The 143,627-nt window shown below is 35.9% G+C and overlaps 2 protein-coding genes and 2 long non-coding RNA genes across 13 annotated transcripts in view; 2 read left to right on the plus strand and 2 right to left on the minus strand.

Annotated features, from left to right (window-relative positions):
- Positions 1–14,944: 14,944 nt before the first annotated feature.
- On the minus strand, positions 14,945–96,350 carry RTKN2 (rhotekin 2). Of its 8 annotated transcripts, none has more exons than XM_082717838.1 (14): positions 96,228–96,321; positions 89,624–89,820; positions 77,424–77,482; positions 72,118–72,171; positions 70,671–70,788; positions 68,080–68,274; positions 55,622–55,716; positions 44,052–44,158; positions 42,992–43,123; positions 31,119–31,284; positions 27,047–27,154; positions 25,640–25,800; positions 16,034–16,866; positions 14,945–15,334 (listed from the first exon to the last, which is right to left on the minus strand). In XM_082717838.1, the coding sequence occupies exons 1-13, from the start codon at positions 96,285–96,287 to the stop codon at positions 16,837–16,839; spliced, it is 1,482 nt and encodes a 493-aa protein (XP_082573964.1). In that variant the 5' UTR covers positions 96,288–96,321; the 3' UTR covers positions 14,945–15,334; positions 16,034–16,836. The 8 variants fall into 8 exon arrangements, with proteins under 8 accessions (XP_082573964.1, XP_082573963.1, XP_082573966.1 ...); XM_082717837.1 differs by having other exon boundaries at positions 15,994–16,866; XM_082717840.1 differs by lacking the exon at positions 14,945–15,334 and having other exon boundaries at positions 15,665–16,344; positions 16,786–16,866.
- On the plus strand, positions 96,196–108,758 carry LOC309856552. Its single transcript, XR_014307268.1, has 2 exons — positions 96,196–96,327; positions 108,064–108,758. It is a non-coding gene; the product is annotated as an uncharacterized lncRNA (long non-coding RNA).
- A 2,723-nt stretch (positions 108,759–111,481) lies between these two features.
- LOC309856566 lies at positions 111,482–121,527 on the minus strand. Its single transcript, XR_014307285.1, has 3 exons — positions 121,364–121,527; positions 120,323–120,394; positions 111,482–111,823 (listed from the first exon to the last, which is right to left on the minus strand). It is a non-coding gene; the product is annotated as an uncharacterized lncRNA (long non-coding RNA).
- A 12,773-nt stretch (positions 121,528–134,300) lies between these two features.
- The window catches only part of ZNF365 (zinc finger protein 365), a 54,265-nt gene continuing 44,938 nt past the window's right edge, over positions 134,301–143,627 (plus strand). The window contains exon 1 of one of the 3 annotated variants that reach the window (XM_082721232.1): positions 134,301–134,595. In XM_082721232.1, the coding sequence (XP_082577358.1) occupies positions 134,570–134,595 (26 nt within the window). In that variant the 5' untranslated portion in view covers positions 134,301–134,569. The remainder of the gene's footprint in view (positions 134,596–143,627) is intronic. The other 2 variants (XR_014309046.1, XM_082721230.1) reach the window with 2 other exon arrangements.

Consider the following 143,627-nt stretch of genomic DNA (forward strand, 5'->3'; position numbering starts at 1 on the left):
CTCTGACATCGGCTCTTCTATAGAACCCATGCCTGTGCTCAGGCACAAATGAACCAAGGGCAGGAGGTTTGTGGGAAAACCCTGGGAATGTATATTTTCTCTCTTCCTCCCATCTCTATTCTCTTTATCTGTTTCATTCTCTTCTTGGTCTGCAAACCAGTACCTCCCTCCACTAGATGGAAAGTTGGGCCCAATATGGTAACAGACATGTATTACAGGATCAGGCGTTAGAAAGACAGCAGCACTTTTTAGGCCCCACTTGAACATAAGAGAATAAGATGGGTATCTACTCAGTACTCCACTTCCCAACCTTTCTCTCCCCCAGTACACTGATGGGGAGCAGGGGAGGGATCACAACCTTGGTAAATGATCAAATCCCATGGACAGAGGAAAGGGCAGTCATCAGAGAGGCAGGCTCAATGTGAGCTGGGAGATATCACTAACAATCTCATCTGAAGAATTTTAAGTATCGAGAAACTGTCACATTCATGGTGACAGATACAAGTTTTCTAAAATTCTAATTTTCCCTTGAAAGCTTAAATTTTAGCATTGGCAAAAGGTACTGTCAATTGCATGACTGTGGTGACAAGCTGACTTCATTCATTTTTGAGAAAATGTCTGCCAAATAACCAAGTCTAAATAACCATAATTTGTCTGTCAGTTATTCTTTTAAGTAAAAATGTTCCATTAAAAAAAGAGAGAGAGGCTAGTTGGGCTCACAACTCAAGCAACTACACTCCTGAAGACAACCATCATACTTTGATATACAGTGCTCTATACATACTTCTTATTTCGTCAGACAGAATATTTAAAAATACATGTAATCAAGGGCCAATATTTTTTTTTATAAAGATTTTGTTTACTTATTTGACAGACAGAGATCACAAGTAGGCAGAGGCAGGCAGAGAGAGAGGAGGAAGCAGGTTCCCTGCTGAGCAGAGAGCCCGATGCGGGGCTCGATCCCAGGACCCTGAGACCATGACCTGAGCGGAAGGCAGAGGCTTTAACCCACTGAGCCACCCAGGTGCCCCGAGGGCCAATATTTAATGCAAGGAATGATTTTTAACTGATCCATCAAGGGCATTACACAAAATTGTCTTCTTTTTCCCTCCATATGGCAGTTAAAATTCTAATGACTTCTAGCTGGTGTTCCTGCTAAGATGCCAGTTTTATCCATTATTTATTTATTTATTTTTTACCATCAATGTAAATGTCAATATAGTGAAGAAGGCAAATTATCTTTTTAGTGTTATTGTAAAAATCATTTCGCTTTCTCATCTTACTGAAAGGATCTCAGTGATACCCCCATTACCTCCATAGCCAGGGATCTGAGGATTACACTGAGATAATCAGTGCTATACACCAACCTGCTAAACATACTTTCATATCAGCTGAAATCATTGAGCAAGAGAAACTTAGTCTTCTGGTATAGTATTTTCCCGGCAATAAGAAAATGTACATTCATATTACATGGGACAACACCACATTTAAAAATAATAAATTATAACATTTTAGTAATCAATTTTGGGGAGAATTTGACTGATAAAACTGGTTGATCAAAACCACAGAAATGATGTGGGTTCAACATAACATCCAGAATAATATTTAAAACAATACATACCATGATTTCGGTTTGATGGATTACTTTCCAGGAACTGAGAAGTTCATGCATGGAGACATGTGATATGACAATTTCTCAAATCAAATAAAATTAAAACTTCAAAGACGTGTTGGAAGTCCTAGCCACAACAATCAGACAGGAAAAAGGAATAAAAGGCACCCAGATTGGTAAGGAAGAAGTCAAACTTTTGCTATTTGCAGATGACATGATACTATCTATATATACAAAACCCTAAAGATTTCATCAAAAAACTACTAGAACTGATAAATGAATTCAGTAAGGTCACATGGTACAAAATCAATATACAGAAATCCATTACATTTCCATACACTAATAATGAAGCAGCAGAAAGAGAAATTCAAAAACCTTCCCATTTATAATTGCACCCAAAACAATAAAATGCCTAGAAATGAATTTAATCAAGGAAATGAAATAGCTGTACTTTGAAAACTATAAAACATTGATGAAAGAAATTGAAGACGACACAAAGGGAAAAATATTCTACACTTATGGATTGGAAGAAAAAAAATATTGTTAAAATGTCCACACCACCCAAAACATTCTAAAGATTTTTTTAAAAGATTGTTATTTATTTATTTTAGAAAGAGAATACATGTGCACAAGTTGGTGGAGGGGCGAGCAGAGAGACAGAAAGAGGCAGAGAATCTAGCAGACTCCATGTGCACATGAAGTCTGATGCAGGCCTTGATCCCATGACCCTGATATTATGACATGAGCCAAAACCAAAAGTCAGACACTTAACTGACTCAGCTACCCAGGTGCCTTGTAATCTGTAGATTTAATGCAATCTCTATCACAATCCCAACAACATTTTCACAGAACTAGAATAATACTAAAATTTGTGTAGAATCACAGAAGACCCCACACAGCTAAAGAAAATTGAAATAGAAAAACAAAGCTAAAGGTATCACAATTCCTGATTTCAAGTTATACTACAAAGCTGTAGTAACCATAACAGTATGGTACTGGCACAAAAATAGATACATAGGTCAAATGACCAGAATAAAAAGCACAGAAATAAACCCCAGATTATATGGTCATTTGATCTTTGACAAAGCAGGAAAAAATACCCAATGGGAAAAAGTCTCTTCAACAAATGGTGTTGGGAAAACTGGACAGCTGCATGCAAAGAACCACTTTCTTACACCATATACAAAAATAAACTCAAAATGGATTAAGGATCTAAATGTAACACCTAAACAGAGCACATCAATAATTTCTCTAATGTCAGCCAGACATACATTTTTCTAGATCTGTTTCCTGAGGTAAGGGAAACAAAAGCAAAAATAAACTATTAGGATTTTATCAAAATAAAAAGCTTCTGCACAGAGAAGGAAAAAATCAGCAAAATGGAGAAGATATTTGCAAATGACATATCAGATAAAGGTTAGTACCCAAGATATATAAAGAACTTCTGTAACTCACTACCCAAAAAACAAACAAAACAAAACAAAACAAAATAATTCAGTTTAAAAATAGCCAGAAGACATGAACAGCTATTTATTCAAAGTAGACATCCAGATGGCCAACAGGCATAGGAAAAGATGCTCAACCTCACTCATCAGCAGGGAAATGCAAATCAAAACCACAATGAGCTATAACCTCACACCTGTCAGAATGGCTAAAATAAAAAAACACAAGAAACAAGTGTTGATGACGATATAGAGAAAATGAAACCTTATGTGCTGTTTGAAGGAGTGCAGAGTATGGAGTTTCCTCAAAAAATTAAAAATAAGACTACTGAACGGCCCAGCAATTACACTACTGCATATTTACCCAAAGAATACAAAAACACTAATTCAAAAGGATTTTATTGCAGCATTATTTCCAATAGCTAAATTATGGAAGCAGCCCAAGTGTCCACTGATAGATGAATGGATAAAGAAGATGTGGCATATATAAAATGGAATATTACTCAGCCATCAAAAAGAATGAACTCTTGCCATTTGCAACCACATGGATAGATCTAGACGGTATAATGCTAAGCAAAATAAGTTAGAGAAAGACAAATATATGATATGATTTCCCTCATATGTGGAATTTAAGAAACAAAAGGAATGAAAAAGGGGGAAAAAAGAGACAAACAGACTTTTAACTATAGAGAACAAACAGATAGTTACCAAAGGGAAGCTGGGGGGGATGATTACATAGGTAAAGGGGATTAAGGGTACACTTATCTTGATGAGCATTGAATAATATACAGAACTGTTGAATCAATATATTATATATCTGAAACAAATAAAACACTGTACATTAACTATACTGGAATTAAAATAAAATTAAAATAGAAATAAAAACAACTGTAGAAGTAATAAAAACACATTATAAAAATATAATTATAACAAACATTAAAAAAAATTCAAGGAACTCTTTGATGCTAAAGCAACCAAGAACAGGTTTGTGAGTTGAAATAATAACAATAAAAATGAAACAAATTAAATTTTCAAATGAAGCATTTACCATATATAGTACTGAATGAGATCACTAATTTGAATCACTAAGATTCAGAGATCCAGGACTAAGGAGAGTGGTTTAGTTTACTAGCTGTGTAACTGTAAGCAAATGTCTGTGAAATTCTTTGGACTGTTTTCAGTTTTGTTGTATTATATGAATAAATGTATTTAAAGTGTTGGACACTATGTAGCACATAGGAGATATCCAAAAATGTTATTTCTGTGAAAGTTTCAAGAGATAGGCATTATAGGGGCACCTGTGTGGCTCAGTCAGTTAAGTGTCTGGCTTCAGCTCAGGTCATGATCCCAGGATCCTGGGATTGAGCCCCTTGTCAGGTTCCCTACTTGGCAGGGTGCCTGCTTCTCCCTCTCCTCCCAGTTTCTGCTCTCTCATTATCTCTCTTTCTCTCTCAAATAAGTAAATTAAAAAAAAAAATTTTTTTAATGTTAAGCATTATATAGCAGAGAAATCCTATTGCTTACCTAAAAGGATGGTCTTTACTATTCATTCTAAAAAAAATCACTAAAACAAGAATTACAAAAGTAACGAGAGTTACAGCTCATAAATCAAAAAGCATAATAAAATGTAATAATAATTGTTATTATAATACTCAACTAATCTAAAATAGGACAAAAAAGAAGGAAGAGTGGAACAATGAACTGATAGAACAAATAGAAAACAAATAGCAAGATGACAGACTTAAACTTTATCATATGGGTGTAACCACATTAAACATAAATTACCTATAACAACCCAATTAAAAAGCAGAGATTGGAGCACCTGGGTGGTTCAGTGTGTTAAGCCTCTGCTTTCAGCTCAGGTCATGATCTCAGGGTCCTGGGATCGAGCCCCACATCGGGCTCTCTGCTCAGCAGGGAGCCTGCTTCCCTCTCTCTCTCTGCCTGCCTCTCTGCTTACTTGTGATCTCTGTCTGTCAAATAAATAAAATCTTAAAAAAAAAAAAAAAAGCAGAGATTGTCAGACTGGATTAAAAAGTAAGACCTTAACTATATAATGTCTACAAAAAGCACATTTTAAGTATAAAGAACAAATGGTGTTAAATGTACAAGAATGTAAAAGACTAAAAAGAGATGTGTTATGCTAACATTAATTACAAAAAAAGTCAGAGTGGCTATGTTAATATCAAATGAAGTACATTTCAGAACAAAAATAGTGACAGGGAGAAAGAAGTTCATTTCACAAAGCTAAAGGAATCAGTTGATCAGAAGGATATGAAAATACTAAACTTTTATGAATCTATTAACAGAATTTCAAAATATATGAGCAAAATGGACAAAACTATGAAGAGGAATAAATAAATCCACAACTACAGTTAGGGATTTCAAGATCTATCTCTCCCTAATTGACTAAAAAGGTAAATAAAAGGTAGAAGACTGGTATATAAAACACTTGAACAACACAATCAACCACTGGATTTAACTGACATGTATAGAACATTCCATTCAATGACAGAAGAATAGATGTTCTTTTCAAATGTACACATGTGAAACACTATTCAAGAACTACAACATTCTGGGCCACAAAGCAAATCTCAATACATTTAAAAGTATTCAAATTACACAATGTATGTTTCTTGACACAGTGTTATTAATTAGAAACGAATTCCAAAAGGTTATAGAAAATCTCCAAATGTTTAGGAAACTAAATCACACTTTTCTAAATCACTTATGATCAATCAAGACATAAAATAGGAGATTTAAAAGTATTTTGAACTGAATGAAATGAAAATGCATGTCAAAATTTGTAAGATGCTGCTAAAGCTAGGTCTGGAGGGAAATTCATGCAGTAACTGCCTATAAAGAAAATAAAGCAGTCTCAAATTAGTGAACTCAGTTCCCACCCTAAGAAACCAGAAAATCAAGGGCAAATGAAACTCTAAGTAAGCAGCAGGGAAATAATAGAGAATTAAGTGGAAATCAATTGTCTTAAAAATAAAAATCAATAAGGAAAATCAATAAGATAAAAGTTGGTTTTTCATGATCAATAAAATTAACAAAGCTCTGGCAAGGCTGATCAGGAAAAAATAAGATAAGAAAGCAATAATCAATATCAGAAATGAGAGAAGTGACATCAATAGAGTCTGCAGTTGTAAAAAGGTAATTAAAGAATATTACAAACAAAATTATGTTAATAAATTATAACAACATAGATTGCATGTATTAAATTTTTAGATGCTTTCTCAAGAAGAAATAGATAACCTGAGTAGCCTTGAATCTATTAAAAGAATTAAATTTTTCAAAGAAACTTTCAAAGGAAAGAAATCCAGGCCCAAATGGTTTTATTAGTGAATTTTATAAAACATGTAAGGAAGAAATAATGCAATTTCCTCCAGAAAGAGAAGACAATGTAATACTTCCTAACTCATTGTTTGAGGTCTCAAATTAATCTATAGATTAAATAGAATCTCAATCAAAATGCCGACAGGGATTTTGCAGAAACTAGCAAGCTGATTCTAAAATTCATTTGGAACTGCAAAGGATCTCAAAAGGTCAAAACAACTTGGAAAAAGAATAAAGCTGTAGGACTAACAATGATTTCAAGACTTATTACAAAGCTAGAGTGTGGCATCAGTGTAAAGACTGAATAGATCAATGGAACAAAATAGCATCCAAATCAAAATGAATTACAAATGCATGGGCTGATTCTCTACAAATGTGCAAAGGCAATTCAGTGGAGAGTTTCAATAAATGGTGCTTGAAAAACAGGATATGCATATAGAAATAATGAACTTTGACTGATATGTCACACCATATACAAAACAAACTATAATGGATCAGAGACCAAATGTGAAACCTAAAAACTATTAAGCGTTTAGAAGAAAATGTAGGAGAAAACCTCAATGTTCTTGGGTTAGGCAGACTTTGTACATATGACACCAAAAATCTGGTTCATAAAATTTTTTAGAAACCTGATAAATCAACAGCATCAACATTAAAATCACTGTTCAGAGAATGAAGAAACAAAACACAGTCTGGGAGATGACACTTGCCAACCAAAAAGGTGGGAAAGGGCTGTATCCAGAGTATATGAAGAACTTTCAAAACCTAATAAGAAGAAAACAAACAATTCAGTTTTTTAAAGGAGCAAAACACTTGAACAGATACATCAACAAAGAAGAAACATTGATGGTAAATGAACACATGAAAAGATACTCAACATATTTAACATTAGGAAGATGGAAATTGAAACCTCAGTAAGATACTACTACTTACTCATTGCAACGATTAAAATTGAAAAGATCAGCTGCTACGATATGCATACACTGGAATTGAACAATTAGGTAAATCGATGTGGAGGTGGGAACCAGGTTTCTCCCTATTTGAGTGGGAGGTTACAAATAATCAAGGGGAAGTGACTAGACTGATCTCTGAGGTAATTGTTCTGAGCTCGATATGCAAGTTTAAACTCCTGTTGAGCTTGCTATAAATATATGGTTACAGATAGAAATATCTATAGATATGGATACATTCATGTGTTCCCATTTCCTTGCCCTGTCAGCAGAGAGATCTAGAAGCAAGAATACTCAGTAACAATGAGTAAAAGAAACCCGAGTTCTTTGAAGAAACAGCTGATTCTAGGACTAGAGCAGGAAATACACAGATAGTCTGGAGAATTCTGTGGAACCAGAAAGTAAGAAAGCACTCATACAAAAACACAGTGGGGTATGTCATAGAAACACAGGGGCCAAGGAAAAGAACTCACATGGCTGAGGTAGAGTTTGTCAAGTCTTACCACTATGAAGTTACTCTCTCTCTTCCTCTCCATACTCTTCTCTCCAGAAGAAAGTCACTCTGTGTAGCCTCAACTTAAGGAGTGAAGGGTTATGCTCCATCTCCTGGAGAAGGGAGTATCTGCATAAATTGTGTGTGTGTGTGTGTGTGTGTGTACACATAAATGTATACATGTAAATATATTTTATATATAAATTGTATGTATACATATACATATATAAATATATATCTTTCTGTATAAATATATACACATATATATTATATCACATAAATGAAGATATATTGGAATTCTCTTGTTATTTATTCAATCATTTGTTCATAATGGTATAGATTCATGAATAGTTATTTTATACTTTGCATTATAATCTAATACTACTTGATTTTGTTGTTCATGTGGTCCAGCTTTGCTGTTGGGACACTTTTTCTGGTGCCACAAGGTGTTCCAGACTCATCTTGTGCTGTCCCTATCTAGCAATAGTGTTAGCCATTTCTACAAGGAACTTTGGTTTCTTTTAGTGTAAAGGGTATTTAGAACCAAGATCTGGGCACCAAGTATACTCACTGATACTGGTATGTTATGATATCCAGGCCTTCGCAGAGGATAGAACAATGATATAGATATACATTTGTAAGAAAAAGGGGTTAATCGTAATACTTCCAATTTCAATCCAGTGATGAAGGGTATATTCTACTCTTCCCCTTCTCACACTTGTAACCCAACAGTAGAAACCTGACTCCAATTATCCTCAGTATATGTATCATTTGCTCAAGCCTAGAATACATAGAAGATAGTTTCAAAATCGCTGGCCTGACACTGCAATGAAATACATGAATGTAGCTCTTAAAGATAATGAGTTTCCTGTGTGGAACAGAGGCAGTAGAGGGAGGGAGTTGAGTTCAAATTTATCATGTCCAAAATGCTGACTTTGGACCAGTCATGCCGCCTATTCAAGCCTCAATTTCCTCATGTATAAAATGGGAATAATGATGCTGCCTACCTCCCTGCATGGTTGTGAGGAGTAAATGGGCCGGAGCTATAACAATATTCAGTACATGGAAGCTAAATGTTTTAGACACATTCTGGGAACCCTCTTTAATATACTGTGTAGAGGGAAAGCAAGGAACAAAATAGGGGGAATCTTAAGGGCTTACTTGTGCCTACACATTATTTTCTAGACCAACTACCAAGGGAACTGTTAGCAGAGGGATAAAACTGAGACTTGCTACCTTCTTCCAGGCATTGTTGTAGGCAGTGGGGATACAGCGGTCAACAGAAACCAATAAAAATCCTTGTTGTCACAGAACTTAACATTCTAGTATGGAAATGCTTTGTGTATCTACTGCTGTTTAATAAATTGTCCCCAAACATGGTATCTTCAAATACAACTTTTTATTTCCTGAGTCAGGAATGCTGAGTGAGGAATTCAGGGCCCAGCCTGGCAGCTCTGTTTCATAAAGCCATGTTATTCACTTGACTCCATTCTTCTCATGGCTATGATAGGCCAGGAAGGTCGAAAAGACTTCATTTACATGTCTGGAGCCTTGACCTCACATCATTTGGCTAGCTTGCGCGTCCTTTGGGCTTGCTGGTCTGAGGGTAGTTGATCTTCTTACTTGTCCGTTGGCTTCCAAGAGGAAGCACTCCAGACATCAAAGGCAGAAGCACAGACCCGGGTGAGGGGAAGCAGACTCCATTTCTTGATGGGGGAGTGGCGATGTCACTTCAGAAAAGAGCATGTGGGATGGCAGCTAATGTTGTCATCTTTGGAAACAATCTACCTCTGAGAGCAATAACAAAGATCAATCAGCGAAAATGAATTGTAGAAGTGAACTAAAGCAGGGAAGGGCGTCGTAGGAGTTGCGATCAGAATTCATTGAGAAAGTTAGGCTTACATTAAGACTTGAAGGAAATAGAGAAAACTGGGGCAAGAACATTCCAGGCAGAGGAAACAAGAACAAAGGTCCGAGGAGGATATGCTTTGCATATTCAAGACAGCAAAAAAGCTGATTTGTCTGGAGCAGAAGGAGTGAGGGGTCCCAACAGTGGGAGGTGATAAAATCAGAGAGGAAAGATCATGTAGAGTCTTGTAGGTCATTGTAAGAAGTTTGGCTTTTACTCTGAATTAAATGGAGAGCCTTGGTGGTTTCTGAGTAGGGAAGAAATACACATTGTATGTGAAACTGTCTTTTCACGGGATCCCTCTGTCTACTGGACTGAGCACACCACAGCAAGCTAAAGAGAAGTAGGCAGACCAGTCAAAAGACGATTGTAATAATTCAGAAAAGAGATGATGGTGGCTTGAATGAGGATGGAAACAATGGAGAGGTGATAAGTGGTTGGATCCCTGGACGACAAGATTTACGGATGAATTGGACATAGAGTAGGGAGGAACCAGGGAAGTCAAGGATGATCTCAAGGTTCGTGACCCTTGCAGTTAGGGGCATGGAGTTGGTATTCTCCAGATGAACTGAGAAGATTGGGACCGGGAGAGAAGAGTAGAAGGTCATGTTAAATTTGGAATGATTATTGAACCTCCAAGTGTAGTTATTTAATAAGAAGTGGAAGATGTAATTGATACATGTGCACAGTTTTAGATACATAGGAAATTTTTGGAAACATACATTAAAAACAGTTAATAGCGGTTACTTCTGGGTAATGAGAATCTTCAAAAATGGCACTGGGATATAAAAGGACAGACTAATATATGTTTCTACTGTTTTTAAATTTAATACCCTTCTGTACCATGTATTACACAGATGTATGTAGGTGTTACTGTGTCCTGTATTACTCTGATAACTAGAAAATTACATATAATTTGTGTGGTTGGTAAAATGAATCAAGTCCTCACAAATAAATCTTTATCAGAAAAGCCCACATTGGGCCAGGGTCGTGACAATGTCCTTTCAAGCTCTGACACTGATTTTTATGACTGGGAATTAACTGTTAATTCTTACCTTCACTTCCTCCTCAGAGCTCTGTGAAATTTGGAGTGTGTAAACAGCCTCTCTCATTCACTTGCCTCATCTTGAAAACAGCACCAAGAGCTCTCAGCATTTACCTACCTCACAGGAAATTTGAGGTTGGATGAGATAAGGTGTTTAAATACTTTGAGTTACCACAAAGACAGGTGCTCGTGTAGGCAGGTTATCATGAGTCCTGGAATAGTAAGACATCATAAAAAGAAGCTGTTTCTGTCTTTTGATCACGCAGGCATTTTGATACTCTTGAACTATTACTCTTCATTTTGTCTGCCGTAGAATGAGTGTTTCTCCCCAAACAGTATTCATTTTAGCATTTTTGTTCATGCCTTCTGTCAAACAAGATTTCCACAGCCTTTGATTTTTATCAAGATTTACTTGACTTTATTCTTCAAAGCATTTAATTCAAAGTTCACTCTATCAGTGGGTGGATTAGTTGAGTAACTGAAACATCGGTGTTGAATGCCATAAGAGTTTGTTAAATTATTTCTCTTCACAGGAGATGTACTTACCAAAGTCATGTACTAATGAACAATGAAGTGATTGTCTAAATAGTAGACATCATTAGAAGAAGTTACTGGTACACGGTGAATGGAAAATAATAAACAGTGACAGCTCTGACAAATGTTCATTCAGTGCCTCTTAAGTATTCTTCTAAGGCCATTGTCATGTGTCAGGTACTGTATTAGGTGCTATGAATACAAGAAGAAAACACATGTCTTTTCCCTCATGAAGCTTATATTCTGTCAGAGAAATGCCACACTGTGTTTTAAGTTTGGTATCGCCGTTTTAATGAAGTATTTGAGATTTTAGGCAAAGAGGAATTCGGAGGGTGCCAGCTGTATCCGCTTCTGCAAATTATGTAGTTGATGACTATTATTTTGAAAAAAAGCACCCTTAGTCCCACAAAGGCAAGGAGAAACCCAGAAAATCACCACCAAGCAGAATCACAAAGTACCGTCAGTGGAAAAAGTTGCAAGTCTCAGGAAAGATGAGCTCTCTTTATATGAAAGACCTTTCTTAGAACTAGAAATTACAAGAAATCCAGGCTGAATGTTCTAAAAACAACGTAAGATTTTAAAAAACAAAAACAAAAACAAAAAAAAAACAAAACAAAATAAAAAAAAAAACAAAATAAAACCAAAAAAACACCCAAACAAAACTTATGTCAAACACAGGCCAGAGATTCACAGATATTATGGTCTCCTTGGACTGGCTCCTGCCTCTGGAAGGTGGTTGAAGTAGATTGCCTTTGAGATTCCTTCGCAGCCTGAAGGAACCTAAATAAGTACAATTGTGGAGTGATATTTTCTCTAGAGAAAGATTTCTCAACAACCAAATACACCCAAGATGCGAAGATTCTATTTATATTTTATAATTATTTAACAGTGATTTCAAACCAGAGATGGAGCTAGAGAAAACAGACGTTGCTAATTACTGAAGAGAGTTAAATAAAAGTGTAGATTTTACCAGATATTCTCTTGCCTTAAGTTCATTAGAAATCCGACTATTCGTGGGCCACATGTCTGTCAGATTTAATTGGTAAACCACTCACTGGCCAACGGTCAGTCCAGGGTCCCCCGCCACCACCAGCATCTTCAGTACTCCAGAAATCTTGCTAACATTGTTCCCCTTGCTTTTGCCAACCTGTTCTAATTAATTTTCCACCCACATTTCTGATTTCAGTGCCAACTTCAGATGACTCTTGCTTCATCTCATAATTGAGCTTGCCATTCCTCGCTTCTATAATTATTCTTAAAAAAGACCTCCATAGTAAAAATAAAAACTCACATTTTTGATTGGCAGCTTCTCCAAGTTGACTGGCACTTAGGTGCTCATCCGAAGCTAAGGAGCGTTTGATTGCAACAGTTCCTCTGGCTCTGATTCAAAAAGTGCTCCTGGCAAAGCCATTGTCTTGCTTTCAAATGGTGGTGGGACAGCAATGAGTGGGTCCGCCGGACATCAGAATTCACATTAACACTGTTGCGTATGACCGCTGGCTCCTCACCTTGCAGCCACTCCACGGTGGGTTGTCTCCCGTGCAGTGTATTAGCTGTTTCTTGTGCTTTGAACAACTTCGGACGTTGGGACGATAAGAATAGTCTTAGTAGCTAACATTTATCGGACACGGACTACTTCCCAGGAACTTTGCAGATAGCTTTATGTGTGGTTGCTCACTGATACCTTGCAAAGACCTGAAGAAGGTCCTGTCATTACCCTTTTACAGGGTAATGATAAGCCTGTGGCTTAGTGGACTTACGCTGACTGGCCCAAGGCTGGTGGGGGAAGGCGGCACCCTTCCCTCAGCCCTCCACTGGGTGCCTTCAGCACTGCGATGGCCTGGCTGGAGACTGTGTGGTGGAACTCCCTGCGGGAGGGAGGTGGGCCGTCACACCTTCCCTTGCTCTTTTCCGAGCCTGCCTCCCCTTCTAGGGTTGCTCATTCTTGCTTCTTCTTGACATGTACGTGTGTATCTTATCCTTGTTTTGTCTCACCTCAGGAAATCATCTATAATTCAGCTGAAGTTTCTACCTCATGCATATAGATATTGTGAAGTTCCAAAAATTGTTTTCCTCTCTGATTCTCAGTAAAGTTTTGCTTTAGAACAATGAGAATAATGAGGTAAGCGAGCGATTTACTAGAAACAGGATTGATGAACATTCTCTTGATCTGAGGGGGACAAACGTGGGGACTTTGTGGCCACAGAGGAACAGAGCAGTGATCCTGTTGGTATCCTTCTGTCTCTTTACTGGAATGCGAGTCGGCACAACAAGGAATGTGTCTATCAGCCCACGAGGAAAGGACATGTGTCGTTTATTTTTTAATTTTTAATTTTTTTAATTTTTTATTTTTTATAAACATATATTTTTATCCCCAGGGGTACAGGTCTGTGAATCACCAGGTTTACACACTTCACAGCACTCACCAAAGTACATACCCTCCCCAATGTCCATAATCCCACCCCCTTCTCCCAAACCCCCTCCCCCCAGCAACCCTCAGTTTGTTTTGTGAGATTAAGAATCACTTATGGTTTGTCTCCCTCCCAATCCCATCTTGTTTCATTTATTCTTCTCCTACCCACTTAAGCCCCCATGTATGTGTCGTTTAATGAGATATGTTCTCTCCTTAATTTCTGGTTCCAGGAATCCATTCAGGGCTTGTTTAAACCCTTGGGAGAACACGGAAGATTTGGGCGCCCCCTTCCCTCCACCTTATAGAATTAAAAAACAGGAGTACAATACAACCCATTAAGTTTAAATCTTCTGTGTCTGCTGGAATTAATACAGTTTCTTTTTTTCTTATTGAAGACTCTGGCCTAGCGTGCACTCGCATGCGTGTGTGTGTGTGTGTGTGCTGTTGGATTGAGATTGTTTTGTAAACTGAGTAATCCAGTACTGAGCATTCCAAATGTAAGTTTCCAGAAGGCCCCCACAAATTGCGGGAAAAGAGGAGTTAGGCTAAAGCTCATCGGTTTATAAATTGAATGTCTAGCAGCACCTCACTAAGACTCAGGGAATGCATTAGACTAATGGTTTCCAAATTGCTGTGGGAAACCCCAAGGTCCTAGGTAGGACCTAGGTAGGAAGCAGGGTGGGGAGGCAATGTGCTCCTACTCCCTTTCCACTCCACTGTAGTTGCACCGTGACCTCTTTTATTATTAAAAGGCCCACATAAGATTTTGCTTTGAAATGGGGTCCTGCTGCTGAAACAAAAGCAGAGTATTGTATACGTATTGTTTTAATGCTGGTTACTGATCAGAAAAGTACTTTTTTTTTTTTTTCCGGCACTGGAACTAAACCTCATGTATCAGTCCAACTAATCTATAATCCCCAAGAAACAGAGACTAGCCTTCATCTTCATCTTCCCCTGCCCAGCAGCTGGCAGAGCCCTACATATGATGGGGACTAGCAAAGTGTTGGCTGAAAGCATGTCGTGTTTTCCCAATTACATTAATAATACGAATTATCCACTACTTCTAATGAAGTTCACTGCAGAAAATAAAACAACAGTATTTTCGCTGGTGTTGATCAGGCTTGTGGTACATTTAGTCCAACACTTTCAGGGCTCTCCACTCTAAGCATTTTATTTTAGTAATTGATTTGGGTTGAGATCAATCTAAAATGGAATCATATCTCTGCATTTTTATTGAGTTTCATTTCTTGGGATGCTTTGCAGCACGAAATAGCAAAGGTGTGGAAGTATCCTGGGCACACTATTCTAATTTCCTGAAGAAACTTTGAATGACTCATTTGGGGATGATGTCAGTGTTGCTCTCAGAGATGACTATTTAAAATGCACTTTTGGTATCACAAATTATGAAGGGAAAAAAAAAAAAAAGTACAGCTGAATTTCCCACAGAGGAGAGCAGGAATCATGAACTCCATTCAAAGGGCTTGGTGTGGACGCATGACGTTTGCCCTGGGCCGGTGACTGTTTCCACCCTGCAATCTGTTCATGGCTCTGGGTCACTCTTCACAACCTTCAGGCTCCCCTTTCCTCTTGCCTACTGAAAAGAGAATTTGATAAACTCAGTCATGCTCAGATGTTGCAGGTGGAAGCAATTTAATGTGTCATCTTATCCTAGCAAAGAGTCTAGTAAGGTAAGAAAAATCTAGTCAATGTGGTCACATTAGTGGCCTGGATACATGGAGAAGTTATTTCTCTCCTTAATTTTTTTTTTTTTTTAAATCAAGCCAGGGGAGACTTGATCCCCCCAGCACTTTTGTATTGATAAAGCTTGACTCAAAACTAGCCCCTGCCATCCATGGACTTCCCAAGTAGTCGGTGACATATACAGGCTTTTGTTTTTCCTCTGCTAGAGACATGGCAAGCATGCTCCCCCAATACCAACCATCGCCACTCCGGCCCTCGCTGGTCTAACAGAGAGTGGGTCACAGGTGATCAGGATACGCTAGGCCCACACGGCAGAGTTCTTCAGAAACTAAATGGAAGGTAAACACTTCAGCCTGACCTTCAAGGCAGTTCATCTGTCTTCACTCTCTCATCCACTTTATTTCTCTAACCCCCAGCTATGTGCAATTACACCATTTTAGGCCCTCGGCATACCCTATATTTTCAAGTTTTTTAAGGCCACCTATTGCTTTGGAAACAAATACCCCTCCCCCCAAAGTTACTGGTTAAAGCAATAAGCATTTATTATCTTACTGTAAGTTTTTGTGGGTCAAGAATTTCGGAAGCACTTAACTGGATGGTTCTGGCTTGGAATTTCTCAGGCTGCTCATGCCTGGGATCTGCTCCCGAGGTGGCTCACTCAGAAGGTGGTGCTTGTTGCTGGGAAGAGGGTGCAGTTCGTCTTCAGTGGGGTTTCTTCTAGGACTGTTTTGAGGGTAGCTGCTGGCTTCCCTCAAAGTAAAAGATCTGAGAGAAAGCTTGGAGGTTAAGTGTCCTTCTAATGAGCGAACGACACGAGCTGCCGCACAGCATCTCCTCCACCAGGCTGTTAGCTAGGAGTGAATCACTAAGTCTGCATTCAAGGGGAGGGGAATGAGGTTCCACCTTTGAAGAGAAGTGTCAGAGAATTTGTAGATGTATTTTAAACCACCATAATGCTCCTGCCCTACCGTTTGCTCTGTTCTTTCTGCTCAGAATGCCCTTTCCTATATAGGCATGGCCCCAAACGACATGACTTCATAGTTAACAGCATCCCTGGTCTTTTCCCAACAGATCTGAGCAGCACGCTAAACCCCAAGGCATGGCGATCCAAATGGTCTCCAGATACTGCCAAATATTCCACAGTGAACACAAATCACCCCTGACTTAGAACCACAGTTCTAGATGTTAAAAGTTCTGTGAGAAGGGTTTGGAAGCTAGTCTGGCAAAACTTACACTTAATCTTTTTTTGCTATTTCACATTTATTAAAGTCTGGGAGTACATTGAGGAAGTTGAGCACCCACTTTGGATGATGAATGATGATGTTCAAATGGTGTCTCACTCACCATGAGACTTTAGGCAAGTTACTTAATTGTCCCGTGCCTTCAATCACTCATTCATAAAATGGTGATTGTTATGATACTACCCTGAGGGGATAAAACGAGAGAGATCAACTTGGAGTTACTCTAGCTGAATTAGGAGAGGGAGAACCAGAGGCTCACTCTCTTGGCATCACTCTCTCTGTTTGCTACCTCAAAAGCTATCAATTCAGGAGCCTAGGACTCTCTAGATTAGTTCGAGACAAATACCAACAGCCATTCCAGTGGTTTTACTAACAGGAATGTCGAACAGATGAGTAAATAGCTTGCCCAGGCAACATGGCTATTTAATGGTAAAACGACGACTAGAATCCAATTCCGCCAACTCTTAAACTGAATACTCTTTCTACGAACTCTGCCTACTGTATTGCTGACGTAGACAATTCCTACTTCAGTTTGCCTTATTTTCTTGAACTGGCATTCAAGGTCCTGCACGTGGTCCAATATAGCCTACCTTTCCCCTATTGTCAATTATACTTTAGCCAGGCCAATCTTCACCATGTTCTATGGGTTCCTACCCCCAAAATAGGCTCAATGCCTAACTTAATCCATTCTTTTCCACAACTGTCATGACCACATTCCCCCTTAAACTCCTCCAGGAACCTTCTGGATAAACTTGCTTCTATTTTATTTCTCCTTGATTTGAAAAATCTTCCTATTACAACTTGTTCTCACATTGTCCCAAGATACTCATAGTATATAATTTTGCGTTGCTTAACTCACTTGAGTAGTAAAAATATACAAGGCATTTTGTACTTGTTGAAAAATTGTTTTGCAAAAGTTCTCATACCTCTTAAAATTAGATATTTGTGATATACTGAATACTCTTTTATATCACCTCTTGTTTATGTATTATCTTTTCAATTAATTTCTCAGGTACACTGGTGGTAGATAGGGATTTCTTTAAATGTCTGTGTACAGATACATTACTTTAAGATATGCAGAATGCAAATTCAAGCAGTAATTCACCTTGCTATTCTCTAATATGGTTGATCCTACAAATACATGAACTTTTCAAGAATAAGTATTCTTTATAATTTTCCAAACTGCAATGGTGCCTAACATAGGATTCATACACAATAAGTATTTGGATACATTTTTAGATATTTCTTAAAGTCTGATATTTTCACATTAAGTAAAAAAAAAAAGGGGAGCTGGGTTAAATTTTTTTTTTAAATTTTATTTATTTGAGAGAGAGAGAGAGAGAGAGAGAGAGATCACAAGTAGGCAGAGAGGAAGGCAGAGAGAGAGGGGGAAGCAGGCTTCCTGTTGAGCAGAGAGCCCAATACGGGGCTTGATTCCAGGACCCTGAGACCATGATCTGAGCCGAAGGCAGAGACTTAACCCACTGAGCCATCCAGGCACCCCTAAAATTCTTTTAAGAATATATATATATATATATATATATATGCATGTGTGTATGTTAGCTAGATCTTCTCATGCCTTTCTTTATACATTTGTTACAATGTTATATATCACACTATAGAAATAAGGTAAAAATTTAAATACCAGGCCCTGGGCTTTATGTTTGTTTCCTGCTTTATCTTATTAAATAATCATGGCTATCCTATGAGGTAAATACTATTTTTACCTTAAAGATAGAAAAACCTTAAGACCCCAAACTTTAGATGTTAAAAAAAAAAAAAGTCCCAAATCACACAACCAGTCACACAGAGTTAGAAGTTAATCCAGGTCTAATTCCAGAATCCACAGTCCTAACTACCAATGCAATGTGACCCCAGGCAAGTCTTCTATGTTTACTTCGTGGGCTACTGAGTTAATTCATATGCTTAGCACAATGCCCTACACATACTTACCCAAGCCTCTTCCTCTACCAGCATTTCACTGTGACAGGATTGAAAAGCTAGTAAGACATGCTCCCAGTCCTGAAAAACCTAATTTGTGATAGGCAGAATTCTAAAATGGCACCCCAAGATGTCCTGCCCTTTGAATATATCATGCCCCTGATTACATTATATGCAAGAGATTTTTTTCCTGATGTAATTAAGGTTACTAATCAGTGGATCTTGAATTAACGATGGGCCATATCTACTCACATAACTCCTTAAAAAGTAGTTTTCCCCAGCTGGTGGTGGATGGAAAAGTCAGATAAATCTGTGAACTCCCCCATGAGGAGGATTTAATCCACCAGATTAATGAGTTGTTGCTATCTTTCAAGAGGAAGCCATGTGTAAAAACCAGAGTACGACCTGCAGCTGCTGAGAGTGATCCCTGGTCCATCTACAAGCACCAGGAACTGAATTCTGCCAACAATAGAATAACAGATAAGTCTAGAAGTGGATTTTCCCCAGAGGCTCCGGATTAGAGAGCCAAGGCTGGCAGACACCTTTATGTTGGTCTTGTGGGATCCAAAGCAGAGAACCCACTGGAATCCATGCAGAATGCCAATCGAAATTAATGTGAGATAATGAATGGACGTTGTTTAAATTTGGTAAGTTTATGGTAATATATTATGCAGGAGACAAATTCACAAAACTAATAGGTAAGGAAACACAAAACTGTGAACAAGGGCTTGGGCTATAGAGATATAAATAAAGTACAAAGAAAGGAGTGTAATTACCCTGGTGGAGAGGTTGAAGAGGGCATGAAATCTTGAGGAATTTAAAGGTGCTACCATTTTGAAGAATGAACAAAATTTGCTGGCTGTGGGCTGAGGGAGGCAGGGAAGAGAGGGAGGAGAGATATTCTAGACTAAAAGGATAGCATGAGAAAATAATGAGCAAGCAGAAACTTGTTGAGGCAAGGTCCAAACGCTGAGAATAGCAAGAGGAATGCGCCCAGCAGGGTGTGGCAGGTTGGAAGGGGGCTGTGATGCTTTCCCAGCTGTGGAGAGGTTTGGACTTCTGTTCTGCCAACATTGGCAGCACTTACTAGAGTCTTTTAAGATTAATTGAAAATCTGAAGACTTGATGGAGTATATGTTATATAATTTTATATTTTATGTATATTAACACGTTTTAATAGTTGAGGTAAGTGGATAGATAACTCTTCTTAACACGTTTTGTCCTCTTTAATATAAAATGAAAATTGCCACAACTAAAGATGTTTACTAAGATGGCTAAATTCAACAAAAATGTATCTACTCACAAAGACAGAAAGAAAATGTTTTTTTGAGTAGACAAACAAAAATATAGCACTCAGAAAAGTACCCACTGTCATCAAAACCATCTATTTAAAAAAACATTTTTCTGAGTATAGTTGACGCACAATGTTAATTAGTTTCAGGTGTACAGTGATTCGACACATCTCTAGGTTATGCTGTGCTCACCACAAGGGTAGCCACCATCTGTCCTCATACAACACCATGACAATACCATTGACTGTAATCCCTGTGCTGTGCCTTTTATTCCCGTGCCTTATTCATTCCATAACTGGAAGCCTGTATCTCCCACCCCTCTTCCCCCATTTTGTCCATCCCCTCCCCACTGGGAACCATCAGTTTGTCTTCTGTATTTATAGGTCTGATTCTGCTTGTGGTTTGAAACATTCTATTTCAATATCTTGGAACATGTTTATGACATGACATAATTATGTATACACAAGATCTTTTCAATCTCTTTCTCCTTCAGTAATAGATAAAGAGATTACCATATCTCTGAAAGCAAACTGCTGTGACATAAAACACAATTTTCAGTAAGATTTGGAATGATTTTGCGTGGTTTTCTAATTATCAAACATGTCAGGAATGGTATTTTTCCTATATTCAGATAAACAAAAATATTTATGTAATAAATCTCAGAGAAAGGAAAGCTTTTTTTAAAAAAAAAGTTAAATATTTCTGGTCATGTTTCAGATTCAGAAGTAAAACGTTAAAATAATATAATTGAGCCAGGATTGTTCATTTCTCTCCCCCTCCCCTGAAGAGCTCCATGGGAATAAATTAAGCACTGAGGGAGGTACATTAGAATAAGGAGTCTCCTTGTGACTAACAGCAACTGAGTATCCTAGGTTCCTAATTTATTATCAGAATGACTTAAGCTCTGAGCAAATTCTTCATCAATAACATAAGACTAACGTTATACAGTGAATTTTTAAAAGAGTATACTGTAAGAAAGATTATATGTAAACATTCTAATGATTATTATTTATAGCCAGGTTATCAAATATTAGTCTTATAATAACTAACACCAGCTTTGGGTATGTCTTTCTGATTGAGCTGATTTCACAGCAGTTTACGTCTATCAGTCTAGCACAGAAGGGGGTACCTAAAGAAAAAGGCAGCAAATGTCTTTATGAACCAATTCCTTTAATGTATAGAAATTTTAATCACATGACATTGGCTTCCTTACAAATCTTTGGTACTTTAAAAAAAATACATACCCATAATAGGATATATATATATTTTTTTAGAGAGAGTTCCAGCAGAGTCAGGGGGAGGGGCAAAGGGAGAGGGAGAAACCCAAGCAGACACCCTGCCCAGCATGGATCCTGACACAGGGCTCTACCTCAGGACCTTTGCAATCATGACCTGAGCCAAAATCAGCAGTTGTATACTTAACCACCTGAGCCACCCAAGCGTCCCATGAATATGTTTTAATCTAGATGATGCTTGACCTACATTTAATTAAAAAATAAAAATCAGAGGGGCGCCTGGGTGGCTCAGTGGGTTAAGCCTCTGCCTTCGGCTCGGGTCATGATCTCAGGATCCTGGGATCAAGCCCCGCATCTCTGCTGAGCAGAGAGCCTGCTTCCTCCTCTCTCCTCCTGCTTCCTCCTCTCTCTCTGCTTGCCTCTCTGCCTACTTGTGATCTCTCTCTCTCTGTCAAATAAATAAAATATTAAAAAAAAGAGTAAGTAAACGTACTTTAAAAAAAAAAAGAAAAAAGAAAAATCAGAAACAATGTCAATCATACAAGCATGTTAAAAAAAATAACACCCCCTAGCATATCTTTAAATGAAGTCTTGTCTTTTAAAAATTCAAAGGTAATGACACCTTTTTAGTGCTAACTAAAAATACACATGATCCAAAATAAACCATTTTTTCATAGAACTGTTATTAGTGAAGCAGTTCCATTACACATGTAAACATTTGAAAATAGTGATGCCTTTGAAATGTAAGGGCACTTAAAGTCAACTCTGTCTGCTTTGTAGTTTAAGACTAACAGAACACTGTATAAATGGTCATCAGTTAAAGTTTAATTACTATTCAATAATTCACTCTTTAAGAAGACAAGGACTTTGATAAATTCTGACCACAGGGAGAGAGATTTCCCTGCCAAAGCACTGCTCTTTCTGTTCCTGGTACAGCGTTCTGACTCAGTTGTTCCTCATTCATGGTAACACAGGTGATTACATTCAAATGGCATTTAACATAAATTGCGCCAAACTGCCCTATAATTTCATTTTGGACTGAATTAATTAACTTCTCAGTAGGTGACTAAGGTGCTGAACACAAGCCTAAAGAAATACTTGACTGCTTAACCTACCTTATATGAATCCTCTCTAATGCAAGGCAGCTTCCATTTTCAATAAACAGGACCAGAAAAATTTACTTAGTAAGATCTTAAAGGGTAAAGATAAGGCACTTAGAATAAATGAAATCAGTTTTCCAAATACATGCACATCCATTTAAAGAAGTCAGGGGGCACTGCAGACAGTTAAAGGAGGATTTAACCAAACTCACCAACCAGAGTTGGCACGCCTGATATTCTGAAAGACTCTACCTTAGGAGGTGTGTGTTTATAATAACAAAATGCCTTCTTTGTCCTTGGCAAGATGTTTAAATAAAAAGCTCACCACTTTGTAGCAAGTAAAAATACTATCTTAATGCTGTTGTAAGTAATTTATGTCCCAGATCTTGAAATGTAAATATAATTTTCTAAGACATTATCTTCAGATCATCAGAATTATCATAATATCATAAAATAACTATTCTTTCTGTTTCTCTAATTATAATATTCTTATCAAGCTCTGACAGCTAACTCTTTGTTTTCAAGTTTATAGTCTTCATATCAGGAAACAAATTAAAAGGACAAACAGGAATGTGAGAAGGCAGCTCATAAAAAGCTGAAATGTCTTTTATTACATGACATATTTTTATCTGTCATAAACTTCCGGTTTAGGAAATGAGAAAACAAATACTTCTTTGACGAACTCCTTGAAAAAGTGTTTAAGTAAGTATTTTTAGATTTTTTTTAACTGTGGAAGGAAGGAAGGAAGGAAGGAAGGGAGTAAGAAGGAAAAAAGGAAGGGAGGGAGCCCCGACTTTGTATTAAACCTTTCGGGGGAAGTGAACTAACATTTAATGAACAGCACGTTAAAGGAAGTGAAGCTGAAGCCTTCAGCCTGCTCCCAAAGGCTCTGTAGCATGCAGGGAGGTGGGCCCCCAGAAATAGCCTGAATAACCGTGGTCCTTGGTCAGGCTTCACATAAATATTTCTAGGAGGAAGGGCCTCAGCTTTGTTCCAGTGTCCCACTGAGGGCACAACTGCTAGGTAGTTTCTCTATGAATAAATTCTATTTCCAGTACACCTTAAATCCTTCTTGATATAATATGCATGAGGAAATGACAAGAATATAATTTGGAAGTTTTAACACTGGTTGTTATAAGGAAGGCTTCGACTAAAAAAAAAATGCTTAGATGCCAGTTTCAGAAACAATTTTGCCTGCAGCATCTTCTAGCTCAATAATTTAGTGGCAATGACAGTCACAAATGCTGTCAAAAACAGCAGTTGAGGTTTAAAAAATAAACAAAAATTCAAACAATAATAGCCTGTAGATTTTAATATTGTCATTTACTGAACTGGCAACCACAACAGAATTTATGAGAGTCTTCTTGTTAGAAAAAAACAAATTAATCGTACCTTTGCAGGTTTTCATGCATGTGATTGTCTCTACAGTCCTCTAAAGGCAGGCACGTGGGGCTTCCTTCTCATCAAATACTATGTCTATCATGGTGTCGACGGTCACAAGAGACCTTTTGTATCATTACTCCCCCGAGTTGCAATTCTTACGAGGAGTCCCCGGCAAACACAAAAGTAACCTGGCAGTTACATCATTCTATATAAATGAAGAAAGACTGCTATCTAAAAATAATGAAAGGCTCCATTTAAATTAATGTTACTTTTTTGTCAAGTGATCATTTTACTTTGTAATAATGTAGTTCTGATCCAAATAGAGTTCTCATGAGCTTTAAAAAGATCTCTAGAGATTATACACAGGGCAGTAATTTAATTCTTATATTTTTATTTCTTGCAATGACATTTAGGGTTCAGTGTGATTTCAGATTTTTTGAGCCGTTGCTGACACCTTATGGAAACTGTTTTATTTGGAAATTCTGATTTGATTTTTAAAACTGTTCAGCTCTTGTTTACAAGAAGCATTATTATTTTTAAAAAGGATTTTTTTGTTCCTTTAAGGTATTCATCCTCTCGCTATTTTATAATCCTGTTTGGGTCACAATGATTAGTTGCTATGGAAATTACCTCCTATGGAAATGATTCCGATGTCATTGTTGTAAGAATATGACTTTTAATGAATAATATCAATAGCAGACATCAACCCTTACTAGAAAAAGGAAATTTAATTAAAATGTTTTAAAAGGATTAATTCTGAAAATTATTTTCATGGCCAACTTTTCTGATATTTTTGAATCAGCCATCTGCTTTTTAAATAAGTATTAAATGAATTTTAAGGTGTTAATCAGCTACTCACTTCCCCAAATTCCAATGTCATAATGGAAATTAGCACCATGCACAGAAAAGTGGAAATAGAGAACATTTCATTTACCTTTTCTCTAAACTAATAAATGTTATGCTTCACTTATGAGAGTTAATGTCAACAGGATTTCAGGGCTCATCAAGGAAACAACTTTGAATAACACATTATGAATTCCCTTTAAAGCGAAGAATTTAATATTCCAAAATTTATCCCAGGAATTTGAAAGGTCAGTGAGTTAACTAGTGAGTTAAACAATAGATGAGAGTCAGTGAACCATTAGATGAGAATTCCAGAATGCTAAGAAGAAATTTTCTTGGGTAGATTCTATAATTTGTGGTTTGAATAAAACTTTTTGAAACATTCCATTAGTATTAAAACTCTCACAATGAGAATATGGCTCATATTTAACACATTTTAAATTACTAGACAGTCTCTCCCCAAAGAAATTTTAATGCCTTCTTCTGCCTAGTGCTTGCTCACTGCTGGCACTAATTTAGGAATAAATTAACCCTTCAAACAATTAGGATATTGTCTGAAACTGCCTCTTGCACTCTACCAGGGAAATCACTTATATTCCAAAGATCAGAAATAAAAGAAAAATCCAATTCTTCATTATAAAGCATTTTTCAGACCCCATAGCTTATTAATTATTGATGTAAGTCACTATCATATTTACCAACATAATTACATATTACTATATCTCTAGTGCTTCTGAATCAAGTCTAACAGTATAGATTTTGTTAAATGCTTTATACATAGTTTTCTATACTTGTGCCTGCAACCATGATCTAGGGTCCAAAATGTCTTTGATAGATTTCTGCCTTGGAGCTGGCACTGGCTTGGCTTCAAAATTGGTTTTAGTGTCTATGTGTTCACTATCATCATTTACATTATTTTTCCTGGCAGGAAGGAGTTTTCGAGGAGCAGCCATCGGTTTCTGTAAGTGATGCATTAGGGTTGATAATTTGGTATCCAAAGGCGAGGTCCAAGATACACTTGTTTTTTCCCAGTTGTCCTTATCCAATTGATCTGGGTTACTCTGTGTTTTTAAGCTGAATGGAGCTTTATCAGAAGGAGGAAGGGGAGCACGTCTTTTTTTCCCTTTCCCATCATGTAGCTGGTTACTTGCAGGAGATAATACCTTTTTCTGGATAACCACTTGATGATTACCATCAAAGAGGCTGGCCCAAAGAGGTGGTGAGGAGTCTTCATGCTGACCAATAAGAAACTGTCCATTTGTCTCTTCAAGTTTTTTTTGTATTGTATCAGTTAAACTTTCAAGTTTTACAGGTGAATCAATGCCTGTAATAATTTTGAGAAAAAGTACATGGGGGAAAAATTCAAAAGCTGTGTACACTTTGAGTTATTGTTTTCTAAATCAGTATCTATAATAATCATCAAAAACACAATGGATCAGCAACTGGTTTAAGTTTAAAAATAACCCTACCAACAGAACCAAAAAAAAAGATCATTCACCATGCACTGCATATGCACACACAAGAGCGCGCGCGCGCGCACACACATACACATAAATACATTCCTAAATAAATGAGTATAAACCAGTTTTCAAAGGAGTGTAGACACATCATAACTTTTTCAATTCTATAGGTTAAATATTTATTAAATAACTTTTCTTAGATTTAAAATTTATTCTGACTTCTAGGTAAGAGGAGATCCCCTTTTTATAAAAGCCTGATATGTAAACCAGGACAAGTGTAACTGGATTAACATCCTTTCCTTTAGACTAGCAAAGTCTCTGTTAATAGGGAAAAATTCCAAAAACAGAAACCCAAGGAAACAGAGTGAAACCCTGATACCCGTTTGGTGATAAGGATGCTGGATGAATTTTTCCTTGGGAAAAAATAAGAGAACAGAGGTAAACATCTGTTAAATGAATCACTGGTTGTATCATTTTTAATCTAACATTTTAAAGTGTATGTAAAGTATATATTGGTCGCAAAAATAGAGTAGAATTTACTGTTGACCTGTGTGTGTTCACAGCACTGTTCGTTCAGGCAGTCCCACAGAGAAATAAATACCCTTCGAAGTGTGGGAAAATGGAATATTAATTAATGAGTCTATAAAGTTAAAATTTTCCAAAGTATTAAACTTAACCAATTTTTTGACCTGAGATGAAAGCTTCCATTTATTAATATTCATTTATCAACATTACTTTAAAACAAATTTAATAAAACATAGAAAAAATTATAGAACATGATTATATTTTAGAATCTCCAAGTTTACATTTTCAGAATTTTCATCAACTACTCAGCTAATATTTATTTTCAGTGCAGCCTTATTCATTTTGAAGCTTTAACATTTTTGTTTGATCTTAAGCATTCAAACTATGAAAAATGTGTATTCATTAATTTTGTATTAATTCATCTATTAAACATGAGTTCCTTAGTCTATAATCATAGTCTTTTTTCATTCATTTTGACTGTGCCTTGAAAATTTTAGCATTTTAATGTCAATAGAATAAGCTGCTTGAGTATGGACAATGTTGTTTTTGTTACCCTGCAGCTTAGAAAAGAAAAACCCCACTTACTCATATCGTGGTAGACTGAGGTCGCCTCTTTTGTCAAGAACAAAGGTGGTTTCCGTGGTGACATAATCTCAATTTTCATAAGTTCTTCACAACAATGCTTCCATTGGCCTAAGAAAGACAGAAAAAGGCAGGCTAGTTTAAAACATAAATGTGAAGACATATACTTCATTTTCAGTAGATATCAACATATTTTTTGCTGTGAAAAATAAGAGGGAATCTATAAAGCATTGCCTTAAGGAAACCACAAAAACCTAGTACTACCCGTAATTCTGAAGTCCCAAGTCTAAGCACTAGAGTAATCTATTTGAAAAATAAAGTTCTGTGCACAGATATAAAAAGCTAAGATCTCTAGGTTATTAAATACTACACTATTTCACTAAATGGTCTAGGAACTAAAATTTCTATTCATGGCAAAAATTTGTACAAGTTCTCTTCTTTTAAATATTAAATAAAAATACCCAGTTCATAAGACAGTTGAAAGGTAAAAATCAACTGAAATAGTTATCTAGAAGGATACAGTGCTTCTCAAAAATGGTGTTAACTTTGAAAATTCTAATTAAGATACAAGAATTGTTTATTTAACAATTATTTCTTCTAATGATTATGCCTTTCGAAATTCATGTAACTAGAAAAATGCTGCATCTTCATTCAAGTAAAAGGTATGTAAGAGCCTATTATAATAAAGACACATCAGTCAAAATTCTAACTGGATCTAATTTATTTTAGGAAGGACACTTTAAATAAAGCCATTAGTCATTTCAAATAAAAAATACTCTTTACGCTGTTTCAATTTTTAAGTTAAAATTTAAGAGTATGAACAATATTAATTTTTCTTTTAGTTATATTTTACTATTTTCATCTTAAAACACTCAGGCTTATTTCTTCTGAGTGGATATAAACTTCAACCATTCCATGTTTATTGCGTGCCTGCATGCTGGATAACAACTGTGCCAGAGACTATGTGTCTCTATATTCATGTTATAAAAGTAGGTTATTGAGCTTCACTGTTCTTATACTCTGTCTTACATCTGTAGAAAAATAAATATAATACACATGTGCCTTTTGGGAATGATTTATGATGTATATTTTTCTTCCTTTTATTATATTCTCAGTCTCCATACTCAATATCCAATTTGGTTATTTTCCATAGTTTAAATAAAAGATATTTCTTGTTTGGTCAAATTATCAATTCATTTTTGTTGTTTTAAATCTAATATATAGCCATGGTTATATGGTAATATGCATAAATTTTAAATCCATCACCTTAAATAGCTAAGAAACATAAAAAACCTTTTAGTATGTTTTATTACAATGCTAAGTATAGAACATGGTAAAAATTTCAAAATAGCCCACATAGCATCTCATAAAGGGAATGAAATCTTGATTTTGAGGCTTCAAAGGTTGCTCTGCAGAATTTAAATCTAGTAGGATCTGAGATCTGATAACTTATTCCTCCCCTCCACTTCCTTTTTTAGATAAATATATAAAAGCCAGCTTTTCCTTCTTGGGGGCAGAAAAAAATAAGGTCTTACTTAATAGAAAAATAATGAAATACTTTGAACTAGAAAACATTTCTCCATCAAATCTTAGGCAAATTACAAAGTATAGCATTTTCTCTTTATTGATAGATGAAAGCTTTTCATTGTTAAACTGGTAGCAGAATACTAATCATGCTGAAGACTGGAATATAAAGCCAAACTATCCCATGCGTTACTGAAGTCAGAGGTACAAGTGTGTTATGTTCACTGGTGAATTTTACAATGGGAACATTTGTTTTATCAGTGACTAAATTAGTATGCACAGTTATACCTGATTCAACATGCTAACCAATATGAAATATTAAACAGCTATGTTGTATTCACATAAAATCTGTATCCTAAAGATGTTTACCACAATAATATTTGCTATAACGTTCCTAGTCAAAATGATCTGTTATCCTAAGCTGCTCAATAACTCAATATTTATATTATTAAATATTTGAAAAAATTTATCTTTGACCCACCATTCTAGCTCTACCTTTCTGATCATCCAAAACAAGTGTCATTACTCTTTTACATGTTTGTTAGCTCTCAAATATTAAAAATTAGCTATGACATCCCCCTTGCCTCCAGCCTCCACTCTTCAGGCTGTCCTTCGGAAGGCCGAACAGACCTAGTGCCATTAATGTTTTCTCATGGTTTTTAATTTTCTCATTCTCCTGATTTCTACTCTTAATCAGAGTTAAGTAATTGAAATTAACTCTAAATATTAAATTGCTCTTAGTTTATTCTGCTCTAAATATCTATGCTCTACTTTGTTCTACACGTCAGATTTCATCTAAGATTACAAGAGGCTACACTTACCACTTACCACTTATAAGTCAGTCTTTAGAATATAAACATTTCCGTCTTTGCTTCATATCATCATATGCAATGAATTCTAAAGTGTAAGTCTAATAGAATTTATACTTTAAAGACCACATAGATTGGCAGATTTTATCCACAAATCACTAAATACTGAAGAAGTAGCCAGATGTAAGAACCTAGTTGTCATCACGTTCTTATTTTGACAGTAATATCACAAGATTTGTATCCCTCCAAATCCCGTATTTTAGCACGATGAATTATTTTACCTAATCTGGCAAATTAAATCACGAGACCATTTAGGAATTGATATCCAGACCATAATAGTCTGCATTTTTACCTCCTTTCACCCCTCATTCCTGTTTTTATACACATAAAAAGTGTAAAATAGCAGAATCACTCCTAAAAATAATATAGTCTTTGTAAGACTCTCTAGAGCAGATCATTTGAGAAAGCAGTTAAAATTTCAGATGTGATCAGCAAAGGAAAGGAAGTTTTTGTCTTTTAAGTTACATGTCTAAGATCAGCTGAAATTAAAAAAAAAAAAAATGTACTGCATGCTGATAAGCATGGAACAAATATTTAAACATTTATTCAGTGCCTAGGGATAGTACTTAAGGAAAACAAGTCCTAAAGAATTCCAGAAGGCTATAGAGGGAGTCCTCTGGATTCCTGCAGTAAACCAGCAATCTCTTCAGGCCTCAATTTTCTCAACTTTAGAGGAGAAGGAAATCATTTCTGCCTTGCTGGGCTGTTGTGAGAAATAAAGGAAGCCATATGGTATGTGGAAGGTAATCAATACATTTAGTTCCCTTCTTTGTCCCCACCCCAACCATCACTATAATAACTTAACCAGGCCACAGACCACAGTAGGCTTATAAAAATTAATCTGAGGACAGCAGGTATTAACTCTTTTATAAAGTTCCCAAAACAGATCTTAAGAAGTCCTAAAATTTCTTCTAGGAGTTGCAGAAACAACTTTCTATCATTAGAAAATGCCTATCTTTCGTAATTCTTTATAAAAAAGCATTCTGAAGACATAAAATACTGGTTGAATCTAACAGTAGGCTTAGTTTGACTAGAAATAGCTGTTATCAATAATCTACATTTTCAATATATGACTTCATTATTTTCTTGTTGATAAAATTCCTCCTTAAATTGAGAATATTAGAACCTCACATATTTTACATAGTAGAACTCTATTATATTACTATCACATTGTTTTTATAATCATGGGCTGTATTACTGAAACTGAAAAACCATATGTATGGTTTTAAAATAAATCTTTGGATGATGTCCAAGATGATATAATGAATCTGGAGTTAACAGAAGGTTACATGAGTCTCCTGTACATTTCAAATTTTAGGATCATCACTAACCTACAGAAGTTTTTTACTACTCAAAAAGTCATATCCCTTTGATCAAACACACTGCCTTAACCAGTTAAAATCCAGTATTTTGAAAAAAATGTGGCCTAATTGTTTTAGGGACAGAGAAATTTAAAAATAACAGGTATTCAAAGGTATAATAAACTACAGTAAGTCAGCCCTGGGAAAAGGTCGAGAGAAAAAGGCATCAATGCACTGATGATATACTGTCATTTTATTCAAGAGCACTAAAAAAATAATCTTGATCCAAACCAAAGGATTATAATTTTAATATTTAGATTGCTTTGTGCATCCTTTCACGCTTCATGAATATATTACTAGTAAATCCAAACACTAACTTACTAAGATCAAAGAAATGTTGCCAGAAGGCTTCCATCCATTTCTGAAGATCTTCTCTATTGTCTGCTACAAAGATATGAGTTACAGCCTGTCCAGCAACAGGGTTGATGACAGAGAAATTATGAATTTTTTTCTTGGTATCCTTATCCATTGCCCGAATTCTGGTTTCCTAAAAATTAGGACAAAATTGGTATTTTACAAGAGAATATTTTTGTAATATTCAAATAAATGTTTTAGTGCTTTGCTACTATACTTACAACAGATGCAATTATAAATCTTGTTGCTGATCACTTAAAATATGTAATTTTGAGAATTTTCAATATTCAGACTCAAACCTATAAAAAATTGCTTTTTATGAAAAATACTGAGTAACATTTCAAAGTATGCTACATAGAGAACTTAAATTACATGAGATTAAAACGTAACCTGTTTTGATCTGTTTAAGTAGGAGTTTGCTGTCTTTTATATACATCTTAAAATTTGCAATAAAACAAGTACAGCATGTCATAACTGTAATGTGAATTATGTTAACTACATTTTCAACAGTAATAAAATAAAAGAATCAGTAAAGTATGTTTGTTATTCTAATATTCAGGCATTATACACAGTGTTATCACTTAAAGCAGTAAAACCATAACTTAGTGTTTACTGCAGCAAAGCAGTTAGGTTTTCGCCATTAACATTTATTTCATATGTAACATTCATTTACAAAGCTCATAGCTAAAGATCCATGAAGTACTATAACCTTCCTGATGGTACCAATTATTTTTTTAAATGCCGAATGCAACCATCAGCAACAAAGGCAATGGTTTCCTTCATGTTGGTAGTTTAAACTTTTTCTGTGTGGTACTAGGTATGACGTTGTGGTGCTTCTCCTGTCTATACGTAGAAAAAGTCTTGTTCCCAAGTCATTCAAGCACTACCACGCCACATGACAACTAGCATCTACATGCAGTCTCCAAGTTTTGGGGAAAGAAGTCTGAAATACAACTATCTATTTATGCAACAGTAAGGATTTGGCTGCTTGGATAATGACGGATAATGTTCTAGAGCAGTGCTGTCTATTAGAAATATGTGAACCACATAGGTAATTTTAAGAGTTTCTAGTAACTATGTTAAGAAGGTAAAATGAAACTGGTGAAAATCATTTTGTATTTATTAATTACATTATTTTAAAATTGTGTTTTTATGTAACCCAACACATCCAAAATATTATTCTAACATGTGAGCAAAAAACATTTTTGAGATATTTTACATTCTTTTTTGTACTAAGTCTCCAAAATCTAGTCTGTCTCTGATACAGCACATCACATTTGGACCAGGCACATTTTAGGTGGTTAACAGCCACTGGTGGCTAATGGCTCCTGTACCAGGTAGAACAGTTCTAGACTCATATGTTTAAACCTACAGTAATGTGTGTAGAAGAATATTTAGCCGGCAGCTTCAAAAGCTGTTTAGGAGTGAGAAGAAATTCCTCACTTCTTGCAGTCTTGAATGAAGAGAGATTCTATGTATAGTCACATCCCAAAACCAACCTACACATACAATGATGTCTATGTGGACATTACAGGAATAGCAAAGAGTTAACCAAGAAACACTGTACATTCCCTGAAGAATGGGTAAATAGGCGGAGGTGAACCCCTGATACACCAGCTCCCCCATCCTCAGTTTGCTGCTTTCTGCAGTTTCAGTTGTCCCCAGTCAACTGCAGTCGAGAAGCAGATGATCTTCCTCCTGACATATGGTCCGAAGGTCAGTAGTAGCCTAACTCCACATCACAGTGCCTGCGCCAATCCCCTCACTTCATCTCAGCACATAGGCATTTTATCATCTCATATTATCACAAGAAGGGTGAGCACAGTACAAGGTACTCTGAGAGACTGAAAGGCTACATTCACATAACCTTTATTATGCATATTGTTAGCATTATTCTATTCGACTCTTAGTTACTGATGTTAATCTCTTACTGTGCCTAATGGGTAAGTTAAACTTTATCAGAGCTCTGTATATATAGGAAAAAACAGTAGAGACAGGGTTCAGTTCTATCCACAGTATCAAGCATCCACTGGGGTCTTGGAACATATTCCCTGAAGATAGGAAGGGGCTACTGTGTACTACAGAAGTTTTTCCTGAAGGAAGGAATTCTTATTCAAGAATCACAAGAGAAAAAAAGTGTATGCTGCATGAAGTGGTAACATAACTTTGAAAGTCTGGAGTATCACAAAAGGTGAGGATTTAGTAACCATCTTAGAGACAGCCTGCCCTGTCAATTTTAAAATGTGGGAATGTGAGTGTCTTCAGAGGGTTATAATGGACTTACGGTCAACACTGTAATTTGAAAGAACAGGGTCTTTTTACAATCCTGTGCCATGGTAATAAACATTGTGAATGAACTCTTTTAAGTAATTATTTATATAATATAAAAACAAACTGGTGTCCTAAATGGCATGAAAATGCATATAATCCATCTCTTTAAATAGAAAGCTTATTACACCAGCAGAGAATGACTTAAGCTCTAGGAAGAATCTTTAATATGCTCTCAATAAGATTTATTGAAGGTTGACTCAGTGGGGGAGGAGGGCAAGAGAACACTCTATTGGTATTAGTATTTTAAAAAAACTGAAATATGAAGTATTCTTGTTGTTGAAATCTTCCTTCTATCCTAGTCTATCTTAATACAAATTTCTGACTACCTTTTGTATACAGGATTAAAATGAATTTAACTTTTAAATAAGGAAAGTGATTTTTATAGATGAATGTGTATATTTTTAATAACACCAAGATATCATTTCAAATGAAAATAGCTATGTAGAAAATATGATGAACTGGATCATTTATATCCTTCTAAGAGAATATAATGCAATAATATAAAAATAGTATACATTATACACTCCATTAGCTCTGAGAACCATAAATACCACTAAATTTTTAAAACATGAGAAGCTTTTAAAAGGTGCAAATGAAACATAAAATAGATCATTTGAATTAACTAACTATATTTTATCACCCTAAATAATTTAACTAATGGGAACTTTTTCAACCAAAAAACTGCATGTCAAAGAAAAAGTCATTAAACAAATAAAGTTTCTGATAATGTCAGAAAGTCTATGCAAGTTGTTTTTCGTTGTGGACAAAGTACCAATAAGAGTGCTTAAAACTGCACTTCTCAAAATAGGAATGGATTAGAAAACACAAGGTGCCTTTTAGGGTATGAAAGCAAGCAGCTTAGGTATTTTTGCTCCCACTCTTTCTACCGCCTAAAATATTGTCTGTCACTCACTGTATTTGAAATATATTTGGAGAATAAATGAATGAGATAGGAGAAAAACAACTCAGATAATGACAATTTCAGGTTGACAGAGTCAGATCCCACAGATGATCCTAATCCTACTCTTTATAGATAAGGACACTGATTTTCTGAAATCAGTTTTCTCTCCAAAGACAGAGTTTTCTGCCCAAACCATTTAGTTTATTTGGAAGGTTTTACAGTCAACTTTTATTGTTTTGTGGATAGATTTGAGACTATTTACTGTGAAATTTTAATCCTTGGCTGGATCTCTTTTTTCAGTCACCATATACGAAACTGCAGCCTTCCTCTGCATGAGATGGTGGGTACTCAGAGAAGGCCAAGTGAAGTCAATAAACCTAAGAAGTCAATTTTATGACAAAATACAGCTAACTCGGAAATCAAAGGAAAGTTTCTTTTAGGTTGGTTGTTAATTATTTTTAATTAAAACTGTACTTCAACCTGTCGATTTCTGTGATACTGGGAAATTACTAAGTCAGAACTAGATTTATAAACCATTTCTTACCTTACCTTTTGACTATATGATCTTTAAAGTCTACTATTACCCAGATTACGGTTTCTAAATACTCTTTACTGCTAAAAGGAATCAGAGATCTTTACAGAGATGGCTGATTTCAGCCTGGCCAAGGAAATGTACGAGATAATCCCAGAACATATTCTCCCAACAGAAATCAAAGATTACTAGGGTTGTATCAAAAGGTCTCAAGAGTCAAACTGAAGAGGCTTTCAGTAGCCAAAGATGGGACCATCTGAACATCAATAACAATGATAATGGATTGATGCATGAAGTCTACATGAATTTGAAGACTATGAAGTCTTTAAATCTATTACTTCAGAATAATATTTAAAATGAACTCACTTGTCACTTTTGAAGGATGCTAAGGGAACCACCTCACTATTTTGGTAACTATTTAAAGTCTTTATTCTGTGTTTCCTATAAGAATTGTACCTCAACCCAATAGGTGACACAGTTGAAATTTCCCAGCTAATAAATGAAGAATATTAAAATATCACCAGTTTGCAATCCCTAATGAAATAAAGGATCTAAACAATGCTCATCTGTGGATGTTAATATGACTAGAAGACTCAGACATATTAAATGTTTCCCAATATGGGGTGTCTGGCTGGTTCTGCTGGTTAAGCATCAAACTCTTGGTATGGGCTCAGGTTATGATCTTGTGGTTGTGAGATCAGCCCCATGTCAGGCTCCACACTCAGTGCAGAGTCTGCTTCAGACTCTCTCTCCCTCTCTCAAAAAAAAAAAAAAATCTTTAAATGCCTCCCAACAAAGTACACAATATTTCCTAAGACATATTGTTACTAACCAACCAACCAACAACCAACCACCCAAAAACAGAAAGGAAAAAGGAAAAAGACAACTCAAAGATGCAGATAACAAAATCCAGACTATGGAAAACTCTGTAGGATAAATGACCCAATTTCTTCAACAAATTGTGTGTGAAAAAGAGAGAGAGAGAGAGAGTGTGTGTGTATGTGTGTGTGTATGACAGACAGAGAGAGAGCGCGAGAGAGAACATGAGGATGCTAGAGCACTCCAACAGATTTAGAGATTTAAGAGACCAAATCAATTAACTGCAATATAAACCCTTATTTCAAAATCCTGATTCAAAAACTAATCTAAAAATTACAAGACTGGGAAATCTGAATACTGAATTCTTGATGATATATTGAAAAACTATATATATGACTATATATTTTTCTAAAGTATAATTGTTAAATTTACAAGTAAAATCATATAGTCTCCAGGATTTGCTTCAAAATAATTCTATGGTGGGGGCAATGTGTGAGGGCAGAAAGAGGTTTATTTCTACCCTTCTCTATATAGATTATCTTTGAATTTTTCCCCTCAAAAATTGAAAATAAAATACAAGTACAAAAAACTAAGCACCTGCTTTCCTACCTATAAGGCAGAGATAGCACTATTTAACTCACAGTTTCCTCATAAACATGTTGTAAGAATAAATGTGTTATTTGAAAGGTGGTTGGTCTAAAGTTTTGTTAATCAGGCATGAAAACAAAATTTTGCTGGCCAAAAACTAGCTTTATACCTTATATATACTCTAATGACAAAGAAAGTATACCTTCACAATATATGGCAAGAAATGTTTGAAATACATAAACCATAACCATAAATTAAACCAAGCTTTAGGAAGGATTAGTATTAGTGCGACATAATTCTTTTCAATTTATGTCTATTAAATCAGATGTAAACTCCTAAAGGAAAAGACTTGTTTAAATAATTATTTTTGCTGTATTTAATGAAGGACAATCTAAATCATTGGTAGGACTGGGACATTAAAGGACTAACATAATCAGAAAAAAAATCCCCTGTGCTTCATAATAATCTTGCTTGCTAGGGTCCATGACAAACATAATGGCTAAAAGCAGTTTCAAGACAATTTAACAAAAGTTTACAACACCAAGTAGTGATACGGATTTGTTTAGCATAACTTTTACTAGTTATTAAAGTGATATATAGTATTTAAAGCAAGAAAAGACTTTTGATCGCAAAAACCCACACTACTTTTCCATCCCACTCCCCACCCCACTGGCAATGGATAAAACTTTAGCTAATAAAATGTTTTCTGCAATGTATAGAGGATTCTATAGTGGCTCTGTTAAATACTCCTGATTGGGAATGTTTTGCTCAAGAACATTAATAGGGAAGTTTTTTTGAAGTTGAAGCAATCACTTTGAAGTAAACCATCCTTTCAAATTTGGATTGAAAAGAGGAGGGGAATAGCTTAGGCTTTTCTTTCCTTAATGTGACTCTTTCCACAGATGGCTCCCTATGAAAATTAATAAACTGACTTAGCTTTATAGGAAATGCTATTTAGAAGAATAAAAATTATAGTTAGAAAACAGATCCTGTGATCAAAATAAGAAACTATTATTTATATACCTTAGCAACTGCAAAATTTATATTTTTACATAATTTTTAAAGTGGCATTAAACAAAATTATTATTTTCTAAATCATGAGAGAAGACAACCAAAAGAAAAAAAATTCTGATTTGTTCTTTAATATTTAACATTATTAAGCATAAAAAGATCTTAGAGACCCAAGATCGAAAATATACTAAAAACTGAAACAAAACCACTATTCTTTAAGTTTTATTTGGTGCTTACCAGCTCTACAGATCAGAAAATACCAAGTTGGCATTTATCAAAGATCTTGTTTATTTGAGAATATACTAATACATGTATCCTTAGAAATTTCCAAAGTAAGCCAAAAAATGAAAACATCTACCTTATATTTAAAAACCAAGTAGTTTAAAACATTGAATAAATGAAAATCTATGAGTTTATCATTAATACGGGAAGAACATAACAGACACAACACTCATTTGCTTCTTCTGGAGGGAGTAATACTGCTCCAATACCTACTGCCAATATCAGTATAAGACCAGTATGTAATACCAACTCCTTACTCTGAAAATTGGTAATTAAAAGTAAGCTTTCATCCTGCCTTTTCAGGAGGGACCGGGATTCATTCCTACTTGATGAAAAAAAGTCCTTCTTTACAAAAGAATGCCAGCTAACACGTGTAGAATGAGGGATATTATGAAAATAACATATGCAATCTCCAGTGTAATAAGCAATTCAGACAAGGGCAATCAGGTCACTAAAACCATTATGTGAAAGACTATTGGACAACAAAGATATTCACACAGTGCCAAACTATCACCTCACTGACTACCTGCTAATAGTAAAGAGGAAAACTTACCTTTATGCTGGAGAGAGTTGGGGGCACCACCTTAACCAAGTCATTAAATGTGACACTGGCAATAATGAGACAACCTGACATCATGTGCCTCTGAACAGAATGCCCTATAAAGTATTTGTCATCACGCATGAAACATGCTTGTAAATTGTGTTTAGAGTGAATCTAATCAAGCCTCTAGACCTAATTTACAGTTTAAGAATGCATAATCCTTGAACATTCCTAGATTGAAAGCAAAAGCTTTTAAAAGGACATCTTAGGGAAAATGGAGAAATGTGAATATGGGCTGGGTTATTAGATGATGTAAGATAATTACTGTTCATTTGGTTAGCTGTGATAATGGTACTGTAATTTCATTTATACACACAAACACACTCACACACTTTCATTTTAGAGTTTCCTATTTTTTATAGTTGCATATTGAAAAATTCAGGGATGAAGTGTCAATGTTGGAGACATATTCAAATGGGTCAGCAAAAAATGTAGGTAAGAGGCTTTATAGGCTGACAGCTATAAGACAAATAAGGTCTGAAAGTGACTATTGTTGATGACTACTGTATAAGTGAAATTTGTGAAGAGAATAGAACTTAAATGTTCTCACAGAAATGATTAAAAAACCTATAATTCAAAGCGTGTAGTAATGATTACACAACCATATATTATTTGTCGAAGTTACCAAATTGTACACTTACAACTGGTAAATTTTATTTTATGTAAGCTATATCATCATAAAACAAATTAAAAACAAAATACAAAGAGCTTCAATTCCCCCCAAGAAGAACACCTAGAGATAAAGCAAACTGGACAGCAAGAGAAACTGCTGAATCCAGGTGGCATGAGTGTCCCTCTAGTATTGTTTCAACTTCTCCATAAATCTGAATCATTGGCTAACTTGAGAAAAAATAATAAGTAAAAAATAATAAGTAAAAAAAAAAAAAAGTAAAAATGACTTTAATAGAAGATATAACTACACAGCATCCAGGCTTACAGAAGAAACAAATAGAATTCTTGATAGAAATAGTCATATTTAAATAAGGAAACCAGGGTGTTTGCTGCTAAAGAACAGTTTTCAAGGTAAATACCCAGTAAATACCCATTTTGAACACAAACGTAGTGATCCGAAGGGGCACATGCACCTGAATGTTTATAGCAGCAATGTCTATAATAGCCAAACTATGGAAAGAACCTAGATGTCCAAACAGATGAATGGATAAAGAAGATGTGGTATATATACAAAGTGGAATACTATGCAGCCATCAAAAGAAATGAAATCTTGCCATTTGCGACGACATGGATGGAACTAGAGGGTATCATGCTTAGCGAAGTAAGTCAATCAGAGAAAGACAACTATCATATGATCTCCCTGATATGAGGAAGTGGAGATGCAACATGGGGGGTTAAGGGGGTAGGAGAAGAATAAATGAAACAAGATGGGATTGGGAGGGAGACAAACCATAAGTGACTCTTAATATCACAAAACAAACGGAGGGTTGCTGGGGGGATGAGGGGTTGGGAGAAGGGGGGTGGGATTATGGACATTGGGGAGGGTATGTGCTATGGTGAGTGCTGTGACGTGTGTAAACCTGGCGATTCACAGACCTGTACCCCTGGGGATAAAAATATATTATATGTTTATAAAAAATTAAAAAAAAACACAGTTTTCAGGTGAATGGAAGGGTTCAAGGGAAACCCGAAGTGGGGGTAGGAACTGCCAACAGGAGTGCTGCTACAGAGAGAGAGCAGGAATCAGCCCCAGAGAAAAATGAAGATAGCAACATCACAACACTAGAGAATGGAACACCTTGGTATCAGTTCAGTCTTTGAGATCAGCGACTAAATTCTATTAACCTTCTCAACCTAACCCTTATTTCATGGTGTAATCTTAAAATCCTCTTTTGTACTTGAGACAAAAGTCATGCACAATGACAATTTATGTCATCAGTCCTCAGGGTCAAATACAGCCCATGTTGTCCCCAAGTCGAAGGTCAAGTCTATACAAATTACTAGATTAATCATTTTCCTGTGAAATTGTAATGGTCAATTGTGAAACCACCACTGGGATTTCTAAATATGGTGATTTCAGTCATTTTAATAATGGAGCTGATTGACTACCAAATCGTATCAGTCACCAGGCCATCAGCTTTTATTACCACAAGGAAAAATGAGTCAACTGAAAAAAGGTCAATTCAGCTGGGCCATGTAAACACTGTTAACTGCTTTTCTGGAATTACACCCTTGTCATCAGACAAGAAAATACAGATACCCTGGCTACAGTAACAGTGGGGTTCCACTATAACTTCCCTCTTACATTTAAATGCTAAAGATTCAACACATATCTATACCATTGCCTAGAGGTAGAAACTGTGGCTTCAGGCTCACAACCTCATTTCAGAGATACTTCTTACTTTCAAAACTTATTCAGAGTGGGTAAGGAGATAGAAAAAAGTCTAATTTTGTCTTCCAGATCTAGTCTAGCAGTATGTCTGTGAGGAAATAGAAAAACAGTGAGCCATATAATTTTACTTACTAGCTAGACAAGTTCTATCTGATCTGTGAGTCTGTTTTTTCACTTATAAAACAGAAATAACATACCTATAAAACAGAGCTGACTTACTGGCTCTGTCTGCCATAAAGGACTGATATGGTAAAATGAATACCTTGAAAAGAGTTTTCAAATAAAATAAATGAATTTTAAAATATCCTTTTTAGATTACATTTTAATTATTTTCAGGATGATTTTTATTCTATTGGGCAACATGTAAGCAAATTCCATTTTTACTACCTAGGTACCTAGTGAAAAACAGTTTAGACAGAATCATCTATGCAGAATTCTTGTCAAAAACATCTACCTGAATCTTATGAAACAATTAGTCAAAAACAGATGTGGGGACTGGCATGGACTTTTCCAAAATGTCAATATAATAAAAGACAAAAAAAGAAAAAGAGGCAGTGAGTGATGGGTCCAATTTAGATAAAAAGGAAACAATCAAAATACATGGTGACCAGCTGCCAATTTGTGGTCCCTGATGGGAGTCTGGGATCAAACAATAAACAAACATTAGAAAGAACACTATAGGGACAATTAGGATAATTTGTTGTTTATATTAGATATTATTTTATCGGCAGTAGATTTTTTGAGTGTGGTAATAATATTATGGTTATAAAAGAAATGTCCTTGTTTTTAGGAGAAATGCTGTGGAAATATTTTAGGGAAGAAACGTTATGCTGTTTGCTACTTACTTTCAAATGGTTCTGAAAAAAAATCTCAAACTACTTAAAGAGAAAGCAAATATGGGAAAATATTAACAACAGCTGAAAAATCCAGGTGAGAAGTATACTGCTGATCATTATTCTATTCTTTCAACTTTTCTGCACATCTGAAATTTTCAAAAGGTAGGGAAAAGTGGATACTGTATAAACAAAACAAAACATTGGCAAGTAATGAAAAAATTATATCCTTTTTCAATAATAAAAATATACTTTCATAAACCTAATTATCTAACCCTAAATAAATTCATCATGTTATAACTTTGATGTTTATTATTTAAGAGTAACAGTAATCTTCCTAATATACAGAACAGATAAATTAAGTTGACTTAATTTAAAGGTCTCACTAAAGAATTTCCGGTAAGAAAAATCAGTATCATTTCTAAAAGCAGGATGGAAACAGACCAAATGTTATTACTGGAAAAGATCAGAGAAATTAACTCAAATCCTTATAGATTAGCAAACTAGTATACATATGTTTCTCAGGACATACAACTTTATGTTTTTTTCAAAAGATAATTTAAAGTCAAGTAGAACATGTACAGTTACAAAAAGAAAAGAACATGTAGTTAACAGATGTGACGACTCATACTTTACCATAGCCTTCAATTCAACCACTCCAAAAGCAAGCAAAGAAAAAGAACTAGAAACAATTAAGTACAAGCTATGGATAGAAAACATGATATTCTGCTCTAGAAATGCCATTAAAGTACTCCAGAGTAGGAATGCCAAAAAGGGTGGGCGGGGGAGGGAGAACAAGGCTTGGATAACAGATGAAGATAAATTTAAGATGATGGGGTAAATGTGTGTGTGTGTGTGTGTGTGTGTGTGTGTTTGCTTTTGTGCATATGTGTGTGGCAGAGGGGGAGGGGTCAGGCTTTCCTGTTTTGACACAAGGATAGACAACTGCCCATCAATCCCATAAGAAAGCAGGAAGTATTCTCAGGAATGTCTTTTCATGGGATCATTTGAATATTAACTACAAAACGTATCGTTGTAACATGAGCTAACAATTTACGTTTATAATCTCTTAAATAAATTCATGAAAAATTTAAATATTAATGTGAAGTTGCATTCTCTGTTTTAAAACGTATTCACTGGTATAGATTTCCAATTACTTTGTTTTCTTAGGAAATATACAGTACTTCCTTTACCAGATAAGCTCTGAAATGGAAGAAAAACAATAAGATTAATTTATCTTTATGAACTGACCTATTTTTTTAACTTTTTATTTTTATTTTTTTAAAGATTTTACTTATTTATTTGGAAGAGTGAGACAGAGATAGCAAGAGAGAGAGAGCACAAGCAGGAAGGAGAGAGAGAAGCAGGATCGCCGCTAAGCAGGGAGCCCTACTCAGTGCTCAATTCCAGGATCCTGGGATCATGACCTGAGATGAAAGTAGATGCTTAACCAACTGAACCACCCATGTACTCCTGAACTAATCTATTTTAGCAGCCCTTCTCTTTTATCCATAAAATGGTAACAATGTGAATTGTATAGAAAAGAACAAACTTTACAAAATGTTGTATCTTTATTTTTAAAATAACATTTTATTTACCTTGTTAATGGACACTACCAAAGCTGGTTCCACTTTAGCTTCAATTTCTTCGGGAGAATAAAAGCAATAGAGTTTACCCCCTCTTAAAACACAATACAACCTTCTCCAACTAATTAGGTTTTCTTCCATTTGCTGAAAAAAATTCAAGAAGCCATTAACCTGAATCATTATTTATCATCATTAAATTCAACAAAATACTTCAATTATTAAAGTTATTAATTAAAAAAAATTTAGATGTGATAGAGTTACCCATTAATTTAGTGTACAGTAAGTCAACAGTTCAAAATCAGAGGAAGTTAATATCACAGAAAGGTTTGAAATTCTCAAAAACATTAAGCAAAATGGAGGCAATGATTACCACATAAATTTTACACACATAAAATCATAAATCAATGCAGTTTTAGAAAAGCTAGTCTATTCAAAATTAGTGCTTAAAATTCCACAGCAATCCATCTAATGATGCAAAAATATATAAAAATAACTCAATATTCAAAATATAATTTTCCCTTACTATTCTCAGAACACTAGAAAATGTTGACTACCCTTTAAGAATGCAAATTTTCTTTCCACTTAATGGAATCTTTAAAAAAAAAGTTATTGATTCATTGAAGCCCATAATTAATTATTTACTGACTATAAATAAGTCTGGTTATAAATAAATCAGGAGTAGGTGGCACAGAGGCAGCTTTGGAAGTCTAGAGACCTAAAACTGTGCCAAAAGCTGTTTGCCAGAAAGGCCTTTCTGTGAAAGGTGTGGAACAGTCCTCATCTGCTTCCACAAGGAGTCCTCTGCAGCTGATTATCCTGTTCCTGCTGTTATGAAGCCGAGGAACCTGGAGAGGTAGCTCCTTAGCCATCAAAACTGCACTGGACCCCTCCCCTTCCCACCTTCTCACCCTCAGCCCCTTCACCCCCCACCCCCATTCTATGTCGAACATGGAGAAAAATACCATTTAAAAGAAGACTTTAAAAAATACTTATTATCGGAAGGCAAAACAATTGCTAGTATATTAAAATCTAGATTGCAGTTATAATTGTACAATATGTAAAGTCCTCCAACCTGCTGATTAAGAAATCCTGCAAATGCATCCTCAGCCATACAAGCTGGCTGCGCGACTAGGCGGCAGCACATGTTGCCATATAAGGGAAGCCAAAATGAAGACTCCTCTATTTAAACAAGATAGAAAATAAAATCCAGTTATAAACATGTTTATTTAAGGTCATTATACATTTTTTTTTCTTTTTGCAATTTTTTTTTTTTTTTTGCTTTACGTAAGAACATATGTAAAGGTTCATCCTACTCAAATACCAGTGCCATAGTTAATGACAAAATCAAATATGAGAAAGTAGACAGGATAATATTAAACTGACAGTTTATAAATGCTTTCACCTAGAATAGACATAGAACTTTTAGTTTCTTGATCTCTCATTTGATCTTAAAGTATTTAATCGATGGAGATAGTTCAGGGCATATAAGTAAACTTACCTTATACAAAAAAAATCTAATAAAATGATTTTTGTACATCAAATTCTACTTTTTGCTCTGATTTTCATTATATTAGCTAGCAAAGTGATCCTCTAAATAAAACATTTCAGAACACAATTTCATGATAATACTTAATAAGCCTTTTGGCTCTTCTTCCCCTTCCCTTACTGAACATTAGGTGGAGCCCACAAAGATGGGCATCTGTGCCTGGGGCTGTGGGAGGAGCTGCAGTGTGCCAGAGGAAGGGGACAGCCAGGCAGGATGAGGGCGAGTAGGAGAGCTGCCAGGCACGAGGTGTCAGAGCCCGAATGGGCTGAGGAAGGTAGATGACCTGGGAAATCTCTCCTCAGGTGTTGCCTGGGGTGGGGGGGTCAAGGCCCAAGCAGAATGAGGAGCATCTACATGGTGTGGCTGCCCAGTGTGAGGTATCAGAGTCCAAAGGATAAGGAGAGTGTACACATTTGGCAGGTGACTCAGCCATGGGAGTCAGAGTTTGAGAGCAGTGAGGACATAATCTATAATTCAGTGACCCAGAACAGTGTGGCAGAGCGCAGTGAGAAGGACATCTGAGAAGAGGCACAGGGCATGGGGTGTCAGAGCACAGGCAGGCTGAGGGGGGGTGTCCACATGGGGCTTAGGAAAGGACAGCCAGGCATGGGAACTTAAATCTTGAGGAAGAACAGGCCTATGTAGGCTGTATAAGCCTCAGCAAGGTAAGGAATGTCCACATGGGGCAAGGGACAACCTAGAATGAAGAGTCAGAGCTCAAGCAAGGAGAAGAGAGCATCCATACAGAGGAGATAGAATGGTTGCTTTCAGGAAGACTGATCAAGGAAAATGCATTAAAGGTAATAGAACACCATTTTCTCTCTGTCAGAAAGAGGAGTTTAAAAATGTGTAGAATGAACTCTGCACTTTGGGGATTAGAACTGGAGGCACTGGTGTGGACTCATGGTTTCCAACATACAGATTAAAAAATATAAGACACCATATGCACATAAGAGTAGCTATGTCCACTGAGAGGGCCTAGGGAAAGCAACAGTAGTGCTCTAATACCAATGAGTGGACCTAGAGCACAGACTATGTCTTCTAAATATTATTTCCTTTACAAAAGAACCGGCATTCCTTGGAGAAATAAGTGGTTCCAAGGTTGGGGCTCAGAAAGTACCTGACAAGCCTGAAATATCTTGTTACACCATAAAGCAAGAACTACTCAATGAATGATGAGAATACTATCAAAAAAACATCAGAACCCATCTTGAATGTGCTCCCATTGGCCAAACTGGAGACAATCTGAACCTTATAATAAACAATATCAACAGAATAAAATAGGAAAACATGAGTCCATACTGATATAAATAAATAAATGAGTAAATAAATCAATGAGTAAACTGAAAGGCCAATAAAAAATACACTTACAGAGTTTCAAGACACTCCCCTCTTCCTCACAAAATAGGTATTAATTGCAAATTTTTACAGTAGAGATGGTGGGTAGACACCACACTAATCAAATGCTCAAAGTGAAAATCATAATCAAATTATATGCCATTTGACAGAATGCAATGAGAACTTAGCATCAATTTCTGCCAAAGATGTATATCCTAAATCTCATCTCAAGAAAACATCAGACAAACCCAAATTTAAGGACTTTCTACAAAATAACTGACCATGATGTTTAAAAATGTCAAGGTTATAAAAGAAAAAAAAAAAAAAAAGACAGAAAAACTGGTCCAGTTTAAAAGAAACTGAAAGAAGCATGATAATTAAATGTAATGTATGATTTGGATGGTTCTGCACTGGATCCTTTTGTCATGAAAGACATTATTGGGACAATAAGCAACATTTTAATAGGGTCTCAGGATTAAATGGTTGTAATGTAGTAATATTCATTTCCTGACTTGGTAAGTGGTAGTGATGTAGTCGATGTCCTGTTAGTAGGAAATACATATTAATATATTTAGGGTAATGGAGAACCATGTAAACAACTTGCTTTCATGTATTTTGAGGGGGAAGATCTTGACATTTGACTTGTAACTTTCAGTAAGTTTACAATTGTTTAAAAAACTTCAAAGAACATTAAGATATTCCTTTCAATGTAGTGTGAGGTAGGCATTGAGCCTTCACATTTACATAAGTCTGTGTGTTAGGGCATAAATAAAAACTCAATATATGACCCTTTGCCCACCCTCAACCACACAAAAATGATTTTCAAAGTTTTTACTGCATCCCTGTTGGTAATGACTATAAAATGGTTAGCCAATGGCTCTCACTATTACTGACCCAAAAGTCTTAACTCTGGGAAATAAAACTTTTTAGGTAAAAATACTATTATATAATATATAGATGCCATGCCAAGGTTTGGCACATCAGTTACATGAAAAAGACCAGCCTAAATGAAGTATACAAAGTAAAACAAAAAAGTTTTTAACAACCTGCTTGTTCATAATTCTACTATAGAATAGAGCACAACAAATTACCTGGCACTATTAAAATCTTTTTTTATTAATATCTTGGTAAAGCTGCTATCATTCAGAAATAAAGGGTTTGACCTGGGAGAAATAAATGCATAAATACAACAAAGACAATGATTCCAAAACACAGGCATAAATAAATAAATATGTGAGCATCTCCCTTCTTAAAATAGGCAGGAAATGAAATAAAAATTGTATATAAGCAGGCATCTGAGTAATACATCTGAAATCAACTTTGTGATTTGTGAATTTAAAGTTTGAAAGTAAATTTCTTTATATAGCAATCCCAGATTTATGAATGCCTTATGTTCCAAATATCGGTAAGCTTGTTGTATTTAAGTTAGGATGTACTTTCCAAAAAAATAGAATCGTAAATGATGATTAGTTTTTCAGATGAGTTCTTAGAATTTATCCAATCAATAATGTGTCTGGAACCTAAATACCACATGTAACAATGGGCTTCTCTGGTAAAATAAGGTTAGGTTTCATAGCATGCAGAGAAAAATAGTTTCTTCCTGAATGCAGTCCTTAAAAAGGGATATTGGGTGTAAAATTCCTTTTTCTACAGACCTCTTACCACATCGCAATCACCTGTCCCTTCTAACCTAGGTTTCTTTACAGTTCAGGACCCCTGTGGAATGAAGCAGAGTCACAGCTGCTTCTCCTGACTTCTGAAAAGAAATATGGCATCTAGGCTAGTCACTTCACTTAGCTGAGTATCAAGTCTTCATTTTTAAAAATACTACCTTCTTAGGTAGGAGGGTTATTGTGAAAACCAAGTTAGATAAAGTGTAAATGGCATCTATCATTATGTCTGTCACACAGTAGCTGCTTCTCGTAATTTCAAATCCAGGGCAGTCTCACTCTCAAAACCACACCCTTTCCATTTTCAGAGCTGCTCCATCCTTGTGCAACATATCTAATCAAATTACTTAATTCTTCTTTTCTAACCAAGGCGGCATTAGAACAAGATGAAACAGGAAGTGAAAAAGCAATTTGACTTTTCACTATTTAAAGATTTTATCTAATTCATTTGTAGTTTCAAATGGGGAACAAAATGGTGTTTAAAAATGACAGCAACAACAAAAACAAAACACAGGCAAGGGAAAGAATCCAGATAACATCTCAGTTCCGTGTGAGTCAATCTTCACAATGTGGTTTCATTGTTTTATAAAAAGCATAAAAATTTCTTGATGATAAAGATATCATTTTAGCTTTTCCTTTCAATGATCAAGAATAATAAAACTGAGTTATAAATTTTTAAAAATCTCGTATTTCCACTTGATTTTATAGACACTGACATAACCTTATTTAGGAAAACCCATTGTATTAACATAGATTTAAAGTAATGAATAAATTTGAGGATGGCTTTTTTCTGAATAAAATTGTTTCCTTTAAGTTACAATATTTCTTCTTTTTCAAATAATGACTGATTTCCAAAATTTTAATTTACACACACTCCTAAGAATATACATATATATTACATAAAGAGGCATAGAGGTTACTATTTCTTAAAATTTTTTTCTGTGGAGCCTCCAAGTTTCAAAGTCAACAGTTTTTGGGTGTTGTTATTTTAAGCATAAGTCTTCTCACAGTCTTTAATGTGTTGGTCTGGATTGTGTTTCTCTAAAACAGAGCCATGCTGCACAGTTCCCATGCTGATCTGCCTTATGAGCATTTTATTAAATAAGAATCTAGTAATATCTTACAGAACACTGAAGGCAACTGAGGAATCACTGCTAAATTAATGCTTCCTTTATGAATTGTATTCCTTTCCACAACTTTTCAGATGATTTGGTTGAAAGAATGGAGCTTTTCATATCAATTCTATTATTCACACATCACAGTGTTTTGAGTCTGTAGGTGCTTTAGCAGTCATCATCCCTGACCAGAAAGCAGAACAAGAAGAGCACAGCCTGTCCTGGATTATTTAAACTCTGGCTCATTCACTTGCTAGCTATATGATATAGCATGTTATGTTCTCTATGCTGCAAGTCACCCATCTATAAAATGTAAATGACAGTAAAATGAGGAACTTGTGAAGGTCACAGAGCTAGCCAGTGGTAGGACTAGAATAAGAGTCCAAGGCTGATGGCTCCACAGTCCAGACTATAAATCATTTCATTGTAATGTTTTTTGACAGATACATCTCACAGATAGTAGGAATGAAAACTGATGTGAAGTGTTTATTTATTTACATTTTGTTGTGATAAGAACACCTAACAGGAGATCTATCCTCTAACCAGATTTCTAGTGCACAATACAGTACTTTTAACAATAGGCAGTAGTACATTGTACAGCAGATCTCTAGGGCTTATCCATCTTGCATACCTGAAATTTTATACCCATTAATTAGCAACTCCTTCTTGCCCCTGGTAGCTACCATTCTACTCCTGCTTCTTTGACTCTATTTTAGCTACCACATCTAAGTGGAATCAGGCAGTATCTGTCCTTCTGTGACTATTTCAGTTAGCATGATGTCCTCAAGGTGCATTCATGTTGCCACATACTGCAGAATTTTATTCCTTTTTAAGGCTGAATAATATTTCACAGAACAGTGTCTGCTGCATAATAGACCCTCATCATATGATGGCAATATTGATAATTCTAGAGAACTGACACAAATGAAATGATAAACTCCATCTGCCAGATTTTCTGATAAAATTGATAATGCTTATACTATTACAGACTTCAAGGTTTGGGTGATGAGAGGCTAGATTGTTCAGATCAATCTTCCCACTAAAAAGTACTGAAAATGCTGAATCAAATATCTCAAAAAATTTTCCAGAGCAACAAAGAGGTAACAAGACCATAAGAAGTTACCAGTACAAATATGATAAATGAGAACGAGTGAGTTAAGTGAGCACAGAAGCTGTGTTTGTCTTGAGAGCATTTGCCAATCCCAGCAAATCTGAATTTATGATTTAACGATCCTGCAAGATAAGGAAGCAGAACAGAAATCAAATTCTAGGGACTGAACAATGTAAGTAGTTAATGGGAGATCCTCCCCATGCTAGGCTCATATTCTGAAGGAATCACCAATGGTAGTGGTGAACAAGAAATAATCCAAGCCCAGGAACCTCAATGCCTAGAAGTGGGGGATAGGACGGGTTCAGAGAAACTCAGACATGATCTTTGGATAAAGCGGGCCTAGACTAATAGTTCCCCCAGGTGCCTGCCAGAAGCAAACAGAAACATTAAGCATCAATTTATTCCTGTATGTAAACTTTAGATTATAATGACAAGTGCATGAAGACATTCAAGGAATTGAGACATCATGAGAACCAGTAGAAAAAGACAACAGAAATAGACCCAGAAAAACATTATATGTCTGAATTATTAGTCATAGACTATAAAACAGGCTTTTCACTAAAAACCTAAACAATAATACTGACAATGCATGCAAGAAATACAAAGTTCCCAAGCAAACCTGAAAAAGTCAAAAAGAAACTTCTAGAGCTGGGAAATATAAGAACAGAAATGAAGAACTCTTGGTATATAGGTTTAACTGCAGATCAGACAGAGCTGCAGAGAGAATAAGGGAAATAGAAGATAGTTCATAAAACAACCCAGAAAAGCATTAAAGACAGACTAAAAGACCAAAAATACATCACAAAGAGTAAGAAACATAGATGATAAAGCCAGAAAGATGGACAGGTTTAACAGGAATGCTAGGAGAAAAGCAAGAGAATGGAACAGAGGCTCTCTGAATAGAAAAGTGAGATTTTTGTCCAGAACTAATGAAGACACCAATCAGTAATTTTAAGAAGTTAAAGGAGTTGCCTCTTTATTTTGTTGACTGTTTCCTTTGCTGTGCAGAAGCTTTTGATCTTGATGAAGTCCCAAAAGTTCATTTTTGTTTTTGTTTCCTTTGCCTTTGGAGACATATCTTGAAAGAAGTTGCTGTGGCTGATATCGAAGAGTTTACTGCCTATGCTCTCCTCTAGGATTCTGATAGATTCCTGTTTCGTGTTGAGGTCTTTTATCCATTTCAAGTTTATCTTTGTGTACAGTGTAAGAGAATGGTCGAGTTTCATTCTTCTACATATAGCTGTCCAGTTTTCCCAGCACCATTTATTGAAAAGACTGTCTTTTTTTCCACTGTATATTTTTTCCTGTTTTGTCGAAGATTATTTGACCATAGAGTTGAGGGTCCATATCTGGGCTCTCTACTCTGTTCCACTGGTCTATGGGTCTGTTTTTATGCCAGTACCATGCTGTCTTGGTGATCACAGCTTTGTAGTAAAGCTTGAAATCAGGTAACGTTGTTTTTGTTTTTCAACATTTCCTTAGTGATCGGGGTCTCTTCTGATTCCACACAAATTTTAGGATTATTTGCTCTAGCTCTTTGAAAAATACCGGTGGAATTTTGGTCAGAATGGCATTAAAAGTATAGATTGCTCTAGACAGTATAGACATTTTAACAATGTTTATTCTTCCGATCCAAGATCATGGAATGGTCTTCCACCTTTTTTGTGTCTTCTTCAATTTCTTTCATGAGTGTTCTGTAGTTCCTTGAGTACAGATCCTTTGCCTCTTTGGTTAGGTTTATTCCCAGGTATCTTATGGTTCTTGGTGCTATAGTAAATGGAATCGATTCTTTAATTTCCCTTTCTGTATTTTGGGAGAAGATATTTGCAGATGACAGTACAGACAAAGGTTGATATCCAGGATCTATAAAGAACTCCTCAAACTAAACACACACAAAACAGACAATCTCATCAAAAAATGGGCAGAAGATATGAACAGACACTTCTCCAATGAAGACATACAAATGGCTATCACACACATGAAAAAATGTTCAACATCACTAGCCATCAGGGAGATTCAAATTAAAACCACATTGAGATACTACCTTACACCAGTTAGAATGGCCAAAATTAGCAAGACAGGAAACAACATGTATTGGAGAGGATGTGGAGAAAGGGGAACCCTATTACACTGTTGGTGGGAATGCAAGATGGTGCAGCCACTTTGGAGTGGAAATTCCTCAAGAAATTAAAAATAGAGCTTCCCTATGATCCTGCAATTGCACTACTGGGTATTTACCCAAAGATACAGATGTAGTGAAAAGAAGGGCCATCTGTACCCCCAGTGTTTATAGCAGCAATGGCCACGGTCACCAAACTATGGAAAGAACCAAGATGCCCTTCAACAGATGAATGGATAAGGAAGATGTGATCCATATACACTATGGAGTATTATGCTTCCATCAGAAAGGATGAATACCCAACTTTTGTAGCACCATGGATGGGACTGGAAGAGATTATGCTGAGTGAAATAAGTCAAGCAGAGACAGTCAATTATCATATGGTTTCACTTATTTGGGGAGCATAACAAATAACATGGAGGACAAGGGGAGAAGGAGAGAAGAAGGAAGTTGAGGGAAATTGAAAGGGGAGGTGAACCATGAGAGACTATGGAATCTGAAAAACAATCTGAGGGTTTTGAAGGGGTGAGGGATGGGAGGTTGGGGGAAGCAGGTGGTGGGTATTGATTGGAGAGGGCACGGATTGCATGGACCACTGGGTGTGGTGCAAAAACAAGGAATACTGTTACGCTGATAAGAAATAAAAATTAAAAAATAAATTAAAAAAAAAAGAAGTTAAAGGAGTTCCGAAAGCAGCATAAATGAAATTAAATTCCATACCTACATCATAATGAAACTTCAGAAAATCAACGACAAAGAGAAAATAAAGTGCCTTCCCAGAAGGAACACACTGACAAATGATCTTCAACAGCTAGTAAAAGAAGCCAGAAGACAGTACAATTATATCTTTAATATTCAAAAAGAAAAAAAATTGAAACTGCCAAAATCCTATATCTTGTAAAAGATGCCTTTCAAGAATGAAGCAAAATAGAGTCATCTTCAGACAAACACAAGAACAAAAAAGTATGATACCAGTGGAACACACTAAAAGAAATTTTAAGGCTTATACTTTGAACATAAGGAAAGTGATTATCACATGTGAGATATAAGGTACAAATGATACGCAGAAATTTATGGATAAATCTAAATAAATGTAAAATGTATAAGACATTTTGTGAAATTTAAAAATTAAATAGAATTATATAACAATAGTACACAGGTCAGAGAAATGGAGTTTAACTGTTTGAAAGTCCCTGCATTGTCTAAGAAAAGAGTAAAACTATCTTTTAATTTCAGGCTTTAATAGGTATGATTAATGACATTTCTAGCAGTAATTTCTTAAAGATGAGAAAAAGAATTATAACTTTACTTTGAACAAGGAAAAGGTGAAAATGATAAAATTATCAATCCTTGAAAAGGCAACAAAGAACAGAAAAACACATGCAAGATCAATAGCAAACACAGGATATGATGGTAGATTTAAGCCCAAATATTTAATATCATATAATATAGCTTATGAACATTTTGATATCAAATGTAAAATGACTAAATGTTCCATTAAAAACACAAATATTGTCAAACTGGATAAAAACTAAAATCCAACATTGGGGAGGGTATGTGCTTTGGTGAGTGCTGATTCACAGACCTGTACACCTGGGGATAAAAATACATGTATATAAAAAATTAAAAATGAAAAAAAAAAAACTCAAAAAACCCCCCACTAAAATCCAGTATATAATCCTCTTTGACGAGGCATGTCTACAATATAAAAATAAGTACAGTTTAAGGTAAAATGGAGGTAAAAGAGTGGAAGAAAATTGTGTATCAGCAGCTCGTGGGTGGCTCAGTTGGTTAAGTGTCCAATTCTTGATTTCAGCTCAGGTCTTGACCTCAGAGTTGTGAGTTCAAGCCTGATGTTGGGCTCCAGTGTGGCACCCTCTTAAAAAAACATTGTGTGTATCAAATAGCAAAGGCTCAAATAATAAAAAATAGCTGTAACTGTGAGAACTAGAAAACTCTACAATCACAGCAGATTTTATCACATCTCTCATAGTAACATATAGAGTATATAGACTATAATAATTATTTCCAACAAATAATTGGAATATATAGAACAGATCACTGAATAAAAACACTAACAAAACTACTGCAAGAATGATAATAAAAAGACAAGAGAATGTACAAAAAGCTATTCTTTCAAATAGAAAGAAGGGACATCACTATAGATGCTGAGGAAATTCAATAAAGCTATCATTAAGAAGTTAATACTTATGAAACTCAAATTTTTATTTTATGTTTTATTTTATTTATTTATTTTTTTTGAGAGAGAGAGAGACAGAACATGCACATGAGAGAGAGAGCATGCACATGTCCAAGTGTTTGGGGAAAGGGAGAGAGAGAGACTTTTAAGTAGACTCCATGCTCAGCAAGGAGGCCAACACAGGGCTCCATCTCACAACGCTGAGATCATGACCTGAGCCAAAATCAAGAGTTGAATGCTTAACTGACTCAGACACCCATGTTCCCTAATGAATCTCAAATTTTACCCAAAGAACCTTATAACTATTAAAAATAATTGAATAAAAGATAAATAATAGCGATACAACCATACAATGAAATACTATAAGCAGTATAGTATATATATAGTATATACTGCATATACGGGATGAACAAAAACCAAGTTGCTAAGGAGACATAATGTGATTTTATCCATATAAAGTTCAAACCAGAAAAAATTATTTAGAGAAGCACACATAGGTGGTAAAACCAAAAATAAACGCATGAAAGTGAATACCATAAAAACTGGGACCCATTTATACCTAGAATAATTGAGAAGTAATATTGACAATGTTCTTTCTTGACATGAAGGTAGTTATGCATATATTCATCTCAAAATTATTTGTTACATTGTACATTCATATTTTAAGAACTTTTCTGTTCTTTTAATGTAATTTTTAGAGCAAAACTTTAAAAATATTTTTGTAAAATCATCTATTTCATCAGTGTGGAGCCACCCATCTTTATAACCATAAGTATAAAGTAAGGTTATACAAAATTTTATGTATTCTGCTTCAGAAAATGGACAAGAATAAATGACCCAAATTATATTTCTAAACTACTCTGCTATCACCACTCTGCATTTTTTCTCATAAGTAACATAATCTGGGAAAATGGAGAATGCTCATGTTAAATTTTACAAACCTTTCTAATTACTTAGCTCCCTTTTTCAACTTGTTATATTATTTTTTTGGATAAACTACAACTACCAGTATCATCCAGAAAGAAAAGGGTTCAGATTAAAAATAACTGAATAAAAGATAAATAATAGCGATATAACAATACAATGAAATACTATAAGCAATATAGTGTGTGTATATATATATATATATATATATATATATATATATATATATATATATACATACACACACATACTCTTACATCCTCTGTTTCTACCAACAGGAGGTTTGGCTTCCTCAATTTCAACTTTAAAAATAAAACAGATCTTTGCCAACCAGAGGGGTGGTAAAGTAATCAATTTCAAGTCAAAGACAAAAATTCAGAATACAGAAAACCTTTCTGTCCTCACTAAGTTAGCCTCACAAACAAATCTCTGGAAAATGGCATGGAAAAAGAAAAATTTTTTTTTCTCATTTTGGGGAACAGGATAGAAAGAACGCATGCTTATATTATTTAAGCCAACATCCGCTTCAGAGGAGCATATTTAAATTAGAAATTATTACTTTCTTCACATTACCTATTAACATAACATATGTAATAAGTAAAATATAGACTGTACTCACCATTTCCATTAATAGACAGATTATGGGTCTTGAAGCTATCCTCAGCACTTTCCAAGGTCAAAGTAGTATGAGCTAGCAAATTATACTTTGCAGCACTAGTAATAGGGAGAAATAAGACATACTTTGAGTATTTTCGTATATTTCCTACCACATAAAACATTTAGATATTCAATAACAGAAAATAAACAACCTGATTAAAAAACAGGCTAAGGTCTTGAATAGACATTTCTCCAAAGAAGATACAAAGATGGCCAATAAAAACATGAAAAATGCTCAAGATCATGAATCATTAGGAAAATGCAAATCAAAACCACGAATGGGGCTCCTGGGTGGCTCAGTCAGTTGAACGTGTGACTCCCAGCCTCAGCTCAGGTCATTATCAGGATTGTTAGATTGCGCCCCACATCCAGCTCTGTGTTCAGCATAAAGTCTGCCTGAGATTCTCTCTGGCTCTCCCTCTCCTCTCCCCACTTCATGTGCGCACATGTGCTCTTTCTCTCTCTCTCAAATAAATAAATATTTTAACATTAAAATAAAAAATACAATTACACCACTTCACATCCATTAGGATGGCTTTTATTAATTAAAGAAAAAAACAACAGAAAATAAGTGTTGGCTAGACTGGGGACAAATTTGTAACATTGTGCATTGCTAATGAGAAAGTAAAATGTTGCAGTCACTATGGAAAATGTACAGTGGTTCCTCAAAAAATTAGAAATAAGGGTGCCTGGGTGGCTCAGTGGGTTAAAGCCTCTGCCTTTGGCTCAGGTCATGATCCCAGAGTCTTGGGATCGAACCCCCGCATCGGGCTCTCTGCTCAGCAGGGAGCCTGCTTCCTCCTCTTTCTCTGTCTGCCTCTCTGTCTACTTGTGATCTCTGTCTGTCAAATAAATAAATAAATAAAATCTTAAAAAAAATAAATAAAAATAAACAAATAAATAAAAATAAAAAATTAGAAATAGAATTACCATATGATTCAGCAATTCCACTTCTGGATATATACCCAAAAGAATTTAAAGTAGTGACTCAAAGGGATATGTGTACACCTGTATAAATAGCAGCATTACTCACAACGCACAAGAGCCAAACAGCAGAAGAAGGTCAACTGTCCATTCAAAGGATGAAAGGATAAATAAAATGTGGTATATATATACAATAGAGTATTCTTCAGCCTTAAAAGGGAAGGAAATTCTGACACAGACTACAATACAAATTAACCTTCAAGACCTTACACTAAGTGAAATAAACCAATGATGAAAGCACAAATACTGCTTGATTCCATGTGTAAAGTCCGTGGAGTAGTCTAATTCGTAGAAACAAAAAGTCGAGTTGAAGGTTGCCAATGGTTGCGTGGCAGGGGAGCAGGATGTTATTTTTTATTGGGCATAGAATTTCAGTTTGTAAAGATAAAAACATTCTGGGGATGGGTGATGGAAGATAGTTGCACAATACTGTGAATGTATTAAATGGCACTGAACTATACACTTAAAAATGGTTACAATCATAAATTTTATATATTTAACCATAATGTAAAAATGAAGAAAAACCACATTTAGATGTTGTAGATGACAGATTATAAATATAAATGAATTATCAACCTAGTATGTTTATCTCTTTATGCTATTTTATCTTAAGAAAATCTGCAAGTTATTTGCCTTAACTCATAGATGTTTCTCTGAATGGTCTCCATTCATTCAAAAATATTAACAGAACACCTAACATATGCCAAGTTCTATGCAAGGTGATGGGCACTTTGGTAAACAAGACTCAGTATTATATTCTGATGTAAGGGGGAGAGAGAAAAGGTAAGCAGAGGGATAAATTAAATAGTGGTATTTGTAAGTTATAATGCAACCTTTTCTATGAAGCAAAGGGGATAAGAAAACTGAGGACCTGTTAAGCAGGAGAAACAAGGACTATCTAAGGGGTAATGGTGACGCTCTCATAAGAAGATGAAATCAAGCAAAGAATGTGGGAAGACATTCCAAGCAGAGAAGGCTGAAAGTAGAGCAGTGTGGCTGGAGTATAGGGAGCAAGTGGGAACCACCACCTTAGGACACAAGGTCAGAGATAAAGACAGGAATTAGGTCCTCGAACTTTGCTGGAAACCTTGGAGAAAGAGTGGATTTGATTCCAAGCATAATGAAGTCATTGGAGAAAGTTAATAAGAAGATAGTGATGGGATCTGATTCATAATTACTTCCTGGGAGTAAGAATGAATTTTCTTCTGGTTTACCAACTTCAAAGATTTGGAGTTTTCACATTCATCATATGGAAAAATGGAGGACTTCATTACTAATTCCATTTTTTTCATGACAATCCCCTTTATGCTACTTGTGTTAAAATAGCACTCTTGCCAAAGTATCTAAAAATTCTGAGGTTAAATTTCATATCCTGGTACTCTGTGGTGATTAAAAAGTGAATTTTCATTCAATAGTAATTCTATTTTCTGGGGCGCCTGGTTGGCTCAGTGGGTTAAAGCCTCTGCCTTCAGCTCAGGTTTTGACCCCAGTGTCCTGGGATCAAGCCCTGCATTGGGCTCTCTGCTCAGCGGGGAGCCTTGCTTCCTCCTCTGGCTCTGCCTGTGTCTCTGCCTACTTGTGATCTGTCTGTCAAATAAATAAATAAATAAAATCTTTAAAAATAATAATAGTAATAATAATTCTATTTTCTGAGCTAGTAATCTTGATTTCAAGAATTTTTCTTGGTTTTATTTATTTTCCAAATTAGTAAAACCTCAACATTCAAAACATCAGATGTTTGAACATTGTTTTAAGCATGTTAAAATGTGACAGGAATATAGACAGAGAAGACAGACAAGGAAAAGTTTGATGGGAATTTTTATTAATTGTGCCAAGTGATATGTTTCATAAACCTCCTTTGTCTCATACTAAATCTTTACTAGAATCTCTACTACAAAGAAAAGTATGTATACATATAGTAACTGTGCAATGCATACTCCACAGAATGTTACTCCCTTGGAGAACACCTGTTCTCCAAGGGAGTATTGAGAAATAATGGAAATACTTTACTGTATAAGTACAGCATATGCTCTGATTTATCTTGCCTTTTAATATATAACTACCATAGACTAGAGATATCTCTCAATACCCAGTGACTTTTATCAATGTTTATGTAGGGAAATTTATGTTTCTGTCTCTAAAACTCAACAAAATATTTTTTTTTAAAGATTTATTTATTTGACAGAGAGAAATCACAAGTAGACAGAGAGGCAGCCAGAGAGAGAGAGAGAGAGGGAAGCAAGCTCCCTGCTGAGCAGAGAGCTCGATGCGGGACCCGATCCCAGGACCCTGAGATTATGACCTGAGCCGAAGGCAGCGGCTTAATCCACTGAGCCACCCAGGCGCCCCTCAACAAAATATTTTTAACAAAGTGATGTATGACTAAATTTCAAGGTACACCCTGAATACAACTGGTATACTATCAGATTTCTATGCAGACTTCTGGAAAGTTTACTAAGCACCAGAAAATCTCCACTGTTGCAAGAGCTAATAGGCACCAGCCTCATACTCAATGTGGGCCAGTCTCTGCTATTACTCACTTAGCCTGGGTTTCTATAATTAGCTCTTACTTTTCCCTAGTGTCATACAATGAGTCCCCCCCACCCCGCAAAAAAGTTGAGAAAGTATTAATGAAAATTGTGGAGAAAAAATTCAAAGCAACTGAGCATAGCAATTACAATGGAAGACCAAATACGATTACATACAAAGGGCCTACTAATAACCACGGTCTGGTGATGAGGGCCTAATACGTTAAGTATTATCTCAACACGATAATTTGTCCCTGATATATAAGTTTTACAGAACTACATTGTAACTTTTCGCACTTAAAATAAAGAAGATTAGGCTCCCTAATCTTCTGCATTTCAGGGCAGTGTATTATCTTCAGGAACAGGTGATTGTCAACAAGCAGGGAATTGATGCGAGAGAGAGATGCTAGGTGTGTGTGACAAACCACAAGCCCGATGTGGCTAGAGTATGATGTAGGAGATGGAGAGATGTCCCAAATGTAAGTAAGAGGCAGACCCTGCACATGGCAGTTCTTTGTGAGGCATACTAAGGACAACGGATTTTCTTGTGAGTGAGATGGGAACAAATGGTAGGTTGAAGCAAAGGCATGCGCTATGATGTAACTTGTATTTTTAAACAATCCCTCTGGCTGCCATGTGCAGAACAGACCACCGGGGGTAAGAGTGAAAATGGACATCGACTAGAAAGTTTCTAGTTGATGACTAGATGACTAGATGACTGCAGGTCAAAGAGCTGATGCAGACCTGGAATAGGGTGGTAGCTTTACGGTAAGCTAGGGAGAAGAAACAAGATTCTTGATATATTCTTGAAGTTGACCCAATGTGGACATGGGAGGTGGGGAAAAAAAAAAAAAAAGGCCTGAAAACAACTCCAAGGCTTTTGGCCTAAGCAACCAGAAAAATGGAATACTTATTACACTGCAGTGAGGCTGACAGAAGAATAGATATGGGAAATTGGGAAATATGAATTTAGTTGTAGACAAGTCAAGTTTAAAATTGTTCTAGATATCTAGATAGGTTGTAAGGTAGGCAGCTGGACAATATCTGGAGTTAAGAGAAGAAAAAGTATAGAAGAATTAAATTTGGGAGTTACCAGTGTATAAATGAAATTTAATTAAAGTTAGAAAGTTAAGTGAAGTCCAAGGACTGAAAAATGAGACACACTTCATCATTAGAGATCAAGTTGAAGAGCAATGAACAAAGGAGGCAGGTGAGAAATAGTCAGAGGTAGCGGGAAAACCAGGGAGGTGGATCCTAGAAGGGAAGTTAACAGAAATGGTCCAAGGAGAGAGTAAGAGGAGAGGAAGTGGAGGTAAGGAATACAGAAAACTTTTCTATAAAGGGTAGCTCTCAAATGGGGCAGTACGGATGGGAGTTATTTCAGCATGCTTTGTGTTGGTAGCAATGATGCAGTTAAAAAACGACAATAAAAAAAAAAATGATGATGGGGAGCAGGGGATATGCATAGGAGCTTGCTTCTAAGTCATGCAGATGGGATCCAGTGCACAAGACGGTGGCGTTAGATGGGACAGAGTTCCCAAGAAAAGAAAGCAGCAAATAAACATACAGATGTGGACAGGCTTATAGATTTGGCTGATGAAGAAATGTAAGTTCTCCCCTGATTGCTTTAGTAGGATCAGTGATAGGTGAAACAAAGTCATCAGCTTTGAATAAAGAGTAGAAAGGAGGGGGAAATCGGAGTTTTCAGAAGAGACAGTAATATGATGTGAAATACCTTCCCTGAAGAGAGGCAAATTGGAAGGCTATGGAAACTCAGTGGGATTGCTGTCATACTGAGAACTCACTTAAGGTTAGTGATCATGTGTCTAAAGGGAGACCAGTAACTGTGACTCTTTATCTCCAGCTTCCTCATCTATTTCTCATGAGTGCAGATGCGGAGGAGCACAAAGGAGGATTTAACCAAGGCTGGAGTTTTTCCAAGGTAAGTATGACAACAAGAAAAAGGCTAGGAAAGAATAAAGTGGTTAATCATGGAGTCAAATCTAAATTCGAGTCAGACTGCTAAAGGGAGCAAGCTGGAAATGTGTGAGGCGGTGGATAGAGTGGGATACCAGCTAACAAGATGGTAGAGGGTGTGCAATTATTTGTCACAAGGTCTAGGGCACAACTATAGAGTGGAGGACTGGAATAGGCAGAAGGACAAGATCACTGGAGATGGGGGGTCATGAAACTGAGAGGTCAAAGTATTAGATGAATAGACTACATGTCTTTTTAAGTCCATCAAGAAAAATACCTGAAATAGTGGGAGGCCGGAAAAGGGAGAGAAAGAGAATAAAGATACTTTTTATTTTTCGGAATGACACGGTAATTTATTCTTACTAACTACTAAAAACATTTGCGTATTCTTCACTTCAGGAATAGCATCAATTCAATACATAGTATAATATAAAATAGTGCCATTAGTGTGCACAGAAAGCAGCTGGTTATAAGCTGTGCCTTTACGCCAAGCGCACTGGGGAGGTGGCATGTTCAGAAAGCAACTCCCGTATAACGGAACAGGCTAAAATCATGTGATGAATGAGGTGTATGTTCGAATTTTTTCTCAGGCCTTAAGAAACAATTGTGACTAAGGCATCTCTTCCTCAGCTACTTTTAGGTAAACACGGAGCATATTTGCCTTTATTTTCAATAAGTGATGCATCTGATAATAACAAGCTGAAGAAAGTTATTGATAACTTCTAAGGATGTTAAATAAGCTATGATTAACAAAAAAGTAAGTAAATAAACTATGATAGAGCCGAATGATAATGTGGTCATTAACATAATTATGTGAAGACTCTATAATAATTGTAGAAAAAAAGCTGAATGTGTAGATAATTATTTATACCTATCTCCCAAAGCTAGATATTTAAAAACCTGAAAAAATATTGGTCAATATATAAAAAAAATTTGACTTAGAATGAAGTAGGAATAACTCTTTTTCTCTTCTAGATTCTATTTGATTATTTTTGTAATCAAATAAAAAGTGTGGTGAAGCAGTATGATGGAAATCTCCCATAAAAATCAGAGAAAGGCAAAGCATTATTATACCACATATGTACAGTTTAAGGCATTTGACAAGCAATATCTTTTTAAAGATTCACAATGACTACTTAAAGTAAGCAGAGCAGATAGTTTCATCCATGTTTTCAGAAGAAGAAACTGAAGTTCAGAGAATATAATTGACTTGCCTCTGCTAGGCAAGTTCTATACTGGAAAGAGGGCCCCGCTATACTTACTACCTTTATACTTCATTAAGAAATAGTTTAAAATTATGATACCATTTCTGTTAAAACAGATATAAGGGACCGTATTTTACCACTGCAACAATTTTGAGTTCAGGGTGGGTGACTTATGAACTTTGGAATCTAATGTGCCATATGATATAACTGCTGAATAATCCTTTCTAAGATGATTAAATGAATGGATAATGGAATTGTACCCAAAGGCTGAGGAGCTCCTTAGTTACATTTGAACTCTGCATCATCTTTCACACAACCAAAACAGTAACTTCATTGTTCCTCAAATCATAAATAATCCATTTATTCTAGACAAGTATTAAGATACTTGTCTTATAACTTCAATCTAATTTAAAATGCAGTATAGTGGCTTATTTTTAAAAAAATTAATATACATTTTGTCAAATAATCATTCTCAATTTTACCAGTTTTCTTGAAATGATTGTTTAAAATGATGTATATTTACATAGTGATGAATAATGTACTAAATAAATAGTTCTCAATGACCATAAAATAGTGAACTCAGCTATTAGAAACACTGGGAAAATCTGGACAAAGGAATTTCAGTAAGTGAAATTCCACAAATAAAAATGAATAAATGAATCACATCAGGGAACATGCTAAAAATTACCAAAAATGTTCACTGTCTTCTTTTGGATCAAACAATACTTTATGATGATATTTCAAGTTACTTCATTTTTAAACCATGACTAATTACAATGCCAATGTTTCCAAAACTAACAATGATCTCACTTTTAAAACATTCTTGTCAGGATAACATTTTCTTACTAAAACATTACACTCATTCCTTTTAGCCAACCCTAATATTGAGTTCCCAAAAGTTTAATCAGCTACATTTTTTAATCAAATAAGCCAATTGTTATAACACTGGGGGGAGAAGTTGGTCCAAAATGTTATGGAAAAAAAAAATGACTACTTTAAATGGTAGTCTAAAAAAAACACTCTTTTGTCAGAAAGAAGAGCTATATTTGATCACATGCCATGTTACTAGAGAAGATATATATAGCCCAAATCTGATCTTTTATGTGCATTTTGGTTAAAAATTAAAAGCTGTATTGGGAATCTTCTCATTGAACTAGATCACTATTAAAGAAACAAAACTGATCCCCTTATGCATTCTGATCACTAGTACTTTTCTCAAACTCCTATCAAGGTGCTGAAGCAGTCAGTTAAGGAATTGCTAGTTAAGAGTCATCCCAGTCTATGAATTTAACCTAGTGTATGCCGGATTCACACCTGAAGCTCAGCAGAATACAGGTACTGGCAGAACATGATTCAGTGAAATGTAAAAGATTTTACTTTTCCTTTGACCAAATTTAATTGGTATAAATAAGCAAATGCCATAAAAGTTGCATGGGGAACGTTCATAAAGAAAATTCGTGTTTGGATTCAGGTATAAACCAAGTAGAATAACAAATCTAAATAGAATGAACACTTCAAGACAAATATGTCAGTTGTTATTTAAAAGAATTAATACTGGGGTGCGTGGGTGGCTCAGTTGGTTAAGCAACTGACTTTGGCTCAAGTCAAGATGCCAGGGCCCTAGGATGGAGCCCCACATCAGGCTCCCTGCTCAGTGGGGACTGCTTCTCCCTTTGGCCCTCTCCCCAAACCCCACTAATGTTCTCTTTCTCTCCCTCAAATAAATAAGTAAAATCTAAAAAAATCTTTAAAAAAAAAAAAGGAACTTAATACCAACAATATTATGCTCAAAAATTCCTCCAGGCTTCAAAGAGGAATACAGGTTAAATGCAAGTTCTAACATCATTTAGATTATCTTCTATGAAATTAGAAATAATGGCTTTAAATTTTAAAATATGTCTATATTTTATAATCCTACATTCTTTTTAAATTGTAATGCTTCAGCATGGGTTTGAAAAAGTTAAGGAAAACCTAGTCTCAGAACAGTAAAAGTAGCAACAATGGGACGAACTACAATTATTAAATTTCCACTGTATTTTTATTTTTTTCATTTAATTTCGAGGAAACTCCATACTGTTTTCCATAGTGGTTGCACCAATTTACATTCCCAGCAACAGTGCACAAGGGTTTCCCCTTTCTCTACATGTTCAGCATTTCTTAATTCTTTTGATAACAATCATTGTAAAAGGTATGAGGTAATATCTTACTGTGATTTGATTTACATTTTCCTGATGATTTTTGATGTTGACCATCTTTTCATGTTTCTGTTGGCCATCTGTTTTTTTTTTTTTTTTTGAATAATGTCTATTCAGATCCTCTGCCTATATTCTAATTAGATTTTTTTTTTCTGCTATTAAGTTCTAAGAGTTCTTTATATCTATGGATATTAACCCCTTAACAGATATATGATTTGAAAATATCTCATCTCATTCACTAGGCTGCCTGTTCATTTTGTTGATGGTTTCCTTCACTGTGCAAAAGCTTTTTAGTTTATTTATCCAAAGAAAATGAAAACACTAATTCAAAAAGATGTATGCATCTCTATGTTTACTATAGCATTATTTATAATAACAAAGATATGGAAACAACCTAAGTACCCACCAATGGATGAATTAGATAAAGATGTATTATATTTTTATACTCAGCCATAAAAAAGAATGAAGTCTTGCTTTTTGCATCACCATGAATGGACCTTGAGGATATTACGCTAAGTGAAATAAGTCAGACAGAAAAAGACAAATACCATATGATTTTACTCATATGTGGAATTAAAAAACAAAAAACCAAATAAAACAAAACTAATAAGTATAGAGAACAGACTGGTGCCTTGCAGAGGAGAGGTGTGTTGGGAGCTTGGCAAAATAGGTGAACAGAGTCCAGAGGTACAAACTTATAGTTATAAAATAAGTAAGTCATGAGGATGTAATTTATAGCATGATGATTACAGTCAATCACATTGTATTAAATATTTGAAAGCTACTAAGAGTGTAAATCTTAAAAGTTCCCATCACAAGAAAACAAATCTTTAATTTGGAATGGTGAGCCAGTTTCTAGGCAGTAACTAGACTTACTGAACTGATCATTTCTCAGTGTATACAAAATTGAATCACTATGTTGTACTCTCGAAGCTAATATGTTATATGTAAATTAATCTGCCCTGGGTCACAAAAATAATATAAGACAGGATAAAACATTAAGTATTCACTGCCAAACATCGAGGTTTTATAATGAGGCTTGAGTCCCACTCCCCACCCCCACCATTTTTTTTTTCCTTAAACAAGCTTTAAGGTGTATGAAACCTTAGAAATGTCTCTAAGGAGGCTCCTAATAAATGATTGTGTCTAAGAATCCTTACCTTTCATATGAGAAAACTGAGATCCAAGGAATAATGTAACTTCTCCAGGATATCAGGGGTCCTAGCATTGTTTTGAATAAAGCAAAATAAATTTTGCTGTCTAAAAAATTTTTAAAAACTACTGAACTCAATAGAAAATTCTTGATATATCTTAATCAAGAAAAGCTTTAAGAAGATAAAGGAAAAAAATTAAAGGGTTCCTTACTCACTTTTCAATGAGATTTATATGAGGAAAGACTTAACATTTTCTATGACTTATTTTTCAGAGGAAAATGGGGGAAGAAAAACCCTATTTGGATCCAACAGAACCAACAGATTGTGACATCAACTTATAACTCATGAACTGTAATTTTAAAAACTAAAAATAGAATTAAAAATCTGATGACTGTATTATAAATAGATAGGGCTAAGGAATGCTTCATGAAATTCATCTGCTTATGCTACTGTACACTCAGTCATGATGCTAATTTCTTAGCATAGGCCTCGATTGAAAGAGACTGAAAGCTACAATACTAGAATCCCAAGACATTATCCATATGTAAGTATCTGACATGAAAAGAGTTATGTAACTATGTTGTGATGATTAACATTTCCAGGGTCTATAGACCTGAGCTATTTTGCTTTTTGTAATCATAGTGAAGTTATTGACATGTTGAAGAGCCAACTCTACCAGAACATGCAAAGAAATTCTAAGAATGTAGACTAATCGACAGTTTTCCCAAGACACATAAACAAAACTATTTATGCAGTAACAAATGCAATGTATAAAAAAAGTATCTGAGAGAAACCAGGGCTCCTTGAAGAAATGGTGACTCCAAGTTTGGGCAGAAAAATTCAAGATGAATGTGGAACATCTTGTGTCAGAAAGCAAAGAAGCTATCAGAGATTAGGTTATGTCAAAAGCTGCAGGAGTCAGCTGAAAAGTTTCCCCCTGATCAAAGTTAGGACAACTTGGCTTCAAAGAGAATAATAACTGTAACAGATTGAAACACAAACATATACAAAAATTCAAGACTTCAAATAAAAGAGAACATTGATTACCTCCATGGTTGATAGAATAACAACTCATAATTCTAAAATTGGGTAAATAAAAGAATCTAGCATTTTTTTCCTCTCTTTCCTCCATCAATTTTTTCCATTTATAACCACAGTTCATGAAGGAAACGTCTTTTTTAAGAAAATTCAGAGTTTTTTAAAAAGTGCATGACCAATTTAGAAAGTCACCAAATTATAATCTCTAATGAAATAATTATCAGTAATAGCTGCTAAAACCATTAGATAAAACATGACAGGGAACTTCATAATGGATGAATTGGGCTGGCAACACCTGAACCCACTGATCAATTTTAATATAACTATAAGTGGAAAAAGGCCTCCCAATGGGAGACAGTATGAAGTACCTATAGTCAATGTGAAGTATTACTGCCTAAAAAAGAACCTGAGTCAAATCAGTCTTCTAGATCTACCAATCAATTGTAAGGAAGCACAGAGGATAGAAAAAGATGTTTAAAAAGATGCAATTAGCTAAATTCAAAATATGGGAAATTCTACAAGATCTGATTTCTTCAATAAACAATGGCAAGAAAAAAGTAGGCAGGAAATCATTAAAGATTAAAAGAAACTTAAAAGACTCACTTAAATGCAACATTGTAGACCTTATTGGATCCTAATTTGCACAAACAAATTACAAGAGGACATTTTTATAATTGGGGCACTTCGAATACAGACTGGATATCAGCTGATATATTTTTTTTAAGATTATTTATTTATTTATGTATTTGCCAGAGAGAGAGAGAGAGAGAGAGCAGAGGCAGGCTGAGTGGCAGCAGAGGCAGAGGGAGAAGCAGGCTCCCTGCTGAGCAAGGAGCCCGATGTGGGACTCGATCCCAGGACGCTGGGATCATGACCTGAGCAAAAGGCAGACACTTAACCAACTGAGCCACCCAGGCGTCCCGGTATCAGCTGATATTAAGGGCTTATTTTTTTGTACATGACAATGGTAGTGAAGCTTTGTTATACAGAAATAAAATATTTTTAAAAATCTGTAAGAATAACGTATGACAAATACAGAGAACCAGTTGGTAGATTGACAGGCAGCAAACACTTTGACAAACAGTCCCTTTTAAAGAAAAACATTTCAGCTTTGTGGTAGGAATTGGAATTCCAAATCCCTAAAACGTGCTGTCCCCCAACTTCTACTTTCAAAGTAAAGATATTAAGGATACCTCAACTGGGTAAATTTCAGTTTTATTTCTGCTTCAGGATGTTTTTTCAACTTAAAATGAAACTTACACTCCACATACAATACTTTAAAATGTCACAAATACATAGTAATACTCTGTCACTATAAATGCTGTAGTAAAAAACTTACAAAATAGGAGAACTATAAGATGAGCATGTTTCATGATCTTCTTGAAGCACCAAATTTATTTTCTTCCCTGTAGCTTTACTTATAGATGTCTTCAGTTTCTTAGCTAGTTTTTTTGGTGTGTTGGTTATAGAAGATTCTTCTGTACAGCAGCTGTAAACCTCCACTTTTATCTGAAAGTCTGGCCCTGCTTTATTACTAAAATCAAAAGCATTCATAACATTAGAAACTTAACTCACTAGAAAATAAAATTGAAACATCCTTTAGTGTTTTCATAACATTTAAAAAATCACAATTTGAAACACAATTTATGTTAAAATGTTAATGAGACAGAACCCCCCTGTATTTATTTAGTATCTAAATGACCTGAGAGAGTGGCTGCAACTTCCAGAGCTAACCAGCTTCTAAGTAGGGCCAAGTTAACACAATGCGATCCAAATATACAGGCACAGTCCTAAAGAAAAACAATAATATGCCCTGGTCTTCTTGTAGCCAGAGCTATTTTCCTGATGTGACGTCTTCAGTTATACCTTCTTGGAAGGTATTTGTATAATATGTGTGATTTCCTAAAATAACTATTCCTCCAAAAGGAAAAGACTTAAAAACTGAAGAAGGAAAGAGAACAGAAAAGGTTTTCTCTGTTGAAACCTTTAGTGTTCATTTTTTCATAAAGAGCCACTGTCTGATCACCAACCGCCATGTCTTCTCCACCCCATCTTGTACCCAATAACTTTAAAATAACGCTGCACTGTTTGGTTATCTAGAGGAAAAAAACACACAAGCAAGAAATAATACAAAGATCTATATACTGTAAGTCAAGAACTCCTTGAGGGAGAGTGAGACCTTGGTAATATTCTTAACCTTGCATAAAAGATACTAAATACACTATTACACCCATAAGCAAAAACTCTGCCCTTTTAGCAAATGCTAAGCTTGCTTTGCCCTTTTTCAGACACAATGAACTACCTTTACTATAAAAGCTTGTGGTGGTGTTACTAATAATAAAATTTACTTAAAACCACAAGAAAGTTCCACCAGCAGATGTTGCCTTAGATGGAAGATCCATCAGTCTCAGAGATTTTAAATGGCCAATCTATACTTTGGATACATCCAAGAAATACCTCCCAGATATTTTTATAGTTTACTTGGCAACCTTTAAACATACAGGACTCCTAGTAATGACTAACAAATGTCAATATTTAGAGAAAAACCAGAGATTCATAAATATTGAATACTTATTAAAAACAATCTTAACAAAAGCACATTTTTAAAACAACATTTAGAACATTTGTCATCAGCTATTTTCGGAACTATTTAAAATATTTACAGAATTTTTTAAAAATTATAAATCATGTGGTGTCTTCCCAAGTAACTTGCATTGCTCTCTCAATGAAAAAAATTATGATTTTTGTCTTTGTGGTAAAAACAAACAATAGCAAAGTGATGTGAAGAAAAGAGCCCATTAACAGGACAGTTTTGGTAGAAAATAATGCACTAGGGAAAGTTGGTTATGGAGATAAAGGTAGTTAGATAAGCAAGGAAAATTACTCTTTTAGTTTCAATTATGTAAGTAAGCATTTGGTGATATTTTGAGGATCCTAAATAAATTCCTGTGGTTCAATAATTTGTAAGAATGCCTGAACAATGGCTAATAACTCAGAACAATGCATTTTATTTTTCTGTGCTACACAATTATTTATGGGATACTAGACAGAAGCCACAAAACATGGTCTGCAATAGTTTTTTCTAATGTTATGTGAGTGGCAAAACTACTCTCCAATCTCAACTGTTTAGCTCCACAGCTGAAAATGGCAAAAACCATGTATATTCAGTTTTATTTTAATAGTTAAGTAGCTATTAATATTTAGATACAAAGACAGTGTTTTTGAAACCCTCAAAGAAATACAAATCACACACTGATTTTGGCTAGTGGAAACTCCAGAAGAGGCCAGGAAAAACTTATGTTAGTTGAAAATGATTTCTATGGCTACCTGAGGAGTTCCTTCTGTATTATGACCACAACAAAATGAGCCTATAAAAGAGCAGGGGCAATAAAAACAGCCCTAAGGATCACCCCATATTTTACTGTTTGGGAGTACTTGAAAGAAGTACAATGTAAGAAAAAGAACGTGTCGAAATTTTACCAAAGTGTTTTCCCTATGGTACATATTTCAGGACTATCTTATAAATAAAGTTATAACTATTTTAGCATTTCTCTAACTAAATATCCTATATGAGATGTAAGAACTGTTTTATGCCCAAATTCACTCAATATAAAATAATGTTATGAGATTTCATTGTATTCATAGTTTGGTTAATAATGAAACTGTACATGTTCACAAAAATGAATAAAAATTTATCATATCCAATGAGTCAAATATTTACTACTAACATTATATGATTTCATTTTAATTTACATTGAAAAATTTCAAATGCTAAAATGGGCTGCTTCTGAATAAAGTAATTTTCAAAATCAATTTAAACATTTAAAGATCTTAATGCTTCAAAAATAATCTAAACACCTAATAATTTTGCATTCCTTTAAAGGTAGAATTTAAACTGTTCTTATTCTCTGGAGACTTAAACATACTTACAATATAGTTACATTTTCAAAACATAGATCTGTGATAGTTTTATCCACAATCACCATGTCAGTATCAAAAACTTCAGCTCCCATTTTGAACAAACAGAAAATGGCGTACTGCTGTGATCCTAGGGAAAAAAGAATGCTCCATGAGATGAATCATGCCTATACCATGTTAAAATCTACTTGGAAATGACAAGTTAGCACAAATATTTGTTAATTGAGTCTCATTTTCATGTATGTTACACTGTAATCGTTAACTTTTTATAAGGCCTGCTCTGGCAGTATATGTTAACACCTTTTCCAACCAGAACAAAGCAATTAAACTAAGGAGTATCGAAAAATAAAGCTGAAAATACAGACCTCTCAGCAGCTTACAGCAAGCACCATATTAATAAATTTTATTCCTAGAAACTCTTTAGGTTTTTATTAATTGCCAACTTATTATTATATATATACTATTACCTCTGCCATTCTGGTTTCCAAGTCTATTCAAGAAGTTTTCTATTATAAGACGTTAGGGGCAGGCATGCTAACAACAGCAAAACATTTCCCACCAAATTGACAGCAAGGGAGGAAACCACAAAAACAATAAAAAATAGACATGCAAACACAAAAAACATAGTTGATGAGCCTTTTAATTTGGTGACTTTTTAAAAAGCATTGGGTGATTAAAGGTCTAAAACCTCATTATTGAGAAAATGTAGCTTTTCAAAAAAACTTATTCTCTATAGTAATCAGAAAGATATGCTTAATCCCCACATGTACTCCTTTGTAAAGTAAATTATATTTCCTAATTGAATAACAAATATACTAACCTGATTTTGGATTCTTCATATAAAACTAATTATGCTCAATATGATTCAGTTTTTAAACTATGAGGAACAAAGCTATCACAATAGACAAGAAAGATAAAGGATTATCATATCTTTTCCGCTTTGCCTGTAACAGCTAGAAATCATTTGAGGTTAATTTCTATGACCTAAGCAATACATGGATTTGTGAAATCTATATAAAGCCATAAAATGCTGAAGGGGAAAAAAACCAGATCAAGCTAAAAACCCTTCACTCTGACACCCTGTAAAATAATCTGAAGTAACAAAACAAGGCAGAAAAGATCACCCAGATTCTGGTCAAAAAGAAATACTGCCTTTACCTTTACTCCTTGCACATTTTCTTTTGTTATACACTTCCCTTCCCCACAACCTGTTACAGTCCTTGCATAGGTTCCAGTCAACAACTAAAAGTACACTAGATAGGCATTATCTTAATTAGTATCAAGCAATTATAACATATTTGTACTAAAAATAGGAAAAAGCACGGTTCAGCAAGATATGGCTTATTCTGCCTAATGACATCAATTTATTTCAGTGTGGAAGCAGCTTTTTCTCCCAGTAATCACAAATTTACTACACCCTAAAGAAAATATTTCAAATATAAATTAAAATCATACATACGTTCCTTATTGCTGAAGTGATCAGAGTCTTTCCACATTAGTGGTATTCGAATATCTATGGAGGAGGAGAAAAAGAAATGACAAGTAATAATCTTGATAAATTTCATTTCTTAGAGTGAAATGAACTTCTGAATTCCATAATGGATTCCGACCATTAAAGTCAATATAAAATTTATTATTTAAATATTCTAACATGGGCAATATTTTCTCAAAAATAGCTTAGGCTAGGAATATAAAATATGTTACAGTTATTTAAATAATTTACTAAAAAACCCTGCCAACTATTACTCAAGAAATTATTAAGTAAGGTCTGTAATAAGCTTATGCCATAACATTTTCATTTTGTGATTTATGTTTCTGAAATAGATGAAATAGTTGAATTTCTATTTTAGATAACCAGTAGCAACAAATGTAGTTAAATACATTTTAAAATCATAAAATAGTAGGTAGAAATGATGTCAGTACTTCCATTACGCAAACTTTAAAGATGAAGAAAATTAAGTGATTTGTCTAAGATCATTGTTAGTGACAAACAGATCCAAATCTTTCCATTAAGAAGATTTAACTTGTCTACAAAAGAATTTGCAGATCTTTGTATATTCATGTTACCAACTACAGCATTTCCTTTAAGAAATAAAACTAAAAAGAATAATGCATTCCTTCTTCGAGACCAAGAAAAGGGCATATGTTCTAAAAGTGATGAAAATCTATCTTCTCTCATTCACACATTCTTCAAACCTTAAAGTAAATGTGTTAATGATCCTTATTCCAGATGTTAATCTAGACCTTTGGCATAGTCAAAATTTTTCTTTCCTAGTTTCCTCCATTCTTTCCTTTACTTTTAATACTAGTTTAACAATTTTCCTCTGACATTCTAGTGGTATCTATATATTTTCAGAGAATCAAAGTTCTACCAACTAGATTAAGATGTATGAATTAAAACATAGCACAGTAGAAAGCTCAATGATAAAGTGAAATTAGTTTCAATTACTCACAGTATAAATATCTCAAACCTTTGTGGAGAATTGCTCTGTTTAAGACACTTCCCTATTACACTTAGGATGTTGATATGTAGTATTTTCATACCTATTAATTATGCCACTTTCTAATAATTACAAATCTTTATGAACATAAGCTGCTTGGCTACATATATGTTTTGCTTCATTTTAGGTCCTATGATTCTTTGTCTACACTTTGATTAGTTTAGAATCCTTTTTAAGGTTCTTAACGCCTATTTCTAATTTCCTTTCTAGAAAAGCTTTATAATACTCTTTCATCCTTACCCATCCAACCAGATATGTATGTATGAGTGCCCTTGCCACTTCTGCCTTAGCAGTTTTGATTAAAAAATATTACTTATTGGGCTCTCTACATGTGCTCGGCTTAACACTTTATATATATCTCATCTAACCACAATTTTTTAAATATTTACTAATTTAATAGCCAATTGACAAGATTTGTTTAGATTTGTATTTTCTTCATTAACAAGAAAAATGTTAATACATATATCAATAGTTCAGTGAATGTTTGTACCCATGACCTAAAATAAAATATAAAGTATAAATAAAAATATATCATTATTTCATCTACGTGAGAGTTTTGGGGTATGTGAAATAAAAATATAAACATTCTTCTTATAAGAATAATTGTTCCAGCCCCTTTTGTGTATATAATAGGCCTTCCTTTCCTCATTCATTAAATGATTCAGTGGATATTTATCATATATGTCATCCTGAGTAAGTATCTGTCCTTTGGCTATATGCTTTACAGATCTAATTGAATCCACTTAACAGTTACTGTCTATCCTAATAGCAGTATCATACTATTATACTTAATCTTTATAGTATACTTTACCATTTGCTAGAAATATATCCTTCCAAAACATCTTATTCTCAGTTGCTAATTTCTTCATGTGAATTTTAGAAGTATGTTGTCCAAATTCCTCCAAAATGTTTTATTAGAATTCTATTATCCAAATTAATTTGAGAACTGGTAACTTTATAATATTCTGTCAATATATACAGTAGCACAACACAGTTACCCTTACATCTTTACTAAGGTTATTCTTGGCTATTTAATATTTTTGTTTTTTGTTGTTTTTCTTGTAAAAGAGATCTTTTTGCCATATTTTCTAACCAAATATTGTCGGCTTTGACAGCTTACCACTTTTTGTATATTTACCTTGAATCTAGCCATTTTTACTGAATTCTTTTTTTTTTTTTAAGATTTTATTTATTTGACAGGGAGAGATCACAAGTAGGCAGAGAGGCAGGCACAGAGAAAAGGGGAAGCAGTCTCCCTGCAGAGCAGAGAGCCAGATACAGGACTCAATCCCAGAACCCTGAGATCATGACCTGAGCCGAAGGCAGAGGCTTAACCCACTGAGCTACCCAGGCGCCCCTACTGAATTCTTCTTTAGTTCAAATAGTGTTTCAGTAAATTTCCTTAGATATTCTAGGTTTGCAATCTATTGTTTTAAAACAGTATTCAGTTCCTCTATTTCTATTTCAGCAGTTTCATCTTTCACTCTTGCTATTTTAGCTACAATTTCTTAAATTGTATCAAAATTACATTGATAACAATAGATATTTTTCCTATTGTCCTTTGCCCTTAATTTTAATGCGATTGCCTTTATTGTTTCATAATTATGACTTGGCTGATACCCTGTCAAAAAGCCTGCTTCTTGCTTGACCACAATTGCTGACTCATTTCATTTCACAACTGTTCTTGTTCACAGCTGTTCTTGTCCTATTAGGGTGGTACTGACTATTTACACTATCTTGGGAGGAACATGAACCATGACTTCCTCTGCTATATACCAATAGCCTATGGGAAAACCTTGCCTTTTCCCATGCGTACCTATATCAAATCCTCAAGAGAAGGCACACATTTCTTGTCTATTTCCCAGGTAGTCAGGTACTGTTCAGATGACAAAGGAAATGCTTCTTAGCAACTATGATTTTTAATTCACCTTCAGATAGTAGAAATTCCTTCCAGATTCTTACAAATGGTTGACTAGGTTTTAGCTGACAGTGCTCTTACCTTTGTCTCTTTTTATGTCTTCATTGACACTTTTATGATAAACTGAAAGAGACATACATAATACAATGGCTAACTTGAGGCTGTCAACTCCTAAAAAGTCTTTCCAGCATTTTCAAAAATAAAAACTGAGGCACATTATGAACTGATTTGGCTTTAGCTATTGAATTAGTAGTCAATGAATAAGCTGAGACAATTGCCACAATACAATTATTTGACATTTAGTAAGAATGATCAGGATATACCTGAATTATCTTTTTATTTTTATAAGGACCTGGCCATGAATGGTGAAGCTAGAAATGGTTCCAAACCCAGGTATCACCCAGTAATCAATGTAATCTCAGAACATTCGGAAACTTTGTTGCAAATACTCATTTTAACCAAAACAAAAGTCATCTCCCAATGTCAAAAGAAAATGGATTTATAAAGCTGAATTAGTTTTAATTTTGTTTTTATTTTTTACAAACACACAGATAAAATATAATTAAGCCAAAGTAAAGATGAAGAGAAATTACATATGTAGTCCATTTTCTGAGGCTTCCAGTTCCTTAATTTAAAATTATCTTTTGGAAAGAAGGAACACATGCAAAAATTTCTATACTTGAGTACTTGTGGTCAGGAAAATCACCTTTTTCTTTCACTTTAAATGCTTTTACTTAAGTACTCTTCTAAATGTGCAGTAAATGTTAATATGAATTGCTGTAGCGAATAAACTATTATGGCATTAGATGTTAACCCCATCATGTCATTTTAGTCTTCAACAGTAATTTAACATCTCACTTGTACTTAGTGACACTAAATCAGAAGATGAAATGGAGGATTATGTTTAAATATTTTTAGATAATCTCCCTTAAAGATCTCAAATATTTTATTTATTCACATTAAAATGTATTGAACATAGTGTACAACTGCTATGTAAAGGTGCTGTGTTTAGCATCAAAAGCATACAAGGAGGAATAAAACATGTTTTATTGCAGTCTTATAATTGGAAAGATGAAAACATGAATATAAATAACTATAAAACAAGCAACAGATTTTATATAGTTCAGTTACTTTACCGTAGAATTTTTTGCTGAGGGCAATTCCTACGACTTAGGACAATTACATCCTGTAAAATTCAGATCTATCTTGCCTGCATGAGAATTCTGTTTATCTGTAAAGACATTCCTAAAAACAGTTCCTTGGGCAAGAGAGCCTGAAATGTAGCAGCATGTACCCTGGAGCTAAGAGAACAAGGCTTTTGGCCATGAAACAAGTTAGTTATGACTTAAGGGCTTATGGAGGTCTGTTGTTCCCAAAATGTACTGATGAGATAATATTTGTAAAAGGTACATTATCTAACTAGTATACACGAGTCAGCCTGTGTTCACTTCAATCTGTGCTATCTCTAACCACTGTCTAGTTTCCTTAACACTTTGGAGAAACTGAGACAACACAGCATAAGTGCCATCTAGTGGTAAAGGGTCTCCTATCTGTGTTAGGAATTCAAAGAAAGAAAACATTTCCAGCTGGAATGATAACAGGGAAGGCTTTATAGATGAGCAAACAGATCCTGAAGATAATATAGTTATTTCAAGAGCTAATTGGGTGTCAGAAGCAGGCAATGTATTGACAGAACAGGGAGAGAAATGTCTGGCTAAGCAGACAGTTTATGTCAAGAGAGGTAGATATGGTTAGAAAAATAGTTGGGTCAGAATGGAAAACTTGTGGGGGAAAGTTTGGTTTTCACCCTATGAAAAACAAGAAGCAGTCATCCATCCAATCAATGTCCAATGAGTAATTACTATGTGTAAGCACTGCATTAGCTTCAGGGTATACAATAATGAACAAAAACAAACAAACAAACAAACAACAAACCAAGGTTCCAACCCTCAAGGAATTTCTAGCCTGGACAAACATTAGAAATGTTATTGAAACTTCTGACCAGAAAAGGAATGGAGAGTCAAAGATGTGAGGTTGTAGCTCAGCTCAACCACTTACAGGAAGTCGTTTAACCTCTGCGTCTAGAAAAGAGAACTATCCTACCTATTTCACAAAACTGCACTGAATATATAAAATACACATCAAAGAGCTTTCTCAAACTGTAAAATCTTACATAAATTTACATCATAATGATGAAAACAGTGTTTTAGAACAAATATAGATAGAAGTTATGCAAAATAAAATGAAGGAAAGAAATGGACTCAGGGCATCAAAACCCCACCAATGCTAAGAAGGTATGTAATAGAATTTATCCAGCAATGTAAAAACAATCCATCTACAGCATACCTGATATGGCAATCTTTCCTTTACAAGCGGTTCGTTCTTTACTTTCAAAATTCATATCACTGTCAAAAGAAAAAAACCTAATGAAACAAAGATCTTTTCTAGTAAGCAATGTCTTAACAATCTTTCACAAATTCTTAAATATTAAAAACACACACATATCCATGCACAATAATTTCCAGTTAATATAACTACTTCACTCAAATTTCACGATGTTTAGGCAACAACTAGCTGCCTTTAAGAGAAATATATAGAAGCACTCTCTTTCATTTTTCATATAATCTTTACATTCCATGATGATTATATATACTGGCTTACCCTACAATGAAAGCCTTCCGTGAACACTTAATTTATAAGTAAGATGTGCAGTATTTGTTCAGGTCCCAGGATGTATAATACCTAGGCTCACCATTTCATAAATCACATTTCTATCTTACCAGATTATAGTTGCCTGAAAAAGCTAGAGAGCTTCCCAACCATAAACTTGCTGCTCAGGAGTATTTTATCTTTATAAAAACCTAAATAAAAAACCTTTATAAAAACCAAAAAAATTATTCTGTGCTGTATATTTATATGCAGTAATATATATCATTCTTTGAAACTCAAAACAAATATTAAAACAATAAATTAACTCAGGAACTAAAGGATGGGAGTGGCTCACAGAAAGAAAAAAAATATGGAGTAAAACACTGTCATGACAATAGGAAAAAACTCTCAAGTAAAATTCTTGGTATATAAGAGATTCCAACAAGATCTGACTTTAGAATATACTATTACCATTTTAAAAAATTCAAAATACTTATCTCCTGGTAAATCAAATCACTCTGACCCTTGAATATTTTTCTAATACCTTATTTCCTAATATCCCGCATGTAGAAATTAGCATTACATTTCCGGAGCAATATTTCTCAGAGTATTCTGCTTTGCATTTTGGGGGGGGGGGGTCTCCACTTAATTTGGCTAGTTAATTAACTACTGGCCAATTTAATTAGGTACTTCAAATAATGTGCTAAGATAAAAACTTTTCATCTGAATACTATTTGATTCTAAGAGAGCTTTTGGAGAAAGGTTGGGTGGGATTCTGAAATGCAACTAATTTTCAGAAGAGTATGACACCATCTCATTGCGTTTCAGTAGGCAAGTTAAAAAGACTACACAGATATTCTTTTTTCTTACATCAAAACTTAAAGACAATATATCAGTCTACTTCTCTTACTCTCTTACTGGATTAGGCATGTAAGCATTTTAGGCGAAATATATTCCATATGAGCTAAAATAATATACTGATGTACTTAAGTTGATAAACTTACATAAGACATGTGTATAGTATTTATAGAACTACATATGAGGTATAACTAAAGTAATGTATTAGACTTAAAGCCATAAATTTCTCAGGATCCTATCTAATTGCTTTGTGGTCACATTAGTATTTAAGTTAATATAGGAAATTCACTAAGTGAAAAATAAAAGTATTCATTGATTAAAAATAATGTTTCATTGAATCATAAATTTTAAGAGCCTAGTTCAATATTTTATACTCCAGTTTAGTTTGTCAAGTTGGAGAACATTAGCTTGCTTATTAGTTAGTTGATCACAGAGGAAAAGTTCAGTTGAATAGCCTGCTATAAGGCACACTAGAAATCAAACACAAATCTCAATTTCCTCAAATTGGTATAAGAAATACAATATATATATACAGTTGGCTGGCATTTGTAAGTAATATTTCTAAAAACACTTCTATATGAGCAATGAATAATATAAATTCTTAAAATGCTTATTTCAGTGAAGAAATATAAGAAAGCTCTAATATGGTGAGTAACTTGAGTTTTATGGAAAAAGTGATAGATTATGCTAAAGTTGAGATCCATTAGATATTACTAAATTGGATTAACTGTGAGGCTTTGGCAGGTAAGTGAAATTCTGAAATATAAGAACCACCAAAGCACACTTGTTGAAAATTTACTAAAAAAAAAAAAAAAAATTCCCCCTTAAGGATTCAACCACATGGCAGAGTACAGCTTTCTTCCCTATAATTATAATTTACTTGCATAGGCATTTCCAGGGCCAGCCAACAAAGCTATTATAGATAAATATTATCAAACTATAATATAAACCCATTTTATCAAACTATAATATAAACCCATTTTATCATATAATCTTACAGAATAATTAAGTCTTTTTAAAAAAAATGAGAGACACATTGAACTAATTCAGCCTCATTTTGCTGAAGCCTGAATTATCTTCAATTCAAATAACTCTTCAAACTGTTATTTAGGGTACTAAAATGTGATGTTTTTCTAATTAATCCAAATTGACAATAAAATTGTTAAACATTCTCTGTTTAATAATGTGCTACTGTAGCTAATAGTTTGCTACAGTTAAATAAATACTTGTTTGAAAATCTGCAATGTTAATGCCAATTCTAAATGCTACAATTAGAGAGCCAGCCTGAGGAAAAAGCAAATAACCACAAAATTATCCAAACAGAGGCACAGCAAAATAGTAGTGTACCTTCTTCTTATAAATCCAGTTTAGAGCATTATTATGATGAGACTTGTAACTGCTAATTTAAGAGAAAGAGACAAAAATATTAAAGACTTTTAATTTTATCTTATTACTTAATTTCTGCCTGTAGGTAAACAAAATGACCAACAGAGGGTGCCAATCAACCATTTTGTTGCTCAAAAATCTGTATTTAAAATTGCTAAGTATAGATTATCCTATTTTATATTTTTCAATACCGGAATTTAAAATAGAATTTATTTGCCAAAATTAACAAGGTTTAATGAGAAATTGAACAATTATGAAAGTATTTTATATTTTCTTCATGAAGTATTAAGAGAATTCTAACTGGGATTCTATTATTTGGAAGCAGGTTATAAAATCCTTAAACTCATACAAATGGGTGAAAACTCAGACATTCAGAAGAGCTTAATGTGGAATTTTAAACATCTTAAGTTATGTAGTATAAAATTAATAACTTCATAAGTATCTTAAATTGGGAAGATGAGGTTTCTATTTTAAACTCTGACATAACAGACTCAACAGACATAAAATAATATAAAGTTTAAAAAATAAAATCAGCTCTGTCTTTGATATACCATGTTCTAATGCCAGGAGTACACAATTCTCATTTGCTATCTATACTTCCTCTTTTTTCAGTTTATTAGTATTTAAGCAATATATTAGGCAACTGGATTATAAGAAACTGTTTAGTGTGGCATTATTAAAAGCACAATTATGTTGAATGATATACATAATTAGGCGCTACAAATTACTTTGACTAATAGCATTTTTATAAAACCAAATAAAGTATTTCAGAAGTTAAGACAAGAAATACATTGGCAGGTTGGGAAAGGAGGGAATATTATTACTTGAATGTACACTCTATAAGCATAGGGATTTTTTCATCTATGTTGTTCACTGCTGAATCACTAGTACCTGGTATACAGCTCAGTATATTGTAAGATACTCAACAAAAATTTAGTGAATACTGAATGAAGTGAAATATATGTGGCCACTGAAAGAAGGAAGGAGTATTTAGTAGATTCAGTCTAAATCTTAGGTCTGATTCCTACCATCAAAAACTAGTTATGCTAAAGAGTTGCTGTTAATCTCTTAGCCTCAGCATCATCATATGTAAAATAGGAGAAATATCTACTTACCACATAGGTACTGAATGAAGTAATATTTTAAATATATTCTATGTCATTCTTAGAAATGTCACACAAACAAGGATTAGTTTGTATTTATTTTCTTGGTCTCAATATTTAACTTGAAGCTTAGGTGGAAGAGGCATTAAAACATTTGTTAAAGTAATCAGAGTATGACTTCCCAGCTCCTGTAAGATAATGGTGGCTAAATCTGAATTTCTTCAGGTATCTTACAAAAGCTTTTATATCAACAGGAAAGCAAATAAAATCACCTATAGCCCATACGTCACAGCATAACTAGAAAACAGAGACTACAACAATGTTCTATTTACATATAAGTGGAGAAATTGACAACTGAAACCATCAAAGTCAACTCCTGGAGTACCCACTGCAAAACACAAAACCAACTTGTGATCTCTCCTAGAAGAAAAGACAATGGATACAAGACCTGAATGATACCTTATCCCTGATTCCTATAGATAGTTGTAAGGGACTGCTAAAGAATTCTTGTTCAGAAGTTATTAGACTTATGGAAAGACAGACACACAATGAAAGAGGTATCCTTTCAAGGTATGCCCATGAAGAAAAAAGCAGCAGCAGCAGCAGTACCCTCAGAAGAAGAAGAAAGCAACTGAAGTTAAAAGCCTTAAAAAACAAAATAATATTTTTTAAAAAATCAGGAAACCAACTAACCAACATCTCAAAGGCATCATTTATTAAAGAAACTGCTCTTTGGAGTGCCAATAATTGAAAATACTGTTAGACAAACAAACAAACAAAAAATAAGTAAGCTCCTCTACCCACCCATTATCAGTTGGTCCGGGAAAACTCTATATCCTGCATACTTAACTAGGGATCAAAGAAAAAGGACCTAAACTTCCATAGAAAGCTACTATAAAACAAAAGTAGGAGGAGTCAAAATGCTACAGCTGATAAAAATATGCCTATCAACCACTCTCCAAAAAAATAAAGGAACAAAAACACAATATTCCAAAATGAATTAAGAGCAGTTAAATAAGCTATTACTAATAAGAAAGAAGTGAGGAATCTGAAATCTTTAGATCTCAGACTAGTAAGGGACAAACAATAGGTAAATATGAAAAAAAAAAAAAGAGAGAGAGAAAGAGGTAAGAAAAAAGAAACTGTAAAAAATAAAACAAAATCATTTCTGAAATGATGAGTAAAATACAAAGTGCCAAGGATGAAGACATAAAATTAAAAATATGTTAAGAGAAACAGTGGGTGAGAATGAAAGAGTCAAAAGACAAAAAAATGATATAAAAACTTTAAAAACATCAAAGAGAAAGTGATAGACATAGAAGACAGGCAAAGAAGAGCCAACTTATGTGTAATTGGCATCCTTAGATAATAAAAACAAAGTTAATGAGACACTTAATGCCTTATTCTAGAGGCTTTAACTCCAGGAAAACTGTCTTAAAATAAATGGACTGAATCTACATATTGAAAGAGTCCTAAGTGAGCCAAAATGCTCATCCTTTAAACCTACCCCAATAAAATTATCAGACTTTCTGCCTCTAGACAAAAAGGACTAAGTCATTTACAAGGGAAAGAAAATTAGACATTAGAATTTTTGATAAGACAACAGGGGAGTGAGGTTTTTAAGAAACTCCAGGGAAGAAAACATTGACCAAGGATTTTGCATACAGCCAACCTGTGCTTTTGAAGTTCAAACACTAAAGGAAAGCATTTTAAACATAAAAGAATGTGAAGAAAGCTATACTCACATTGAGAAATCTACTAGATGATTTTAGAAACTACAACAAAAGGAAAGTTAGTGAACATTATACATATTTAATAGTAGATCAAAGACTAAAACAAAGGTAAGACACAATTACAAGATTAGCATGTATATATTAACTACTCAACCAAAGACGAACAAAGCTTAGAAAATAATAGTAATACTAAACCAAAACAAAATAGAAAGATAGAGAAGGAAAAAATGGAAAAATAAGTTCACTGATCTCCCCACAGATGATAAATGAAAGGAAATGATTTCATTTAAAGTAGAAAAACAAAATAGTAAAAGCCTAAGTCAGGGGAAAAAAGAGCTAAAGTCATTATGAAGTTACCAGTACGTAGGCTTTGTTTTTTTTGTTTTTTTTTTTTTAAAGGTTTTATTTATTTATTTGCCAGAGAGAGAGAGAGCACAGGCAGGCAGAGTGGCAGCAGAGGCAGAGGGAGAAGCAGGCTCCCCACCGAGCAAGGAGCCCGATGTGGGACTCGATCCCAGGATGTTGGGATCATGACCTGAGCTGAAGGCAGCTGCTTAACCAACTGAGCCACCCAGGCATCCCAGGATTTTGTTTTGTTTTGTTTTGTTTTGTTTTAATATAAAGTTCCAATAACTACCATAACCAATAAAACTCATCTTAAATTAAAAAAAAAAAAATTAAAAAGAGCAGAGAAGATAGACCAAACACTAAAAGACAAAGCACAATTATAAATACATAAGTTAACATAACATAAAAGAATATGACAAAGCTAAAAATCAATTACATCAGTAATATAAATGGAAATAGGCTTAGCACCCCCCCCCCCACCAAAGGATTTTCAGATAAGCTCATAATGTAAAATCTGACTCTGGGCTGAACACAGGAAACACACCTCCTACAAAGTGATTCATAAAGGTTAAAATAAAAGAGATGCACAAAGATAAACAAAACAAATGCAAACACTAAGAATGCCTGGGGTTATGATCTTGTTAACAGGCAACTCCAGAATTCAAGTCTAAAAAAGCCACTATGAAACAACAGCAATAAAAGGACATTTATAATACTAAAGACCACAACTGACAACAAGTATGAAATTAAGTGCAAAGATATCAAATGTTTCATAAAACAGAAAGTATCAGATATACAAGCGGTAAGACAGAAAATCTTTTTTTTTCTTAAGATTTTTATTTATTTATTTGACAGACAGAGATCACAAGCAGGCAGACAGGCAGGCAGAGCAGAGAGCCCGATGCGGAGCTCCATCTCAGGACCCTGAGATCATGACCTGAGCCGAAGACAGAGGTTTTAACCCACTGAGCCACCCAGGTGTCCCAAGACAGAAAAATCTTAATAACAAATATCTCAACCTACAGTCCAAGACAGTTAAAGTGGTCTTCAATAAGCAAGGCCATAGAAGACTATGCTTTTTTAAGATCTTATTTATTTATTTGAAAGAGAGAGAGACTGAGGGATAGAGAGCGCACAGCTTGGGGAGAGGTAGAGGGAGAAAGAGAAGCGGACTTCCTGAGAGCAGGGAGCCCCATGTGCGGCTAGATCATCTCCCAGGACACTGAGATCATGACTTGAACCCAAGGCAGATGCTTAACCAACTGAGCCTCCCAGGAATCCCTATAGAATACTTTAAAAACAATTAATAACATAGATCTTTGAACACATGTATTAAATTTTGTATTATGGTAAAAAGAAATATAACTTTAAAAGCCCATGAAAGTTATGAAAATTGACTATATTAAGAGATTACAAAATATTCCTTAAAATATAAAAAATAAAAATCGGTTTGATCAAGATATAAAATGAATTCCTCTTTTGGTAACGTCCAAGTATCTCATATTAGAAAAACCCTACCTCTCCCTCTTCTGTTTCCCACAGAAAACAATATAAAATCTGGGAAAACTACTTAAAAAACAACTACCTAAAAAGACTAGCAGGCAACCAAAGGAGAAAAGAAATTAGAGAAAACTCAACACTACAAGGGAGTGGCACCATGATACATTCATACAGGGGAATACTACTGATCAATAAAAAGGAGCAAATCACTAGTCACATAATGAATCTTAAAAGTATTATGCTGAAGGAAGAAGCAGAGTACATACTAGCAAGTCCATTTATATTAAGTTCTAGAACAGGCAAAACCTATGGTGGAAAAAAAATCAGTTAACAATGCTTGCCTTGGAGAGTGGGGGACAAAGGTAGGTACTACTAATTGAGAGCTGGAGAAAAAGAAACAGGATGTATCCAAGAAGTACAAAGAAAAAGGCAAATTCAAAATGAAACAATAGATGACTCTGTTTATGAAACTAGTAACTGTTGAGAAAGGAAAAAAAATAAGTAATTTTTAATCATGGTCTCCCGTTTTTATCCACAGGAATGTATACATGCTGGCATGTACATAGACGCACACAAAGAACTTTCTTTGAAGTGCATCACAAATAATAAGATGAATTGATGGATGAAAAGAAGAATGAATTTAGAATAAAACAAATGTAGTTAAAGTATTAATTGTAGAATCTAGGTGGTGGATATATGAGTTTTCACTGTACAATTCTTTCAACATTCTTGTATGTTGGAAAATCTCATAATTTCCATATGTTGGGAAAGAACAGCAAAGAAATGCTGAACTTGCCTAGCTGGGTTTTCTGTCAGTAATCATATTAATATTAAAATTATGAAACTACTTTATATAATCATATTATTAAACAAATAAGGAAGTAGATTACTGTTATTAGGAATTAAGTTTTTCAGAATGAGAAAAATGATAAATACAAAATAATTTAAGAAAACAAAAACCTACAAATATCAATGTAAACACCTAACTTTTTAAAAAAATCTCTCCCACAGCTATGTCTACTAAAAAGGTCTAAAAGCAATGATCTCAAGTAACAATGGGAACACCCAGTGCCCAGATCTTGATTTCAAAATACCATTCACTATTAAAGGGAACCAGGACTCTAGTACTACATCACCCTTAACTGAATTCTGGTCTGGGAAAAAACACTGCAAAGGATTTTCTTTTTACAACTAGCTGAAAGTGAATTCAGACTGAGTATTAGATGACTACTATGGAATTATTGTTAATTTTTTACATATGATCATTACATTTTGGCTATGTAGCAGATTATTTGCTTTTAGAACCATTGAGATGTACATGCCATGTTGACTGCAAATTATTTTTAAATGGATCAATACAAAAAAAGAAAAATGTATATGTATGCATGTCTATATTTGTACATATAATACAAAAACAGAAGAGAGAATAGATGAACCTATATAGTGAACTACCAACTGATCCATCTAGGTAGAGAATATACTACTTTACAATTTTTATCATACTGTTCTTACTACTTTTTTACATATGAAATTTCATATTAAAAAGTTGACTAAAAAACCTGAACAAAGTAAGGAATAATACTCGACAAACATGGCAAGCATAGAGGCCAATGAAAGTCAGAACTTAAGAACAGGCATGAATGTGACAAAAAGAATGCTGGGAAGTTTAAAAAGAGGTTTGTAGGGACACCTGGGTGACTCAGTTGGTTAGTCAGCTGCCTTCGGCTCAGGTCACGATTCCAGTGTCCTGGGATCGAGTCCCACATCAGGCTCCTTGCTCAGTGGGAAGCCTGCTTCTCCCTCTGCCTCTGCCTGCCATTCTGTCTGCCTGTGCTCGCTTGCTCTCCCTCTCTCTCTCTGACAAATAATATCTTAAAAAAAAAAAAAAAAGAGGTTTGTACCTCTCAGTTTGCGGGACACCTTAGCACAATTATCTGGCACCTAGAAGGCTGTCAGTTAACACCCAGTAACTTCCTACAGGGGTGAGGAGTCCTCAAATTTTGGGCTCATCTGGGTTCATGTCCTAGCCACGTACTCACTGTGTGTCCTTTGAAACAGTTATCTAATATTGCAAAGTCCCATTTGACTACTCTTTAATAGAGGTTTATAGCTCTCCCAGTGTATAACATGATATTTGTGCACACCTTAACAAAATATGTGGCACCTGGAAATCTGTCAGTTAACAACAAGTTCCTGAATCTTGTTTCTCCCTTGCTTTTCAACTTCAGCTTCGTCTTGAGCCTCAACCAAACACATCTTGTCACTACTCTTAAATAATTCATTATCCTCTTTCACCCTGAGCTTTTATTTTGCTATTTTTCTTTCTTGGAATGCTGCTTTCCTCTCACTCACCCAACCAAACTCTATCCATCCTCCAAAATCTAGAAGATTCAGATTTTATTCTTTCATCAGATCTTCCTCAAGTTTGCCATTTCATACTGACTTAATTCTTCTTTGACAAAGCCTAGCTGCATTAATTTTTTTATATTTTATAATAAAATTTTAGAGAAGGTAGACTAAACTAGATTAGAGGTAGGCGGTAGACTCATTAAAACGCCATTTTAACTATGGTAGCCATGTAAAAAATGAAGCATTTTTCTACCTGAAAGACTATCAAAACTAAGCTAAGGAAAAGAACTCTGAGCCTCTAAAGGTTAAATATTTGACTGCTGAACATACAAATGTTCTCATATTTTGACAAATTCTGTTCTTTGAATTTGTATACACCAACACAGTACTTAATAATGTTGTACAAGTACTAGTCAGTAAATATTTGACCAACTAATCAAATGGCATAATTTCCATAAGTTAATTCCAGAAACTGAAAAACCATCGTAAGACTCTCCTTACTATCTAGATCATTTTTATGAAATTTCCAGTTATATTTGATAGTGACATCAGGTTACATCTGCACCAAACAAAGTGGAATTGTAAATAAAAGAATTCATAGAGAACATTCAGATTTCTTTAAAGAAATAATTTTATAATTAAGGGAGACAATTTTTATAGGAATTATGATCAAATATAAATATGCATGTATAGCAGCAAAGCTATTTTCATCTAATGAAGATAATCCCTAAAGAAACTGAAAATCATACACATTTCCAGTTGAGTCAAATATTTCTTCCTATCTTTCTTCTATCACTTCAATAAGGATTAAGTTTATTTAACATTTTTATAAATCAGTAACTTTAGAAAAGTCATACTACCAAATTAAGAAAATGGTCAATTCACAATTCACTAAAAATATGTACAGAACATAAATGTGGAGGACACTGATATCCAGAAGAGTATTTCCTGCAATGTGAGAGATGATATAATAGCAAGTGTTTAGTCCCACCCTGTACTTAAACCAGTGCTTCTTAAACCATTCCACTGAAACGGCTCTCTCCGGACAAAAAGTCCTTAAAAAGGAATGGCGGAGCACATACAGCTCTGTGAACAGAATAATGCAAATTATACCACAGTTCCTAATTTCTCATGTTTTATCTTAAAAACTCATGGATATAAAGAAGATATGCCATATTTATCCTATGGCTTTGTATATATCCTGAGACATATTTATGTACTCTCAGTGATTTATGTGATCCAGTTTTGAAAGGCACTGACTTAAACCAAGGTATGTCCATCTGAAAAAATGTTTTCTTAAATTACGACGTAAGAATAATTTCATCTTATAATGTCAGGGATAAAAAATAATGAAAATTATTTCACATTTGTTATAATAATAATTATATAAAAAGTATCAGATTGGGTTTTTAATATAACCTTAATTTTCAAAATGTAAATATTATCTTGCCAACTGTAATAAAGGAACTGAGGTGGTCCAAAAGCAGTACAGCAAATATTAGTGACTTTGTCCACAAGTGTTTATTGTATCATCATCTCATCAACATTTCATTTTTATAAAAATCTCTTTCTGTAACCTGTGTTTTTTATCTTATTTTTCAAGCATTTAATGGAGGTACCCTGTGAACAGCACAATGGCCATTACGGTATAAAAAGAAATTCTTCACTAGTGCTAGAGCTTTAAGACTGATCAGCAATGGGTGACGTAAGACCATTTACATTAGAAAAGAAATCAAATTTAAGTCCATTCTTAGATTCAAGAAGAGTTGGCATTGTAAATGGGATAGAATGTAAATTTCATACACAAATCCTAGACCTGATCCAAAATGGAAACAGAGTAACCAAGAGAACAAGGACCAGAAGATATTTAGCAAATCCTAAGCAACCTCTCGGTTAGTTTCTGTCACTGGCCAGTGACATGTCCTTGGGTAAATTGTTTGCCTCTTGAGGACTTATATTCACCATATGAAAGGAGTGTGCATTTCAATTTTTACACCTAAGCTTCCATTACTCTCAGCTAACACCTCTTTATTAGCATTTTTAAGCAACTTTTTAAAAAAATTCACATTTCTATATACTCAGCTATCAGTCTTGGTCCTTTTTCTAAAAAAAAGATTTAGTCATTTATCATTTGGGAGAGAGATAAAGATGGGGGAGGCAGAAAGAGAGGGAGAGAATCTCAAGCAGACTTCCACTGAGTGTGGAGCCTAAGGCAATGCTCATTCTCACAACCTTGAGATCCTGATCGGAACTGAAATCAAGAGTCAGAGGCTTAACCAACTAAGCCTCCCAGGAGCTCCAGTCTTCGTCCTTTTTAAAATATTCTCTCAGCTCTTGCTTCTTAACCATTTCACTTCATAATCTGGGACACAGTAAAACTGCCAAGGGAAAACTGCTACTATAATATTAATTTTATTCGGAGTTCTACTGACAAAATACACCAAAATACATCAAAATACTTTGTACCAAAGTACTTTGACAAAATACACCAAAATACTTTGGTGTATTTATTTTTTAAAAGCTTTGATGATTTGACATTTGACATTAAAATTAAATTATATTGTGTTCTTATTCAAATACTTGAGTATATTAAAAGCCATAGGAAAAATATGCTACTAACCATCTTCCAGTCTGATTTGCAATCTGTTCTTCTAATTTCTGTAGCTCCGATGTGTATGCCATTATTCGAGCATTGCATACCATGAGATTCTTAACTGCATGCAAGATCTGGTCTTTCTGAGTGCTCAGAGAAAGGAGTTTCCATATTCCTTCTCGCATTCGAATTTCTAAATCTATTTTTTCTTGAATGCTGCAATCCTTTAAAAAAGAGAGAGAGAAAAGTATTCTTGAAAGATAGCAAAAATTCAGAATTATAATATTTCTTTTTACCCCAATAGATGGAAAACATACTAGACATCATTTTAATGTTGTAACATATTGGGAAAGTGACAAACTTTTAATGTATAATAGCACAAATTATATAGCTATTGATAATGCTCTTTGCAAAACCTTTATTTTATTAGGAAGTTTTTACAATCTAGTAGAGAAACAGAACAGAAATGGGGGTGAGAAACATTACATATTCTTAGCATAATTTCACAAGTTTGAATAATGTCTCCCAAATACTCCTGTCCTCCTAGAACTGCAGAATGTGACCTTATTCGGATATACAGTTTTACGAATGTAATTAGTTAAGATGAAGTCAAACTGTAATAGTATGAACCCAAACCCAATGACTGGTGTCCTTATAGGAAACCCACATGAAGAAAAGAGACATTCTCAGAGAGATTACACGCAAAGACTAAAGCAGAGATGGGAGTAATGAGTCTACAAGCAAAGGACCACCAGGCAACAAAAGGAAGCTGGAAAGGGCAAGAGAAAAATTCTTCCCACAGCCCTTAGCAGGAATATGGGCCTGTAGGTGGGTACCTTGATTTCATACTTCCGGACCCCAGAACAATGAGAGAATAAATTTCTACTGTCTAAAGCCACCCAGTTTGGGTCATTTGTTAAAGAATAACCTCAGGAAACGAATACAATAATACAGTAACTAATGTAAACATTATAGCATATGCACATATTATATATGTTGTATTGTGGGATGGAAAGATATGGTTGATGACACTGAATTAACCAAGGTAAGATTTTCTAAAGGAGAAGATGCTGGAAAAGGGACTAAGTTTTAGTGGCTATGGTAAGCAATGTAAATAAAATCTCAGAAGCAAGAGTGAAAGCACTGTGTCCAGAAAATGTCAGAAGCTTTTAGCTATTGGATGGAACAGAGATTTAGAATAGATTTTTGGATATGTTTACTTTAGTTTTTTTTTTTAAAGATTTTATTTATTTGAGAGAGAGAGAGAGACAGATAGTGACAGAGAAAACAGGAGCAGGGAGGAGAGGGAGAAGCAGGCTCCCTACTGAGCAGGGAGCACCAATGTGGGACTTAATCCCAGTACTCTGGGATTATGACCAGAGCTGAAGGCAGAGGACTTAATTGACTCAGCCACCCAGGCGCCCTGTTTACTTTAGTTTTAAGAGTCATCATGAAACTACTATATCACTTTAGTTCTGAAAGTCTTTTATTCCATACAATTATCATGTAATGGCCTGGTTCTATACACAATTTATACATGTAACATTAAAATTCTATAAACTCCAACATATTATTTTGATTTAATTCACAGTGGCTTTTAAAAAAAATTATAAATCATTGGATACTCTTTAACTATACTATCAACATAATAATGGTCCAGTATGTCTATTTCTAAAAGTAGAAGTCTTGGCTTCTGCGGTAAAAAATAAATGTTATAATTTACCTTTTAATTGGATCAAAATCTGTATCAAAAATGTAAATGGAATATAATAACGGAAGTTCCAGATATTCAAAAGACAATCTTTTCAAAAGAAAACTAAAAGTCAGGAGAGCAAGTCTATGAAAAGTACCCTAAAAGAGAAGCTGTAGCAGATGACTTGTCTATCCAAATCAGTCAAATGCACTATTTGCATGCAGAAGAACAGATCTGTTTAATTACTTTATGTAATTACATCATGTAATTACCACATAAAAACCTTCTCCAGTAGTAGAACTCAAAACTGGTATATTATATAAATGTAGTCATTTGCTGGTTTTCGTTCTTTACACATAGCTGAATTTCAACAATTCTGTTTCATCTTTTTATGACTTTGTCAGTCTTGAAGTAAATTCTTCTTTAATGTAATTAATAATTAATTATAAGAATTATCCATGTGACCCATATGTCTATAGAGATAAGCTCTGGCAGGCTGGTTAGTATTGGAGAGTTTATGCAGGGAACAACGTGAAGCCAGGATGAATAGCTTTACCCTACAACTCAAATACAAACAAATACCATCTGCTACCATTAAATTCAATTTTGCTTTTTAATAGTGTGAGGCAGCCAGCTGAACCAGCAGAACAGTTCTTAAAGCTGGCTGCATATTAGAATCACCTCTAATAGGGGAAGGGCCTTATAAAAGTACCTAAGTTAAGACTCACCCACCAAAAAACAATTAGACTCTCTGGAGGTGGAGCCCGAGTTTTTGTTGCTGCTGTTTTTCTGTTTTTTCTTTGAAGTTCCTCTGGTGATTCAATGTACAGCCAGGGTAAAGACCCACTGCGGCAGTACTTGAAATTCCATAGCAATCTGGAGAGTTGCAACAACCTTAAGGAACCAGTAGGTGGCCACAAACACGTTAAAGAATCAGTTTGGGCTTCTAGGGTTTCCATCTTATAAATCAAGATGGTCTTCTCTTCATCACTTAATAAAGACTATAAAATTATAGAGGCTTGGGAAATAGTGCAGAAATGAAATGCAAAGTTAGGGCTTCTTTTTTAAATCACCTTATTTGTAAGGTTAAATAATCATTAAGGAAATGATATGTATCTAATAAATTAACATTAAAAATCTATCCTTTAGAGCAGGGATCAGCAAACTATTGCCCAGTCAATGCTAGTCTTTTTGTAGATAAACTTGTACTGGGGCACAGTCACGACCATTTGTATTATCTAAGGCTACTTTCAAGTACCATGGCAGAGTTGAGTAGTTTCAACTAAGACCATGTGGCTCACTCACAAAGCTGAAAATATTTACCTACCTTGTTCTTTTACAGAAAAAGTTCACTGATCCCTAACCCAGCCAAATTAACATTCATAGTAAACTAGTTTACCTCCCCTATTCTACAGTGAGCGAATGTGGATCTGGGAGGGCTGACATAAGTGAGATGAATTAAGAGTATGTACACTTTAGAATGTACTGGTGTTTAAAAAAAAAAAAAAAAGCTATGGTGTTACTAGTTTTGTGGTCTCCGCAACTTTAGTATACATCTATACTTCACACACAGAAAAAAACTCTCTGGTTAAGTGATATTACTCTAGCCAAGAAAGTCTTTATGGAGTCAAAGAACTTAATTTTAGTTAGTAAGGGGTACAAAGTGCTCCTGGGGTAATAGTTGATGTTATCCACAGTGAGAACAATGATCTTGTAATGAGGGCACAGACTGAGCCCCAAAGTGTAACAGGATGGAGATTAAATCCCTATTGCTGCTGCCTCAACCATAATAGCAGAGTCAAGACTGAGTAGGACCCAAGACAAAAGCGTATACCCATCCTTCTTAGAAATGTCAGAAAGCAAGTCTCCAGAAAGAGCGAAGAATGGGGGAAAAGCCTTCCTTTTGCCATTTCTTCTTCAATTTTCTAAACAAGAGTTTCCTTGTAATCAAGTCAAATGAAGCTTATGGCACTGTCCTGATCATGTAAGTATCTAAAGTCAGACTGATAAAAATAAATGGACAGACCAAGGCTAAAAATGAAACAGGAAAAGGTCTTAAAAGTGCAAATCTAGATTACGTAGAAAACAGAAAGATACTAGTTTTGAGGAGCTAGAAGGGGAGAAAGGAAGTCCAAAGAAAATGGCCTTAGTGTTGAAATTAAGCACAGACTTTTTAAAAAAAAAATGAAGTTGGGCTGCTAATAAGACAACTGTAGTAATCCAGATAGAAATTATTACCTACATAATGGTACTAAGAGACCATGATGAAAAGGACTGCAAATGAGTATTTACAGCATATATCCTTCTTCTAAAAGATACTGCATGTTATTTTAAGAATTGTTTATGTAGAGAAAAAAATCTGGGAATTGTTAATAGTGGTCATTCTAGGAAATGGCATTAGAGAAAGAATTCTTAAATTCGTATTTCTATATACATTTACTTTGGTGAAATGACATAATGAGATCGGGAAACTGAAGAACTCTATTAAAATCTGTCTTTTGCTTTTTTTCCTGCTTCTATTCTTGCTAGGACTTGACCCACACCCCACTTTACACATGCCTTATAATGCAAATAGTGTATGTCCTCCTTGTAAGGGTCAAGGAGTTCAAGATTTCTCTAGAACAGATAACATCCAAGAAAGAACCAGATGAGAATGACTGGAGGAATCTACCATATGTGTATTCCAGACCACCAGCACTAGACATCTTGACGCCAAGACCCCCCTCAGCTCCTCCACCCGGGCTCCAAGCAATAACACTTGGGTCCTCGTCCTTGTTCTAACTGGTTCCTGGTTGCCTGAGAGGACACATACACCACACCGTTATCCTCAATAAAAATCCCCAGACCCCAAACTAAGACAAGACTCATGCTCCTTTTCTGAGTTTCCTGAGCATTCATCCATATCTGCTCTCTATCTTCAATAAACTCTTTAACCTCTTATGGGCTCAGATGAGATTTCCATCCTGCAAGAAGTTAAGGACATTCTTAGCTAGTCCTATGGGACCCCATTCTGGGTCCTCTGATCCAGCCTGCTGGCACCAATAGCATTACATCTTAATCTTATTTTTCTAAAGTTTAAATATTTGTAAGAAAATCTAGGTGGCTGCCCCAACATCTCAGATGAATGGGAAAAGAGATGGTAAGAAAACAGTTTTCTCTCAAGTATATTCTGAGTGTTAGGTAATATCCTAAGTATTTTAAAGAGGTTCTCAACTCATAGTAACTTTCCAAGATAAGCATCTTACCCATTTTACAACTGTGAAAACTAAGGACTTAGAAAAGACAGATAAGTTATTCAAAGTTGTATAACAAGCAGAGTTGGATTTGACCTTAATCTGACTCCATAGCCAATACTGTGTGTACTCACAGGTGACTCCAAGGTTTGAACAGAGGTGTTTCACTAGTATTTGACCACCCAGGAATTTTTGCCTAATAGATGGCAGGTTCATTAATATCAAAGGAAAAACAGCAAATAAAAATTCAGTTAGTCAAACATAAAATTCTCTTACTGACCCTCAATATTAGGTTGAAACCTATTACTATTTTGCAATTTTTATTCAAGATCCTAACAAGGAATTCCACAACTCTTATTATTTGCTTTTCTTGCTGCCTAAGAAATCATTAAATACTGTACCTTCTCACATGAAAATAATCCAGCCCTTGTGTATAATTATTTATTTTCATTCCACGTAGCTAAACTTCTTTCATGACCTTATCCTCTTCTTTCGTATAATTCCTAAATATTACTGCTGCACACAACTAAATAAATATACTCAAACCACTATACAAACACCTATGCAACGCACACAAGAACTTCCACAGATTGCCAGTTCACTAGCAATCAAGATTTTGTTAACAATCGGGACAGCCAAAGTACATAAAGGAAAGGACAGAAAAGAAGTATTTTACATTAAAATGTTTGAAATTTTGAAAATGCTGGCATAAAACAGCATTACTAATAAAGGAGTTGGACTTTTCTGCATAATGATTCTTAATGTCTTGCTTTATTTTTCTCAGTATTATTGAAGATTTACTAACGATGTTGTATCGACTGAGGTTTCTAACAAAGAATAATTTTCTAAGGAAAGGCTTTGCCAGGGTTCTAAGCAAAGACGATATAAAATTCCTCATAGTCTGCCAATTTTGACCTACAAAACTGGTATTTTCATACAGTTTAGTCTATCTCGGAATTAAGGAAAATAAGACAGAAATTAAAATAGAAGTGAAGCTCCAGCTTAAAGATCAGTTTTCTTTTAAGACTCTAAAATTATGGTTAAGCGGAAAACAACATTTTAATAACTGGTTTCCCTAAGGAAAAAAAAAAATGCTGCTCTCTATGAAGTAAAAAGGTTTCTAACCCCCCCCCCCTTTACATGGCGAAAGAGCAATCTATCCAACATCTTTCTTATCCAATGCAAAAGGGATCCACTTTCAATTTTCTAAAGTTCCAAGGGTGCAGTCCCCCCCCCCACCACCACCACCCTGCCCCTCTAGTTTCTGTCGTGCGCAGACAGCGGTCCAGTACTTGTGCTGCCGTCAAATCAAGCGATAAGCAAACTGTCCTCCCCGGGCCTCGGGTGGGCTTCTTGGAAATCCCGGAACCTGCATCTCCCCAGCATCACCTACGCTTGGGCGGGGTGGGGGGGAAGAGGGGTTCCAACGCTGCACGGTGCCGGGAAGCAGCGGGCAGGTGCGCCCGGAAACGCACGGCGGAGCTCTGGCATCGCTTCCCCACTGGGGTCTGTCTGTTCCATGAGAAACCGGGGGCCGTGGGGAATGCGGAGATTTCTAAGCTCCCTTGGAGCCTCAAACGTGCGGTCTCCCAGTCCTTCCTTTTGTTTCTGGTCACCGCTGGATAGGAGACGCGGCCTGGGGTTTTCTCGACGCCGAGGCACAACGGTGGCGTGAAGACCTGAAGCCGGGCCCTTCGTCACTCACCTGCTGGGCAGGAAGGCCCGCCAGGCGGAGCTCGGGACCCCTCGCGGTCTGTCCCTCCATCTCCCGCGTCACAGCCCGGGCCGCCGCCACTCCTCCAAAGGTAAGATTTGAAAATCCCGCCGCTCGCCTGAGCCGCGGAGGACGCCAACCGCCGTCCCGGCTGTACCAAGTCCGGCCGCAGGGGGAGGGGCGCGGGGGGCGTCCCGCCGGAGGGCGCACGCGCAGTGGGAGCGCCCCGCGTCGGGGCCTCCAGAGTGGGGAGCCGGCGGAGAGCCGAGCTCGCACAGCCCGCGGAGAAGTGGGGCGCGGACCGCCGACTTAAGGCCATGACTGGAGTGTGGGCGGGCCTGGGGCGCGAGTGGGCAGGGCCGAGGGTAGAGCGTTGGCTATGGAGCTCACCTGGCCCGGCTCAGGGTTTCTGCTGCTGGTGGTCGAGGCAAGCCTTTGGTGCTGAATGCATTTTCCCTGCATCCCCGGTGCAGGCTCTTCCTCCAGGGCACTTGCGCTGGCTGCAGTCCCTGCGTTCTTACGAACGACTCGGGGACACACAGTATCACTGGGAGCCTATGGTGTCATTCCCAGAGAACCAAGGGACACTGCTCCCAGCGCTCACACAGCACAGGGTCACTTAGAGACCACGGCCCTGTTAACCCGGCTAGTGGGATACCGTGGCATTTCACAAGGTCTTTTCTTTTGTCCCCGGTGTTTCTTTGTAATTCCATATACCCCCACCACACACGCCCAAGTAGTGTGTTCTTCTTGCAAAGACTTCGTTCCTGAAAGTAGTTTATTCTTTTCTTGCAAAATACTTTTCATTACTCCTTCCCCACCAGCATCCAAGCGAACGATGTATTTTCCCAGAGCCCCATTTTTTTGCTGTCCCTAAAGACCAACACAAAGCTCTTTTTTCTTTTTCTTTTCTTTTCTTTTTTTTTTTTTAAAGATTTTATATTAAAGAGAGTGAAAGAGAGAGAGAGAGCGCCCAAGCTGGGGGGTGGGGGGAGAATCAAAGGGAGAGAGAGAAGCCGACTTCCCTCTGAGCAGGGAGCTCTTCATGGGCTCAATCTGGGGATTCTGATCTGGGGTCTCCCGGATCATGACCTTCAGCAAGAGGCTGAAGACTCCCAGGTACCCCCAGTGCAAAGACTCTTTAAAGAGTCTTATTATTAATCATAATGGGAAAGTATGGAGTCTTTAAAAGTAAAAATTGGAGTGCTAAAGATCTCAAGCCCTTGTAAGATCCTTATGAATATATTGTTTTGGCCTATCCTGACTTACCCTTGAAAAGGCAATAGGACTCCTCTTTGACTTCTGACAGTTTTTTCTCCTAAGTACAAAATCAACCAGATCAACTCTCACACCATCACCTCATAGAAGGCCTTGGGCACTTTTCCTTCCGTGAACTGGATAAAAATATTTTTTTATTTGCCTAAGACATTCCCTGTTTGGATTTGCTGTCCCAGTGTCCCAAGAATCTTGCACTTGTCCAAAGTGAGTAATAAATTGTATGGTCACATAATCCACAAGGCTCTTTTTAAGCAGTTGGTTTAAAGACTTACTTCTGAAAATATGGAGAGTGCCTGTCCTCTCAAATAGGTAATTGCCTCTTTGAGGCCCTCTGGAATAGATGATACTCGAAGCTTCCCAGCTAGGAATGACCATCCCCTTACATTAGGAATGCATGGGTCATTAGGAATGACCCATATCCTTACACACAACTATAAAATGTGTACAGCTCAAAATTACCAACACAATGAGTTCACCTCATTCTTTCCAAGCACAGATCTGAATTCCAAAGTCATTAGGTTCCCTTCCCCCAATGCACACCCCTCTCTTATGCTTACCACTTTGTGATATAATTATCCCCTACTCAAAGTGAGCTGCATGAGCCCAGTAGAATACCTGACTCATAAAGGAAATACACAAAGGGAGCTCATCATCAGACATATATTATTTGTCATATAACACAGCTCTCAGACTCCAACCAAAATACTTATAGAAACCATCACTTTATGGAAACAGACAAGCCAACCAGTTTTAAATTGGATACAGATGTAGGAATATGTGATGAGTAAATAATACCTGGAGATGCATTTATTCTTGAAGAAAGAGATCTAGGAAAAGCCATATTTAGTAATTATCTGTGGAATTAACAGTTGTTATTAAAGACCTTTCTCCTCAGAGAAGAAATATTGTAGGCCTATCTTTTTATTATTCATCAAGGGATGTGTCCAGGAAGTACTTAAGTTATAACTATCATATGGTGATTTAAATACCTCCAAGCAGGAATGCTGTTTCCTTATTTACCCCTAGGTCCTTCTGGTAGTTTCATCAAACATAGTTTTCTCTGGTATATGTGATGCACATTAAAAAAAGAGATGGAGACTACCAAAAGGTTAAAGATTTTACGTGAGTAATTTGGTTAGCTTGAGAAGGAAGGAAGGAAAGAAGGAATTTAAACAACTCCCAGAAAGTAAAAAATGACATTTTACCATTTCACCTGTTTAAAAAATAGCAACTGGGCATTTCGTTTGAGAGCTAACATCCCACCCTCTGCAGGCTCCTGAAGTCAATGGATGCTTACCCAATTGCCCAGTATAAAAGCTTCAGATGAAAGTGAATGATGGGATTACTAGTCTACCAATATTACTTCCTGTGATAAGTTCAACATGTAAGACTAATTACAAGTATTTGTTATCTCTAATATAACAAATAGATAATATTTAAAAATTAATTAATATAAAATCAGTATTTGACATAAGACAGCCAATTTAGATAATACTAATAAATGTTAAAGCACATTTTTTCTTCTCTTAATCCCTGCATTCCTCCTTTTAAATCTCTAAAAGGCCAAAAGAATGGAAAATACTGAAGGGGAAATCAGCTCTCTTACATAATAGACCCATTATATTTAAAAATGTGATTTTTTTTTTGTAAATTTTTCTTTTTTTTTATTAATTTTTTATTTTTTATAAACATATATTTTTATCCCCAGGGGTACAGGTCTGTGAATCACCAGGTTTACACACTTCACAGCACTCACCAAAGCACATACCCTCCCCAATGTCCATAATCCCACCCCCTTCTCCCAAACCCCCTCCCCCCAGCAACCCTCAGTTTGTTTTGTGAGATTAAGAGTCACTTATGGTTTGTCTCCCTCCCAATCCCATCTTGTTTCATTTCTTCCTCTCCTACCCACTTAAGCCCCCATGTTGCATCACCACTTCCTCATATCAGGGAGATCAAAATGTGATTTTTTTTTAAAAAAAATGTGATAACTGTTGTGGTTTCTAATATCCTCCTAGACTCTTGTAAAAAACTCCTATTAAAAAATTATTTGAGGGGCGCCTGGGTGGCTCGGTGGGTTAAGCCGCTGCTTTCGGCTCGGGTCATGATCTCAGGGTCCTGGGATCGAGTCCCGCATTGGGCTCTCTGCTCGGCAGGGAGCCTGCTTCCCTCTCTCTCTCTGCCTGCCTCTCCATCTACTTGTGATTTCTCTCTGTCAAATAAATAAATAAAATCTTTAAAAAAAATTATTTGAGTGCTTCCTTTATTCATCTGTTACCTTGTAGGCGATGCATTTAAAACGAACTTGATAGACTAGAGCTATAGTTTGAATCATATACAGAAAAAAAGAAAAAACTGAAGTAGAGATGCTGAGCAGAGGTGCAGCATTTGCTTAAATGAATAAGCCATAATCTACAAATAGCAGAAGCATCATATAATCATAAGGAGGATATGGAAGACAGAATCTGAGGACTATTAGCTCTATGACCTTGGGCAAGCCACTCTGTGTCCTTATTTATAAAACAAGTATAATAATACCCAGCTCGTTTTTTAAAAGTTGTTGGGAGACTCAGATGAGATAAGATTTGTGAGAGTGCTTTAGAAACTGGTTATCCACACAAGCATGAGACTTTGCTACTATAGGAAAGAAGCATTAGAACCTATGGGCCAGTGTACAGGACCCACAGAACCCTGAGAACTGAATGAGAAAATCTTATGTGAATAGGGCTGGGTATATTCAAAATATACCACCTACTCCCGAAAAATAATTAATACCATGATTATATTATAAAGAACTACAAATCAATAAAAAATCCAAATGGAAAATGGTCAAATGTTATGGTAGGCATATTGTAGGAGATTAAACCCAAGTGGCAAATAAACTGTGAAAAGTTACTCAACTTTATTATGTTTTAAATTGCTAATTCACAGATTAAGTACTGAACAAGATAATATTTTATAGTTACTAGATTGGTAAATATGAAAAAGTTTGATAATACTAAGGACTGGAGAATTTACAGGTGAAAAGGATATTATACACTGGTAGAAGTGATATAAATTTGTGCAATTACTTTGGGAAAAAATCAGAACTATCTTGCAAAGTTAAAAATGTATACACCAAGCCATTCCACTGTTAGGTACATATATCCTTGGGGAACTTCTTACAAATGTGTACAAACAACATGTTTGTAATAGCAAAAATATAAAACAATCCAAACGTTCATTTCACAGCAATGGATTAAAAAAAAAAATTGTGATGGTGTACCTAATGACATATGTCAGTAAAAATGAGTAAACCATAGATACATGTAACATCATGGCTGAATCTTGGAAATATCAAATGAAGGAATCAAGTTGTAGAGGAGTACATAGAATATGTAATTTTTATGAAGCTGAATAAGAGAATCTAAACAATATTTTGTTTAGGAACACATACATGTGATAAAACGCTTATATTTTAAAAGGAAGAGAGTGCCAAGAACAAAACTCAGAATAGTGCTAAGAACAAAACTCAGAATAGTGACTATCTCTGGGAGAAAGGCAAGGGGATGCAAGGGAGACCGAGCATGCAGATACAAAGCTACTAGTAATGTTTTAGTTCTTAAGCTGGATAGTAGGTTCCCGGTTATTTATTTTAGTGTTTACCTAGTAACTTACATATATATTGCATATATTCTTTTGTGTGTCTTCCACATGTCATAATAGAAATCATTCAAAGATATTTGAAATATTCTTGTACAAGATACACAATGGTGATAATGTATGGTCTTTTAAAAGATTCTTACTTGGCAAAATGATATTTTTTTGGCTTCCAAGTTTGACTTACATTTGATTCATTTGCAGTACATTTTAGCATGCGAAAGTGTGAAAGAACCGCTGTAATACGCTGTTGCCTATGCCCAGTGAGAGATGAAAACTGGCCATGTGGGTTGATCTATGAACGCTTAAAAGCCATTGCTTGGGAGCTTGGATGGCTGGTGAGGTAGGTAGATTTTGCAAAGGATGAGAAGTTTGTCAGCAGGTAGGGATGAAGTGAAGTGCAATTTGAGTAGTTACTGTTAATATGACCTGTGTATCACACATAGGCCTAAGGACATTCAAATGACATTAAAATCAGAGGGCTCTCTACTGAGCAAGAAAATCTGCCAGAGGAATTACTTACATGACTTGAATCAGTGGTCTGCAAACAGCGGCACACAAAAAACTTTCCAAAGTTGTATAGGCTTGGGCAGTGTTAAAGGAATCATTGTTAAGATCTTCAGTTTACATTCCCCATCCTAAAATTGATCTATCTAAGTTGCCTGTTGTCTGGGCCTCACATTGATCCCCCTTTGCACAGTCACCTTTTCCCATTTGACAAAAGACATCACTGTCAGCCAGCCCTACTACAGCCTTGCTACTGGGTATAAAAACCATCTGGGGGCAAAGGGACAATTAAATTCATTGGTGTTGCTGTTGTTACAATTCATGAACCAGAGGCTCTGTTGCATACATAGCAGAGGTAGACTTGGTGTTGAGAACTGTCTCATTCTAGCACTAATTTCTGCCCATGGATGCATGAATTATTGGAGGAAAAATAGGGCTCATCTATCTCATTAGGAGATTGATTTCCAGAAAACTTTTACTTTTGATATTTAGTATTGATCTGTTACAATTCATCATACATTTATTTTGTTATTGACTGTATACTACTAACAATTTAAATAATGTAATCCAAATCATTAAATCTTAAAGTTACGTGAAATGTAAAAATGTATTAAATTCCAATTTATACTTATATGCTTGCTGAAGAGAAACATGATAGGATGAGCAATAAAGACCTTGAGCATAAAAATATTTTATGTAAGCAGAAAAGTCTGTGGAGAAAGTGGAATAAAAATAGCAGTTCGAGTAGGAAAAGGAGCAATGTAAAATTTCTGATTTAGAGATAAAGGGATTCAGGTCTTTTCTAAATGGATGATAGTGGCTGAGTATCAAATCTTTAACATTTGAGATACCATTAGACACACTTAGTAAATATAATCACTTAAATTGTACCTTGTAATTATTTTCAATACACCAACAATTATATCCTTTGAAACTATTTAAATATATGCTAAAACATGACAGATGCCCCCTTAAAAATAAATTAAGAGGTAAAAAATTTTTTGAAAATTATTTTAGGAGTTTTGCACAAGTATTTTGGAAAATGGCTGATTTAGATATATGATGGTTTCACACTGCAAGACCTGGAATTGTCTGTCTGACAGAGAAGACTGCTTATAGACTCACTTCTTTCAATTTTTCTCTGATTCTGCTCCTCCACTTCCCACCATCCCCCTTGTTGTCTCTCCTATGCACTTCTAGTTTCCCAAACAGACTCAACTCCTTTTCTAGGAATTTTTTTCTTCAAGTGAATTAATACCATCAAATAGGCAACGGACAAATTTACGTCTCCCTGCTCTCGTTCTGGAGATGTTCTCTTTATAGATATTCACCATTGTTTTCTCCTTTCTCAGTCTTTGCTCTTTTGCGTAAAATTCTGAATTCGCTTCTCAAGTTCGGAAGCAACAACAAAGAAGTCTGTTGGAATTCTATTGTATTGACTTAAGAGGAAACTTACATGTTTTGGGTATTGAGAGTTCTTCTCCATGAACATCACATATTTGCAAATTTAGATCTTCCTTAATGTCTTTCAATAAAAGTTGTGTACATTTTTCCACATAGGTTTTATGTATCTTTTGTTCCATATATTTTTGGATTCCTTATATCTCTTCTTGCTGCAGTAAATAATGGCTTTAAAAATATGTCTTCTCTTTGTGGCTAGTCTATAAAAATAATCCTGAAAACCCTCCTACACTGTTGGTGGGAATGCAAGGTGGTGCAGCCACTCTGGAAAACAGCATGGAGGTTCTTCAAAAAGTTGAAAATAGAGCTAACCTATTGGGTATTTACCCTAAAGATACAAACGCAGTGATCTGAAGGGGCACGTGCACCCGAATGTTTATAGCAGCAATGTCCACAATAGCCAAATTATGGAAAGAACCTAGATGTTCATCAACAGATGAATGGATAAAGAAGATGAGGTATATATATACAATGGAATACTATGCAGCCATCAAAAGAAATGAAATCTTGCCATTTGTGATGACATAGATGGAACTAGAGGGTACTATGAGGAAACTAGAGGTACTAGAGGGAACTAGAGGGTACTATGCTTAGTGAAATAAGTCAATCAGAGGAAGACAATTATCTCTCTGATAGGACGAATTTGAGCGGCAGGGTGGGGAATTGTGGGGGGTATGGAAGGAAAAAATGAAATAAGATGGGATCAGGAGGAAAACAAACCATAAGAGACTCAATCTCTCAAAACAAACTGAGGGTTGCTGGGAGTGGGGGAGGAGGGATAGGATGGCTGGGTTATGGACACTGGGGAAGGTATGTGCTATGGTGAGTGCTGTGAAATGTGGAAGCCTGATGATTCACAAACCTGTACCCCTGGGGCAAATAATACAATATATGTTAATAAAAATAAAAAATAAAAACAAATAAGAAGAAAAAAATAACACTGATTTCCATTTGCTGGTGTTATATCCAAATATAGATTTATCCTTGGTAACTTAAATTCTCTTATTAGTTCTAATAAATGATAAGTTTGCAGAGGGTGGGGTGCCTGGGTGGCTCAGTGGGTTAAAGCCTCTGCCTTCGACTCAGGTCATGATCCCAGGGTCCTGGGATCCAGCCCCATGTCAGGCTCTGCTCTGCAGGGAGCCTTCTTCCTACTCTCTGTCTCTGCCTGCCTCTCTGCCTACTTGTGATCTCTGTCTGTCAAATAAGTAAATAAGAATCTTTTAAAAAAAATAAAGATATAAAAAAAAGATTGCCAAGGGCAAGGGGCGGTATTCCATGTAGACAACAAAGTGTGAATTATAACAGTTTTGTTTCCTTCTCTTCTAATTCTTGTTATTCTTCTTACCTGACATACTGAAGTGAGGAGGGCAGACAGCTAATACAATGTTAGAAAGAAGCTGGGGAAGTGGGCATGCTTGTCTTATTTCTGATTTTAAAGGAAATGTTTCTAATGTTTAACCATTTCTTTAGTTCACTACTCTGGATCTCTTGTTACTCTGGATTTATGCCCTTCATTTTCATGTATTAACTCTAAAAATTGCCTCTCCTCTGTTCTCTCTGTTCTGTCATTTAAGGACTATAGTTAGACATAAGTTAAATCTTATTCTATTTCTTCATTTCCTAACCTTTATTTAATATTCTACATTTTCAAACAAACAATCCTAAAATTTATATGGAACCAGAAAAGACCTCAAATAGCCAAAGGAATATTAAAAAAAAAAAAAAAAAAAAGAAAAAGAAAGCCAAAGTTGGTAACATCACAATTCTGGATTTCAAGCTCTATTACAAAGCTGTCATCATCAAGACAGTATGGTACTGGAACAAAAACAGACACATAGAGCAATGGAACAGAATAGAGAGACCAGAAATAGACCCTCACGTCTATAGTCAACTAATCTTCAACAAAGTAGGAAATAATGTCCAATGGAAAAAAGCCTCTTCAACGAATGGTGTTGGGAAAATTGGAGAGCCACGTGCAGAAAAATGTAATTGGACCATTTCCTTATACCACACATGAAAATAGACTCAAAATGGATGAAGAACCTCAATGTGAGAAAGGAATCCATCAAAATCCTTGAGGAGAACACAGGCAGCAACCTCTTCGACCTCAGCTGCAGCAGCTTCTTCCTAGGAACATCACCAAAGGCAAGGGAAGCAAGGACAAAAATGAACTATTGGGATTTCATCAAGATCAAAAGCTTTTGCACAGCAAAGGAAACAGTTAACAAAACCAAAAGACTACTGACAGAATGGGAGAAGATATTTGCAAATGACATATCAGATAAAGGGCTAGTGTCCAAAATCTATAAAGAATGTAGCAAACTCAACACCCAAAAAACCAAATAATCCAATCAAGAAATGGGCAGAGGACATGAACAGACATTTGTGCAAAGAAGACACAGATGGCCAACAGACACATGAAAAAGTGCTCCACATCACTCGGCATCAGGAAAATACAAATCAAAACCTCAATGAGATACCACCTCACACCAGTCAGAATGGCTAAAATTAACAAGTCAGGAAATGACAGATGTTGGTGAGGATGTGGAGAAATATATATATATATATATATATATATATATATATATATATATATATATATATATATACTGTTGGTGGGAATGCAGCCACTCTGGAAAACAGCATGAAGTTTCCTCAAAAAGTTGAAAATAGAACTGCCCTATGACCCAGCAATTGCACTATTGGGTATTTACCCTAAAGATACAAACGTAGTGATCCAAAGGGGCACGTGCACCCGAATGTTTATAGCAGCAATGTCCACAATAGCCAAATTATGGAAAGAACCTAGATGTCCATCAACAGATGAATGGATAAAGAAGATGGGGTATATATACACAATGGAATACTATGCAGCCATCAAAAGAAATCTTGCCATTTGCGATGACATAGATGGAACTAGAGGGTATTATGCTTAGCGAAATAAGTCAATCAGAGAAAGATGATTATCATATGATCTCCCTGATATGAGGCAATATGGGAGGTTTGGGGAGTAGGAAAAGAATAAAGGAAACAAGATGGGATCAGGAAAGGAGATAAACCATAAGAGACTCTTAATCTCGCAAAACAATCTGAGGGTTGCCAGGGTAGGAGGGGAGGGGAGTAGGGAGAGGGTGGTGGGGTTATGGACATTGGGGAAGGTATGTGCTATGGTGAGTGCTGTGAAGTGTGTAAACATGGCGATTCACAGACCTGTATCCCTGGGGCTAATAATACATTACATATTAATAAAAAAATTTAAAAAATTCTCCATTTTCTTGCCTCTTTGTGGCTGAATTCTGAGTATTTTTCCATGTTGGTATTTCTTTATCTGTGTCTAATTTTCTCTTAAATTCAACCACTGAGTTTCTTTATTTCAACCATTACACTTTTCATTATAAGAGTTCCACTTTAGTTACTTTTTTTGTATCTTTTTTATCATTTTGGGTAATTGTTTGTTGCCTGTGCATTCATGTGATACTATTTTTAATTTCTTTCAATCTTTTTCATCCTTTTCATTCTGTATCTAGTCGTTCTTATATGTGTAGTTTTTTATGATATTAATTTCAGGTTTCCACTGACATTTACTCGTGGTGACTTGTTTCCTTGTGCTTTATAACCTTTAATTGGATCTTCATATTAACTAATCTCAACTTTCTTCCAGAGAGCATTTGCACATGCTTCTTCTGGGAGCCATAAGGCTCTAGATAAATGAAACCAGTTGGCCCAGATTTCTCGGTTTGTTATCAGAATCTCTGGTGCAGGTCCTTCTACATGCCACTGGCAGAGCAAAACCACATGTGTATGCACATAGTTTGTGTGCAGGTAGAGCTTATAGCTCAGATTTCAACTTTTGGCTGTTTTGTTTGTTTGGGGGCTTGGGGGGTTATTACTCGATTTTTTAGTCCCTTAAAAGTTATTTCTTTTTTCCTGAGATTTCAGCAATAGTACAAAAGTTATATTTTACACAAAATTTATATTTCATGCAAACTGGTTCAATAATGAGAAGAATCACTGCTCATGAAGTCCGTCCTAGTGCTGACATAGTAGCCCACAGGAAAGGGTATTTTTAACACCAAAAATATAAGAAGCATATAATATTCTTCACTGCAGAATAAAGAGCAGTCTTAATACTGCACACTTTTGGTTTTAAGGGAAACTTGCCATGTTATCTGTTTTTCTCTTGCCACCTGAAAAAGTTGTTCAGTGTCCCAATAAGGTCACCATTGTTCATCTTTGGACAAAGATGGGCTTTTTCAGAGAATAGAACAAAGACCCATGGAGATAAATGCACTGGAAAGCCCGCTGTAGGTCTAATTTAAAAAAAAAAAAATTTTTTTTTTTCCTCTCCCTCTGCAATAGGGATCCTTAACATATCTGCTCCCTGAGATTTCATACCGGCTAGAGACAGAAGTATCGTGTCTCCCATTCTTCTCTTTTATTAATAGGAATCTTTATTGAAGTTACCCTGAACATGTTTTACCGGTGGGTACTGGAGGTTTGGCAAGCAGATGACTTGCCTTTTTAGTTCATAGGTGTTTTGGTTCAAGAGGAGCTACACCTAGATGTGAAGCACACTTCTCCCTGCTGTAGAGACTATGCTGCAGTGTCATCCATAAATCCTGCTCTTTGTGCTTCTGGTCCTCACTTTATAAGTGGGTTTTCTCCTTCAGGGAGGAGTGAGTATGTATTGCCTGTGGGAAGGAGAATGAATCACATATTTGGTGCCTTGAAGGATTATTGTAATCTGTGATATTCACAAAATATTTCTGTTCACTCAAAAATATTTTTTGTTCACTTCCTCATAGGCTTGCCCATTTGCAGTTAGACATGACTGTGAGGCATGCTTTGGCTGATAAACCATGAATAAGTGTCTATGTAGCAACTTTAAGAGCAAGTGTGTGATTTGCTACAATTTTCTCTCCCTCTGTCCCAATGACAGGCAATTTTCCAGATGGTGGATGGTGCAGTATCCTGGGCTGCAGAAGGAGAAGACTAAAGAGAGCCCCAGATATCTTGTGATGAACATGTATTAAGAGCAAGAAATCCATCTTTGCTGTTTTGAATCTCTGGATCTGGGGATTTTTGTTGCTACAGCATCTCATAGGCCATACTGACTGATGTGAGTACAAAACTGAGAAACAGGATTTAAAGTATGGTCTTAACTCTGCCACCTAGTATCCATGTGCCCAGTCACTTGGTGACTCTGAACTCAATCCCTTCACCTTTCAAGTAGGACTAATAATTCTTCCCCTGTCTGCTGCACTGGCTTGGTTTTGGTATCCAGTATTTGTGAATGTGTCTGAAAAATATAAAGGAGGTGCAAACCTATTCCAGTAGTATTACCATTAACAATATTGAATTGGTTTATTCCCATTTTTTAATGCCAATCCCAAGAAGAAAACATTAAAGAAGTTATGAAAATTCAAGACTTATATCAGATAATGGTATAATGAATAACTTGATGATTTCAGCATGAAGTAGTGACACGTCTGTCTAAAATATCTAAATAACTATGCACACTTTCTTTTGTAAACATAAGCTTCATTAAAGAGTCTTTAATGCTTTTGAAATTTTGTTGTAAGTTAAAAATTACACCTAAGAGAAATAAAACTAAAGGTAATTTTGGAAGAAAAAGAAGTTTATTTTGACCTTAAAATTATATTTTTTGTTAGTGTGATATCAAAGTGAACATTGAGCTGGCTTGCTTACCATGACTTCCAGAACCTAGCTTATTAAACTGCCTTTTTTTTTTTTTTAAACTTCTTCAGCCATTTCTTCACCACAAAATTCTGACTTCTCGTGAGCTGACCCTCGTCTTCCATTGAGAGCACCACATTAGAAAAAACAAATCATAAAATCTTATAAAATTGGCCTTCCTGTTACTTTCTGAAAACTAAAGGCAGGAGCACATCTTGTGACCACTTTCCAGTGTGTGTGAGCCTGGTTAGCAACTCTGTATTGGTTAACAAAGACCATAAACTAAACACTTATACTGTCCATGACAGAGAACTCTGGGTGTTATAGGATTGTTGTTTTTGGCTTGCCATTTGCTGTTTCATGAATGGCCAAGCTGGTAGGGCAGGCTCCATATTAATTCTGTAAAGTGCTGTGTTGACTGCTTCTATCACAATAATGATGATGATGTGTGATGAATAATTATACACGAAAAGCTGAGCTCCTTCTCATATATAAGACACCTGGAATGGATTACTTATTTCTGTCCTTTCTAGTTTTGCAATGGGAAATCTTAAAGATTTAGGATTCATTTTGAGCTGTATAACCTTTCCTGGTTAGTTATGCTCAAATGAAGTGTTAAATAATAGCTAATGCTAAATGAAAGCTTACTTTGATGGCCACTGCTCTAATTTTTTCCATTTGTTTACTCTGCCATGAATATAATTCCATTTCTTCAAACCATTTCTTTATTACTTACAGAAATCATTCATTTATAAAGCATGCACTAAATTCCTCAGTTGAAATAAATAAAGTATAAGATAGTATATACTGTATCAATAAGAAACATTTTGTCTTCTGTGACTCAAATAACGTGGCTCTGACTTCTTCAAAGGACATTTGTGTAGGCTCGAAAATACAGTCATCAAATACATATCTTTATTTTTTTATGTCCTAATAATATCTTCTTTTTTTAAAAAGATTTTTATTTATTTATTTATTTGATAGACACAGAGAGATCACAAGTAGGCCGAGAGGCAGGCAGAGAGAGAGAGGGGAAGCAAGCCCCCTGCTGAGCAGAGAGCCCGATGCGGGGCTGGATCCCAAGACCCTGAGATCATGACCTGAGCCGAAGGCAGAGGCTTAAACCACTGACCCACCCAGGTGCCCCATGTCCTAATAATAACCACTTGGAGTTTCATTTCTTTGTCTGGTGGATGTTTTTATAACAATGTCACAATATTGTCATTCTTTCTGCCTGGCATGGTATAAATGAAATCTGAGACTTTACTTGCAGATTCAATGTGTCTTCCTTAATGTATAACACTAAATACTTTGAAGAATTCAATGTACTAATCATACACTGGATTCATATTTGGAAAAGTGTCTAACTAAAATATTGTCTTAAAATGTTGTGCCCAGAAAAAGACACTCATATTGAATAGAAAAAAACAAACAAACAAAAAAAAAACAGGTGATCTCCCTGCTGAAACAATTTTCTTCCCAATGCCTAATATCTTGTTTTTTTTTTTTTTAAAGATTTTATTTATTTATTTCAGAGAGAGAAAGAGAGCACACGAGTTATGGGGAGGGGCGGAGGGAGGAGAAGCAGGCTCCCCACTGAGCAGGGAGACCAATGAGCAGGGCTCAATCGTAGGACCCCAGCATCATGACCTGAACTGAAGGCAGATACTTGACTGACTGAGACACCCAGGCGCCCCTAATATCTTGTTTTTCTGCTAGTTTTTATTTAATCAAATTCTACTATGCTTCTTTGTTTAATAGTTTCTTATGTTAGGGCTAATTATAGAAATTATACATAAAATTATATGTATTATATTATCTAAGATGTAATTAGTTTCCACTTGGGGACATTATTTATTTACTGAAACTAAATTTGCCTCTATTAGCTGTGTTTTAAGTTCACAAAATTAATAAAATGAAAAGTATGGCTATGGAAATATGGATTATCATAAATTACTTTCTAACATAATGCAGTGTTAACAAAAATGAATTTTATAAGTGGAAAAAGTCTGTGGAAATGAGTAAAAAGATACTTAAAAGTCCTTTGTATCTTACTGATTTTTTCTATATCTTAATTCATTATTAGAGGAAACAAATTATCGATTAAGTGTTTAATCATCTTTTATTACTCAAAGTATTTCCCCCTGAAAAAGTGTTGATTGTTCCAGAAAATTCATTTTAATGAATGACAGGTTAGGTTTGTTAAATAATAGAAGATTTTACTGTATATATTTTGAATATGAGAATGGTTTAGTAATTATTACCATGTGTACAAGGCAGATGCTATGCTGTGTTTTTCTAAGGTATGGAATAAAATGTATTGTGTAACAATGTTAGCAAAAAAAGATTTGGGTTGATGTCAACTCTTTATGGCTTAATCAGGTCAGAATTTTTATGACTATTGGAAAAATGTAGTACAAGACTTTCAGAGCCAGGAAGATTCAATCACAAAATTTTAGAAATTAGAACAAGCCTTAGTATCTATCCAGGTCTATTCTATAGTTTTATAGAAAAGGGTAGAAACAATGTAATCATTATAAAGCATTATAAGAATAACAACAAAATTTACTACTTATTAGGTACCTTTAATATACTACTATTGGTAATCTCTTCTGAAAGACCTTTAGTAATATGATACATTGCCAACATTTACTTATTATGTATTTGTCTAAACATTGATACATACTATATGGCGTGAGGTGCAATTCCAATATATGATAAAGCATTTTTTTCACTAAGTTGTTTTCTGATGCAGCCTTTTCCATGACAACATTTGCTGAAGGACCAAAATTGGTTGTTAATGATGAGTTACCACAGTATTTTTTTCCGTCATTTAAAAATGACTGCTTACTGTAACGACCAGGATTTCACCCAGGTAGCAGGACAGGATCTCCCTCAGGGCCATCTCCATATGTGTTCATCTTGCTAGAACAGTTGTGAAAGGCTCTTGTTCTGGTTTGTCTTTCCAGCTGTGAGCCTGAAAGTGATAAATGCTGTTGGACCTGTAGACAGTTCAGTGGGGAAACAAGAATATGAGAAGGAAAAGATGCCCAGCCCTGGAGATCCTGCCATGCTTCTTGTTTTCCTGCCTCCCGGATCCAACTGTCATAGTTTAGATAAGCCAAGACTTTAATCGACCAGGAGCTCAGTGGTCGTGACAGTTGCAATGCCTTTTAAATGAAATGCTTCCTTGATTGCCCTATGCTACAGCTGTACCTGCCACAGAATATAGTCATTCATCCACTGAGAAAGTCCTTTTATTTTTTTCCCTTGTAGTAGCAGCAATTTTTCTCTTCCTAAATAAAGCAAAATCTAGCTTTTAAGAGAGAGCTCTTGAACAATAGTAATATTTTTCTGTCTAAAGCCAAGAGCCAGCCTCAATTCTATTGAATTTGTTTGTAGTTTTTATTGGAGAAAAGTTGGAGATATAACCAAACATAGGATTTCAACTTTGACTATTAAATCTCTAATTTTTAAGATGAAAAATACAACAAAAAACCTTGCCACCTCCGCCCTCAACTTCAATGCTCTCATATACTTTGTAACATTAAATAATTTCTCAGGCTCATCATTATTTATTTCTGTGGATACATTTCAAACCTCAGATTAACAAGATTAATATCAAAAGGTTATACAACACTAGGTAAAATGTCAGTCTGATGCCATAGTAATTAATTTCAAAAATGAGACTACAAATTTGAATCTGTTATTATGATCATCATATTTATGATGGTATGAATAAAGTTATTCATTCCAGAATGTTAACAAGATATCTTTCATGTATCATTAAAATAACTTATGTCAAACACTTGGCTAAATTATTGAAGTACTTCCAATATTAATAATTTCTTACAAATGTCTAGCAAGAATAACCAGTCAAAATTAATTAATGATCAATTAGGATAGATTATTTCTCTTGGCTCTCAATTTCTTTCCTAATAATCAACTTGCTTTTTTTAAAAACAGGTTAGTTAGCAATAAGTCTTAGTCATTTCACACTTCTATTTTTTAATAAGCCAAAACTGTTTAAAGAAATAAGTGATTCTCTTGTAAGTTGTTAATCCTTATGGATATTATAAATTGTGTTTTTAGCCTTTAAGTTTGATGTGCTCATTTTCTCTTTAATTATTCTATACTAATGTGATAATACTGCAGTAATTTTATTAGTTCTACTTCTAATACGTTTTGCAAAACTTGATTTATTCTCCAATTAATTATATTTGACTTCATAGTACAAACATTCCTCTCATTATTATACTATTGATTAGGGGAAAATTATTTTCAAGCTAAAAGTATAAAAGGGTACATTAACATCTTGCATTTTTTAATTATTTTGTACCCTGGTTTGGATTTTTGTGAATCTATGTTTGCTACACAAATCTCTTATTAATTTAAGCTAGAACCCAAGAGATTAAGAATCAAATTCTTTGATTCATCTTTTAGCAGAAGATATAATATTAGCAAGAAACATGTTACCTGCAAGCCATAGTAAAGAATAAGGATCTGAAATGTTGGGTAAGAATTAAATCTTTGAATTATAGGCATGTTGAAGAGATACTGGGTTTCTGAAAAGGGTTAAGCTCTTCTATGGTTACTATATTTGAGAAATATCATTTCCTCTATGTATTTATAGAATTTACCACTTCATTTAGCAATTGCTAAATTACAGATGAATATTAAAATGGAAAAAATGTGAAAATAACTGCAGAATAAAGATAACAGAATCATTATCCTAAAAACACAATACTTGAAAATTCTACTAACCAATTATTCTGAATGTTAAGTTTAATCACTTAATTTAATTGGGGTCAATTCCTTTCTTCCCTGCATTGCTGAAAAGTAGTATATATTTTCCTAAGCACATTGATTTCATAGATTACATACCTACTCTTAAATTATTTCTACGGACCTTAGTTTACTAACTAAATGATGTGCTTAGAAAAGCCTTCCATTTTTTCTGACTGTTTTCTATGCTTTCTAAGTCTTCTCCCCATTTAAAAAGGGAATTGAGGGATGCCTGGGTGGCTCAGTTGGTTAAGCGGCTGCCTTCGGCTCAGGTCATGATCCCAGCGTCCTGGGATCGAGTCCCACATTGGGCTCCTTGCTTGGCATGGAGCCTGCTTCTCCCTCTGCCTCCGCCTGCCACTCTGTCTGCCTGTGCTTGCTCTCGCTTCTCTCTCTATGACAAATAAATAAAATTAAAAAAAAAAAAATCTTTAAAAAGGGAATTGAAGTCTGTTTGCTTAGATACTAACTGAATCTTTTCAGTCGCCCCATGATATAAAGTATGAATTAGAGACTTTACATAGAGTAATAACAGCAGGAGCAGCTAATATTTACTTGGTATTATTGTTAGGTAGCGATGATACTTAGTGCTTTATATATTCTGCCTTATTTAACCTTCACTGCTCTGAAGCAGGTGAATACAGGACAGGAAGGGGGGAAAACTCACAAATTCAGGAACTTGCTTCATTCACACAACTAATAAGTGGCACCCTGGCTGGGACTTAAACCAGATCTGTTTGGCTCTAGAGCCTTCTACACTACCTTTCCACTTGTGATAGAATAGAATAGAATAGAATAGAAATACAATAGGAGAGCCTGTGTCTGAGAGGATTAGAGTCAGATTTTTTTTGCCATATAAAAAAAAAAAAAGTGTCAAAACTCTGGTTTCTACCACAGACACTGCTGTCAAACTTGAAACGATTCAACTGGTTAGGGGAGGTGAAAAGTAGGAGGAAAAGCTAAGAGAGCTTAGAGACTGTGTGTCCCTGGAAAAGGGAAACACCTGGAGATCAAGAGGACCTGGTCCTTACACCAGGATAGAGACTGGAGAAGCAGTGAGGCCCCAGAGAAGGGATATTTAACTATGTACGGAGATATGCTTGCCTCTTTGTAGCAGCAGAGGATTCCCCTGCTCCCTCCCATGCTCAAAGGTAAAGGTCCTTGACAGCCTCCCAGAACCCAGCAAAGCTTGGGAGCAGCATGCAGATCCCTGCACACCTTGAGAGTGCAGCTGACGTTGCAGAGAGAACTGGATCCCAGAGAAAGGACCTTGCAGTAAAGGGACACTCCCGGCAACCTGTGGGGGATTTGTACTTAAGGAGCAGGCAAGTTAGTAGCCATCTCTGCAGATGTCACTGGAAGTAGAAGTTGCTGGGAACATCCTATACAAATCACACTAACCAAGACTGCCACCCCAGGGACAGAACAAAGCTGAATTGACTGATTGCCACAAAATGAAAATTTTAAACTTATTAGACATATGGAGACCATGTTCATGTAAATGGAATATTTAAGTAGAACCTGAAACAAGGATTGCTTGTAATTGCCACTGGTAACCCAAGTGTCACCCTAGATTGAAGGATTTACTTGATTTCATTCTTTTGTTATTTAATCCTTGACACGGTTGGCCTACCGATTTTAAATATTCATTTTGCCATTTTGAGGGGGAGGGGAGGGAGACGGTTGCTGATTATTCTCTGTCCATCCGTGCCCATCATCCATCCATCCATGCCCTGGGCTGTGTTGTGAAGATCAGCCCAGGGCCCCACATCTCCCAGGCTCCTTTGCTGCGGGCTTCAGTTGTTCAGCCAGCAGGAGGCACTGGCAGTAGTTGAAGGATGGTGGGGAGACAGGAGTCCATGTTTCTTCCTCATTGCCTCACTCCTTTGAGCAGTGGCTGTCTGCCTTTCCAGCTCTACCTCTACCTCAAGGCTTCAACTGCCTTTGGGTTTCAGTAATATCACTTCCTCTCTTTACCCTTCTAGGCACAAGGACACCAATGGCTTCCCCTGTTGCTGGACCCTAGGTACCTCACCATGTCTCGTCCTTTCCCTTCACTCAGCTCATGTCTCAGGGAGGAGACCCTTCATTAGAATCTCTGGTCTTCCTGACTTGACTTCCCTTCCCTCCAGGTATCTTGACTGGTACTTCTAAAATTTTGAATTTAGAGTGTCTTGGATTTAGAGTTAACAGAGATGGCAGAGGTAACTTCACTCTTAGTCTTAGGAAAACCAAATTAATATGCACACGTGCTAACAGATAAGTAGATCTCCAAACTGAGTCTTTTAAATGGCAGTTTAAAAATTATTTAAACAATTGTAAGTGTTTAAGCTATGAAATTTGAATCAGGTTGTTCTGAAGTATTTCTGTGAAACCCCAGGGGACTGGCAAGGGATACTACCTAAAAACTAATGTGTCAGATTGTGTGTCAGGTTTTGCTCTATTTAATATGAGATAGTGATTAGCAACACTTAAATTAATCAATAGAGCCACCAAATTTAGATTAAAGCAAATGCATTGTTTTTCTTTTGTCAATTAACGTAGTAACTAAGTTTTTTACTGAGTGCAGTAAAAAAAATTAAAAGCTTCTAGTGAAGCTAAAACTGTTAAAAAAAAAAGGTGTTCAAATATGTTTAAATTCTTTGTAATGGCATATATCAAACATAATTCCAAGTAAGAAGAATAATTTAATGAATTCTCATGAATCACCTGGGTTCAACACTATCAAATCATAATCAGTCCTATTTCTCTAAGTTGCCCCCTCCTTCCAGCTCCAGCCCTGATTAACTGGAAGCAAATACCAAACAGCATATCACTTCTTCTGGAAGTATTTCAGGAGGCTCTCTAAAAGACAAGATCTCTTTTTAGGAGCATGACCATAGTCCGATAATGTAAATAATTCCTTGCTGTCATAAAATACCCAGCCAGTGTGTTCATAGTTCTTTTATCATCACATCACATTTTTATACTTTGCTTGTATGAATCTGGGTCAGAATATGATCCATACATTGAAATTGGTCGACATGTTTCTTAATGCCTTTTTACTCTTTCTTACGATTTAGTTGTAGAGAAGAAACAGGTTATTTGATCTGTATAATTTCCCATGGTGTAGGTTTTGTTGATTGCATGTCCTGTTCCTCTGTCCTCTGAATTTCTTGTAAATTAGAGTAGGATCTAGAGTAGTAGTTCTCAGTCCAGGCAGTTTTGAACTCAGAGGACATTTGTCAATGCCTGGAAACAGTTTTGGTTGTCACAGTGAAGGGAAGTGATCCTGGCATCTAGTGGGAAGGGGCCAGGGACACACTAAACATCCTACAGTACGTGGGATGACCCCTTTCCCCCAACAAAGAATTATCTGTCTAAATTGTCAATAGCGCCAAGGTTGAGAAACTCTAAAGGCATGGTTAAATTCAGCTTTGATTTTAACCCTTTTTCCCAGTTTGTCCATTTTTATCATGTTCATGTCTTAGGTACTAATTGTTTGCACTAAATAAATAGTAATTATTTCTAACATGTAATTTGAAATATACTGTAGATTAAAAGAATATTGGAATGACTTTGGAGAGACTTCTAAACTACTGTTAGGATTAACCTTTATCTTGGTTCCCTGATCAGAAAATAGTTTTATTCACTAATCTGTAGTTAGAAGAATTTGATATCTCACTACAAGTGTGGTTGAAGTACAAAGCTCATTTTTTTTTTTTTTTGCAATACTCATTCCTAATTAGTCCACCTGCCCTTCTAATGCCTATTTTCTAAGCCCATCATGAAAGCTGATGAAATTCAGTATTTGCTAAACTGTTTGAAAATTTTTGAGGAAATAAATACAAAAAAACTGTAGCCATTTTGCTCCTCATATGTACAGCTATAATTAAATTTGAAAATAAACAAGCCATCTGTCCTGGCTTTTGAAAAAAATTAAGCAACATCATTTAGAAAAAATGGGAAAGAATATCTAATTTACAAATGATTCATGTCTTTAAAAGTGAATCACCAAAAAATGTACTAAAGAAATAAAATTTTCACTGAAAGTAGCCTAGTTTTTGTGTGTGTGAAGAGAAGAAAATTTCTGAGTCCCAGTTCTGCCAGTCATCTGAGTTCAGTTTTTATGTCTTTATGCTCTTTTGTCTTTCTCTCTAAAAGAAATTTTAAACAGTGAGCCACGGAATGACATGCATTTATAGAATGTGTGGTGGATGAAAGAGCACAGCAATCTTAAATTCTGAAAATATTTTTACCTCAAAGATTGAAAACAAGATAAAGATGAAGAACCCTCTGAAATATTAACTGATTTTATGTTGAAATTGTTCCAGTGCCCTGTCTGTGAGATAACAGCTCAGTTATCTCCTCAGTAAGTGCATGAGTGGTCTATTTAATATGCAGGAATGTTTGGGTCACCTGTATGAAAATATGAACAGCAAACCCATCTTCTAAAACTGAACAACCTTTATAATATTTTATTTCTTTGGTAATATAATAGAAATGTATAAGAAATTTCTCTTAAATATTTTAAAATTTATAATAAAAAGATGAATTTTTTAAATGAAATATTTTATGATACACAATTGGTTGCAAAGGACAGAAGCTGATTCAAAATAGCCTAAATAAATGAACTTTTTATCCTCAGGTACTTGGAAAATCAGTGTGGTAGATCCTACTAGCAGCTCCCCGCCAAAACACACCCTCCCCACCTCCCACCCATACCCTTCTTTCCCTTGCCAGAAAGGCCTGTCTCTCACTGTGCAGGTGGAAAATGATAGATCTGCACCTACCCAGCTTCCCAACTTGACTTGCAGCTAGGGTATAGGCATGTGACCTAATCCAGGCCAATGAGACACAAGGAGAAGTCAACTTGGAACCCTTGGAAAAGACTTTTCCTTCCTGTCTTTAATCATGATTGTGTGAGAATGTGATGCTGCAGTGGTTACACAAGAGATGTTGGGCAAATCTGGAACAATCTACCCCTGAACTCTTTGCTAGATGAAATACAATAATCACTTCTATTGCAGTGTTTTGTTGTGTGTAGCCAAAGGCATTGTAATTGATATTACTGATTTCAGGTATGGTTATTTTCAAAAGCTTTAGAGATATTATCAATTATTTATCTGTTTTTCTCACAATTCTTTTCCCCTCATTATTGGCTTCACTATCAGGTTCCAGGAAGTGCCCTAGGCAGGTATAAACTAACATCATCTTTACCAGTAACAGTTTTAGCCTAGGCAGAATTTCCTCCAAAAGATTTCCCAAATTCTCCTAAGATTTAGTGAGATTCATCTGGCTGAGTTCTATACTCTTCCATGGGACAATTTCTCCAACCATAGACATGAAATACAGCGATCAATTTTCCTGAGACCCCTGGAGCTGAAAGGGGGTCCACTCTATTCAACCATACATAGAGTAGAGCTATTTCCCAATATTGTTAACTGAACATAGAAATGGGTGCTATCTAGACAAACAAAATAAATACTTAAAAAGTTCAAAATGTTTGGTATAATAATAAAAATAAATGTTTACATGGGGAACCCAGCTAGCTGAGTCAGTGGAGAATGTGCCTCTTGATCTCAGGGTTGTAAGTTCAAGCCCCATGTTGGGTGTAAAGATTACTTAAAAAATGAAATCTTTAAAAAAAAATGTTTGTATTGCCTAAGTATAGAATGCATAGAGAAAAATGTAGTCTTAGAAACACAGAGACTATTAAAAAAAAGAAAAAAGAAATAAGGAGACTATAATTTTATTGATTGAACCTTTTAAATACATAGATCATTAAGTTCCTAATATATTCTGGGTATTGTGTAGGTGCTGAGGATACAGAAAGTCAGATATGTAACACCTGTAATTCCAGTCAATCTAATGAAAGAGATGGAGGGAAATCAGCAATTATAACAGAGAAGACAGATGCCATGTGCATTGTATATCATGGTTTTGCAAAGGAATGGCAGAAGAGAGGGTGAGGTGAAAGTTTCCACAAAACTTTCCAAGAGTTGATAAGATGACAATTGCATTTTTAGGAAGTCAAGATGGTGAGAACTTCATGAGCAAAAACCAGAAGCAGGTGAACTCTTGGTGCATGTGCTTAAACCTAGGCTACTTCCAACTCCACTGTTGGCCTTCCACAGCTTTCTGGCTGCTCTGTTTCCTCATCAGTAAATAAACAGGGAGTGGGTTGGGAGGCAGGGAGAGAGTGGATAGGGCTAGACTTTTCCAAGATTCTTTACAGATGTAGAATCTGATTATTCTATCTTGTTACAAAAAGGCCTAAAAACAAAGTTTTTAATTTTGACCCATTATGAAATTCACAACTGGCCCAGTTTTCTAATTATTGCCTAAAAAAGACTTTAGTTTAACACTAAATAACAAATAACAGAGTCATCACATTTGGGAAATAATTCCCCTAAAATTAACTGCCTTCTAGTTAACATCCCATTTTCTAGGGATACATTTAACTATTTTTTCTCTCAGTGAGTTCATCAAAAAAGCTGTTGTTAAAGTTACAAGTTCATTTGGTGCTTTCCTGAGTAGTTTTGTTTTGACAGTTACTCATTTCTTTATAAAGTTGAGGTTCTCTTGGTCTTCCTTTGAGACTTCAAGGACCCATTCACACTCATTTACTATAATTATTGTGAAAATCTGAATTACTAAGCCCCCATTACACTCCCAATGAATAGTACAGTAAAGTTCAGAAAATGAAAAAGAAAAAGTAAAGGAACAGAACTTACCCGGGAGGTTAAAGTTGAGAAGAGAAAATCTGCGTCAGACTACTGATCTTCCTGAACTTGACATCTATATTTCTTAAAAAAAAAAAGAGAAAAAGCATCATTCTATCTCTTAATATCATTTTGTTGAATAAATACAGATTTATTCAAATCCTCCTCCCACAAACTTACATAATTCTAAAATGTGTCCTAACGTTCATATTAACTTGGAATGGACCTATATTTATACACATCTGAATTTCATCTTAGAAAGCACTTTGCCCTACAGAAATGAAGGAGATTCTCATCTCTATCCATCTTCTCGCTTCTCCAAACCACATCAGTAGCAGCAGAAAATTCTAATGTCTGCTAAAGCCAGCTTCTCTGAAAATGAAAGAGAAGTTCGTATTTGTTGATATATATTGTAAGATTTCAGTTTTGAGGCTGAGCATTTTTAGTGTCCTGTATTTCTCACTACATCCAGGAAGTTATATTCAAGAAAGGAAGCACTTATTATGCTTCTGTTATTCTTTCAGAAATTAGAATGGAAAGAATAGAAATGAGCTTTGAAAATATGTGAAACCATATAGATCTATTCTCTAACTTTGGACCTGTTTATTTCGAGATTTGACAGCAGATCTGTAAGAAAACAACAATGTCATACATATTAACTGTGTGATCCATTAATTTGAGAATATTCATTATGACAAGTAATGAGAGGAACAGAACGCTCTATTTGTTTAAGCGATCAGAAAACTCATTTGGAGGAATAATTGGCTTTCTCTGGGAGTCTGACACAGGAAACTCTGGGAGAGAACACGCAGCTTATTTAAAGTGCGTCTTTGTATTTGTTTTTATTGGAGAGTTTCAAACTTTTGTAGATGAATCTCAGTAATTATTTGAAAAGACAGAGGGTTTTTAGGTTGTACTGAGCTAACTGGATATTCAACTTGCTGCAGTCAGTGCAATGGAATACCCAGCACAAAGAAAAAAAATTACTACAATTTAATATATTTGGGGATAAAAAAACTCCCCTTAATTTACCACTCTCAACAAGAGACATACCCCTCGTCTGAATTCCACACCGTGAAGGGAAGTCTTGTTAAGATTTGTCACTCCATGGGGTGCCTGGGTAGCTTGATTTGTTAAGTGTCCAACTCTCCACCTCAGCTCAGATCTTGATCTCAGGGTCATGAGTTCAAGCCCCATATTGCACTCTACTCCCAGAGGAGCCTACTTAAAAAAAAAAAAAATAGAAAAGAAAAAGAAAAAAAGAAAAAAAGAAATAAAAAGAAAAATGTCATTCCATAAATCCCAAATAGGATTGCTACAATCAATTTTTTCACCATTTTTTAAATATACAAATATTTAACCAAATGGAATATATGTTCACCACACATGTCCACACACATACATACAGGGAATGGAGCAAGGGGTTGGAGACATTCTATTCAATGGTAGTGGCATCAACTTACTCTATGAAAATATACACATCATTTCTCCTCAATAGGGCCATTGATCTGTTTATCATGTTAAGACCGAATGAGTATAAAACACTTTAACATTTGTTTTGAAATCCAGTGTCAAAATGGTGATAAAAGTTTATTTAATCTTATACAAATTTTCAAAAGGAAAGCCCGACTTGCCAAGAGAAAATTGTTTTTACAGAGCATCCTATTTCTTTTGAATATTCAATACCCAATTATACCTCAGAAGTTGGCTTATCGTGCTGTGGTGAGCCTGATTTTCCATTTAATATAAAGGAACAGATGTTCTGTGCATGCCAGGGATGGGGGGAAATCTGTCCTCCTTTCCCTTGTCTCCCACCCACACCCCCACTGGCTGTTCTCCACATGGTAGATACATCTACTCTCTGAATTGTGCAACCCCAAATTAGGCAGAATGCTACCAATTTCCTGACATTTGATCATCATTTTGCTAAAGAACAATTTTAGACTAATAATAGAGGTGAACTCCTCACAAAAATTTGTAAGAGCCCCAGGCAGGGAGGAGTGGAGGTGGAGGGATAAAATTTAGAGGCAGAAAACAAGTTGTGAGAATAAAAACAACAATTTGGAACTTGTTATTTTCAATCTAATTACATTTCCAATGGCGATCAATGACCAAAGACTAAAATCTTGATTCGAATTAGTAACAAATAGAGAATTTATTGTTCAGAAATGCAACATACATAATTTTGAAATTATTTCACTACTAAATGTTTTTTGCATGTACCTGCTAATATATTTTGTTTTGATGTTCCTCATAGATTTTGTTTCAGTTTTGACTGATGTAGTTATTAGGGTTTGTTGTTGGTTTGCTTCTAAGGAATTTATGGTTAAGAAAAAAAGAAGAGTGGTTTATTTGTTTGGGTCCCATTTTCAACAGCTGGGGGGTTAGAGAGTAGAGAAGGAGCTACCCACAGGGCAGCCCTGGAAAGTGGAGACTGTCAGCACTCAAGGCTGAGAAGGCAGAGAGCTAAGAAGGGTCCTGGAAGGATCATCCAACTCAGCAGAGCAGAGCATCAAGGTCACCAGTACCCTAGAGGGGGCAGAGCAAAAACAAGCTCAGGAAACAATCATCTCGGTACCCAGGAGGGTTTCTAGATATTATAATTTTGGTGTTTGTTTGTTTGTTTGTTTGTTTGTTTTTAAATTGGCTGGAATGAAATTTGTTTTTCAGTATTTCAATTTCCTGAGTAAGAGCCTTCTAACAGACACTGCCTGTCACCTAGTTGTCAGCCTTTCCTCCCTGCTGAGAGTCAGACCTGTTCAGTTAGAGAGGGGAGCTCTCTTGACCTTAGAAAAAAGCTAGGTCTTTACTTCAGGCCTGAGGGTGTATCAGGAGACTCGCGACCACAGTAGTCATTCTTCCATTGATTCGATGTGTCATCAAACACCTATGAGCCAGGCATGGTCCTAAGCATTAGGGATACAGCAGTGAACAAAGCAGACAAAGCCCCTGCCCTCAAGAACCTTACATTCTAGGGGAAAGAGACAGTTACTCTCTACATAAGCAAATACAGTAGGCCGGGTGGTGATCTAGGGAGAAAAACTGAGCAAGACGAAGTAGGAAGTCAGGCCGAGGTGGAGGTTGGGGGTTACTTCATATAGAGTGGTTAGAGGCAGCCTCAGCGAAAGGGGAATGAGTCATATGGCATCTGGAGGCAGAGGATGCTGCAAGCATGGAGGCCTTCAGGGAGGCATACTGGCTGCGTTCAAAGAACAACAGAGCCCAGGGTGATTGGACCAGTATGAGTGAGGGAGGAGTAAGGGGAAGATCAGACAGGGAAGATAGCGGCGAAGGTCAGATGGTATAGAGCCAGGGAGACCTTGGCTTTTACCCTGAGCACAATGGGGAATCCATTGTAGGTATGAGCAGAGGCATCCCTTGATTGGGGATTTGTTTTTAAACAGCTCTCTAAGCAAATGACAGTACGACAAAAGGTTGATATCCAGGATCTATAAAGAACTCCTCAAACTCAACACACACAAAACAGACAATCATATCAAAAAATGGGCAGAAGATATGAACAGACACTTCTCCAATGAAGACATACAAATGGCTATCAGACACATGAAAAAATGTTCATCATCATTAGTCATCAGGGAGATTCAAATTAAAACCACATTGAGATACCACCTTACACCAATTAGAATGGCCAAAATTAGCAAGACAGGAAACAACATGTGTTGGAGGGGATGTGGAGAAAGGGGAAACCTCTTACACTGTTGGTGGGAATGCAGGTTGGTGCAGCCACTTTGGAGAACAGTGTGGAGATTCCTCAAGAAATTAAAAATAGAGCTTCCCTATGACCCTGCAATTGCATTCCTGGGTATTTACCCCAAAGATATAGATGTAGGGGATTTGTTTTTAAACAGCTCTCTAAGCTGTCTTGATGTCCCCTGGTCAGTGAGTGGTCTGAAGGCCGTTACATGGCCCACTTCTGTCTAATGAAATATAAAAGGACATCTACTAGGGAGGGCTTCTACTGCCGAATTTTTAATAAACTAAGCATTATGAATAGAAGGCCCTTCCCTTTACCTTTTCTGCCTGGAACTTGAACATGATGCCTAGAATCGCAGTGACTCTCTTACTACTATGAACTGAGGAGGTATCATGCTAAGGATGGTGGAGCAGATATACAGATGGAGTGGGTCTTTGGAGATACCACCGATCCTTCATAGTAGCTCATGACTACCTACTTCCGAACTTATGTTAGACCTATTTTAATGGGTTATTGTTCCCTGTAAATGAATTCCAAACTGGAACTGACTTTGGGGAAAGAAAAAAGAAAATGACAACCATTACGCACTCAAAATGACATTTACGTACCAAAAAGAGTGGGAAGAACATAATTTCAGAATATGATATAAATTTTTAAATTGAATCAATTTAGCTTTATAACAAATCTCATGATTGGATTTTAATTCTTCTTTCCCTACAGACCAGTAAAATCTTCATCACAAACTAAGCTCTAAAGCAAAATGACAGAACAGCTGGACAGCTCAGCAAACCAGGCTCTGAAAGGTCATGGTCTTGTTGCGCATTACGAGGGTCTGGTTGGATGACCTCGTGTCAAGGCTTGCTGAGGACAATCTTGGCTTATGCTTGATGTCTCTACATAATTATTAATAGCACCTTCTTTCACCCTCAAAAGCATCTTGATTAGGATAATAAATTATAAGATTGCACACATACATATGTGCATATATCCACACAGAGGAGTAAATTAATCAAACCTTTGGGAAAGGATTTACAGGGAACTAAATAAGAGATTTTCTCTGGAAATGGGACCAGATTTATAGAAGAGTTATTTTTAATATATTATTTGTTTGAGTTTTGTATCAGGTGCGTGTTTTATTTTCAAAATTGAAAAGAAAAAAAAAAAGTTTACAACAATGAAAAGAAGTACTTACCAAGCTATAAGGATTCTCAACTTTTATTTGTCCTATGTAAGAAATCAATCACAAACAAAAAATGTCAGATTCTATTGGAAACGACATATAAAGAGACAGAAAGCTAATATTTGAGAATAAATATCAGTTACCTGCCTCTGAGTGTGCGGTCAGTTCACAAAGATAGGATCTGAGGGGCTGGTGATGGTGTTGCCTGCAATACTTTATTTCCTCGAGTTCCCTGTGGCCCATGGTCAGCATGCTTCCTAACACTATTGTGGTTAGGGATTAAGGACAGAATGCAAACAATTTCTGTAACTTTCAACTGCCAACATGTGTTTTTTTGAATGCCTACCTGTTTTTTGAATGCCTATTATGCCAAAGGCACCAGGCTGGGGTCTGGGTCATGAAAGCAACAGGCTCCCTGCTCTTGTAGAGCTTAGAGTTTAGTAGTTTAGTAGGAGAGACAGACAATAAACCAGCAAATACACACATATGTAAGGAATTACAGATTGTGTATGTTATTGTGAAACAGATGAGAAAAGCACAGTGCTTGAGAATAAATAGAACACAGACTAATTTTGCTGGGATCACAAAGATCAGAGTAAAAAATCTGAAAGCTTTTCTTTCCTCCTTCTACGAGGGGAACCAGGTTCAGGAATGGAAAGGAGAAGGATTTTGTCAAAAAAGTGCAGTTCTGGTTCCACTACAAAATAATACCATACTTGTAAAAGTGACAAATACTCTAAGCCTCATTTTTTTAGTTGACCTTCTTTTGTCATAAGGTTGCTGTGAAAAACAAGACGAAATTAATCAATGTAGATGAGATGCTGCAAAGTACTATTTATTATCTACTCTGTCAACAAACATTTATTGAGTACTGTCTTTGGGATGGGCTTCTGTACTAACAGCATGATATATAAAGCTTCAAGAAAAAAGGCTGTAGTCGCAAAAATCTCAGATTTGGGAGGATAAATAAATATATGGAAGTAATTATGTGTGTGTGTTTGTTTATGTGCATGAAGTTTATTTTTTTATTTTTAAGGATTCTTTTGAAACAAATGGAAGTAAAAAGCTCACATAAAAGATTGATGTTAAAAGGTTTTCAAAGTATTGCTTCTGCATTACTAGAGACCCAACCTTATATTTGTCATCATTTGTATTATGGCATACAATGAGGATAAATGTTTACAAAGTAATGCTGAGACTCCATCTTTGTTGAATGACATTTGAATGATGTCATTTGAATGATGTCAATTTCGTCATTTGAATGATGAAAGATTAGAAATCATCAGCACAAATTTGCATGAGAAACCCATGCATATATGGTCAGTTAATTAACAATGAAGAAGTCAAGAGTGTGCAATGGGGAAAGGACAGCTTCTTCAATAAATAGTGTTAGGAAAGATGAACAGTACATGATGAACAGTAGATGATTATCTTACACCACATACAAAAATTAACTCAAACTGGATTAAAGGCTTGCAGTAAGACCTGAAGCCATAAAACTCTTAGAAGAAGACATAGGTGTAAGATCCTTGACGTGAGTCTTGCTGATGATTTTTTGGATCTGACTCAAAAAGTGAAAATAAAACAAGTGGGACTATATTAAACTAAAAGGCTTCTTCATGGCAAAGGAAACCATCAACAAAATAAAAAGACAATCTACTGAATGGAAGAAAATGTTTGCAAATTATATATCTAATAAAAGGTTAATATTCAAAACATATACAACGTAATAGCAAACCCCCCAAGCAATTCAATTTAAAAATGGGCAGAGGATCTGAATAGATATTTTTCCATTTCCACCTCCATAGAGGTGGCCAACAGACAGACAGATGAAGAGATGCTCAATGTTCCTAATCAAGGAAATGCATATCAAAACCACAGTGAGTTATCACTTCACACCTGTTACAATGGCTATTATCAAAAATCACCAGAAATATCAAGTGTTGACAAGGATATGGAGGAAAGGGAACCCTTGTGTTGGGTTGGTTGGGATTATAAATTGGTGTACCCACTATGGAAAACAGTATAGAAGTTCCTTAAAAAATTAAAAATAGAACTAACATATCCAGAAATTTCACTTTTGAATATTTATTCAAAGAAAAAGAAAATAGTAACTCAAAAAGGCATACGGACGCCTGTGTTCATTGCAGCATTATTTACAATAGCTAAGATATGAAAACAAACTAAGTGTCCATTAATGGATAAATGGATAAAGAAGTTGTGGTATTTTATATACATAGGAATAGTATTTTTTAAAATATTTTATTTATTCATTTGACACAGAGAGAGAGAGAGAGATCACAAGTAGGCGGAGTAGCAGGCAGAGAGAGGAGGAAGTAGGCTCCCTGCTGAGCAGAGAGCCCGATGCGGGGCTTGATCCCAGGACCCTGAGATCATGACCTGAGCCAAAGAGAGACGCTTAACCCACTGAACCACCCACGCACCCAGGAATACTATTTTACACACATAATGTAATTCACCTATAAAAACGAATGAGATTTTGCCATTTTTGACAACATGGATAGAACTTGAGGGCACTATGCTAAGTGAAATAGTCAGACAAAGAGAAATGGATACTGTATTATCTCACTTATATCTAGAATCTAAAAACAAAACAAAAAATTAAAAAACCAAGATCAGAGATACAGAAAACAGATTGATGATTGCAGGGAGGGGCAAAATGGGTGAAGGTGGTCAAAAGTACAACTTCTATCTGTAAAGTAATTGAGTTCATGATGATGTAGTGCTCTGCATAGTGACTATAGTTAAAAATACTGTTTTGCATATTTGACAGCTGCTAAGAGAATAGATCTTAAAAGTCCTTGTCATACCATAAGAGACTCTTAATGTCACAAAAGAAACTGAGGGGGATCAGGGGGAAAGGGGTAGGGAGAGGGTGGTGGGGTTATGGACATTGGGAAGGGTATGTGCTATGGTGAGTGCTGTGAAGTGTGCAAACCTGGTGATTCACAGACCTATACCCCTGGGGCTAATAATACACTATATGTTTATTAAAAAATTAAAAAATTAAAAAAAATAGTCCTTGTCATAAGAAAAAAAAATAAAGACAAAATTTTTATAACCAGGTATGGTGACAGACACATTAACTAAAGTTCTTGTAGTGGTCATTTCGTATTGTATACAAATATCAAATCACTATGTTGTCTACCTGAAACTAATATAATGTTCTATGTCAATTATACCTCAATAAAAATAAATTAAATAAAATAGCAATTTTTAAGAAGAAAAAAATAAATTTGTGTGAGATATTTGTTTATATTTTATAGATGTGAAAACCAATAATTTATACGAACTATATATAATCATTTTGGACTACATAAAATTTATACAAACTAAAGATGATCAATTGTGGACTATGCAAAGTAAAAGATTTATGGATGAATTGAATATGATTTTGCCAAAACTGGAGTCTTTTAAAGAAGAGAATGTGTTGGAAAGATTTTCTTACAGCTAGACTCTCTCAGTTCAAGCAGAGCTTTTGCCTATTTAAATTTAAATTAAGGGGTGCCTAGGTGGCTCAGTGGGTTGGGGCCTCTGCCTTTGGCACAGGTCATGATCCTAGGGTCCGGGGATTGAGCCCCGCATCGGTCTCTCTGCTCAGTGGGGAGCCTGCTTTTGTTCCTCTCTTTCTGCCTGCCTCTCTGCCTGCTTGTGATCTCTGGCTGTCAAATAAACAACAACAACAACAAAAATAAATAAAAATAAAAATAAAAAATAAAAAAATAAATTTAAATTAAAATAAAAAGTTTAAAATATCTCTTTGCACCTTTGAGAGTGGAGAGTCCATGGTGTTAACTTAGTCATAAAGAGTCATTTGGTTCACAAGTTCTGTAACTGGTTTGCCTGAAGAGATTGAATTTTTATGACTCAATTGATGAGCTATTTTGATATGTTATCTCTATGCCTGTAGATGCTTGGAAATTACCCACGTCCATAAACCCTCTCAAGTGGCCTATTTTTTTGTCAAAACTGTCTCACATTCCTACTTAAGTTTAGTTTAATCTTTATAAAGCATGTTATATAAATGCTACCTGAATCATGTAGTACTTAAAAAAATTCTTGGAACAGTTAAGATGTTCTCAAACAAAATTGAATAAACAACTCAAAGAAGTGGGTAAAACTTCTTGAAAATTTATTTTGGTAATTTTATAACAACTTAAAAATTCCAGATTCCTTGTGCTCTTGTGCTCCATGGCCCTCTCTGATTAATGGGGACCTAATTATTACTGTTTCTAAATTATTATATTTCCTGCATCCTTCCTTTTCTTTCTCTTACAATGTGAAATTTGTCCTCAGCAATAGACTAAATGATACAACTTTTAATATTTCCCTTTTGATAGCACTTGTTATGAATAAGGTAACAAAAGGCTTTTGGTGATGGACACCAAAGCCATTTTCATAAAGGAAGCTCGTAGATTACTGATTGATAATTATTTCCTGTCAAGAGGTAACACCAATGGGAAAAATGGTCACATGCATCATGGTCAACACCACATCTCCACCTGGTATGGGAACTGGTACCTGACAACTGTTCAGTAAATATTGATGGGATAAATTACCTCATCTTAGTCTTTGGTCTTACTAATAATCATGACACAGGCTAACTGTATAATCATGGTAAAATCATTGTGATAGGAATCAGAATTTGACTCGCCCATAACTAGTTATAATACTGAACAAGACACTTTGTTTCTCAGGATGTGGCCTTTTTGTTATTGAAGTTTAATTAACATATAATGTTATATTAGTTTCAGGCCCAAAACATATTGATTCATCAATTTTATACATTACTCAGTCCTCACCATGATAAGTATAATCACAAGACTTGGCTTTTTTATTGTGAAATGAGAATTTCAGATGAGGTCACTACTTTGAAAACTTTTTTGTTTGACAGTTTTGTTTTAGTAATGAAACATTTTTTAAAAGATTCCTTAAGTGGAATATTAATATGTTTTATGCAGCTTCTAAAAGCAGAACAAATGTGGTTTGAAACAGAGCCAAAACCTCCCTTGCTTGGCAATTCTATCATTGAGTCACCTTTTTTTTTTTTTTAAAGGCTCCTAAGGCTCCGGAGAACACAATTTGAGAGCCAAGGGACTTAGTTGTTTTTAATATTCTAGTTTGAAAATTTTATGACCAACATGAAAAGATGTCATAGTGAAGAAAGGACACATAGTTCTCAGTAATCACTGAAATCAAGCTCCAGTCCTGCATTACTGTGTGACTTTGTGGTTCAGATGCTTGACTATGAGATAGAACTATGTTGCTGAGTAGCGGCATGCCTACCAGTGACTAGATAACTTAGGAGGTAATGGTTCTGACTATCTGTTGCTATGCAAAAAACTTCCCCAAATTTTGGTGGTTAAAATAACATCTCACAATTTTATAGTTCAGGATCTCAGCAGGGGTTGCCTAGAGGATTTTCTGTTTGCTTAATGGTATTCAGCTTTAAATTTGGGCTGGTCTGGAGAGTCCAAGTCATCTTCATTCATGTGTCCTTGGTAGGGATAGATGGCTGGAAGCCAGGACTCAGCTGGGACCTTCAACTGGAGTGCTTCCTCCAGGCCTTCCCAGCAAGGCAGACTCAGGGCAGTCAGATTCTTCCATGGTGGCTCAAGGCTCTAAGAAGAATGTTCCAGCAAACAAGTCTTTCCTGTATGACCTTTTATGACCCAGACTTCTAAATCATACAGCATTCCTTCTGCCATACTCTCTTGGTCAAAACTGTCACTAGCTTTTCAAATTCAAAAAGAAGGGCTGAGCCCCTATCTTTCAAGGGTAGGAGTGTCAAAGAATTTGCAGCCGTGTTTTAAAGCTGCCAGAGTTATTCTAGTCTTCAGCATCTGTGTTATTACTACAATAGTGAAGGAAAATTCAGAGGTGTGAGTAGTACATTTCTCTCCACAGTCCCAGGGAGAGAATATTGTAAGGAATTCCACATTTTCTTTAAAATTTTATATTGGGATTAAATGTACCAAGCCAAACCAAATGACTACTGGGTTTCTATGCTGCAGGCAAGCCTCACACCTGTACTACAGAATGCTTTTGGCAGAATTCTTTGCCATCATTATCATTCTGTATAATCAAGGCTTTTATAGTTAGGATACATTAAGCTACTCCAAGATTATTTGGATAATGGATTCAGGACATGCGTATTTAGAGGGCTGCTCTGGAATTGTGACTCAAAGAGCTCCCAGCCTGTAGGTTTTGTTAAACAATTCAAACCATTTGGATTCTTTCCCCTTGCTCCCAGTAATACTAGAAACAAATAAGTTGAAACTACAGAATGTATGTTGTCTGGGGAAACATACTGAATGCACTTTGGACATAGTTCTTTTTTTTTTTTTTTAATTGTATTATAAGGTAGGAAGAAAATGTGAAAGTGTTTAGGAAGCGAAATTCCTTATTGTCCTTGATAGTGATAAATGGACTTGGCTGGGCTTTTTCTACTCAAATGAAAGTAACAGGGAGTATTGTTCCACCGGCAGAAATGATTTTCTTTTTACCTCTGTTAATTCCACACGTTGCCTAGAGAATTCCTTTCCCTATGTGGAATATATAACTCAGAATTTGCAAAGACACATAAGGGAAAATGATTTCAGGAAATCAAATTACTTTGGGGGAGAATTGCCGCAGTATTTTTTCATAAAACCAAATATGAGAGTTTTTCTAGTGTGTTGCATAAGACCACTTTGTACCACTGGGTCTGCGGTCAGTAAGAACATAATCACCAAAATGTGTCTTTAAGTCATCACAGCAGTCTGTAAAACTACCAGTACAGGTTAAGCCCTTTGTTTGAATCAAGGTAACGGGTCAACTAAAGTTCTTGCTATGCATCAAGATAATTAATACTTAGCAGCAAGTTCTGTGGTACGATTTTCTTGATACCTTGCCCCTCATTCCACAGGGAAGGTAACTGTGGCTGGGGGGAGCATGATGGAAGGGTATATCCCTGCTAAATGCTGATTATACTGTATTGTATAAGAGCAAGACTCTAAGATTCGTGGTGAGGAAAATAAAATAAATTAGTTAATAACTTGGTTACTGTTAACTTCTATTCAACAGTCTGATTTGTAACTTGGTTAAGTGATTCAATGAAATGGCATACCTGGCAGTGTGTAGCACAGAAGAAATTCTTGATAAATGAGGGCTGTGTCATTAGGTTCCTAAAAGAGAAACAGATGGCACATTCCAGTTGAATTAATTTGAGAAGAGTTTTGGAAAGGAACTCCTTATAAAGTTCTGGGAAGAATGTAGTGAGACCCCAAGCTTAGTACAGCTGGGCAGGATGACCACCAGAGGCCTCAACTAATAAGAAAAAGGGACAGTTGTGAGAGCCTGAAGACAGAGAGAATCATAGTTGGAGAGGGCTGCCTGGCAGGAGCTGTGACTTTCAGTAGAGGGATGAAGCCAGTTTATGAAAATCCCACAGGGAGGGACCTGGGGGGGATATTCTCCAACTAGAGCCAAAGATGTAGGGAGTTCGCTGATAACAGTCACATGGGTCAGCCCCATAGGGGCACAAAGCAGGATCCATGAACAGCAGATTTAGAGGAGCAAGTGGAAAATGGAGTCAGCCTAATATTGTTCATTGTTACTATTATTCTCTTATTTTCATTTTTCCAATATCTGGTCCCAGAATACTCAATATTTTATGCAGCACTTGGAATCTGGAAGCGCAATCATTATCTGTTGATTAAATGAGTAAATGAATGAACAAATTCTCACCTATGATTGTTTCAGGTAGGAATTAAGTCAGGTTGATATTAAAAGAAACCCAACTACAGTGGCTTGAAAACCCAAGAGTTATTTTCTACATAAAAGAAATCTGAAGACAGACTCGCCAAGATTTCCAAAGAGGTAGTATTTTTCTGAGTACATTTTTACCTTAAATTAAAGCCATTACTAAGGAAGAAAGTCAGCATTCTTTTGACCAGATGAATGGACTTCAAAAACCAAATTTTGACACCTGAGAAAAGATAGTTATGGAAGAGCCATGTAAGCTATCTTGCCATATCTGTTTGCTAGGTAGAATTTGAACTAACCAAATAAACTCGTGATTTGGAACAATTATGTGGACAGTGGAAGGAAAAAACCAACAGCAACCAATGACTGATGTACTGTGTATGTGTGTGTGTGTGTGTGTGTGTGTGTGTGTGTGTGTGTGTATGCACATGCACATGTGTGCATTGGGGGTTATCTTTCAGGTTTAATTTTATAAATCCTTCCCCATCTCACCTGTGCAGTTCACAAACCAATCATGATGCTGAATCATGTTTGTCCCCCCAAAACTAGCTCTAAAAATAGCCCAAAACATCATTAAATATAGGGCCTAAATGTATTTTTCCTTCAAATTAAAATAAAAGAAGAAGAAGAAGAAAAAGAAGAAGAAGAAGAAGACAACGATGAAGAAAACAAATTTAGGAGAGTACAAAGGGTAATACATCAAACTCCCATGTTCTCTCCAGTCATAACAGAAAATTAACATTTAAAAAGCTTTTGCTCAGAGCACCTGATTGATTCAGTTGGTTAAGCATCTGCCTTCGGCTCAGGTCATGACCCCAGGGTCCTGGGTTGGAGCCTGGCATTGGGCTCCCTGCTCAGCCTCTTCCCCTGCCTCTGCCTCTCCCCCTGCTTGTGCTCACTCTCTCTTTCTCTTTCTCTCTGTATGTTAAATAAATAAAATTCTTTAAAAAAACATTTGCTTTTTTTAAAAGTAAAAATTATAAAACAAATTTGTCCTCGCTTGTCCAAAGCCAAATATACAAGAAGAGTGGAAGGGAATGCTAAGGGCAGGAGTTTTTTTTTCAGAGTCACATTTGGGTCTCTGGGGAAGATAGCCTTGCAAGTTTTTCATATACCAACCTGGGAGCTGGCCAATTCAATGTGAATTGGGAAGTCCTCTCCATGGCAGGTACAGGGAGGACAGAAATACAGCTTTCCAGAACTCTTCTAATTCCTGTGTGTCACTGATTGGTCCCAGGATTTCCTGAAAGTGGAGGGGGAAATGAGGTTGGGGATAAAGGTCCAATGTGAAGATTGCTCTGTGGACATCAGCAGGCCTGAGCAGGACGGTCCTATGGCAGAGGCTGTGGGATCAAACTCAGAGTAAAGCCAGAGAGAAGACGTGGGAGAGACCCAGGAGGTCTTGAGTCCCCGCAAGCTCTAAGATAAGACCAAGTCAGCCTGGTAGCACCACTCAGTCAGTCCCATTCAGAAAGACCAGACAGCAGAGGACAGCCGTTGCCAACTTCAGCGGCAGATGCCAGCAAGGAAAGCATGACCAGGCAGGAAAGAGACATCCCAAGCAGGGCTCCCAGTTCCCCTCACTCCACCACCACGGATGACTCCATCACCCAGAGAATTAGGGTAAGTCTAAAGGCACCAGTCTTTTTACCCAGAGTCACACAATAGATACTATTTAAATCACTTTCATAGGTTGAATGTTAATTGCTTTAAAAAATATGTTCCATTTTTCTATCAATATATTTACATGATCTATAAGCTGAAACAATGTACAGAGATTTAAAGGAAAGAATCCTGTTTCCCTCTATCCCAATCCTACTCCCCCAAGAGCACTCCCACCAAAGACGTTATTTTAGCTTCTGATGTGTCTGTCTATCCAGAGTTTATGCTATTATTAGCAAATGTGAATATATATTCTTTTTTTAAATTTTTTATTTTTTATAAACTTATATTTTTATCCCCAGGGGTACAGGTCTGTGAATCGCCAGGTTTACACACTTCACAGCACTCACCAAAGCACATACCCTCCCCAATCATGAATATATATTCTTAATCTGATTTTTCATTTTCTTAAATCAAAGATGGCATCATTATTTTTTTCTCATTTAAAATACATTATTGGGATTTCCATATCTGTATGGCATTACAATGCATCTGTTGTTTTTTTGGACGGTATTTCATTGTAAGGATGCTTCATAATTTACTCAACTCTTTCCTTATTGATGGACATAGACAACATTTTGCTATTACAAATAGTGGTTCAATGAATGACTTTATAAATGTGTTATTTTGTTGACATGAGATAGATCTTTAACAAAAACCTAAGGGGTTGAACTTTAAGTGAATGTGTATACTGGATTATGCCACAGCATACTGGAACATTGTTAAGTTTGATGGTCCCAGGCACGCAGTGACTAATAACTTTTGGGTGATCAAATCAGTTACTAAAGAAATAAAGAAGCCACATAATCTTGGTACATCTAAAAGTATTGTCAGTAAGTTTGTGACTTTACTTCATAGGCATGCATATTATGTAAGCACACGTTAAAAATATAAAATCGGGCTCCAGTCTTGTAAAAGTTGTGCAGTAGGGAGCCACTGAGGCCCGACTGCACAAAGGGCTTAATAATAGGATTTACAAAGAATGGCAAGGAAATTGTCTTGGAAATCTAAAAGCCGGGGTCGGGTTAGGGCAAGCCCCTTGTGGAACGGGCTGGAGTGTGGGTCTGCATCTGAGGCAGCTGCCGAGACTTCCGGTGGCTGCCCTCCAGCTGTCTTTTCACTCTGTCTTCAACTGCTCTACTTGTTCTTAACTTGTGTGCCCCCATACTTTCAGCTTCCTACTTCTCACAGCGGCTCCTCCAGTGTCAATTTTACCTTATGACCTTTTAACTGAGCTGTCAAACTTACTGTCTCATGATTTCTGGATTTTTAGTACAGATTTCAAATTTTGCCCTGCTCATTTTTTCCATCAAGCCTGTACAGATAATAGGTTGTTGGTAAGTGGACTGTTTGGTTACTCTTCGATCTGTTACTCACTCATGAACCAATCAGCGACCCTGGAGTGAGGTCAAACAAATTCTCAGTCCCCACCTCCCTGAGGGGAGAGGAGCTGGTGGGGCTTTCTTCCTTACAGCCCAGTGTGGTCAGGCAGGCACCATAACATTTCTAATGTCCAGAATCAAAACGTTTTATTCATGTCCTTTAATATCAATTTAACATGATTATAAATGACTGCCTAGTTGTCTATCACATGGTATTTCTGTAATTTATATTATGAATTCCTTTCGCTTGACACTGGAGTATATACGTAGCCAGGGGATAAGGATGAAATAATGATGAGCTTTGAAGGGAGGTCAAGAAATTGATCAAAACCTGATCAAACTTCCTTCCTTATACATGTGTAGAAAAAAATGATATTGAGGTGTTAACTGGTGCGTGTGTCCTCTCCCCGCCCCACCCTGTCCCCACCATCTTCCTTTGCCTCTTGTGACTCTCCTCACCACCACTGGGACAATTTCTTGAAAAAGATGACACAAGTAGGCGATGCTCCATGCTTGAGTATTAAAATAGACCTTTGGAATGATAGCAAAAATAACTGTCTTGAAAGAAAAGGTGTTTTGAGTTACAAGAGCCTAGATTCTGAAGACTTCAGAACAGAATAATAAAGAAAATGTTCCCAGTTCAAGACAGTTTTTCCCATCCTTTCAACTAGGGAATCCATAAGAAAGAAGAATCAAAGCACACTTAGACACTGTATTTTTCTGGAGAGGGAGCTTGTGCTTTGGTCCGGACTGCTGGGGCTGCTCCTCCTAGAGCCAAAAAAGGCAGCAAGCATTATGCATCCCATTTCAGCATTGTGGTAGGGAAGCAACAGAGTAGAGATGGGGAGGGGGGACTCTGCACAGAGGAGACTGAGTCAGCTCCCGTGGTCCCCCAAATCCAGTAGGGCTGGAGAAACAGCAGAATGCTTTCCTGAGACACCAAGAATGGGCAAAGGCTGTTGATAAAGAGAGCCGGACCTAAGTGACTTTGAGGTCAGGAGGAGACAGGAGCCAGATGTACCCATGACCTGAGGCCAGGTGGGAAAGAGGATAATTCAGATATTTCTGTTCCAGGACAGAAGAAGACCAGGGCCTAGACCTCTGAGACGCCTTGGAATGCCCTACATCCCCTGACTCAGACACAACCATGGGCAGAGGAAGGCTGCATTAGACTGCAGGGGTAATAGGACATAAAAATAGAAATTAACTTAGTTGCAGAAAAATGAAATATATTTAAAAAACGTGCACTTCTGTCCTGTTTCTGACACTCTTACCTGGTACACAGATTTCTCATGGGTGCAAATATTTGAGCTTAGATAGCCCCTTAGAGCTCATCAAACACTTGGGGGAGAAAACATGATTTAAGAATAAACAGTCCTCTGTTCCTTTAAGTGTTTTTACATTTCATTAATAGTTGAACTGGTGTCTGACCTCTAAGATATTTTGATAAACATCTCAGAAATGTACTCATGATGTTCATATTTTTTGAGGGGTGATTTTTCAGACTTGGCATACTTTAGCAGTAGAAACCTCTCTTCAAACAATATATGAAGGACCTCAATATATGAACAGCTTGAAGGGGTGCTCTGGTGGAAAATCAGAGTCTCCCCTTCCCTCACTGTCCCCTTCACCCCCAAGATGGCCCTGGAGACACCATCTTATAACCCTGGTGACTCATGCACAAGCTGGAAAGCCACTACTTGTTCAGGCTCCTTCAGTCCCAATGGCCTCATACGTAAGAAATGAAATGGTGACATCCCACTTAGCGGGCGGGTTCTCAGTCCTCATGTCTGTTAAGTGAGCAGGATGGACTAGCTCAATAGTGTAATGTCATTAAAACTCCCAAAGGACTTTAAGGATATCTATGCTTGCTCCTTCCCCCCCCCCCCGCCCCCTGCTGAGGATCCTTGAGGTGGGGCCCAGGAATCTGTATTTTTTAAAAGCCCCCCCCCCCTTCTAATATGCAGCTAACACAAGAACCACTGAGGAAGATAGTCTTTGAGGACTGCTACAAACAATAAAATTCACATGAGTAGGAATTTGGGGAGGAGTACTTTAATTTGACTATCCAGTTGGAACAAACTCTGGAGGGTAGGAGAGTCTTTTGAGAAGTCTTTTTTGAGGAAGTAGAAATAACACATTTTCAATTTCAATGGTCTTAAGTCAGTGAAGCAGAACAAAATCTATTCTCTCTTTAAGAAAGCAAGAATTTTCCTCTAGCAAAAAAATGTCCTTGAAATAATTGTTTGTCCTTGGCTCCTTGGAAAATCATGGCTGATTGCCTGGTGGTAGGTATAAAAGAAGGGTGATTTGTTCATGTGAATGTCAATATTGCCTTCAGGAGGTAGGAATGTTAAAAACAGTGTTTTAAAATTCTGGAGCCTAGTTACCATATAATTAAATTAAATCTCAGCTAAAATCTTGCCTTCTCTGAGAAGAGTATTATCCGATTTTTGTTAAATATTTAAAAATTAACCCATAAGGAAATGAAAATCATCATTTTAATCTTGCCTCATATTTGTTTAATAATCTCAAATGATTAATTTTCTAATTAAGGAAATGGAATTGATTTTGGAAAGTTATCATGTAGTATTCATGGTTGAAATGTTTAATATTTCATAATGACATTTAGCCCAGTTTAATAAAAATTCTGCAGTTTTCTAAAAAAGCATCCCCAAAATGTGTGCTATGACTGCCGCAAGAGGTTAATAGAAGTCATACACATGAAATATTTCTATATGGAAAGAAGTTTGGGAAACACAGCAGTCATTTATAGAAGTCTGGGTTTGAGTTTGAGTTTCAACACCTTAATTAAAGTTCTTAGAAATGTCCTTTAAAATAGGTGCTTTCACCTCAAGATTATTTATAGACATGGAGTAAAAAGCAAAGACAGATTTTTTTTTTGAAGTTGTTATTCCCAACCTAACCTCTGTTTACTCAGAAGCCATAACAAGGCAGGAACCCACTTCTGATTCTGGGTTCTCCAAATGGGAATATTGACAGATTATATGGTCATTCTAAGCAGTTCTCTGGGAGCAGAGCAGCTCAAGGTCTAAGTAATAAGGTTCCTGTCAGAATTCAGAGAAGGAAGCAGATGGAAGGACACAATTTGGGGATGAGTTGTTGATTTTTATCCTTTCTTCACGGAGAAGTCTAACACGTGATGAGCTACCCTAGGAGCTACGCTGTCCAGTATGGTAGTCGCTAGCCATATGGGGCTATTTAAATTTGAATGTAATTCACTGAAATCACATAAAATTTAAAATTCAACTCCACAGATGCACTAACCACATTTCAAGTGCCCAACAGCCACAGATGAATGTTTCCATCATGACACAGTTTCTTTGGAAACACACAGGCCTCAATTATGGGTCCTAGCAGTTGAACCCTAACTCAGGCTCAGAGTTTTGTCCTCTGCTGTAGGTCTGGGACCTTCCCCATCTACCTACGCCCAGCACCCTTGTCTTAGCGATTGGTTTTCATTTTATATTTCACATGATTTTTTCTTTCTAGGTGCTCTCTTAGTCTCTACTGTAGTTTCTTTTACCTTTTATTTTCTGAGACTTAACTGAGCTCTGCGGTGGTTCTTCCTATTGTCATGGGGCTGACTAGGATCTCTCCTGTGCCTGCAGTCAGCTACAAGCTCTATGGGACCCGAGTGTCTAAGATGGCGTCAGCTCCTTGCTGGGCACATCAGTGAGGTGACTGGCATGGCTGCAAGCGGGCTGGGTCTCTCTCTTTCTCTCTCTCTTCATAACGGCTCAACTCTTATTTCACCCTATAAACAAGAGAAAGCAGAAGCTGCTAGACTTCTTAAAGGCTGGGGCTAGAATCTGCCCAACATCACTTGTGCTACGGAGAGTGAGTTGGGAAAGGAAAGAAGTCTCAGTGCTTTTCGCTGCCGCAGTGAAGAAATGCAGGACAGTGTATGAAAGTCAATCCGGGCAAAGTTTATTATAGTACACTCGAAAGATGGAGCAGGCCAGTCAAGAGAGACAAAGGTCCCAGAAACTTGGGGTGTTGGCTTTTATCATTTTTTTCTTGGGGGCGGGTCCTAAGGTTGCCACATTTGAGTGACAGGACTGAATGATATAACAAATTAGCCAACTACCCGTGCCCTTTTGCAAAATGCATTCGAAATACCTGCAGGGGTAGGAAACAAGAGACATTATTTCTATTCTAGAGACATAGGTCAGATAAGGACAGGGGGCTGCTTTCTTCACAAGCAAGCAAATGTAACTCTTCTGCAGAGATGCTGTCACCTGCAATCCAGGGTGGGTGGAATGGGATGGTCTCCCTGAGGTCCTCGGTTGGGGCTCTCCAACGGGACCTGTAAGGCCCATCCTCCTGCCACTCATGCCTAGCTTCCTGCCTAATACTTCCATAGCATTCTGTAGGTTACAGCAAGTCGCAAGACCAACTGGAGTCAAAGGGAAGTAAAATAGTCTTCACTGCTTGACGAGAGGGACAGTTATCTTGGCAGACAATTTATTACACATCTAACCCCCTTTCTGCTCATCACAGAAGACAGTTCTTGAGGACAAATACATAACACAATTGTGTAATGAGTAACAGCAAATCACTGTTTACGTTACAGTTTTATACCCAGTGATATATAGTCATAAATAATATTCCCACAACATGTAGGACCCAGAGGTGAAACTCTTATAAACTGTTGTGGTAAGAAAGCTGGGGATAGGGGTATGAAAAGAAGATTCTCCTTCAAGCCCCTCTTCCACCCTACCTCTGAGAGAGCCACAGTGCGCAAGAGCGTGCTAACAAGTCAGAGCAGTCCTGCAGAAAAGAAGCTGTTTTGCAAAAGCAATTTGGACTTATCTTGCTTCATTTTACTGCCTTCATATGCACATATCATGAGATGATTTCCCCACTTTGCTTTGAGGTACTTAAAAGAAATTTTTAGATGGACAATACATAAATAAAAGAAATCTATGCTGCTAAGGTCCACTCATAATTTCAGGATGCAATTGAAAAACAAGATATCTTATTTTACAAATTACATTTTCCCTAGTTAGAACTTTCAGGATGAGAGTTTGCGTGTGGAGAGGGATGGGACCCAGAGTACCATAAGCTTGTGAGAATATACATTTAAAGAACTTTTTAGAGAGCATTTTGACCATATTTATCAAAATTTAAAAGGTATATTATTTAGGTCAACACTTTCACTAAGAAGAATTTTACCCTCATTCCAATAAACCCTTAGTCGAATCCCCCTTCTAACACACCATATATTTAGTTGTAATTGTTTTTATTATGTATAATTAACATAGTGTTATATTAGTTTCAGGTCTACAATATAATGATTCGGCAGGTCTATACATCTGTCAGTGCTCATCAAGGTGAGGTGATTTTAATCCCCTTTACCTGTCCCCTGCCCCACCTCCCCTCTGGCAACCACCAGTTTGTTCTCTGCATTTAAGAGTCTGTGTTTTTGTTTGTCTCTTTGTTTGTTCCTTTGTTTTGTTTCTTAAACCCCACATGTGAGTGAACTCCTATGGTGTTTGTCTTTCTCTGACTTATTTTGCTTAGCATGACACTCTCTAGGGCCATCTCAACACAATCCCTATATTCAATGATCTTTTGTCTCTTGAATAAAAAGACCAATACCAAGTTGTGAGATATCAGTTGTTTGCAAGTAAGTCATATTAGGACAGGCAGACTCCATTCTTAGAAAGAACTTCACATCACAAATTGAACATCCAATCATGGTAGCGCTTTTGAGAAATCTCTGTTCAAAAAGCCGATCCCAGGGCACCTGGGTATCTCAGTCAGTTGAGCTTCTGACTCTTGGTTTCTGCTCAGGTTAGGATTTCACAGGTCCTGAGATTGATCTCCACCTCCAGCTCCGTACTCACGGGGGAGTCTGCTTGAGATTCTCTTCCTCTGTCCCTCCCTTTACTCTCTCTCTCAAATAAGTAAATAAATCTAAAAAAAAAAATACAAAGCAATTGATCCAACCTACTTCAACAAATTAGCTCGGGATACCCAGTGATTTCTACCTTAAGGAAGGTAATTAAAAGAATGAAAATCTATTTTCCTTTTGAAGCTGTCATTCACCTATAGACAAAACCTTCATAATCATCTCGGTAAAAAACATGGTGAGTCCAGACAGCTCAGTTATGTGAAAGAATTCTGCTCACCAGCAGCAGACTGAAGTCAATGTGGAAATATCTGATTATTGAATAATGTTGCTTTGAGTAGAAAATAAAGATGCTGCATAGGAATTCTTTTTAACTGACTGCTGAATCTCCTGGGTCCCTGAAATTTATGCTCTATTACTTATTATAACCCAAATTAGGACTTGCTTATAGGGTAATCCTTGATTTTCAAGCATCCAATTCAATCTGACAGATAAACTCACATAAGTATGCAAAGATATCAATACAGGACTGATCTTTGCAGTCTTGTTGGCAATAAAAAGGGGGAAATGACTCTATTAGGGACTGGTCACATAGATGATGTACATCCATAAATGGGACACAAATGTAGGTAGCCATTAAAATGAAAATATAGACTATACATAATTCTATAGAAAGATGTGCGAGGCATATTAAGTAAAAAAAGGAAAGGTGCAGAACAGTATGCAAAATATATGTTCATCTAAGTAAAAAAAATCTATGTGCATGTGTTTGAACACAGGCAGAAAATTTCTGAAAAAGACTATGTAACAAATTTAACAGCAGTCATCTCTGGAAAGAGTATGGGGGACTTTTACTTATATCTTTCTTAGTATTTGATCTTTTTTTTAAACAGCACAAGCAAGCATTACTTTTTTTAAATTTCTTAAAACTAATTAAATGGCAAAGAAAGAAAACAACCAGCAAAGAAAATGGAAAGGAACATTTTAAAGATAACGTGTTCTAAAACAATCCCGTATATATGTAGTTAAGTGATCATTTTTAATTTGAACACATGCAATTGATGGTGTTATTATACACAAAAAAGAATGTAGGGTTTGGAGCCAAACTGATCCAGGATTAAATCTCAGCTACCCAGTACCAAGAGTAGAGCTTCGGGCAGCTTAAGCCTTCAGAAACTCAGTTTTCGCATCTATCAAATGGATATAATCATATCTTCCCTGTGAGCTCATTCCTTACAGTTATGTTGACAAAATACGTGGCACCCTGCTTGTCCCACAGCAGTCCCTCAGTAAAAGATTGCTGCTGTATTTATACTACACATAAGCTGTAATGTCTTAAGAAAGTCTCAACTTCAGTTTCCACATCTGAAACAGGAAGAGTTAGTACCTACTATACGGGTTATAAAGAGATGGGCTCAGGCAATTAGCAAATAGTATTTTTAGTATTTTTGCACAGATATCTTAAACGCTGCTTGGGGGTGGTTTCAAACTCATGGAATAGAGGAAAAATATTAGTTTCCATTTCACCCAGTGCATGGTCAGCCTCCAAAAACCACACTGAGTTGAATGTCCTCACAGTGGCATTCTCTTCTTACATTGGGTGGCTCACAGCCTTGTTAGTTGATTCCTGTTGAAGACCACTGGCACTGATGACAGTTTACATCTTAGCAAACTTATTTTAGTCAGAAATCTCACCTCAGACAGACTACGTTTTTGGTTTTGGGGTTTATTTT

Source organism: Mustela nivalis (assembly GCF_964662115.1).
Source record: "Mustela nivalis genome assembly, chromosome: 2".
NCBI classification, from domain to species: Eukaryota; Metazoa; Chordata; class Mammalia; order Carnivora; family Mustelidae; genus Mustela; species Mustela nivalis.

What these genes read in the sequence shown, in the direction of transcription:
- RTKN2 (XM_082717833.1), bottom strand. Translation starts at nt 96,287, where the DNA reads ATGGAGGGACAGACCGCGAGGGGTCCCGAGCTCCGCCTGGCGGGCCTT. An exon ending in CGGGCCTTCCTGCCCAGCAG is followed by an intron (nt 89,821 to 96,227) that starts GTGAGTGACGAA and finishes TCTTTTTTAAAG; the next exon opens with GATTGCAGCATTCAAGAAAA. An exon ending in GCAACATTTCTTTGATCTTA is followed by an intron (nt 27,155 to 31,118) that starts GTAAGTTAGTGT and finishes TGTCTTTCTTAG; the next exon opens with GCCAATGGAAGCATTGTTGT.